This window comes from Micromys minutus (genome assembly GCF_963924665.1).
Source record: "Micromys minutus genome assembly, chromosome: 17".
Taxonomy (NCBI): domain Eukaryota; kingdom Metazoa; phylum Chordata; class Mammalia; order Rodentia; family Muridae; genus Micromys; species Micromys minutus.
Window position 1 is genome coordinate 13,274,389 of NC_137952.1, and position 144,179 is coordinate 13,418,567.

Here is a 144,179-nt window from a genome sequence, read left to right on the forward strand (position 1 = left end):
TAAATTTAAAAGATTCCAGAATGTGGCAGGTGGGTGGCACATGGAGCCTCCCAGCCGAAGCAAAGCAAACTTAGGAACAGATTTCAAAAAATAGATTGTTTTCTAAGCTACAGCTTGCCTACACTAGCCAGCTGAAAACCTCAAATAATTTAATCCCTACAGCAACTGCAGCTCCAGCTGGAAGCCTTCAGGAGGACCAGCGCCTGCTGGGCGCTGACAGGTGTGGCCTGTGCCCAGGCTCCCTCAGGCCGCTACCGATCTGTGCCTCCGTAGGACACTACACTCTGACTCAACAGGGCATTGTTTGACATCACGCCATCTTTACGTGAGACATTCTGCTGTCTTGTTTTGTTCTTGGCTGGAGGGACTCTGAGAGCATCTGGGGTGGTCATCAAAGAGTCCTCTGTCACTATGACAGTTTGGGAATTTGTTTTTATTTAATAGCGTATGCAATTATTTTCTATGTGTTCACTAATTGTCATTATTGTTATCGGTACGTGGGGGTGCTGAGGACAACTCTCTAGCGACTGAACTTGAGGCATCAGGCTTGCAAGGCACCTTTAACCATTCAGTCATCTTGCCGGCTCTATGGAATTACTTTCTTCCTATTATTACTGCTATTTTTTTTTTTTAATCCAACTGACTTTTACATATTAGTGCTTGCTGACAACCTTGATAGCTAATCCTTTTTTGCTTTTTCCACATTTATCAGATGTGTTAGAATATGCTTGTCACATATTTCTTCAATTATATTTACAGAGAAAATTGACGACTACTTAGCTTTTATTAAATTATCAAGCAAGAAATCAAACAGTAAAGGACTGTGACCAGACATAGCGGGGCAAACATTTAATCCCTGCTCTCAGAGGGCGGAGGCAGGCAGATCTTTGTATGTTTGAGGCCAGCCCACATAGTGAGTTGCATGACAGCCAGAGCTCACAGAGAGGCCCTGTCTTAAAAGGGAGGGAAAGAGGGAGGGGACTCATATATACGCTAGAGAAAGACTCAGAGGTTAGGAACACGTACTGCTCTTGAAGAAGGCTCACAGTTGGTTCCCAGCGTTCGTACCAGGTGACGTCACAAATGTCTGTCATTTCAGTTCCAGGAAATACACTGCCTTCTGGCCGATGTGTGTACTGCACTTACTCATATGTCCAAACACACATTAAAAACAGTGAGAGTAATGGCTCACACATGGAATCCTAGCACTCAGGATTCTGAGGAACCCTGGGCTGCATAGGAAGTTCCAGGCCACCCTGGGCTTTCAGTGAGTCACTGTTTGAAAATGAAAAAGAACTCCGCTTGGTGACACAGCTCTATAATCCCTGCTACCTGGAAGGCTGAAATGTGGATTGAAACTTTACTGGACTACAAAAAGCCTGAAGCCAGCCTGAGCAATTTAAAAAGACCATGGTCTGAAAAGTAAAAGACAAAGGGACTGGGAGATATGAGGAATGGGGTCAGACTTAGCACCCAGGTTAAAGATGGTTGGGTGTGGAGGACAGCCGGCAATGCCAGCATTTGAGAGACAGAGGCAGGGACCCTGGAGAAAGCTGGCTAGGCAGACTAGCATAACTGGAGGGCTGTCCTGATTCACAAAGAGACCTTGCCTTAGTATATATGGTGGAAAGCAACTGAAGTCAACCTCATGTTTTCACATGCATAAATACACTCACACATGACTACACACAGGCCAACTCACACGAATGCTCAGCTACATACATGTACCTCTGGTGAGATCAAGGCAGAAGGATCGGGAGTTCAAGGCCATTCCTGACAGAAAATTCAGGACCAGTCAGGGCTGAATAAAATCTCTATCAAAACAGAAAAAAAAAAAAAAAAAAAAAAAAAAAAAAGCCAGCAACCCCCCCAAAAACAAACAAATAACCCACTTTTATTACTTATTTTGTTATTACTTTTTATTACTTATGTTTTTTTTCCATACAGGGTCTCTCTCTCTCTACATAGCCCTGACTTTCCCAGAACTTATTATGTAGACCAGGTTAAACTTGAACTCAAAAAGATCTATCTACCTCTGCCTCCCAAGTGCTGGGATTATAGGCCTGTTTTACCACCCAGCTTAATAAAAAAGTAATTTCTTGTTGGGCATAGTGGTGTAAATGTTTAATTTCAATACTTGGAAAGTAGATCCAGGTGGATCTCTGAGTTCAAGGCCAGCCCTGTCTACAAAGTGAGTTCTGGGAGAGACTAGGGGTGGAGAGAAACACAGAGAAACTCTGTCTCAAAAAATAAAACAACTCAATAAGTAATTTCTTAAAGAAGAGAATAAACTTTCCCAGCATGCCCAGGGCTCTGGATGCAATCCTCCCTGTAGTCCCAGCCTCCTCCATACAGAAAAATAGCAAGTACTGTTAAAGACGTGGGCATTTAAAAGTCCCTTTTTACTGTTGTTGGGAGCTTAAGATTGTGCAGCCTTTATGAGAAACAGCATGGAAATTCTCCACAAAAATAAGAAGAGAGGGGTTGGAGAGATGGCTCAGTGTTAGGTAAGACCACTGACTGCTCTTCCAGAGGTCCTGAGTTCAATTCCCAGCAACCACATGGTGGCTCACAACCATCTGTAATGGGATCTGGTGCCCTCTTCTGGTATGTCTGAAGACAGTGACGGTGTACTCAACATTCATAAAATAAATAAATAAATCTTATATAAAAAAGACTATTAGAAAAAAAAAAAAAGAATCTTGGCACATGTTGAACACGGATGAACTTTGAGAGCCTTTAATACACCAGTCACCAAGTGGGCAAGGTGGCATGTGCCCTTAGTTCCAGCACTGGGGAGGCAGAGGCAGGAGGATCTCTGCGAGGTCCAGACCAGCCAGGGGTACCTAGGAAAACCCTGTCTCATACATAAATAAATAACCACTCACAGGGGGGCAAATACTTTATGGTTCTATTCATATGATGTATCTAAAGTAAGTGAATTCATAGGAATAAAGCGAGGCTGTGTAGTCCGGTGTAACCGTTACTTTTCTGCTGATGTGATAATATGTCCTGGGGGATAGCAACTTAAGGGCTAGAGTGGAGCAGGGGCTGTGGGCCGACCTCTGTGCATGACTGGGGCCACACAGCTGCAAAAGCATCCCTGCAGGAAGACCTAACTGAGGACAGCCTGAGAGACCAAGGATTGCCGAAGTAGACAATGCCAGCCAATCAGGAACTGATGTTTAGAAGAGATGCTTTCTTGGGACCAGTGGGGCGTGGGTGGAGGGTATTAAAGGAGCTTGCAGCAGTGTCCAGATGAGAACACCTGCTCCTGGAACCTGTGTCATTAACTCGGACCCACCTCACCTCCAACCCCCAAGGGCAGGTAGGGTCAGGCAGTGCGTAGTCCAGGGCACAGGCAGTACTAGAGGGGCTATGTTGAGTTACAATTGGAGGTTAAAGTCAGAGCCAGGAGCTGGAGGCAGGAACTCCAGGCGGCTTTGCACTTTACATCTGTGCTCAAGCAGATGTTGATGAATGTTGTGCTCAGTTAAAGTTCTCCTTCCTAATGTTGTTTCTTCATTTTGTTTGATTTGGTTTTTTGGAAACACTTTCCCTGTGTAACTCTGGCTGTCCTGGAACTCCCTTTGTAAAATAGGTTGGCCTCAAATTCACAACTCTGCTCACCTCTGCTTCCCGAGAGCTGGGATGGAAGGCATGTACCACCACTAACTGGCTTCAATTACTGTTCCAGTGGCTATAAAAATTTTTTCCTTGTTTTTTTTTTTTTTTTTTTTTTGGTATGCTGTAGCATGGATTTGCAGATTCTTTTTTAAGAAATTTTAATGGTTTAATCATGCATTCTGTTTTTTTTAGTTTTTGTTTTCGATTTATTTATTTATTATCTATAAGCACACTGTAGCTGTCTTCAGACACACCAGAAGAGGGCATCAGATCCCATTACAGATGGTTGTGAGCCTCCATGTGGTTGCTGGGATTTGAACTCAGGACCTCTGGGAGAGCAGTCAGTGGTCTTACCTAACACTGAGCCATCTCTCCAGCCCTTATAGATGCTTTTTTATGATATGATCTGGTCACTGCTTATTTTGATGCTCAAATTGGGCAACGTGTGACCAATGAAAGCCTCTTCAAGACAGACCCTATGTTCCCATCAAAGTTTCATGTTATGTTTTCTTCTGTCTCAGTCTCCCAGACACATGAATTTGTCTGGTCACTGCAGAGTTATTTTTACTAAAAATCTGTATTTTGGTTTACCTTTGGGCAATACTGCCGCAATCCTCATTAACCAACTTTAATGTGATTGTAGTCCGAGTCAGATGCTAAGGAATGTATCACATTCTTTCTGGTTCACAAATAGCACTAAACTATTTTACAAGAAATCATGTGACCAAGGGAGCCAAAGGAGTAAAAGTTTGGTGATTGAATGAATCACCCTGGGTCTTTTCACCTAAGCCAAATTAGGTCAGTCTTGCTTGGCTTTGGTTTGTCATTGCTGTTGTTTGTGTGTTTGTTGTTGTTGATGGTAATGATTTTTATTTGAAACTCATGTGTCCAGATATTACAGAAAAAATTTTGGTGTGTGTGTGTGTGTATGTTGTATGTGTGTGCATGTGCGTGTGAGGGTGTGTATGTGTGTGTGTGTGTGTGTGTGTGTGTGTGTGTGATAAGCTAGGTTTGAATACAGGGCCTTATTCACTCAGCTATAGCCCCATCCACAGGCCTACAGTTCCAAAACTATAGGATCTCCAAGACACAGGGCAACAGCTGGCGATCTAAAAGGAGTCCCAGCGAGGATCCAGTATCATAGAGTAGCAGAGGCCTTGAGCCAGACCAGCAACTCTGCCATGAACGTTTGCAAGCAAAGAAGTGTAGACAAAAGTTATGCTGTGGGACACACTACAGCTTCCACAATGCATTTTTTTTTTCTCCATTGAGGGGGAGGTTACAAGAGTGGAGATTGGGTTTGATGGGAGAGGGAAATGTGTGAAATTGGGGTGCATGAGGTGAAATTCACAAAGAACTAATAAAAAGTAAAAAAAAAATAATAATAATAAAATAAAAGGGAGGCTATACTTGAATATTGATCCAGACACCATTAAATAAATTTGGAGGACTTACCACCATTAAGGCAGATTGGTTAAATGTTCATCTAGAATCACTTAGGGGTTGGTTTGCCTGCACTATATGGGACGTATCTTCATATATACTCCTAACCAGTATCTAGATGAAAATCTTACTTGTTAGATGAGGTGGTGCACATCTTTAATCTCAGGACTCAGGAGGCAGAAGTAGACAGATTTCTGTGGATGTGAGGCCAGTCAGTTTATATAACTAGTTACAGGCCAGTTCTGCCCAGGGAACGTAACAAAAACTGTCTTTAAACGGAAAAAAAAAAGTGTCTTCTAGTTCAATGTCAATTAAATAGTTGGTTTTGTTGTTGTTGCTCTTGTTCTTGGTGTGTGTGCATGTATGTATGTGTGTTGCTAATTACAGTGATGGATTTATATAGCTTTGTTTGCTTTTGATTTTGATTCTCATACAGCTCGAGCTGGTCTTGAATTCTCTAGGTAGCTCAAAGTGACCTTGAACTTCTTTTTATTTATTTATTTAATTAATTTATTTATTATGTATAAGTACACTGTAGCTGTCTTCAGACGCACCAGGAGAGGGCATCAGATCTCATTACAGATGGCTGTGAGCCACCATGTGGTTGCTAGGATTTGAACTCAGGACCTATGGAAGAGCAGTCAGTGCTCTTAACCTCGGAGCCATCTCTCGAGCCCCGACTTTGAACTTCTGATGGTCTTGCCTCTACCTCCCCAGTGCTAGGATTGGAGATCTGTGTCACTATACCTGGTCAGTTTTAGTGGTACTGGGGATTAAGCCCAGGGCTCCATGCAAGCCCTCTACCAACAGAGCCTTTTCCTCAGCCCTAAAATATCCTTTTAGGTTCCCTTTTGCTCAAGAAAAGACATTTGTTAAACAGTTGGCTGGAGTTAGGGTGCATGCTATAACTAAGGAAGCCAGCAGAGATAAATGAGCCCCAACTGGAATGAAATGTATGACCTCACTAACAAAGGGTTCCAAGGAACTGACCCAGGGATAAAAAGCTTATACTTCTCGGAACTTGCTTTTCTCCCCTTTCTACAAATGTTTTCTCCTTAGTCACCAAAGTCTAAAGACACTTTCTTCTCTCTAGACTTCCAGTAGAACTCTTTGTGCCAGGAGAGGACATTCCAGCCTCTGTGTGCTCTGAAACTAGTAAATAATGAACTGACCATCAGGAAGTTCAAGTGTTTAGGGCCTCACACCAGGAATGTAGAAGTGTGTTTGGGTGAAAGTCATCTCACCCCAGGATTCTGAAGCACACATCCTTATGTGAGAGCTGTTTGTTGGTCAGATTGCATGTGCTAAAGATAGGCATGCATTTTTTAAAAATGTAAAATTGCGGAGATCACAGATAATCTCTTTCCTCCCTGAAAGTGAATACTTCCCTTGTACAGTTCTCTTGACACAGGACAACAGTGAAGCTTGTCAAAGAAAAGTCCTAAGACATTCCTTACTTTTAAAACCCACAAAGCACTTTTCAGACTTAGTAACGTCTGTTTTGAAAATCACCTCTAACCTGTGTGTGGTGGGGCCCAACTTTAATCTCAGCTTTTGGGAGGTAGGGGCAAGAGGATTGGGAGTTCAAGGTCAGCGTGTCAACTACATTTGTTGCTTAAGGTTTGAGGCTATTCTGGACTAAATGAGATCCATGTCTCAAAATATCAAAAAAAGCCAGCAAGATTACCAGTTGGTAAGGATTCTTGTCACCAAGCCCGGTCACTTCTACATAGTGGAAGTAGGGAACTTACTCTTAATGGCTGCTGTATACACACACACACACACACACACACACACACACACACATACTTAAACATACATACTAATTAAACAACAAACTTCTATTTTAAATGACTCATTAGTGGCAGGCTCACATAAAAAGTGAGAAAGCAGAGAGGAGAGAATAAAACACAGTTGTAGAATTCAAAGTTGCCTTAGACTGTTGATGCCCTTTGTTTTTCTCCCAGCAACCTTCATAGCACATCCTTAAACCACAAAAGCTAGCCATCGGGGAGGAAGCATCCAGCTGAATCCAGCCTCCTTTCTTTACATCTTGCAACAAGGGTGTATGATGTCTTCAGCACCATAGACCTCATCTTTTAAAACTACAAATAACTCTCCACATAATCATTGTCTAAGTACATTACAGTAGGAGAAGTATGCATAGGATTAAATATGAAAAGAGGTCGTGGGAAATAAGAAATTTCCTCCCTCCCTCCTTCCTTCCTTCCTTCCCTGATCCTTGCTATGTGAACCAGGCTAGCTTAAAATTGGGTGTTTTTGTTTGTTGGCTTAGCTTCTCATGTTTACTCATGATAGACACTCCCCAATTTCCTCTGGCCAGAAGTTCTGTGAGAGATGCTGAAGGGCTCCCTAATGAGCTCAAATATTGCAAACATGGCACTGGAGGGCCTGCCCTCCCCCTCCTTTCCCTCTTCCTTGCTAAGATTTAGCCAGCCCCTTATTTGGTCACTTCTTTATGCCTAACCAAAAGTCCAGGGTTCAATTCTCAAAACACCAAGGTTAGAAATCAAAATTCATTATTTGGCTACACTGGTTAACTGTCCAATCAAGTCTAACCCACTGACCCTAGCACAGACTTGATGTTTTCCCCTTAAAACCCACTCCTCCAAAAGCACCTGCTGCTGTCTTTGTCTGATTCACAGACAAATCCCCACCCCCACTCCATCCTGCTTGTCCCTGCAGGGTAATAAATCTCCTTTGTGCTCAGAATTTGGTGACTGGGTATGTTCTGTGCTGACTCCCTTCAGATGCCATCAGCCTTAGCCAGCCAGAGACTAGAATTGTCTGACTCGTCCATCTGGAAAAATAGCTCCACAGATTGCATAGGTTTTAATCTGACCTTTAAATCCTCCTGTGACATTATCAGTCTTGTCCACATTCCTTTGGATAGATGTATGGTCCAGTGATATGGTTGGTTGAGGCTTGTAGAGGTTCAGGAACTTTCTGGGGTCATTTCTCGTGTTGAGGTTGTGCCTGCTTCCTCAAGGTCCAGGGTGAATAAAAATAGTTTTTTTTTTTTGAAGTAGTGAAATGATAATTTTGGTTTTCTTGCTCAGTTTACTGTAATATTGTTCTGGAGTTTTGAGACCAGAACCTCTCATATCCTAGACAAGCACTCTAGCTCTGAGTTGTACCCCCAGTCTGATGTGTGTGTGTGTGTGTGTGTGTGTGTGTGTGTGTGTGTGTGTGTGTGTGGTGAGGGTAGTTGAGACAGCATCTTTCTCTATTGTTCAGACAGCCTTAAGCTCTGTTTTATTTTATCTTATCCTCAACCTCTCTGTTCTCCTAAACCAGTCTCTTAAGTCCTTTGATTACAGGCTTGTGCCACCGCAGCTACCCTGACTGCAGAGGGTCTGGGTTTAGTTCCCGTCATCCACACAGCAGCTCACAATCCCTGATAGCAGTTTCTGAGGCTCTAATGCCCTCTTCTGGCCTCCACATATACATGATGCTCATAATACACACAAGCAGAACAGTCATGCGCACTAAAAACACAACGAAACAAAACAACCCTCTTGTTGGGTACAGTAGCCCACACCTTCAATCACAGTACTCAGGAGGTACTGTGGCAGGAGGTAGAGGTACGCAGATTGTTGTGAATTCTAGGATATCCTGGTCTATAGGGAGTTTCAGGCCAGTCAGTGAGATCCACAGTGAGACTACATAGTGAAAATCATTGTCTAAATAAATAAATCTTTTATAAATAAGTATAACTGAGTACCTTGGTGTTTTTAAACTGATTATCCAGACCTATTTTAATTTTATAAATTCAAGTAAGAGGGTCAGATTGAATTTCAGGTTTGAAAAATGTGTTCAGTCAGCATTCTAAGTCAAGATAAGGCAACAGTCATTCTAGACAGTTCTATTGGTATACGGAGAATGTGTTCTTTGAAAGTGCGAGCTATTCTTTAAAAATAAAATCCCTGACGTATCTGTGTGCCTCTTACACGGGCTTTTGAAATTTTTACCCATCCCTCTACATAGCTGAAGTCATGTGCCTGACAAGCTTTTCTCTAAAATAAATCAAGGTATAAAAGGAAGACAGAGACGGAAAGAATACAGCTGCATGGGTCAGAGGCTGGCCCTACCCAGCATATTTAAAGCAAGTATTTGTAGCAAATGTGATTTATACTCGCCTGTCATGATCTAGTGTAACTAGGGTTTTTGTTTACTTGCTTGCTTGGTTTGGTTTTGTTCCTTTTTTGTTTCTTTTTGGTTTTATTTGTTGTTGACGGGCTCACCTCAAATTCATGGAGATCTCCCCTGTTTCTGCCTCCCTAGACTTGGGATTAAAGGTGTGTGCCACCACTTCCAGTTAACCAGTTAACTTAGAAGTAACACCCAAGTCTGTCCTGCTACACCAGACACCAAGCTTATCACCAAGCCCAGCAATGACATTAGAATTCTGATTGAAATTTCTAATAGATTTTCTTTCTCTTTTTTTTTGCCGTCTTTTTTTTTTTTTTTTTTTTTTTTTTTTGAGACAAACTCTCATATATTTCATGCTGGCCTCATCTGTAGCTGAGGTTGACCTTGGATTTCTGACCCTCCTTGCACACCGTGTGCTGAAATTATAGTTGGTACCACAGTGCTAGCCTCCAAGTGAATTTGGGATGGGCAGACAGAGAGACAGGCAGGCAGGCAGGCAGTTAGACATACATATAGATAGATAGGTATATAGACAGATATGTAGACAGCTACATCAATGGGTTTGCCACCAGTTTAATCATTAACTGTAAATTGTATTTGCTGCCATCTTGGGGATTCACAGAACCATTGCAAGTGCTGCTTTCTTTCTGTTCTCTGCCTTCCTTCCCCCAAAGTTCTCACTATGTGTTCCAGGCTGGCCTCAAAAAAATCTCAGATCTCCTTTGGGTCAGCTCCATGAGCTCTGGAATGTTTTTTAAAACAGTTACGTTTTAATTAAATCAGGACTTATGGGTCAGTATTAGTGGCATAGTTATTAAGTCTGTTAATCTCCTCAAGTCTACTTAGCTAGCTAGCTATTGCATATATCTGGTGAGTGGGTGGCTGCCCATGTACGATGGCTCAAACGTGGAGGTCAGAAAACCACCTGAAGGAGTTGGTTCCTTTCTTCAACTGTGTACTTTCTTGCTGTCTTGGAACTTGCACTGTTGACCATCACTGCCTGGTTCTAACTCTGCCTCTTTTTTTTTTTTTTCTTTTTCTATTTTTCTTTTCAGACACACCATAAGAGAGCATCAGATCTCATTACAGATGGTTGTGAGCCACCATGTGGTTGCTGGGATTTGAACTTAGTACCTCTGGAAGATCAGTCAGTGCTCTAAACCTCTGAGCCATATCTCCAGCCCTCTATTTTTCTTTTAATTTTTTCATCTTGTAGGCTTTTTTAAAAATTGGATATATTTTATTTACATTTTAAATGTTATTCTCTTTCCCTATTCTTATCCATATCAGATATCCCATCTCCCCCACTCCTATTATATGAAGGTGTTTCCCCACCCACCCACCTCTTCCTGTCTCCCCACACTGACATTCCCCTACACTGGGGCATCCAGCCTTGGCAGGACCAAGGGCTTCTCCTCCCATTGACGCCCAAAAAGTTATCCTACATGTGCAGCTGGAGCCATGGGTCCATCCATATGTACTCTTTGGATAGTGGTTTAGTTTCTGGATGCTCTGGTTGGTTGGTATTGTTGCTCTTATGGGGTTGCAAACCCCTTCAATTCTTTCTTTAACTCCTGCATTAATGACCCCTTTCTCAGTTCAGTGGTTGGCTGCAAGCATCTGGCTCTGTATTGGTCATGTTCTGGCAGAGCCTCTCAGGCTCCTGTCAGCATGAACTTCTCTGCATCAGCAATATTGTCTGGGTTTTGGGCAGTCTCTGGATGGCCTCTCCTTCAGTCTCTGTTCCAAACTTTGTCTCTGTATTCCCTCCTGAGAATGATATTTTCTTTTTTCTTTTTTTCTTCCTCTCTTACAACATTTTTTTTTTTTTTAAGATGGATATGGGCTGGAGAGATGGCTCAGTGGTTAAGAGCACTGACTGCTCTTCCAGAGGTCCTGAGTTTAATTCCCAGCAACCACGTGGTGGCTCACAAAGAATCTGATACCCTCTCCTGGTGTGTCTGAAGACAGCTACAGTGTATTCATGTAAAATAAAATAGATAATTTTTTAAAAAGAGGGATATATATATACAGATTTTAAAAGAAATTTTGGCATAACACTATATGAATATTTTTGTCAGTACTTAATTCTTTTAGAGGTTTGATAGCATGCATTGAAATCCCTTTAGTTACCATAAGCATGAAATACATGTAGGACAGAATGTAACATGGAAACAGTCGGTTTTCTTGGTGAGTATAGATTAAACATAATGATCTTTGAATACCCAAATTGCCACAAGGCTATATTCTTAGCTCTTGAATTATTAATGATTTAAGGTCCAGGTGTACCATACTCTGAGAGGGTGCTATACATTTATATTTTTCCTAAGAAGGACTGAGGCTTTCATTTTTTGGCCGTTGTTTTTCTTGAGCTTCATATGACCTATAACTTGTTTCTGGGGTGTTCAGAGCTTTCTGGGGTTAGCATCCAATTATCAGTGACTGCATATTATGTCTATTCTTTTGTGACTGGGTTATCTCATTCAGGTTGATATTCTCTAGATGCATCCATTTTCTTAGGAATTTCATAAAGTCATTGTTTCTAATAACTGAGTAGTACTCCATTGTGTAAATATACCACAATTTTTATATCCATTAATCTACTGAAGGACATCTGGGTTCTTTCCAGCTTCTGGTTATTATAAATAGGGATGCTATGAACATTATGGTGCATGTGCCCTTATTGTATGTTGGAGCATCTCTGGGGTATATGCCCAGAAGTGGAATAACTGGGTCTTCAGGTATGCCCAATTTTCTGAGGAACCACCAGACTGATTTCCAGAATGGTTGTACCAGTTTACAACCCCCACCAACAGTGGAGAAGTGTTCCTCTTTCTCCAAACCCTCGCCAGCATCTGATGTCACCCGAGTTTTCAAAATTAGCCATTCTGACTGGTGTGAGGTAGAATCTCAGGGTTGTTTTGATTTGCATCTCCCTGATGACTAAGGATGTTGAACACTTCTTTAGGTGCTTCTCAGCCATTCAGTATTCTTCAGTTGAGAATTCTTTGTTTAGATCTGTACCTCATTTTAATAGGGTTATTTGGATCTCTGTAGTCTAACTTCTTGAGTTCTTTGTATATATTGGATAATAGCCCTCTATTAGATGTGGGATTGGTAAAGATTTTCCCCCATGCTGTTGGTTGCCTTTTTGTCCTAATGACAGTGTTCTTTGCCTTACAGAAGCTTTGCAATTTTATGAGGTCCCATTTGTCAATTCTTGATCTTAGAGCATAAGCCATTGGTGTTCTGTTCAGGAACATTTCCCCAGTGCCCATGTGTTCAAGGCTCTTACCCACTTTCTCTTCTATTTGGGTGTATCTGGTTTTATGTGGAGGCCCTTGATCCACTTAGACTTGAGCTTTGTACAGGGTGATAAGAATGGATCGATTTGCGTTTCTCTACATGCTGACTTCCAGTTAGACCAGGACCATTTGTTGAAAATGCTATCTTTTTGTCCAGGATGGTTTTAGCTTCTTTGTCACAGATCAAGTGACAATAGGTGTGTGGATTAATTTCTGGATCTCCAATTCTATTCTATTGCATTAATCTACCTTTCTGTCTCTGTATCAATATCATACAGGTTTTATCATTATTGCTCTGTAATCCAGCTTGTGGTCAGGGATGGTGATCCCCCCCCAGAAGTTCTTTTATTGTTGAGAATAGTTTTCACTATCCTGGGTATTTGGTTATTCCAAATGAATTTGCAAATAGCTCTTTTTAACTCTATAAAGAATTGAGTTGGAATTTTGATGGGGATTGCATTGGATCTGTAGATTGCTTTTGGCAAGATGGCCATTTTTACAATATTAATCCTGCCAATCTGAGAGCAAGGGAGATCTTTCCATCTTCTGAGATCTCCAATTTCTTTCTTCAGAGACTTGAAGTTCTTGTCATACAGATCCTTCACTTACTTGGTTAGAGTCACACCAAGGTATTTTATATTATTTGTGACTATTGTGAAAGGCATCGTTTCCCTAATTTCTTTCTCAACCTGTTTATTTTTTGAGTGGAGGAAGGCTACTGATTTGTTTGAGTTAATTTTATAACCAGCCACTTTGCTGAAGTTGTCTATCAGCTGTAGAAATTCTCTGGTGGAATTTTTGGGGTCACTTAAGTATATTATCATATCATTTGCAAGTAGTGATATTTTTCTTTTCAATTTGTATCCATTTGACCTCCTTTGTTGTCTAATTGCTCTAGATAGTGCTTAGATTACTATACTGAATAGGTAGGAAGAGAGTGGTTATCCTTGTCTAGTCCCTGATTTTAGTGAGATTGCTTCAAGTTTCTCTCCATTTAGTTTGATGTTGGCTACTGGTTTGCTGTATCTTGCTTTTACTGTGTTTAGGTATGGGCCTTGGATTCCTGGTCTTTTTAAGACTTTTAACATGAAGGGGTGTTGAATTTTGTCAAATGTTTAGTTTCTGTTTCTAAGATCTGTTCATTGATGAGAGTACAGTGTTAAAGTCTCCCACTATTGTTGTGTGAGGTGCAATGTGTGCTTTGAACTATAGTAAGGTTTCTTTTTTTATGATGAAAAAATGTGTATATTTAGAATTAGCCATCTGGACTCAGTTTAGATGATCCCAATCTTGTTGGCAACATCTAGAGCATCATAATCTGGAGCCAAGTGAACATATGCCTTCTTCTCTCCATCAGGCCTTATCAGGGTATTGACTTTGGCCATATCCATGTCATAGAGTTTCTTCACGGCCTGTTTGATCTGGTACTTATTGGCTTTGACATTCTCAATGACCACAAAAGTGTTTTCCTCTATTTTTTTCATGGCTGACTTAGTGGTCAGTGGGAATTTGATGATAGCATAGTGGTTAAGCTTGTTTCTCCTGGGTGCACTCTTTCAAGGATATTTTGGCTGCCTCCCGAACCACAAAGCCTTGGGCCGCTGAAAAGTGGGTGATGTTTGGATCTTCTTTTTGTGATTGTGGACGCCTTTCAGCACTGCCTTCTTAGCTTTCAAGGCCTTTGCTTTGGCTTTGAGGGGGGCAGGAGCTTACTTCTTCATTTCCAGCACCATCTTGGCGAAAAGCAAGGTTTCTTTTATAAATGTAGGTGCCCTTGCATTTAGAGCATAGATATTCAAAATTGAGATTTCATCTTGGTGAATTTTTTTCCTTGATGATTATGAAAGGTCCTTCCCTATCTTTTTTTTTTTTATATAACTTTTGGTTGAAAGGTGATTTTATTTGATATTAGAATGACTAATCCAGCTTGTTGTTTGGGACCATTCAGTTGGAAAATTATTTTCCAGCCTTTTACTCTGGGGTAGTATCTTTGTCACTGAAGTGTGTTTCCTGTATGCAGCAAAATGTTGGGACCTCCTTGCAAATCCAGTTCATTAGTCTATGTCTTTTTATTGGGGAATTGAGTCCATTGATGTTAAGAGATACTAAGAAATAGTGATTATTGTTTCTGGTTATTTTTGTTATAAAAGATGGAATCATGTTTGTGTGGCTGTCTTCTTTTGAATTAGTTGAAAGAAGATTACTTTCTTGCTTTTTTTAGGGTGTAGTTTCTCTCCTTGTGTTGGAGTTTTCCACTTATTGTTCTTTGTAGGGCTGGATTTGTGGAAAGATATTGTATAAGTTTGGTTTTGTCATGGAATATCTTGGTTTCTCCATCTATGTTAATTGAAAGTTTTGCTGGATATAGTCATCTGATCTGGCATTTGTGTTCTCTTTGGATCTGTATGACATCTACCCAGGATCTTCTAGCTTTCATATTCTCTGTTGAAAAGTCTGGTATGATTATGATAGATCTCCCTTTACAGGTTACTAGACCCTTTTCCATTACTGCTTTTAATATTATTTCTTTGTTTTATGCATTTGGTATTTTGACTATTATGTGACAGGAGAAATTTATTTTCTGGTCCAATCTATTTGGAGTTCTGTAGGCTTCTTGTATGTTCATGTGCATATGTTGTATGTTCATGTGTGTATGTTCATCTTTCTTTAGGTTACAAAAGTTTTCTTCTATAATTTTGTTGAAAATATTTGTCTTAGTCAGGGTTTCTATTCCTGCACAAACATCAGGACCAAGAAGCAAGTTGGGGAGGAAAGGGTTTATTCAGTTTACACTTCCACATTACTGTTCATCACCAGAGGAAGTCAGGACTGGAACTCAAGCAGCTCAGGAAGCAGTAGCTGATGCAGAGGCCATGAAAGGATGTTGCTTACTAGCTTGCTTCCCCTGGCTTGCTCAGCCTGCTTTTTTATAGAACCCAGGTCTACCAACCCAGGGGTGGCACCACCCACAATGGGCTAGCCCATCCCCCCTTGATCACTAATTGAGAAAATGCCTTACATCTAGATCTCATGGAGACATTTCCTCAACTGAGGCTTCTTTCTCTGTGATAACTCCAGCTTGTGTGGAGTTGACACAAAACCAACCAGTACAATTGACCCCTTGTCAACTTGACACACAAACACAACACTAATAAGCCTCAACACTTACATTCTGATTCATCCCCAAGATCTAAATAACCTTAAGAGTTCCACAGTCTGTACAAATTCTTACATATTAAAATTGCAATACCTTTAAAATATCCAGTCTCTTTTAAAAATCAGTTTTTTTTACAATTTATAGTTTCTTAACTGTGGGCTTCACTTCTTCCTTCAAGAAGGGGACAGTCACAATCAAAAGTAAAAGCAATTTCTAACCATCCAATGTCTGGGAATCCACTTACAAACTTCTGGGCTCTTCCAGGGGCTTGTGTCACTTCTCCAGCTCTGCCCTTTGTAGCACACACCTTGTTTTCTAGGTTCCATCTGCCTTTTCTCCACTGCCACTGCTGTTCTTGGTGGTCATCTCATGGTACTGGCATCCCCAAAACACTACTGTCAGTCCTGGGGTACTAATTGCAACTGAGGCTGCACCTTCACCAATGACCTTCCATGACCTCTCACAGTGCCTAGCCTCACCTGCTCTTCATGACCCCTTCATGCTTTCAAAACCAGTACCACCTGGGTGATGCTTACACATTACCAAGTCCAGCCACAGCATGAGGTACAACCTTGGCTATCTCTGGAACACAACCTCTTTGTGCTCTCAGAAAACAGTTCCCTGAAGATTTCACCTCAATGATGCTGGTCTCTTGTTAATCACCAATAATTTCTTAGCTCCAGCTGACCAGCATCAATAGTCCCAGCAATGCAAAGGTTTTGCTTTAGTAGTTCTGGTATCTTGTTAATCACAGCTGATTCTTCAGCCCCAGCTAACTAAAACCACAGAATCTTCACAATCAAAATAGCAACAGCCCTGATAAGAGTCTTTAATCTTCCCTCTGGAATTTCACAAGCCAGGCCTCCATCTTCTGCACTGTTCTCAACATTATCTTCCAAGCTCCTACTGAACATCTCACAGAACTCTTAATATCCCAATGGCTCTTCTAACTCAAAGTTCCAAAGTCCTTCCACAGTCCTCCCCAGAACATGCTGTTCTGGAAGTCAGGACTGAACTCAAGCAAGTCAGAAAGCAGAAGCTGATGCAGAGACCATGGAGGGATGTTACTTACTGGCTTGCTCAGCCTGCTTCTTATAGAACCCAGGTCTACCAGTCCAGAAATGGCAACATCCACAATGGGCTCAGCTCTTCCTGCCTTGATCACTAGTTGAGCAAATGCCTTACAGCTGGAGCTAATGGAGGCATTTCCTCAACTGAGGCTCCCTTCTCTGTGATAACTCCAGCTTGTGTCAAGTTGACACAAAACTAGCCAGCACAATATTTATTGGTCCTTTAAGTTGAAAATCTTTGCTTTCTTCTATGCCTAATATCCTCAGGTTTGATCTTCTCATTGTGTCCTGGATTTCCTGTATGTTTTGGGTTAGAAGCTTTTTGATTTTTTTCATTTCCTTTGACTTTTGTGTCAGTGTTTTCTATGGTTATCATCTGCCCCTGAGATTCTCTCTTCTATTCTTGTATTCTGTTGGTGATGCTTGTGTCTATGAATCCTGATCTTACTCCTAGGTTTCTATCTCTAGGGTCATCTCCTTTTGTCCTTTTTTTATTGTTTCTATTTCCATTTTTAGATCCTGGATCTTTTTGTTTAATTCATTTACCTGTTTTTGTGTTTTTTCTTTAAGGGCTTCTACCTGTTTTCCTATGTTGTCCTGTATTTCTTTAAGGGAGTTATTTATGGCCTTCTTAAAGTCCTCTAACATCACCATGAGTTGTGACTTTAGATCAGAATCTTGCTTTTCTGCTGTGTTGTGGTATCCAGGACTTGCTATGGTGGGAAACTGGGTTCTGATGAAGCCAAGTGGTCTTGGTTTCTGTTGCGTAGGTTCTTGGACTTGCCTCACCATCTGCTTATCTCTGGTGTTAGCTGGTCTTGCTGATTTTGACAGTGGCTTGACCCTCCCATAAGCCTGTGTGTCAGCACTGCTGGGGGACCAGCTCTCTTCCAGCAGGGCCTGGGTACAGAGAGCTGTGGCATAGAGTCAGCACAGGGCACAGACAGAAACCTGAAGGATCCTGTCCCAACCTGCTTCTCGATTCCTGTGTCCTGAAGGTTCTGGACAATTTCCTCAGCGAGGCAGTGGCGGTCTTCTCTGTGCTCTCAGGTGTGTCAGCACTTCTGTGAGACCACCTCTCTCCCAGTGGGGTCTGGATACAGAGTACTGTGGCACCAGGTCAGCTCCAGGTGCAGGCTCAACCGGAAGCTAACTCTGCTTGTACTACCACCTCAGCTTTGAGAATTGTTTCAAATAATATTCTTTCTAGGTTCTCTATAAATATGGATTTCAAGTAATCAGGTCTTTTAAGAATGCTGACCACTTTCATTGAGGAACCTCAAATATCTGGATCCAGCAAGCCACCTGTAGGGAATTCCTTATTTATGTGGCTTTATAGGGGAGAGGTCTCCGAGTTTAGCAGATCAGTGAAGGTAGTGATAGGAAATAAGGAATGATGTGCTCTTCTCCTCTGGCAAGAGCATCTGTGATCTAATATAATGGTATGACTAGAGCCCCATTAGTCTATGAGGAGTTCAAGCTACACGAGACTCTTGTCTCAAAACAAACACCAAGGCCAGTGAGAACTCAAAGATGACCACCATCAAGCCTAATGACCTGAGTTTCACCCTAGGGACATTTATATTGAAAGGAGAGATCAGATTCCCATGGGTTGGCTTTTGCTCTTGAGCTGAGGCATATGCGTACATACATGTACTCTTGAACACACAACAACAAATAATAAATGTTAAAAAAAAAAACAAAAACAAAACTCTTGAGTTTGAGGCCAGCTTGGACTACACAGAGAAACTCTGTCTCAAAACAAATGCCAAAACCAAACCAAACCAAACTAACAACCACAGGAAAACTCCCCCCAAAATCATGTAACATCATTTGTAGCGAAAACATAAACCAGCCTGGTTCCATTTTTTACTTGAAAGCCGTGTTATAGTGAAGACAAAACACTCTGTTTATGATTGAATCTCAAGCATTGGGCTGTTCCTCACCTATCTTCTTAACTACTAATGGTCCTATCGGGTCTATTTCAGGAAACAGCAACCTTGCCTTTGTTTCAGGGGGTTGTTCTGATCACTTTGCAGCCACACCTTGGTTTCAAAAGTGTATTGTCATCACCTGTTGCTATGGCCACCTTGTTATGACTGCCTTGTTATGACCATCTTGCAAGCATGGCTTTGTTTCGGGTTATGACCAGCTTGCTATGCTTATATTCTGCTTCTGTAGCCTCTCCTTTTTGCCCAAGAAATTCTCCATTTGTCAACCCTCTACTTCTGGACTATAAAAGTGTGTATCTTCCCCACATCCAAGGCTCAGACCCAGCCCTTAGAGACAGCCTGTGTGCATGAATTAAAAAAAAAAAAAAAAGGCTCGCTTTAATAACTTGGTCATGATTTGGGTTGGTGGTTTTTCTCCTCGAATGTGTGGCATTAATAGTAACCTCTTCAAATGTTTTGATGAATACACACACATATGTACACATGTATACACACATAAGCTATTTTATATTCTGCGCTTTTTGGCTTAATTTTGTGGATACCTTTAGAATTATATATTTATCTTGTGTGTCTATGCTTTTGTGACTGCAGGAGAGTTTACATGCCATAGAACATGTGTTGAGGTCAAAGAACAATTTTCTGGAGTGGGTTCTATCCTGTCAACTAGCTGGGTGCCAGGATCAAAGTCAGGCTTTTAGGCCATCGCCGTAAGCACCTCCATTCTTTGAACCATCCTGGCTCATTGTGGATTTTTTTTTTAAGTCAATTACATCAGCAACAATTAAAAAAAAAAAAAAAAAAAAAAAAAAAAGGACATCCCATTGTGGAAGACTTCTAAAATATTCAGACCTCCATTATCAAATGTTGCAGTGACTCTTGATTCATGCGTCTGTTTGCTTAAAGGGGGAAAGTAAAATAGAAAGTTCATAGGCCCTTGTTGTCCCGGACCTTTACAGGCCTCCAACTCATAGAGACCCCAGCCTCTACTGTGATTAAAGGCTTGCGCCACCACCGCTCCGCCTTTTATTTACTCTTAAGCCAAACAAGAGCGTTTGCTTTTTAGTTAAATCTCAGCTCTTGTCATTATCCTTAACTTCAGGCAAGGAAACAGACGCAGAGAATGCAAATTGCCCAGGTTACTCCAGTGAAGTGAGAAGCCTGGGTGCAAAGCAACATTTGTTCCTTATTATCACCACAATTTTGCAGATAAGACGCAAACTAAAATCCCGGGTCTAGTAATGAACGGTGACAGCAAAAGTTAATACGGACTTGATTTGTTTCTCTCATCCCCAAGAAAAGAAAGCGTACAGAACGCTTTAGTTAGACTCCTTATCCCCTAAACACGAGAGGCATTCACTAACTCTCAACGCTGTTCCCTAAAATGGTCAGTTTGCCTGTACTGAGCGGACTGGCAGTCAGTCAGGCTTCAACAGGGAGGAGCCCGGCTCTGTGACTCTGTAATTAAATTCCAAGAGGCGCGGGAGCTCCCAGGCCAAAGGCTGGATCTTTCCGGCCGGCCTCAAAAATCTGGACAGCGGTGTCGTCAGTTCCGGGCCGTGATGCTGGGTTACGCACTGAGCCCGCCCCCTGGGAGCGCTCTGCGCTTGTGCAGCTCCAGTAATCCGGGAGTTGAGCCTCCGCCCCGCCCATTGTCCCGGAAGTGAATACGGAAGCGCCTCACACCCCCTCAGCCGGCTGGGGCGCAGCCATTTTAATTCATATCTGAGTGGGCGGTGGCGATTTTTTGCGGAGGCTCTGGCTCTGAGGGACCGGGGGTAGCGTTACTGGTTTTGGTGGGGTCGTTTTTTGTTTAAAGTTTTTCTTTCTAGCTTCCCATTGCCGGCCCGTGTGTGCGTTGTAATCCTCTGAGGCCATGTCAGGAGACGCAGCCGCGGAGCAGGTGAGGAACGGGAGCGGTGGGGCCTCGTGGCGACTTCTCTCTCTGGCCCTGAGGGTGCGAACACTCCAGCCCCGTTCGCGTAAGGATGGGGCCTGGAGATCCAGTGAACCCGGAGGTCGGGGGCACAGCCCTGAGGTCTCCCAGATTTTGGCTTTTCCGTGGCGTTCATACGAAGTTTTTGACTTAGACAATAGCTGAGACGTTCGTTGCTTCGCCCTGTTCATATGCAGTTTCTTCGGCCGGACGGTTAATTTCATACCATTTTAGTGTTCCGGTAGTACCGAATTATTTTAACGTGTATCTGCGTTGGCAGCATTTCCCTCTTCTGCTCCCCAGTCCGATGTCCCCAGAAATAAAACGAAGCCAATCTGGAAAATTCGGTCCCCGAGGGAGCGAAGGTTAAAAAGCAGCAGCCCAGAAGTAGAGCAGGCTATTCCGAGCTTTGGAGGAATTTTGTGGGTTCGCTTTCTTTCTCTCTCGTCTAGGAACACTTTATTTTCGCTTTTACGATCACGCAAACATTGCAGAATTTGGTAAATTAGAAAACCGGTAATGTGCTTTAGTCACTGTAGGCACCATCTGTTTGGATGGTAGATATGAAAGATACCTAAGTATTTACAAATTTGATTTTTAGGTATTAGATCTTTTACTGTTTGTTTGTTTTGGATAGGGTTTTACTGAGTAGCCCTGACCAGGCAGGACCTTCTGACAGGCTTGCTTCCTTGGCCTCCAGTGCTAGGGTTATCTGGGAATACAGGCGAGCATCTCCATGTTGGGTTCTTTTGCTCTTTTATATCCTGATTTTGTAGGCTAGTATTTGCCTTTTATTATAAAAAACAAAAATGACTTTATAAAAGTTGTGTGTTTTGATCTTGATCCTAGTATATTTAGTTTTAAAAGTGGTCCTACAAAGTTCTACATTTCCCATTGCTATAGCAACAAAATACGCTTTTTTTTCTTTTTTTACAAAACTCCACCTTATAAGGTAGAAATTGTTGGAGTTTGATGGGTGAGGTAAATAGGACTGATTGCTAATGAAGTATAGGTAAATTAGAACCAAATTACTTGGGGAAGTCTTGGCAGTGCATTTGTATTTTATTTGTTAAGGTGCCCACGAATACAGTGTCTTTGAATTATTTTACTAAAACTGTTTCTTTTACTCTGCTCTTCCTGGGCTGGCATTTTTATTTTCTGAAAAGAAAGGAGTGGTGCTGAGGTTTCATTGGATGTGTCTGAAATTTACCGTTTTATATAAATTTGTAAAGACAAAAATACTGCCATAGTTCTGTTTTAGAACTGTGTGGGGTTTAGTTTCTGTTGTGGGTCATCCTGTTCCACCCCAGCTAGAAATTGAACCAGGGGCCTTGTGCATGCAGGGAAGCATTCAACCCACTGAGTTTAAAAGCTTTGTTAACTCCATGTGTAATGCTTCTCTGAAAACTGTGATGAGACTTTATAAACCTTCATTCTCCAAATCCCTTTGTTTTGACAGTTATCACCATGTAGTCCTGGCTGGCATGGTACCTACTATGCTCTGTAGACCATGCTAGGTTCGAATTAATGGAGATCACTGATCTCTGCCTTGTTGAGTGCTAGGAGTAAAGATGGTGCACCACCACACCTAGGCCTTGTTTATTTTATTTTATTTTATTATTTTAGGAATACTCTGTAACTCAGGCAGCCCTTGAACTCATTGCAATCTTTTCGCCTTGGCATCTGTAACAGGCATTCCTCCTTTGAATTTTATTGCACGGTTCACAACAAAAAATTTGAAGGAAAAACACTTGAACACCCATTTTGATTTTCACCAAATTCAACAGTGGTTACAGGGTTTATTTTATTTACACACAAACACATACAAATTCTTGTCTATGGTGGTGCTGTGACTTAAAAGCTAGGATCTTGCTCATATTAGACAAGCTCCACTATTGATGTATACCTCTAACCTTGAGATATTTTCTTCCTCCATACGCATTTATTTGAAAGTTGACATATCATATATCAGTCCAAACTATTTCAACATTCTCTTATATAACGACATTAATGCTGTTAACCCACTCAAATTCTAGTAATACCTTATTTTTGTTTCTTTGGGGTGTGGGGAGTGGGATTGTTGTTTATTTCATTGTGTAACAGCTGTTCTGGAACTCCATCAGGCTGACCTCCAACTCCCAGATCTGTCTGCCTCTACTTCCTGAGTGCTGGGATTAAAGGCCTATCGAACCTCCCCTGGCTTCTGTATTTTTTAAGATAGGGTCTTGTAGAAGTTTGAGGGTGGACTGGCTCAGCTTGTAGTTGATAATGACCTTAAACTTTTCGCTTCCAAGTCCTGGGATCATAGGTTCTTTCCAGTGCACCTGGCTCAATGATGATGTGTTTCTAACATATTCAGAATTGTCAGTTGCCTCAAGAATGTGATTTATAGGGCTGTGGATGTTTCTCAGTTGGTTAAGAGTATTTGTGTAGTACACACAAGGCTCTGGAATCCAACCTGGAGTAGACCCTAAGCACTTATTAAACCAGGCTTTGTGGCAAAAGATCTATAATACCAGCATACAGGAGTTAAGGGACAGAAGATCAGAAGTTCGGAGCCATTGTTGGCAACATAGTAAGTTTAAAGGCAGTCTGAGCTATAAGAGACTTTGTCTCAAACAAGACAAAACAAAAACCAAACATCAAAATATAATCTAGGTAAAACACTGAATCCTGTATTTATGTATTTGCTTATCTCATAAACAGTCTTTCTGTTTGACTATACCGTCTCCTCACCTATGTTGTCTGTTTGAAAAGATAGTTATTTCTCAGAGAAGTTATAGTTAGGTCTAGTCTCAATCTTGATAGTTTTGAAGTTAAATATCTTGGATAGAATATAGTACAAGTCATTAAATAATCTTGTAAATGGAGGTATGTGAGAGCGTGAGTGTGTATGTGAGGGCTCAAGTGTGCTTGGACTTGTGGAGGTCTGAGGATAACTTTTGAAAGTAGGTTTTTCTCCTTCCACTCTGTAGTTCCTGGAAATTGAACTAAGGCTTGGTTACAAGCACCTTTACCTTGGGTCATTTTGCTAGCCCAAAAGTTCAGCTATGTGTGGTAGCATATTCCTGTATTTCCAGGACTCAGATTGAGACAGAGGGTAGGAGACCATTGTGGATCATAGAGGCCAATGGAGTCTGATCCCCTTGGAGCTGAATACAGATAGTTGTAAGCCAGTGTAGATGTTGGGAATCACATTTGGCCCTCTGGAAGAGTAGTATTCGCTCTTTAATTGATGAGCCCTCTCTTCAACCCCATTTAAAAAATGGAATTCTAGCTACAAATCAAACAAAAACAAGGTAGCACTTTTTGCTTATTTTTCCACTACCAATGATGTTTGTTTACTTGGTGTGATGATTGCCAGATGCCTTCACTGCACTGTTGTTCCCTATTAGTAATCTGTTGATGCTGTCCTCAATCAATAACCATCAGTTGACAAATTTTGAGGAGTTGATTATTAATTGTAGGGTAACAAATAGTTTATTTATTGAGACAGAGTGTCACCATATAGCCCTGTCTGTCCAAGAATAAACCTTTATGTAAACCAGGTTGTCTGAAATTTGCTACCATCCTCCTGCCTCTGCCTCCTGGGTGCTAGGGGGATATGCTATCTGGCTTTTTTTTTTCTTTTTTTTAAATGTGTTTGAGTGTTTTGCATGTTTGTGTATGTACCATGTGTACTCAAGGATCTTTGAAGGGGCTTTTGATTCCCCTAGAAATGGAGTTAAAATTGTCAGCTACCATCTCGTTGTTGGGAACTGAACCTGGGTCCTTTGCAAGAGCTCTTAGCCAGTGAGTCATACTCCAGCCTCCCAATCCCATGCCAGTTTTACATGGAAAAAGATAGAGTAATGTGTAGTGTATTTATCCATAGAGCTGCTCTTTTCCACTTCTTCCTCTGCCCTCCTTGCATTGAAGTAAATCTCAGTTGCTATGTTATTTGACGTTAGCTAAAGTAGTAATTAAATGATACTTTAAAAGTGTAATGGGTTTTAAAATGTGAATTGGCTATACAGTGCTTGGTGTTTTAAACAATGTCCTATGACTGGAAGGATGGCTCACTTGGTAAGAGGGCTCTATAAATTAGAGGGCTGGAGTTCAGTTCTTAGTGCTCACATAAGGAGGCTCACAAGTAAGTACCTGTAACTCCAGCCCCAGGGGATCCAGTACTCTCTTGGTCTCCTTGGATGAACTCCTGTACACATCTCATGCACATAAATGAATACATTTTTTATGACCCTTAATTATGGGTGAGAAAACCTAAATAGAACTGAAGAATATTAAGAGACAGCAAGGTGGCACATACACCAGTGATCCCAGCATTTAAGAGACTGAAGAAGGAGGATTGGGGTGGGGGCTAGTATGAACTGTATGGGAAGTCTTTCTCTGAAAAAAGAAAGGAAGGATAAAAAAGCATTGTTTTGTGATCTGGGTTTTCAAGATTTGGTGTTTTATTTGGTTTTTTTTGTTTGGTTTTGTTTTGTGCGTGTATTGTAGTGACCAAACTGATTTGGAACTTGCAGTGGGACTCCTGCCTCTGCCAGTCTTTTTCAACCTGAGGAGTCATGAGTCAGTGTTTTTCTGCTAGTGAAAAATAGCTTTGCAGAGGCTAAAGAAAACAGGAAAAGTATATGTAATGTGGTACATTTCTTACTGAGGAGAAAGTTGAAAAATCTTTACAGTATTATCTGAAACTTTGTTTATTTTGTTAGTATTTAAAATCTGTTTAAAAATAACAGTATTGCCAAGTAATGGAAAAGTCAGGGTGGATGTGAGGGGAAAAGATTGGGAAAAAAGCAGGATAATGAAATATGTTGGGTAATGTATTATTTGGACCCAGTTATTTTTACATGTTTAATAAAATTTCTCTATTGTAACCTTTTCTGTGTTTCTCCTTTTTTAAATGATATTTGGTATAAGACAATTTTGAGTAGGTAAATTGGTTTGATTTTAATATTTTTTAGGAAAACCAGACTTCTACTTTGACAGTAATTGTTTCTAATGGTGCTAGGTCTGTCCTTCGCTTTTTTTTTTTTTTTGGTTGTTGTTTTTACTTTTTTTTATTTATTTAGTTACAGGGTGTCTTTATAGCCAAGGCTGGCCTGGAACTCTTAGGCATTGAGTACTGGGATTTCAAGTATATGCTACCTTACCCAGCTATTTAAGCTATTTTTAATTTGATTGATAATTCTGTAAATATTGAGTAAAATTAGAATGACAATGTGTATATTCTTTACTCTATTTTTCTAATGTTTCACTTAATCTAGTGAACTAATAGCTTAGCTACTTTTGTTTGAAAGAGTCAAATTACGAAAGGTTAAGTTTTTGCTTTGTGTGTGTGTGTGTGTGTGTGTGTGTGTGTGTGTGTTTATCCTTCTTTTGTTTGTTAACTGGGTCTTTGGTAGCTCTGGCTGGCCTTAAACTCCATCTTCCAATTGCTGGGATTATAGGCATGTTCTCAGCTCAAATTTTTCCATGGATAACTTCCATTTTTAGTCTCCGGGATGTTAGATTACAGGTTTGTGCTAACACCAAGCTAGATTTCTTTCTTCAGTGTTTTGTTAGTATTGGGGATTAAACCTTGGACATCTTGCTTACTAGATAAATGCTTTACCACTCACTGACCTCTATATCCTTAGCCCAAGAGTTTTTTTCCTTAATGGTGATTTTCTTGAATTGCTCCACAGAGCTACATCCCTAATCCTTTGTATTAATTTGTATTTTCTCCCTAGGGAATGAAATGAATATGATTAATATTTCAACCAGTACCTTCCTCATTTTTTTAAAAAAGTTTTTAAGGGATGGAGAGATGGCTCAGAGGTTGAGAGCACTGACTTTCAGAGGTCCTGAGTTTAATTCCCAGCAATCACATGATGGCTCACAACCATCTATAATGGGATTCGATGCCCTCTTCTGGTGTATCTGAAGACAGATACAGTGTACTCATATAAATAAATAATTTTTTAAAAAGGCTTTAAAGTTGAATAGGATTTTTGTTTTTGGAAAAATTGGAGGGATTATTGCTATGTAATACCAGATACAGAATGGTTTTTTTAGAAACACAGTTCATTTATATTAGCGAAGGAACATAGATGCAAGTTAGCATCTAATTATAAGTGTGACACCTGTCCTGTAATATACTTTATTCATTGAACATGCTCACTTAAGTTTGTACTTACTCTAAAAACATTATAGAATGCTGTTGTGGCCTATTTTTATTTTTATTGTTTATTTTAGTTTTACAAGGCCTGTTTTCTTTGTGTAGACTTGGCTGTCCTGAAACTAGCTCTGTAGACCAGACTGTCCTTTAACTCAAAAAAAAAAAAAAAAAAAAAAAAAAAAAAAAATCTGTTTCTACTTTCTAAGTGCTGGGATTAAAGGCATATACCATCATTGCCTGGCACTCACTACATAGACCAAGTCATTTTGTGATCCTCATGCTTTTGCCTCCTGATCATGCACCATGCTTGGCGACCCCTTACTTTTTAACTTTTTTTTTTGTTTGTTTCTTGTTGTTTGATAGGCTGATTTTTGGTTTTTCAAGACTGTGTTTCTTGGTAGTCCTGGCTGTCCTTAGAGTTGCCCTGTATACCAGGCCAGCCTGGAACTCATAGGTTGGCCTGCCTCTGCCTCCTGAGTACAGGATTAAAAATGTGTGCTACCACGACATTTTCTGAGTTTTTTTACACTAAAATGAGTATTTGTTATCTATTTTGATTAAAAATATATTTAAGTATTTAAGGCAGCAACCCAGTTATTTTGTACTATGTTATTATATGTGCTAGATCTCTGTTTACACTAGCCAGCATCACTTTGAATACCAGCATTAAAACCGTGGAATTTTTTAGTTTCACTAAACTCAAACGTGGAATTTTTCAACATTATTATAGAGTCCTATTTGATATGTGGCATTGATTAAAATATTATACCACATACTGTTTCTCATAGTTGAGTTTGAGAGTCATTTTTGTCAATTATTTCAGTGCTTCATAAAAATACAGATGTCGGTGACAGTTTTCACATTGCTGTCTCTGATTCTGTTGATAGACTGAAATTTTTTGCTTAAAACATCTCTTAAAAAAGAGAACATGTATCTGAAGTGATTTTAAGTAAATGGAAGCTTGAAACCTCAGAATTTTAGGGAGGAGGATTATTACCTTAAATTTATTTACTGGCTCACACTCTTTGATAGTTTCAGTATAGAACTGGCTGGCCTTGAATTCAGGCTTCTGAAGTGCTGGGATTACAAGCTGAACCACCATGCCCAGCTATTAATTGCTTTTACTTGTATATTTGATAAAGAGCTTAGTAAAACTGCAAAGCATATGAATAGTATTTTACTGATTTTCCTCCTTAACTCTCCCTAAACTATAGTTAATACATTAAATAATGGAAAATACTTATTTCAAAATGAGAATTGAGGCTCATTTCTGCTTGTTCAGTTGGTCATGGAAAAGAATTTATTATCCAAGCATAGGTTTAAATCCTCTTAAGTCCCTATCCCTTTTTAAAAATGATATCCTATCCCTCTTAATATATATATTTTGAGAAGGGTTCTTGATGTAGTACACCCTGTCTATCCTATCCTGGAACTCACAGAGATCTACCTGCCTTTGCTTCCTAAGTACTGGGATTAAATAATGGCTTGTCCACCATGCCTGGATTATTCATATTTTTAAAGCTTTATTTTTAAATTATTTTTAATTATGTGCGTTGTGTTTGTGTATATGAGTACAAGTGCTTTCAGATGTTACAGCCATCAGATCCCTCTAAAGTTGGAGTTTCAGGTGGTCGTGACCTGCCTGACATGGGTTCTGGGAATTGAACTTGGAACTTACGGAAGAACAAACAGTAAGTGCTCTTAACCACTGAGCCATTTCTACAGCTTCTCCCTTTCTCCCCATATTTTTGATATAGATGAAGCCATTCTCTTTTTAGTTGTGTATATGCATGTAGCCCAGGCTGGCCTTTTGCTGAAATCTACCTGTCTCAATATCCCAAGTGTTAGGATACAGGTGTGAGCCTAAACTAATTTCTATCTCAATTTCACTTTGGCCCCCTGTGTAACAGTCACTTCAGTTCACCCTGAATAATTATTTGGAAAAAACTCTATCCTCCTGTCTCTTTTACCCCCCTAGTACAAACAGAAAAATTACATGTTTCATTTATTTTTATGATGCTGGCAATTAAACCCAGATCCTCATTCATGGGTGGGCAAATGCTTTAGCACTGGGCATCTTCAGCCTTTGTTATTTTTTTAAAAAAATATTATTTATTGGGTCTAGAGAGGTAGCTCAGCAGTTAAGAACACTTGTTGCTTTTGCAGAGGTTCAGTGCCATCAGCACCCATAGGACAATTACTGCCACCTGTAACTTCAGTTCCAAAGGAACTGATGCCTTCATCTTACCTCTGTGGGCACTGCATGCACACAGTACACATACATACATACATGTGCACAGTACACATACATACATACATACATGTGCACAGTACACATACATACATTCATTCATTCATGGAAACCATCTATATATATAAATAAAAATAAATCTAAGATATGTTTTAAAATATACTTGTCTTGAGAGCTGAGGCTTATTTTGTTTTATGTGTATAAATGTTTTGTCTGCATGTATGTTGGTGCCATGTCTATGCTTGGTCCCTTGGAAACCAGAAGCGGGCATGGGATCTTCTGGAACTAGAGTTAAGAGATGTTTAGGAGTCACCATCTTAGTGCTGGGAACTGAACCCAGGTTTTCTGGAATAGCAGCCAGGATTTTTAACCTAACCATCTCTTCTCCAGCTCCTGAGTTAGATGCTTAGAAGATCACTCAAATAAACCACTGTTGGTTGGGGAATAGCTCAGTAGTAGAGTTCTTGCCTGACATGCACAATACCTGTGTACAAAACAATCACGGCCATCTTTTCTTTGTAATTAAATTGACTCTGTAGACCAGGCTTTTGAGATCAATACTTTGAATATTTTAATTTCTAATATAAACATTGATAAAGCCTATATCTGTAAGAAATCTCTTTGAATATCTTGGCTAGGCAGAGTGTGTACTCCTTGGGATATAGAAGTAGATGGATCTTGAGCTGAAAGCCAGACTGGGCTATACAATAAAATCCTATCTCAAAGAAAAAAAATGGCAGTGTACCTTTTAAAAGGGTGGATTTATGGTATGTGATTCATGTCACAAAGTTATTACTAAAAATAATTGTTATAATGAAACTCATTCTTGTAGTCGGTTGTGATATAAGTTGTTATTCACAAAGGAAATTAAGTGATGGATAGAGCCTTGGGAATTAGTTTAGCTTTTGTTGTATTTATTTAGTTTAGTGCTCCTACTCTTGTTTCACACTAGTGTTGCCTGAAGGCAAAAGCTGGAGTTCAGTACCTTTTTTTTTTTTTTTTTTTTTTTTTTTTGAGACAAGGTTGTACTATGGAGTTCTGGCTGTTCTGGAATTCAACTGTGTAAACAGACTGACCTCAAAACTCAGAGATACACCTGCTTCTGCCTCTGAAGTACTAAGGTTAAAGGCTGCCCATACTTTTGTTGAACTGTGTAGTTGCAGCCTTAGTCTTTATTGCCTATGGGCACTAGAAACTTTCTCTGAGTTTTCCTGTGTCCTATTTCTTTCCTTTAGCAACAGAACCAGGAAATAAATAACCCAATTCCATATGAAGACTCAAGTCTTTCTTTTAAAGTACTTATTAGCATACATTAGTCAGTCATATTGATTTTCATTGCGGTATTTTCATAAATGTAGATAATGTATTTTGATCATATTTACCCCTTGTATTCTTTTCTGTCCCTTTCCTTCTCCCTCTGATTCTCTTCCTGAGCATATAATCCTCCTTCAGTACTTAGGTCTTCATTTCTGAAGTGAATCTGGAAGGTGATGTAGATGTGTGGGTGCTGGGATCTGAACTCCAGTCCTTATAAATGCAAAGCAGGACAAACTTTGAATCATTTCCTTAATTTTCCTTCTTTTAATTATGCATCATCGTCATCATCATTATTGTTATTATTATTATTGTGTATGTGTCTGGGTTTCAGGTATTGAACATAGCTTATCAAGTTTGCAATCTTGCCAGCCTCCTTAGTGCCTAGTTCTTATTTGATTTTAAATGTTTTTTGTTTGTTTTGGTTCTTTGTAGTTGTGTGGTTATGGGTGTTTTGCCTGGGTTGTATGTATCTCTGCACCTTCGGCATGCCTGGTGCCTGAGGAAACCAGAAGGCATTGGATCTCCTGAAACTAGACTTACAAATTGTTGTGAGGCTCAAAACAGGTACTGGGAATTGAACCTTTGTAAGAGTTGCTAGAGTTACTAACCACTGAATCAACTTTTAGGCTGTTTAACCCATGATTTGGGCCCATTTTGGAACTCTTTTTTTTTTTCCTTCCAGTGTGTTTTTTCTTTCCATTCACCCATTACCCCACTCCCATCCCCACCCCCAAGAGAGGGTCTTACTTCTGAATGCCTGGGGCTTATAGATCTGCCTACCTCTCTCTGCCTTCCAAGTTCAGGGTGTCACCACACCTGGCTGTAATTACTGTTTTAAAGTTACTTCAAAACAACACTTCTTGGTTATTTAATTGCTTTGTGTATATTTATGTGTTTTGTGGGGTGGTATGTTCCCAGGGAGGCCAGAAGCAATTGTCATATCCCCTGGAGCTGGAGTTACAGGCATTTGGGAAGCATCTTGACATAGGTGCTAGGATTGGAAGGATTGGAATGTGGGTCCTCTGAAAGCAGCAGTTGCTCTTAACTGCTGAGTCATCTCCTGTCTGCTTGGTTTTTGTTGAGACAAATTCTTACTTTGAGCACAGGCTGTCTTGTCTTTTTTTTGCTTCCTAGGTTTTGACATTGCAGGTATGAGCCACCCTGCCCTTCTAGAAGTTTTGTTTGTTAGTTTGTTTTGGTTTTTTAAGTAATAAACCTTTTGAAAGAATTCTCTACTTTGTCAAATGCAGGGGCTCCTTCAGTAACATCTAGAATATACTTGGCATTAAGCAAATGTTTCTTAGTTGGATAGTAAAAATTCAGAGTTCTAAGGATATGGTGTTTTAATAAGTATATTACATTATGTATATGTGTTCCCTACCAGCCTAAAGTCTTATTTTAGTCATTACTGTGAGATTGTAATGTGTTGCTACTTATACTTACTGTTTTCAGTGACTCCAGATTTCATAATTTGATTCTTTCAGACATGGCTGTTTAAATATCAGTCTTATGCAACAGGCCAGTAGCTGTTTTTTTGTACATTGTTGTGTAATAGTATGAATTGCTAGAAATTAGTATCAGATATTCATATTAAGTTTTGGTTAGTTTGGTCTGCTTCAGAATATCAGTATTAGGTAACATTTCATTTCCATCCCATTAGATAAATTTCATTTCTTTTGGGTGTTTAAAAAGTTTGTCAAATGGGCTTTCTTTACTCTAGGCAGTCATTCTGCTACTGAACTATTTACCTGGCTGCATTCTCTTTGTTTTCTTTTTAGTTGGCTTTCACCTTATTGACTGGAGTTTATGCTAGTAAGCTTAGTGGCTGCTACTGTCCTTTCATGTGTGTTCCCCTCTCATACCTACCCCCGCAAAAACTCCATTTTAGAGGCAGGGCCTGTGTGTCCTTGACTGGCTTAGAATTCATTAAACTGTTCTCAAAAGCTTACAAAGATTCTCTTGGAAGCCTTTGCCTTCCAAGTTCTGAGGTCATGTACCACATGCCTGCCTGTATGTTGCTTTTCTTACACTAAATTTAAACTTGATGTACTTAATTTATTTAAAAGCTTATGAAAAACTTAGGATGCCTCTCAGAATATTGTGTAGTTGTGTGTGTGTGTACTAAAGATGGACCCCAAGGTTTTCTAAATACCAAACACATTTTTGTCATGAGCAATATTTTTAACCCTTGTTTTTATTATTTTGGGCTTTTTTTTTTTTCCCTTAATGATTAACTTTGCTTTATCTTTACTTTGGTGAACAAAAAGGTAGAAATTTGGCTTTATCTTGATAAAATTGATTTCAGTTATTTTGTTACATTTGCTGGAAATCACCATTCTGATATAAAATGCTATCTCTATTATTTAGTGTTTTTCCATATATTTCCATATTTTTGAGCCATATTGGTTCAGTGATTTATTCGTTACTATTACCAAATTTTGGATATTTTAATATGTGAGTGGAGCTACTTTTTTCCTTAAGTTTCTTACACTAGTCATAAAGCTCTTTGTATATTAGTAAAGGATAATTTTGATTTAGATCGCAGAAGTCTTAGAACATGTTCAAGCCAGTATGGTGGCTCATACCTGTAATCCTGGTACTTTGGAGGCTGAAACAGGAAGTTCACCAGCTTTCAATGCCAGTTTGATTAGAGTGAGTTCCTGACTTAAATGTATAAGTAAAAATTACTTCTAAGTAAATTGATATCTTTGAGTAGTTAAGGCTAATCTATTTCTAAGAAGTTTCTCACAATTTTATTCTAAAAGGATGACTTTTAAAACTTTCCTAGATTGTTGTTTGACTGAATTACTTCTTAATAATTCACTTATAAAAGGGGAACAGTACCAGATATGTTGGTGTATGCCTTTTGTCCCAGCTGGGTGGATCTCTGTGAGTTTAAGGCCAGCCAGTGTGGTCTATATACTGATTTCCAGGACATCCAGAGCTTATGGTAGTATTTGTAGATTTCTTTTGAGTGTTATTTTTCATTTTAATATGTAGGAATATTCTAAACAATTTGTGAAATATTTGTATTTATGCTGCTTAGTTCTAGGTGCTGCTTTTTTCTTTCATTTTTAGGTATCTTTTTTTTTTTTCTTGTAATGTGTGTGACTTTCCTGCTTGTATGCATGTGCACCATGTATGTATCTTATACCTGAAGAGAATAAGGCATTGGAACTGGTGTTACAACAATTGTGAACTGTTGTGTGTGCTGAGATCTGAAACCCAGGTCCTTTGGAACAACAGCAAATATTCTTAACTGTTAAGGAATCATTCTAGCACCCCTCTTTTTTTTTTTTTTTAAGAGGTGTGCATGCACATGTGTACAATGCTAGGATTTGGATTTAGGGCCTCAAATGTTAAGCAAGTTCTCTAATAATATTCAAAGCAAAGAAAAATTTCTGTAATAAAACTAAAATCAGTTTATCAAATGACTGAGAAAAGTTGGGGTGCATGTGAATAAGTGGTAGACCACTTTCCTAACTCTATAGAAGGACCTGGTGGGGTGGGGTTGTGGTGGTGGTGGGGGTGTTCAGAGAGTTCAGATTTTAAAGGTTTGCTTGGTAGGTGTATGTTTATATCTGCATGGGTTTACATGTATTATGTATATTTGAGTGCTCAGAGAAGCCAGAGGGCTTCCTATCTCCTGGAACTAAAATCATAAGTAGTTGTAAGTCATTCTTCATGGGTTCTGGGAACCCACAGGTCCTCCCTAAGAGCAACAATCTTAATTTGTGAACTGTTTCTTATTTTTAAGACTGGGTCTTACCGTGTATCCCTAGCTAGCCCAGAACTCTTTATTTTTCACCTTCTTGTGCTTTCTAAGTGCTGGAATCAAAGGTATATATACCACTATGCCTGGCTTGGCTCTAATACCCACCCACTGTCTAAACACCAACATGAGCATCTTTGTTTCTTTTTAAGATGGGCTGAATACCTGTAATTCATGTTCCTCTATCCCTAGCCTTTTAGGTGCTAGAATTAAAATGTACACAGCCATGCCTGATTTAATATATTTTAAGTTTTCTGTTCATTACATTCATCTTTGTATGTAGCACATCCCTCCCTCCTGAGACAAAGTGTCATATAGCACAATCTGGCATAGACCTCATATAATCGAGGATGCTTTCTATTGCTTTTCCTGTCTCTACCTCTTAAGTGATAGAATTACTGGTGTGAATCACCACACCCACTATGTGTGGTACCCAAGACTTCATGCATGCTGGGCAGACACTGAAAATAAAGCTACATCTTAATCACTTTTGTGTAGTTTTTATTATGCTGTATACATAAACTCAAATTGTATGCTTGAACAAAAATGATCACTTATTCTTCTTATGCAGTCCTGGCTGTCCTTGAACTTGGTATGTAGACCAGGCTGATCTCTCTCAGAGATCCTCCTATCTCTGCTTCTTCAGTGCTGATATTAAAGGCATACACCACCATGCCTTCCTGTAACTTCTGATGAAGTATACTGATCATATAGTCTACATAATGTCTTCCTTTTAAAGTGACATTCTAATAACTTTGTACTAACATTGGATCTAGGAATAGATGTGTTTGTTCTTGACTTAACTGGACATGAGATTTTAAAACAGTAACTTTAGTTTGTTATTCTTCTTTTTCCCTCTTCAGGCAGCTGAATATGTCCCAGAGAAGGTGAAGAAAGCGGAAAAGAAATTAGAAGAAAATCCATATGACCTTGATGCTTGGAGCATTCTCATTCGAGAGGCACAGGTTTAGTGATATAGGATTACATTTCCTTCTCTATGGGTCCAATCACACTACTTGATTCTGCAGTAATAATATTTTTATACTCCTAACATTGTAAATGCTGTTTATTGATTTTCAATTTTAGAATCAACCTATAGACAAAGCACGGAAGACTTACGAACGCCTTGTTGCCCAGTTCCCCAGTTCTGGCAGATTCTGGAAACTGTACATTGAAGCAGAGGTTAATATTTTATTTATTTTTTCTTATATAGCATCTGATGGCAATTACAGCTTACACTATAGTGATAGAAAAGTTAGGAGCATAGTATAATCAGGACAAGGAGGATTTAAATGTCTGCCTTTATTTTGTAAAATAGGTATGAAGGAGTAATTAAAATGACTTTGAAATTTGGGTCTTTCACAAGCTGATGATTGTTGCATTTTGGAGTTGCAACAACATTAAAACAGTTTCAATGGTGTTGGAGTGCTTTAGCCTTTTATTTACTTGTCATGTGTCAATTTATTGCCTCCTGTGTCATTTATTTAGAACTCATTTTTCTTTTCCTATAACAAACTAATACGAAAATACAGAAATGTTGGCTTAGTTTAATAGAGTATTGTAAATGTGTGGTGAAGTGAAACATTTTGGAGAATAATTATTTCACATTTTAATTTTATGAGAAATGCATGGTTTGTCAGTTTAAGGACTTCAATAATTTAATTTTGCCATATGATGAAGCTTACATTCTACAGGAATAAGCTAATATGACTCAAACTTTTTAACCATTATTTACCCCAATGATACTGATTTCTCTTTCTTTTTGTTTGTCTTAACTTGAAGTCAGGCATGTTTATGTTAATGAGTAATGCCACATTCTTGATTATGATTAAAGAAAAAAAAAAACAAAACCTCATTTTTTAAAGACTGGAATTAGCAGTCAAAGGTATAATAAACTGTTAATGTCCCAGTGTCAATTGGCACGAAGTAATCTCTTACAGATTATAAATTAATGGGATGGAAGGAAGAGATTGAAGTAGTTGGAATATTCACATTAAGCTGAAAATGACCATTTATTTTTATTTCTACTACTTTTTGCAGTACTTTTAATATTTTATAATATAAATTCTCAACATCAGTACTCTGCAGCCTCAACTGTAGCTGAAATTTGCTCTGTGAATCTCTTTTGGGCCTCTAAAAGGACTTTATCATCAGTGATACTAAATAGACTGTAGCACAATATCACCTTGGTACATCCTCAGAATAGTCCCACCAGCAACATATTTACACAGAGGCTCAGGTATACTCAACTGAAACTGTACATAGTTTGAATTGTGTTATTTTGGGGGAACAGAAATTACTGGGCAGTAACAGGAACATTTGTGTGGTGTGGTGTGTGTGTGTGTGTGTGTGTGTGTGTGTGTGTGTGTGTGTTTGTGTGTGTGTGTGTGTTGCATGTTTGTGTTTGTATGCATGAATGAGACTGTAACTTATGAGGAGTCTGGTAGTTTGACTCATAACCATCTTTATGGTTTCATCGCCTACCTTCTGGAACCATTTTGTTCCTCTGTGTATTTAAATCATCAAGGCAGATGGGCTGGAAACTCAGTAGGCCCGTCTTGAGAATGCTGAAGACAATGCTGCTTCCTATTACCTGATAAAACCAAGAACCCGGATCACATGAACTCGTTTTACCCTCGTTTTACCTCCTAGTCTGACTTTACAAACACATTAGTTTGTATTTAAACTCAAAAGAATCAAGCATGATTATGATTAAAAGATAATTATTTTTGAAAACAAAGTAGGACCTTCTTAGTTAAGAATATCTCCAAAATTCAGATGCTAAGTTAAGCTGAAATTGGCAGTGAAGTTTTATGTCTGTAATATAAACATAAATTTTTTTCTCCCCATTTCTTCCCTAAGTATAAGATACAAACTGTATTCTAAAAAAGAATCATAAGAGAGAGTAGATGTTATTCCAAGGGGCTGAAAGTTATTTAAGTAACAGATTTGTTTCATAAAACAGTTCAAAGCTGCTATGAGTTGGCTGGTTTGTTTAATGTTTGCAGCTATTTTACATACACACATACTCACACACAAATATATATATGTATGTATGTATAAAACACAAGCACAGAAATATGTGTATGTATAAAAAAGCTATTACTGAGAAAAAAATGATACCAAATATATGTGTGTTTGCCTTTTTTATATTTCTGGTTTAGGAATTACAATGTTAAATTAAATGCTGGTTTCAGAAATACCCAAGCTGTCTTTCTCTTTCCTGGTTTACTCTTCTTATTTTCACATTTATCTTTTGACCCACACAAGAAGCTAACATTTTCTTTGATCATGTCACTCAATGTGACTTTGTTTTTGTTGAAGACATATAACCTATTTACAGTACTTACAATACTATACTACACTGTTTTATAACATCCTGTGTGCACACTCAAAATAAAGTTTGTTAATGCATTGTTGTAACTCGGTATTTGGTTATGGTGGGGCAATTATGATGTTACATTTAATTCAGCTAAACTAATCTGTAGCTTAAATACATTAGATTTTTTTTCCCTACTAGAACAAACATCTTTAGGAAATATGCTTCTTTAGGAAATATACTTCCTATGGAAGTTTTTTGTTTTTGTAAATTCTATTTCAATACAGAAGGAGCAAAATAAAACAGTCTATAAAATTATTTTTAAGTTCAAAATATGAATTAAAATAAGAGTATATCAGTTACTTATAAAAAAACTTTTCTCATATTAATGACAGCATTGTATACATTTATTGATGTAAAATACAAAGTTTTACATCAATGGGATCCTCAATTTGTTACTTAGATGTTTGTTTTTCTGTTTTGCTACAGTTTAAAAACGTTGGACATAAATTCTAGTGGGTGGACATTTAGATCAAATTGAGTATTTCTATAAAATTTGAAAATTAAAATGCTTACTGTGATATATAAGTTAGCATCATTTTTAACCCTCAAAATGCATTGCTTTTGCATTTTGTAACTTCTATCCCAGAAGATTTTAGAAGAAAATCAAGAATTAACATGATAGTGCATTATCAGGAATAGTGTCTAAATATGACTACCTAGTTTTTATGTAAAAGAAACATTTTAGTGTATCTACAGCTTTATTGCATTGCATATAATGTCTTAAGTGAGTTCTAAAATAATGTAGCTTTTTCTTGTTCAGTATTTTAGGGTCTTAACCAGAATGAGTCCCAGTACTCTTTACAGAGCTACCTTTCTTGGGGATTTAATGGGTCACTGAGTTATGGAATTGAGGAACATTACATAATTTTGTTACATTCCCTTAAATTTCTCTCCCTGTTTGTGGTTTTTGTAGCTTATCACATAATTAGGTGATCACTGTGACAACATGCAAGGTACAATCTTTTATTGTTCCAAATAATTTGAATTGAGCCACATACATAAGACTTTGCGAACGGAAGGATGTTCTCATTGGTAGCTGAAGGAGGACGAAGTTATGCTGCTGGTCATAGCAATGATGCACCATGCTGTCTGTGAAAGCTGTGATTTAATAAAGCATCTAGAGAGTTGGTGGCTATTCATTTAAAATTTAAGTGTGAGTTCTTTGATCTATACTTGTTTTTTCTTTCCTTATAAATAAGTTTTAAAGTATAATTTTTACTTTTCTCAAAATAACCATACTTGGAAAATGGAAATGAACTCAGGATGGAACATGAGTGACTTAAATTGAAATAAACTTCTCCATTCTTGATTCTGTTTTAATGCATTCACATAGCACTTTAAATTACTGTATTGCAATGTTTTGTATCTACTCAGCTTTATATAGCTCTTTATTTAAAAAATCTGTACTCTTTAGATCTACCTTTCCTGTTTGTAATAAATGTTGGTCCATGTCTGTGTGATTATTCAGATTTTACTCTAAAACTCTTCTTATTCTATTGTTTCACAAATGCATAAATATAGAGAAAAATAATAGGAATTACTTGCAACCATAACAGTGATCAGATATCTGAAAGTGCTTTGGTTAATTATAGTATTGTTTTACAAATGAAGTATTTGCATACCTACTGTTACAAATAGTAAATTATTTTTAAGTCCTGTTGTATCTTTTTCCCACCCATTGGTCTAGTGCTGATAATTACGTGTTGCTATTATTAGCAGTTTCTAGTTTTTTTCCTCTGTGATCCAAGGCATTTCAGACTAAAACTTCGTAAAAGATAATAGTTATTTAGATAATAGTTTCTTTAAATAAAACCTATATATCATCTAGAAAAGATTCTTTTCTATGACATTTAGTCATTTTTTGTTTTTAGGTAAAGTATTCTGATAATTAACTAAAAGTTCTTTAAAATTTTTCAACTTTAATTTCCTATTAGTTTGTGTGTGTGTGTGTGTGTGTGTGTGTGTGTGTGTGCTTGCACTTGTGCCATCTCGTGCCTGTGAAGGTCTTTAGACAGTTCAACTTATAAAGCAGAATTAAAGTGCTGGGTGGTGCCTCATTCCTGTATTCACAGCACTTAAGTTCTAGACTAGACTGGGCTACAGTGAGAAAGACCTGTATTAAAACTTAAAAAAGAATCTAAAAATGAAACAAAGGACTAAGTAGATTTATGATACATGTACAATCTCAAGTTAACTGCACTAGAACTCAGATCATTTAGTGTGAAGTTTTCCTGAAGACATTAGTGTTTAAGCCTGATGTACACCTTTGTGGAATACCATAGTACTTAACGTTTTTAAACTCAGAATGTAGACATGGGCCTTTTAGATGGCTCAGTAGTTAATATCAAATGTGACTCTAGTAGAGGCGTTTAGTTTCCAGTACTTACATCAGGAAACTCATAACTGCCTGTAACTCCAACCTCAGAGAATCCAGTGATCTCGTTTGGATTCCAGTGTCAACTGCTCTCATGTATACATAATTCCCAAATGGACATATATACACAAAATGAAAATCAATCTTATTTTTAAAATATTTAGGTTTTATGTGTTATGAATATTTTACATGTATGAATGTATGTAGGTATGTTGTGCGTCATGTGTATGCCTGTTGTCCAAAGGTCAGAACAAGCTATCATATTCTCTAGAGATGGAGTTGCAAGTTTTTGTGAGTCACCCTGTGGATTCTGGGAACAAGACTCATGTCTTGTTTCTCTTAACCTTTGAGCCATCTCTAGCTGGGGTGTGTTTGTGTGTGTGTGTGTGTGTGTGTGTGTGTGTGTGTTAATTATAGATGATAATTTTGGTTTATGGGTTCCTCCCATCCAGAGAGGAGAAGTACCCCAATATTCTATGAGTAAACAAAACTGCAATTTCAGAGTCCCTAACAATGAACATGTAGCAGTGACATTATTAAAAAAAAAGGGGGGGGGTGTCTCAGGAACCCCCCCCATCTGCTTTGTAGCTCTTAATTATCCTGCCTCAGATGATTGCATGCTGGAATTACAGGCATGTGCCACACAGTGACGTTTAGAATCAACTTTTGAGCTGGCAGGATGTAGGTACTCACCCACAAGCATAACTACTTGAGTTCAATCCTAGGTCCTCCCATTACCATACTGACATGGATTTGTTTTTTAATTATTGTATATGTGGAGTGCTGCAGCATTCAGAGGTCAAAAAACTTGGGAGTTGGTTCTCTCTCTCCCACTGATTGTTTTAGGGATTGAACTTGGGTTGCCATGCTTGTATGGTGAGTAATTTTATACTCTATTATTTCTGTGGTCCTGTTCTATTTTGAGACAGTGTCACTCCGAAACCCAGACTGGTGTCAAACTCATTACAGTCTTCCCCCGGCTTCCCAAATACTGACATTATAGTTGCTACTAGATGCCGCAGTAAAAAGCTGCACTCTTAAGTACAGCAATGAATTAGCTTACTACTGAACTGTTTTTCTCTTAGAAAATTCCTGCAGGAAGCAAGTCGGCTAGTATAATAGGTTAAAGTCATTGAATGCTCCTCCATCTACTAGAATGAATGCACAGCCATTTGCAACGATAGTGAATGTTTGCCTTGACTACACCTTGCTGAAAAAACCCACCTGCTTTTCTTAGGCGTAGGGAAGCTTAATGTGGAAAAGTTGCCATTTTGTATGCCTTTGACTTTGAAAGAAAAATTTCCTATTTGGAGGTGTGATCAATAATTCTTAAGACATTTGTGACAAATGCAAAGGTTGAAATGTAGTTTTGAAATAATGCAGTGCCAAAATTAACCAAGTCCTAAATATTAATCTTAAATCTAAATAATACTTTCTAAAATTGTAGACTTTGTAGATAAAAATTATACCTTTTCATATAACATGACATTGTTTTTCTGTACCTTAAAATTCACACATGGGAGATGACTTTTTTAATAATGGTAATTTCTGAAGTCTTTTATTGTGGATTTGAAGAAATAATGTTGACCATTTAATGATAATGGTCTTGAGTTGTTACTACTGCACACTTTAAATGCTGGAGCATTGGCATATTTAAAGCAAGGATAAACTGTAGATCAAGAAGATAAATTAGGTTCCTCACACATAAAGAGTTACTACCCTTTGGAGCCAAAGCTTGTACATAGGACCCGAATTTGTGTACTCAGTATTGTAATTTGATGTTCTGACAATGAACTTGTGGTAAATAAGTGTTTCTAGCTGTCACTTGGAAGAGTTGAAGCCTTAGAGGGACAATGGTCAGTTTTTATGACTGGTTTAACATTTTCTGTCCTTGTAAGAATAGTAATTTTGCTCTCTTACATAGTCAAGAAATGCTCTGAGGTGTCTATCAGATGCTTGGGAATATTGTAGCTATGTATTAGATCAACTGTCGGATAGCAATCGATTTAGTTATTTTCACCATCACCAACCTACATTTTTAAGACAGCCTTACACTACAGATCAAGGCAGGCATTGAACTGTTCCTGCCTGCCTTCATATAGGTATGAGCTGTTGTACCTATAGAGGTCTTTTACTTGGTAAATTTATTGTTGGTTTTAAAAAGATTATGTCTATATGTTTGTGTTTTGCATACTAATGCAGTACCTGGTAGAAGCCAGGTCAGGGTATTGTATCCCCTAGAACTGGAGGTACAGGCCGATGTGGGCAGAGAAAGGAACTCTGCAAGAGCAGTGAGTATTCTTAACCACTGAGCCCATGCCCCAGTCCTTGTTCCATCATTTTTCTTTTTTTTAATAAAATGTGTCAGCAAAGGTGCAGTCTACCAGAATTCCTGCACATAGGATGGAGAGACAGGAAAGTGAGTTGAAGGCCAAAGTCTACCATGTATTCTATTGGACCCATCTACCCCCATACCTCCAAATAGCCAAGGAGAGGGCTCAGCCAGGATAAGGCACTTGGCCACCTGAAGATCTGAGTTTAGTACCCAGTGCCCACAGCTGGAATAAGAAAACTAATGCCCCATGTGTGCCGTGGTACGTTTCCCCTCCATAATAAATTAAAATTCAGAAATTTTAAAAAGCCAACATAACATTAATATCTATTAATATTAATAACTATTAAGACTGACAAGCTTCAAGGAAGTTTGTTTTATTAGAGTCACTAAAACTGAAGAAAATTGGTGACAGCATTTTACAGTAGCTAACTTACACTTTTTAATAATTTTAATAATACTAGATCATATTTTAAGTTTCTCACAAAGTATTCCTTTAATTCCTTTGTGCACCAGCTTCATTAGTTACCAGTTTTGGTTTTGCATTGCAATTAAAATTTGGAAGGACTGGAGATGACTCAGCAATTAAGAATACTGGTTGCTTTTTCAGGGGATAGGAGTTCAATTCCCAGCACTCATATGACTTCACAACTGGTACACAGATAAACATGCCAGCATAGCACCCATACATATGAAATAAGTTTAATCTGCTTTGTGTCATAAACTGATTATTAAATGTTTGCACTTAAGGGGGGGCACTAATTCCTCCAGATTGCCTTTTCAAGTTGTAAGCCTCATGCCTCAAAAGTGGAAGCTATTTTTATAGTGTATTTTAAACTTATCTTGAAAATATTTAATTTAAATTGGATGAACATCCCAAATACTCCCAACAGAGAGTTGTTCTTTGTATTGATTGGCCAGTTTTTAACATTTCCCTTGTAGTCAGTTGCAGGATATTTAATTACATTGGGAGCCCCGAGTTTGTGAACTGGAAAAATCTGTTTCTTGTGGTGTGCCTAACACACACCTTTAACCCAAGAGCTTTCTGTAAGAGTTAAATAAAGCCAACAATAGGTCAAGAGGCCAAACAACCAGTTAGTTGACAGAGTGAACTTAAGAAAACCAAAGTGCGGTGGGAGGTGTCGTGAGTTGAATGGTATTTAAGACATGTTGAGAAAGGAATTTTTTTTTTTTCTTTTGGTACATTGGAGTAATAGGCAGTTTTATTGTGAGAGTTTTACAGACTCAGGTTGCAGAGGGAACAAGCTTGATGCAGGTGAAGATAGAATGAGCCAGGGAATGAGAAGGAGCAGAAGATTAGAATATATTGCCAAAGTTTGAGTCCAAACAGAGTGATTCAGAAGAAGCTAAGAGAAGTTAACATTCAACTTGGAGAGGAATTTGAGCCAGAACAAGCTGAGCTAAAATAGTCAGTTAAGGGTTGAGAAAGAGCAAACAAGGGTAAGCTTATTTAAATAGTCTCCGAGGCTGAAAACATCTTAGGCCTAGGTTAGCAGACTGAGGCAGTAAGCAGTGGAGACAAGAGATCTCTGAAAGTGCAGTCAGTGCTCTTAATCACTGAGCCATTTCTCCAGCCCCCAATATATATTTTATATGAGTACAATGTAGTTGTCCTCAGACACACCAGAAGAGGAATTGGATCCCATTGTAGATGGTTGGTTGCTGGGATTTAAACTCGGGACCTCTGGAAGAGCAGTCAGTGCTCTTATTCACTGAGCCATCTCTCCAGCTTCAATTTTTCATGCTAGAGTTTCTTTTATTAGCTGTGTTTCTCTATGACTTTGAGAATTTTAGGTGCATTTAACAAATACTTTACTCAACCACAAAATGGCTCTAAAAGAATTTTCAGTAAATCTTCTAGAAGCTATCAGAATATAATAATTTACACGCAGCCTCAAATTCTGCATTATTTTAAAACATTTAACTGTTAAGTAGCCTTAGCTGGCCTCAGCTTCCCAAATGCTAGGATTAGATGTGAGTCACTATATTCAACCTGTTCTATATAATTTCTTATCAACATTTCTTTGTACTATTCTGTGTACTCCCCCCCCCCAACATCTTTATTGTAAATATACTGGTGTGACCTACCATGTCCCCTTTATGTGTGCTAGGGAATTAAACCCAGGGCCTCATTCATGCTAGGTGAGCACTCCCAACTTCCTATATACTTTTTTCAAGTGAAGATTGTGATTATTTTTCTCATACTTCATCTCTTTTGAGACAGGGTTACTTTTTGTAAAGCTAGCCATCTTGGAACTTGGTCTGTTAAACTCTGTGGACCAGGCTGGCCTCAAACTCAAGATTCGCCTGTCTCTGCCTTCTAGATGCTGGGAATAAAGGCTTGAACAACTACCACCACATAGTCTATGGTAATTTACTCCTAAGGGTGTTATATAAGACAAAAAAAATGACGATAATAGCTATTTTTGAGATTACCCATTTTTTTCCATTAGACATTTACCTCTTCAGAATTTGAGTATTATTATGCTTTTATCTGTGCCTGCATGGGTCTAAATTGAAATAGTTGAAAAGAACTTTGAACCCAAAAGGGACAGACAGGTCTTTCAGGGTTTTTTTTTGTTTGTTTGTTTGTTTGTTTTGTTTTGTTTAAGTCTTTCAAAGAATTGGAGTGAATAAATTTGTTACTTTAACCTCAGAACTGGGGTTAAACCCAGGGCTTTGTGCCCTACTGCTGTCCCAGTTGTGGATATTCTTAGCATTCCACATTTTTATAAGAATAACATATCCTCTAATTCTTTTGTAGTAACATCATAATTAAAGTGATACCAATGTAAAGTATGTCAGTATACTAGCGTGTGTCTCTGTGATTACTTACACACACACACACACATATATAATACACTTATATTGTGCCTTCTGAGAGTTGTGCATAAGCCTCTACCACCATTAGGTTAGCCTTTGAATGCCTGTTTGCTCAACGATTGTCATTATATTTTTCTTTCCAGTTAGTAGAAATGTCTTGCAAAATAAGTTTTTGATAGGATAAAATCTGGAATATAAGTTATTTGAAGTTAATGAGAAGCCTTTTAGGGAAAAAGAGAAATTTAAAGTTTGACTTCTGTCTTTAGAAAGTTTATAAAGAGTTCTGTAGGGAATGAGCATCCTACATTAATTGACATTCTATCAGCATCTCTAGTTATCAGTTGACTTTGTTTGATACCTAATGCAGTCTCCCAAATTCTGGGATTTATATCTGTACTGCCATAGTGGCTTCCTGTTACTCTTGATTTATGGCTATTTTTTAGGCCACTAATGGGTGTTCCATTTTATATTACTGAGTGGAAATCCCTTCATACAGACACCTTCAACTACTGTTGAGTTGATTATAAAAAGCCTTTATATTTTACAACTTAAGTTGTTTACCTGTACAACTTTCAAATCTGTTTTCCAAGTTTAAAGAACTGTATAATTTTACTTTTAATGTTTCAAAGTATTTAATGTGTAGAAAATGATGTAGTAGTTCACACTTTTTGTGGCAGGGCAGGGTCAGGTATGGTGGTGGGCACCTTTAGTCCTAGCACTACTAAACAGTTGACTCTGAGGTCAAGGGCAGCCTGGTCTACAAAGTGAAAACTAGGACAACCAGGGCTCTGTTATACAGAGAAACCTTGTTTCAAAAAACAAAACAACAAAAACAAGAAGTAAAGGGCTGGAGGTTGGGGGTGAGAAAAAGGGCATTTGGTATTTTTTAAGCTTTATACCTTCTGAATGTTGTCAGAGGTTTTTACATAGCTATATGTACAGAGTGAATGATGCCGTATATTAAAATTTTCCTCCTTTGGTTTCAGTTTTTACTTTCAAGTGTTAAAAACTAAGACTATAAAAACTCCTTTCTCCTTGAGTTGTATTTGTGTAGATTGAGAAAAACATGAGTTAATATCCCAAAGTCTTATATTTTGAGCGAAGAAACATGTTTTTATATGAGCTGTTAACTCTAAAGAAACTTGGTCAGTGTCTAGCTGATCCATTGACTTTTTCTTTCTTTTTTTTTTTTTTAAGAATTATTTTATGTAGGTGAGTACACTGTAGCTCTTCAGACACACCAGAAGAGGGCATTGGATCCTATTACAGATGGTTGTGAGCCATCCTGTGGTTGCTGGGAATTGAACTGAGGACCTCTGGAAGAACAGTCAGTGCTCTTAACTGCTGAGCCATCCCTCCAGCCCTTGACACAGTTTCTAAGTTGATTTATTTTGCACAAAAAATAACTAGTTTCATTTGCTGTGTGCATTTTTAAAATTTTCGTTTATATGCATGGCTATTTTGCCTGCATGCACAGATATGTGCACTACATGCATTCCTGGTATGATGGATCCCCTGGAACTGTAGTTACAATTTTACCTGCCATGTAGGGTATTGGGAATTGAATCTGGGTCCTCTAGAGAAGTAGCCAGTGCTCTTAACCACTGAGCCATCTCTCTAGCTTCTGCTATATGCATTTTAAGATCTATTTTTATATGTATATTTTGTATTTATGTGTAAACATTTGTACAGGACCCACAGAGACAGAAGGTGTGAGATGCCCTGGGACTGGAACTACAGATGGCTGTGAGCCACTGTTTGGATGCCAGGAACTAAAGCCAGGTTCTCTGAAAGGGCAGCCAGTGCTCTTAACCAATAAACCACCTTCCTTCAATCCTGTAATATGCATTTTATTAATGAAAAAATATATAGTGTACACTGAAAGGGACAGATCTCAAAGGTAAGGTAATTAAGATAAAAGCATACCAGTTATTTTTTTATCCTAGTATCAAAAGTTGAAACCTAGCTTTAAGTAGAATCTACAACTGTCATGAAGTCTTCTGAAATATGTTAATACCTCTCGAGTACTTGAAGACCTATGGGGAACTTAAGTATAGCATGGTTATAATATAAAAACAAAAAGCACAGGAGTAGTGGTACCCAAGTTTCTATCAAAAAGTGAAGCTGGTGTTAACAGATTCCAGATTTTACTAATGATGAGGGAGGTATTAGTAATAGTTATATTGACATACTAATGTATATATTTGTTCATTTGGGGATAGTCTTACTATATCTGAGTAGCTTGAAACTCAAACCAAACTAACCTCAAACTTTAGTCATCCATCTTTCTCTGCCTTTCAAATCCTGGGATTAAAGGTTTGTGTAATCATGTCCATGTTGTATGATTTTTGGGTTTGTTTTTTGTTTTTAAGAAAGAGTGGTGGTATGTGAATACATTATTTATGGTAGTAGACTCAGTAAGGGGTTTAGTTTCTGAATTCATGGGTGACTTTTTTTTTTTTTTTTTTGAGACAGAGCCTGGCTATGTTGAAACTATGCAGACCAGGTTGACTTTGAACCTACAAAGACCTTGCCTCTGCCTCCCAAGTTAAATCTCCAAGGTTAAAGGCATGCATCACCATACTTGGCATGAGTATTGGCTCTTGATGACACTTTGTTATTTTCTAGAGTACCTAGAAACATTAGAATAACCAGGATTATATTCCAAGTAAGTAGAAGTTATAAATGCAGTATTATGAGTATGAGCTTGACTATATATATATATACAGTCATACATATATAGTATATGGTAAAATCTTGTCTTAGAAAGACGGGGAGAGGGGATTTATGCTGGGAAATTACATGCCTCCAAATCCTGAGTTGTTATTTTTAAAATTAGGTATATGGCTGCTTTGCCTGCATATATGTCTGTGCGCCACATATGTGCCTGATGCTCATTGAGGTCAAAAGAAGGCATCAGATTCCCTGGAGTTATAGATGATTGTAAGATGCCATGTAGGTAAGATGCCATGCAAACAAAACTGGTCTTCTACAAGAACAACTGTTTGTAACCTCTATGCAGCTTTCTGGCCCCAAATTATAAATTTTAATTTCTAAAATATAGAATATGGCAGTAGTTTCACTTGTACAATTGTAAAATTTTATATGGCTGATACTTTACTGATTTAGAAAAAAAATCTGCTTTTATACTTAGGCAATAAAGAGCCTTTGAAAAAGTGTTTTAAAAAATTATCTATGTACACACTCAAGCAGATGTTGACAATATCAGAGTTCTCATACAGTGTGAGGCTGTGGGATCAAGTTTGTCATGCTCAGGGCCAGGTGCCTTTATTTGCTGAACCATCTCATGTACCCCACAGATTGTTCTTTTTAATTGTCTAATATTCCTAACATTTAATTTTAGAGAAAGATTCTTTGACATTTAGAATTATTTCATTCACACTTACTCAGTTCCTTCCCCTTATCTCTTCTTCCCTTTTCTTCAGTTCCCTTATCACAAGGCTGTCTTGGAGCATTATATTCTCTGCTTTAGTCCCTGGAGTTCTGAGATTTTAGATATGTCCTGCCTTAAGAGTTATCCTTGTATATAACAAGTGGGGGGAGTATCTTGTAAGATTATGCATTTAAACATTATACTAACCTTAAATTCCTTATTGGATACAATAAAATTTATTTGCATTGAGGTAAAAATCCTGAGACACATGCATGTGTACTTACATTATAAAAATTTGTGTTCTTGTCTTAACAAATTATATTGGTTGAATTGCTGAATTAGAGGATAATTGTTTTAACTTTTTCCATATCCCACTGACAAGTTATGATTGGTACTGTGTATTTCCATAATGCCAATATGTAACTATGAGTGGAAATTTTTCAAAAATATATGGAAAATGTGTGAGTTTGAGGCCATCCTGGTTACCTAGCTAGCCAGGACTACATAGACCCTTTCTCAAAAGCAAAAGAACCTTGCATGACAGCTTAGCAAACCATGCCATTTAGCTTGAGATTTGAGTTCGGTTTCTGAAACCCACATATAATGGTTCAAATGCCCACACTCATACACTAGATAATTTTAAAATACACATTGATTCTTGTTTTAATTTAAGCATAACTTTCAAGAGTTCAAAAATCTGAAAGATTAGCTTTCAGTTTTACAGAGTAACATTGTTTAATATTGTTACCTTTGTTTTTAAATCTTAAGGCTTTTTTTATCCAAACCTTCAAACATTGAAGATTCCAAATTGCTGGCCTTCTAAAGTTTTTTTAGCAGACTTAGTTAATACTAAATTTGGGACTTCTGTTTTGCCAAAAATATACTTGGTTAATAGAACTTTGTTAAACCTTAAGTTTTTACCTTTGGAATTTGACTATTTCAAGAAGGTTGCACTAATTTCCAAAACAGGTTGCATATAATTTGAGGGGAATTGATGTTAATCAAGTGTACTACAGGAAAGCATTGGATTACAAGTTAGCATATATCTTTTTTTTCTGAAGTTAAGCTGTTGGGTAGAGTTTTTAATAACATCTTAAGGCATTGAAGAGTTGTCAGTAAAACAAAGAATTGCAAAGATCAAAGCCTCATTGGGAGGAAATGGAAAAGGAGTTCAAAGGAGTGACTAAACACTGTCTTGAGAGCATTTGCCAAACTGGGAGAATCTGAGCTGCGATTGAAAGTTTTCTGATCAAAACCTGCGTACATTGGAGGTTCAACGGCATATCTTCTTTTAGAGTTTTGTGCCAAAAAGCTACACTTCGAATGCAAGTGGTAAACCAGTAAGTCTGTATTATTTATAAACTGAAGAGGATAAAAGAAGTTTCTTTGACCTGAAGAATGGAATGGGAAAATCCTAACATGACAGACCATTAAAAATGATATAACAATGTTATATGGGTTGAGTGTTGAGAAAAAAATTCAAACCATGAGTTTAAGGAGACTAGGCCTAAATTTTGATACTGATGTTGGGTAATCATTCAAACTTTTCTGGCGGAATGCACTTTCATATGAGGCCTCTACAAACCTGAGACATGGAACATTTTGGTTGTTTAAAGCTAAGTATATAAAACTACCTGTAATAGCTTCAGACTTCCAAAGATTTCAGAAAATTGAGTTAGGTTTAACGGACTATATACCAGTGAAAGGATAAAAGGAGAATCAAAGGAATCCATTTCAGAGCTTTATCAAACTAAAAAACATTTCTTGACATTTCAGAAGTAGAAAAGAGACCAAAAACAAGCAGAATTTGAAGAATTTTCTAGAATTATAGACTTCAATCGACAGATTCCTGTTGCTTATTGAATCCCAGGAAGGATTGAGGGTGGGGGGAAACTATACATAAGAATGAAACAGACATGAGAATGAAAGCAGCAACCAAAAGCCCTCAGAAGTGAATGCAGAATGTCTGACCTGCAGATGAATGCCAGTTAGCTTTACAACTTAAAGCAACAGAGGAAGCAAGAACACAGTGGAACTGCCTCTTCAGTTTGCCAAAAGAAAACACCTGGCTGCTTAATTCAAATTACTACATGGAGTGTGTATATATATGTTTTTTTGGCATGGTTTATAAAATACTGTTAAAAATGTCCCTTTGAACATTCTTAATAGTATATCTCAAAAGTGCTTGGATTAACAGATGAGTGACATCATAACCATTTTGTATGATGCTGGGGATTCAGCCCAGGCCTTTGGACATGCTAGACTTGGAGTTTCCTGAGATCCATTCTCTGTTTTTGTTTTCTGCTTAACTCTCGCTGTTCTTATGTTACATAGATATGTCAGGAGGTATGTGTACATGTAAGTACAGGCGCCTGCAGAGTGCAGAAAAGCCTATCATAGTCCTTGGAGCTGGCGTTAGAGACTAGGTGCTGGGAACAGAACACCACTCCTCTACAAGAGCATTATATGCTCCTAACCGCTGGGCCAACCCTTTAGCCCCTTGACTTTAATTTTTCTTTTTAAAATGTTTTTGTGTCTGTATATGGCATGTGTTTGGGTGGCTGTGGTGGGCAGAGATTGTCTGATATAGGTTCATGTATGTATGTGCTGAGAATTGAACTTAAATTCTCTGCAAACAAGTTCTCTTAACCACTGAATCATCTCCCCAGTCCAACTTCTTGGCTTTTATTTTTAATAAAAGATTATAAATATTTTGTAAATATGAATTTTTAACATTTAAGTATATATGTATGTACATATAGTGCATGCATGCTGTGTCTAGAAATGAAAGTTGGAGAAGTTGATTTACTATGTGGGTTGTAGGGAACTCAGGTCTTCAGGCTTGGGAGCAAGCACCCTTACTGATTGAGCCGTCTTACTGACCCTATTTGATTTAATTCAAACATTTGATTTGTGGCATCAAGCAAGTAGCTTTTTTAGATGTTGGCTCAAATTTCATTTATTTTGAATTATTGTGTATCCCAGTCTGACCTCGAATTACTACTACCCCCTGTGTCAGGCATCCAAAGGCTGGAAATACAGGCATATGTCACTATTTCTAGTTTCAATTCCAATAGATGTTTAGAGGCTGAGCATATTCTTTCCTTTAAATAAATACCACTAGGAGCTGGACAATATCTGAGGAGTTTGTTTGTTAGCATGAGGACATGAGTTTGGATCCCCCAAACCAATCTAATGCTAGATACAGTGGCATGTACATGTCTAATCTCAGCCCTGACAAGGTGAGATGGGAGGTGGAACCAAAGAAAATTCTCAGGAGTGTGGATTAGTTAATAATCTGATTAAACAGTGAAACAAAAGGCCCCTTCTCAAGATAACAAAAATCTCAAGGAAACAAAAGACTGGCACCAGCAGTTCCTCACTGACCTCCTCACAGACACCATGACATGTGCACCTACAAATATCCATGAACATACTAACATGTATGCTAACTCTATAAATTGAACAATTTTGTACTTCTCATTTCATTATGTATAATATATATTTTATTTCTTTTGTGCATTCTTAAATGTTTTTGCGACTGTTTTAAGAACTGATTGACAGTATGTTCAATATATTAACCTTAAGAAAACTAGGCATGATGATTACACATGTAATCTTATCTACTTGGCAGGCTGGCTGGAAGAGCCTCACTTCAAGTCCTCAGGCTGGACAATTCAAGGTCAGGCTGGACAATTTAGCCTAACTGTAACAAAATAAAGACCAAGGGTTGAGGGATGTACCTCAGTTATGAGAGTGCTTGCCTAACAAGTTCAGTCTCAAGTACCACAAAAATAGAAAGCCTAAAAAGGTATTTTAAAATGTTGAAGTGCGTTCGTTCCCGACTTGTTTTATTGCAGATTTTACTGCAGTAAACAATTTTATATATGTCCTGCTATATGAATATTTTTAGATTAAATTCCCAGAAATGTGGTGCTAGAGTAAGGGGTCAGTTGTTAAGAACTTTTGGCTGCCTTTACAAAGGCCCTGAGTTTGATACCCAGCATTCACATGATGGCTCACAATCATCTCTAACCCTATTTCCAAAAGGTTTGACATCCTCTTCTGGCCTCAGGCATGTACTGTTTCAAGAGCACACTCATCCAACTAGAGAAGTGTTTCAGGCTTTTCTCAGTACAGTGGCACAAACACATTTGGGCAAAACATTTATACACAATTTTTTTTTAATTCCTAGAAATAGAAATGCTCTATCAAAGACTTTAAAAGATTTGTTAGAAATTTTTCAAGTTCTTATGGTCCTCCATTCTTGCTGTTAAAGTTTAAGATTCTAACTACTGATAATCTTTGAAAGCACCAATTTTCTTAAGTAATTTTTAGACAACGTGACACTTTTTAACTTTGGGGTAATAAAAATTTATTTCACATAATGAAATTGTCAAAATCTGGTAAATTAAAGGTCATTTCAGGGAAGTTTTTTCATTTGCATTTTCTCTTTTAATTAAAATTTTTTATTGGATATATTTACATTTCAAATGTTATTTCCCGATTCCCCTGCATACCCCGATCTCATTCCCCCTCCTGTGTATATGTGAGCGTTCCCCCACCCACCCCCACCCTGACATTCCCCTACACTGGGGCACCGAGCCTTGGCAGGACCAAGGACTTCTCTTTCCATTGATGCCCAACAAGGCCATCCTCTGCTATATATACAGCTGGAGCTGCGGGTCTGTCCATTTGTACTCTGCATTTTCTCTTATAAAGAAGATGGAGCATATTTTTGTATGTTCAGAGTCCTTTCAACTTTTTTCTCTGATAGCCAGTTTATTTGCACAAACATTGGGTAAGTCAAAGGAAACTGTCGACTTTAGTTTAATTTACTATTAAGATTTTGAGGGTTTTTTGGAGGTGGAAGATGCGGAGGATTCAGATGGTCTCATGTAATTCAAGCTGGCCTAGGACTCCTGTGTGGGCAGAGGATGCCCATAGACTCCTGCTGTTCAGTCCTCCTTCTTCCCAGGTTCTAAGTTTACTGGCATATACTGTCATGATTTGCTTAGAAGTTCAAATGCTTCTGGCAGTATTCAGATCATCAGTGTGTTATATGAATTGCCTTTGCTTGTTTTTCTGATGTCAGTTGTGGGAGTGATAAATATAGTTCAAAGGACAGTGTTTCCTTTTGTTCTAGTGTATGTATTAACAAGTATTTTTCAGCTAGATGTTTTGTACTCTGTGGTGGTGGTGGTCAAACCCCTAAAAGTCTTACATTTATTTATTTATTTTATTATTACTATTATTTGTGTGTGCACACTGACTACACATGTGGAGAGTGGAGGTCGTAGGTCAACTTTATGGAGTCAGTTCTCTCCTACCCTTAAGTTGATGCAAGAACTGAATTTGTTGTCAGGCTTGTGTGACAGGTGCTTTGCTGAGCCATCTTACAACTTATGATCATTTTATTATTACCATTTTAAGATTTTTATGTTTTTACAATTCAATTCAACACTAGACATGAGAAGGCTTCATTGTCCTTGTGAAAATAATAGTTTTTAAAGGGCATATCTCTGCTGGTTGTTTATAAAATCTATGAGAGTCAGTTGCTCCAGAGCCACCAGTACTTCTGTTGGGTCTGTCCTCCTTCCTGAGACTTTATTTAAAAGTTTTAACTTCCCTTTTGGGGGCTGGGGTAGAGGATGCTGGCCAGAGCCTAATTATGTTTTCCTCACTACTTTGGGCTTTCTTCTCTTTGGGGAAGCTTCTTTCCTCTTGTCATGTGGCTCTTTATCAGCCATGCCTCTGACCTCCATGCTTAACTTAAATGGCATGAACTTTTCTCCTTTTTTCTCTTTCACAATTGCCAAGGTTTACAGTTTGTTTGCCTTGTGTTTTTAAATCTGGAATGAAATTGTTTTTGATTTCCTCTCCCCCTCAAAAGAAAAAAAAAAAAGGTTTGTGAGACTTTGACTTATTTCTTGTGAGATTTGGGTCATTTTATGGAAATTGATCAACATTAAAATCATGATGAAATCTTTCAGTAATCTTTTGAAATAACTATTATATACAAAAATTATACTCTGCTTACTAACATTAAACATTTCAATTCTGGTTTTTCTGTAGAATCTATTTTTCCAAAAATATGACCCACCTCATCCAGTGAAAATCTTACCTGTACAGTATTTGTCTCTAGATTTTATACTTCATGTACATTTTATGGTAGGACGGTGAGGAAAGACCTTTTTTGTTATGTGTGCATTAATGTTTTTCCTGCTTGTACGTCTATGTGAGGGTGTCAAATCACTCGGAACTGGAAACAATCGTGAGCTGCCATGTGAGTGTTGGGAATAGAATTCTGTCCTCTGGAAGAATAGCCACTGCTCTAACCACTGAGCCATCTCTCCAGCCCTGTGGTCTATACTTTTAATCCTGTTAGGTGGCCACATGTTGGTAAGTTCAGACCCTGTCTCAAATCAAAACAAGATAGTGTATTTTATAAGTAATTTTGACCATAATGCATAAATATGGGTGTTGATTCAGTACTGTCATACACTGTTGTGTGTGCTCCAAGAAAACTGAAGGAATCTTAAAGAGGTTTATTTGTGGGTGTGAATGCAGGTCAAAAGATGACTTTCAAGAGTTCTTTCCATCCACTGTGTTGTTCCTGCTGCAGTGCTACACACTTCAGGCTAGCTGGTCTACTACCTTCAGGGGGATTCTCTTGTCTACCTCCCTATCACCGTTCTAGTGCTGGAATTACAAATGTGAGTTCTAGGTTTAAACTTGTACTGCTAGGCTCTCATGGTCAAGGCTTTTAACTGCTGAGTCATTTCCCTGCCACTCATAGTATTTTGAGAATTACATTGAACTGTGTGTGTGCATGTTTAATCCTAGCACTCAGGAAGCAGCTAGATCTCTGTGAGTTCAAGACCAGCCAGACCTACAAATAAGACCCAGAATCAAAAGGAAAACTATCTTGAATAATTTTTTCCTGATAACTGAGCAGAATAATCCTTGGATGAATCAGTGGAAAGACATGATCATCACAGTCTTTCATTCACACTTATTACTAAAACTTAGGACATGGATAAATAACTATAGAATCAAGAGTCTAATTTTAAAAGGCAAACATAAGACTAGAGTTTCAGGGATCATTTCTATAGTTCATTAAAAAAGCAAACATAATGAATGGTACCAAGTAAAAGGAAGATGAGAGGAAAAGCTGAACCTGTTCTGTTTGTTAAAAGGAAACTGTGTTTGTATCTATCTGTCTATTGCTTTCCCTTCTTAAGCAGATTTGTAGTCTGTCCCAGACTGTATTAAATAAAATTCATCATCCAGGTTTGAGCCACTGCTAGCTACCTTTTACCTTTAACTTAATCACTCTAACCTCGAGGTCTATAAAATCTTAAAACTTTAAAAAATATTATTCATAATAGGTTGGAGGGATGGCTAAGTGGTTAAGAGCACTTGTTACTCTTGCAGAGGACTATGGGTCATTTCCCAGCACCGATGGTGGCTCACAACCATCCATATCCCCAGTTCCAGGGCATCCAGAAATTCACACATATATGTATGCAGGCAAAATATTCATATACATAAAATAAATCTTTAAATTAAAATTTTTTATCTCCATATGTACATGTATGTATTTATGTACGCAGAGACCAGAAGATGATAGATTCACCAGAGCTGGTATTAAATGGAGTTTTGAGCCACCTAACCTGGGTGCTGGGATTTAAACTCGGGTCCTGGAAGAACAGCAAATGCTCTTAAATGCTTAATCAGTCTCTGTATCCCACTTAATGCTCTTTTGGCAGCTTGTATTTTTCCCATAACAGAGTATTTTTCTAGTGCTAGGAACTGAACACAGGGCCTCACATGCTGGGGAAGTGCAGTATTACAGTTAAGCCCTAGACATGGTAGCATACTGTTGTACATTTCAAAATTCACTTGTAATGTTCATATAGCCATATGTTTTAGGTAAATGCTAATTATTAACCAGTTTTATATACTTATTACTTCCAATGTTTTGCTTTTTTAGAAACATCTGGATGTGGTAGTACATGCCTTTACTCAGCACTCAGGAAATAGAGGCCAACCTGGCCTACATTAGAGTTTCAGGCCAGGCAGTGGTGGTGCACACCTTCAATCCCAGTACTCAGGAGGCAGAGGCAGACGGATCTCTGTGAGTTTCAGGCCAGCCCAGTCTACAGATCAAGTTACAGAACAGCCAGGACTCCAGAGAAGGCCTATCTCAAAAAACAAAACAAAACAAACAAACAAACAAAAACCCAGGCAGAACTACATAGTGAGACCCTGGGAAGAGGGAGATTGAAGGAGAAGATCTTTCAAATTGAGCCATATTTACTATTTTTAAAAGCTACTTTAGAATATTTTTTAAAGTAGCTAATAAGTATTTGGGATATAACAAATGGGACAGAATGTATAACTTTAGTTGGAAGATTATTATATTATTTGATGAACATTTAAAGGTATTTGTAATTTAGTTATTCCTATAATAAAATCAGAAACCATGTAATATAGGATTGAGAGAATGTGTGAATCATAACCCAACTGGTTGTTTAATTAAGAGTATTCAAGTACCAGTATTGATTTTTAAAAAATGGAATATTTTAGAGTATGGATATACTGTTAAGTTTTTGAATAAGTGAAAGGTTTATTCCATAGCTGTAGGTCTTTGGTGATAGCTAAGTTCTTGAGGAGTGGGAAAGTTGCTTTTAAAAACAGGAATGTAAAGTCTGGAGACACCTCTGCTTGGTTATTCTTGATAATGCTTGCACAAGTCATAAAACATAGCAAGTGTGTAATCCTAGCACTGGGGAGTCAGAGGCAAGATAATTTTGTGCTCAAGGCCAGCCTATGATACCAATTAGTAAGACACTGTTTCTAAAAAGTAAATGCTGAAGGTTGATTATGCTTTGAAGGGTAATAATTGGACTGATGATGACAAACTGCTTTGTTTTGTTAGCGTAAATGAAGCTGAACGCAAGTGTTCAGTGATGGGTATTGCCAATGCTCTCTAAGTTAGGACAAAATTAGGTTTAGGCCCAAGCTTTGAGTTTCACGGTCTTGGGTAAAATCAGGATACTTGGCAGTTATTTGACCTTGTTATCCTGGGTAAAAATCTGAGCATTTAAAAGTGGGTTAATGGTGGGGATGTTTCTATACAAAGAAAAATGCCCATGATAGTTGAAGAGAACTGTTGGAAACTAGTTTGACCAAAACCAACCTGACTCTTAACTACTGTAAAATTTGTCTGGAAATAAAATAGTCTAAAAATATAAATATATAAATAAATATAAAAAGAACTTTTCTCAACCTTCCCAGGATGCAGTTTGGTTTACAGTTCTGTTATATTCATTTTGTGCTGCTGTCTCTTGCACTCTCATGCATAGACATCAAATGTGTGTAGTACTTAGTGTGTTCTTTAATTTTTAAACAGCCTCTTGAGTGCTTTGACATATAAGTTTTCCACTTAAAATTATATGGGTATATTTTCATTCTTCATGGGGTTTTTGTTTTGCTATTTTGTGAGTGCTATCATGTTTCCCAGGCTGGTCTCAGTCTTCTAAGCTCAAGTGAGCCTCTTGCTTCACTCTCTCAGGTAACTGAGATTGCAAGTATGTATCAGCATGTCTGGGCAGTCTTCATTTTCAGTGTACTGTTTGTTTGTTTGTTTGAGACAGTGTTTTATGTACAGCTTAGGCTGGCTTCAAACTTGTTCTGTAGCCAAAAGTGACCCTGAACTTCTGATCTTCCTGCCTTTACTTCTCCAGATTCTGTGAGAACATGTGTATTCCACCACAGCAAGGGTTTTAATTCACTACAGTAGAGCAAAAGGTTGGACAAAGAACTGAGCAGTGCCTGCAGCCTTACTTGTGTGGTGCTAGAAGTCAGCCTAAGAACTTAGTGGAGCCTAGGCAGGCACTCTACAGACCGATGCACACACCACCCTTCCATTATCCACTGTAAATGTACTTACTTGGGTTGTTGTTTTCATTAATTTTATGTGTATGAGTGTTTTGCCTACATGAGTTGTGTGCCTGATACCTGTGGAACCCAGAAGAGGACATCCGATGCCCATGGACTGCAATTATAGACAGTTGTGAGCTGTCATGTGGGCATTAAGGGTCAAAACTAGGTCTTCTGCAAGAACAGGTACATTTAACCTCTGAGACATCTCTTCAGCGCCTATATTTGTTTTAAAATCTCTGAGGTAGAGTTTTGAGGCAGGAGGGTCATTAATTGAGGATATATAGTGAAAACCTGTGTCAAAAAAGCAAAACAGAAAAACCCCAGTCTTGGACAAATCTAAACATCCCTGTACCTTGTTTCTTCCTTAAACTGAATTGTTTTCCTTTTTTTTCTTTCCCTAATTTTTTTAGGAAAAATTTTTGAATTTTTTTATTTTAGGAATATTTGAAGAATGTGTGTGTGTGTGTGTGTGTGTGTGTGTGTGTGTGTGTGTGTGTGTGTTTCTATGTGAGCACTTGTGCCACAGCATGCATGAGGAAATTGAGGACAGTTTTCTGGAGTCGGCTCTCTCCCTCTACCATGTCCTAGGTATTGAACTTAAGTGGGCCAGTTTACCAGCCACAGACTTGATTGTTCTTCTAACAGTAAGTTAATGCACATAAACTTGTTGAGTGTCTGATAAATGCTACAGGTGTTACCAGGATTTTGTTGCTGACTTTTTTTTAGGTCCTACGAAGTTGAATTACTTTAACTTTCAAATTGTAGTAAGTAATGACCTTGTTGCTAAATCCCCTTATCTTTTGGGTACTTTCCTTCAAAAGGGTGTTGCATTGCCCGCCATCCACTAATCTTTTTGTTTTATATTCTGACTACTTTGATGTTACTTCTCTCCTCGTTCTCTTCTTATCCTGTATTCTCTTTATAGATCTTTCTTTTCTCTGACTGAGAACAGAGGATTTAGAAAGAGTCCTGGGGAGGCTAGATAGCACAAGCACTAGGCCCAGCAGTTGAGAGGTTGAAACAGTCAGAACTCTTGAGTTCAAGGCCATCCTGGTCTACGTAGTGAGTTTAAAGACAGCCATGGCTACAAAGAGAGACTCTGCCACCCCCACCTCCCCAAACCCAAAAACAACAACAACAACAACAAAAAAGGTTTTTCAAACTTATTTTTCTTCATGCCTTTATTAAGTTAATATTGTCTTATTTGAAAACAGCCTATTTGCTGGCATGCATTTCTACCCCAGTTATATTTCATAATCTAATACAGAATACACTTTACTGTTCAACAGCTCTCAACAGTTTTCTTGTTTGTTGGAAAACAAACTTTTTTCTGTTTTTCTCTATTACTGAGCCAGGCCAGTGTTCCCTGATGTATAAATAATAGCTATTCTTGTAACTAGTACTCATGGCACCAGAAATTATACAGTGTTCTTTCTGATCTGTAAACCCCACCACCACTTTTGTGATTACATCCTCATCACCTGCCAGGAAAATCACAATGACATCCAGGTTTGTGTCTCAATTTTAACTCTGCTTGACTTTTTTCCCCTCTGTGTTAGATCTGCACTACAATTACATAGATGTTTCACTCTTCTACAGAAAACCTGAGACTCCATCTGTGCTTTGAAACATTTACTTGTTATAAACTTTTTGACTTAAGTTTGTTTCTGTATTCTTAATATTGGTTTTATGTTTCTAATTAAGTTATAAGATCTTTAATAGATTTTCGTTACAGTATTCCCATATCCACTTGGTAAGTCACAAGAACACATGATGAACACTTTCTTGGGAGAATCAAGTCTAGAATCTTGCACATGAAAAACATGCAGTTCCACTTGAACAGCAGCTCTTAACCCTCACAGACATTTTAATTGACTTAGGAAAGTAAAGGGTTAAGTAGTACTTGGTGATTTATACAAATTACTGAGTAAATTTAGTATAGGCATAATTTTATAAAAAAGAATAGTTTAACTACACTTAATTATAATTTATAAGGCTCTACAGTATCTGGTTATAATTTTAGTTAATACAATTACAGTGAATTGCTTAAAGTATATAAGGCATTGACCAATGTGGCCAACCTATTAAATGTTGTTGCTGTGTACACTGCTATATTATGCACTTTGTTTTTATTTATGAGTACACCGTTGCTATCTTCAGATGCACCAGAAGAGGGCATCAGATCCCATTACAGATGGTGGTGAGCGCCATATGGTTGCTGGGAATTGAACTCAGGACCTCTGGAAGAGCAGTCAGTGCTCTTAACCACTTAGCCATCTCTCCAGCCCATTTTATGCACTTTCATCTATAAGCTTTATCTTTTTATTTTTTATAGTGTGTACACTCTACCACTGAGCCATACCATATCCTTAGCACCATTTATAGCTATAATTAGTAGGAAAATTACAGCTTTCCTAAGTAATAAATGCTATTACAGGAAAAATTAAGAAATACAGATTGTCAAAACTCACAAATTGTCTTTTTTCTTCAGTTGTTAAATTGTGTTCACCACAATCAAAGTATAACTCCATGAATTAAGGCCCAATTTTGTCCACCAGTTCTTGGAAAAGATGATGGAGCAGGAACAGCCTGCCACATGATGTTTATGTAATTGCCTACTGAATACAATGTAGTTTATTTGCAGACACTCCTCTTGACAGCTTCACTGTAAAACTTGAGAGGGGCACAAAGGAAAACTGTCCCAGCCACTTAAATGACTTGAAAACTTATTTGTACATACTTATTTTGAGTAGGTTTTGAAAATACATTCTCTTTATATAGCTTTGGCTGTCTTGGAACTTACTTTGTAGACCAGACTGTAAATGTGATCCTTACTCTCTCTGCCTCCTGAGTGCTGAGATTACAGGTGTGTACCACTATGCCTGGCCCATCTGTAGTCATTTTCTTGCAAATTCCTTTTTGGTTTTTTTAAGATTTATTTAATGTATGTGTGTCTATGAGTGCTCTGTCTGTATGTACACCTGTTTCACAGAAAAGGACATCAGATTCCAGGACAGATAATTATGAGCCATCATGTAGTTGCTGGGAATTGAACTCTACCTCTTGTGCCATCTCTCCAGCCTTTGCACATTCCTTAAAACTGCTTATATTGTGTAATTGTCAGAGAAAATTTTCAAAATAAGGATTTATATTTAAGAATTTATTTGTTTGAGTTTCATGATTAGTTAGAATTTTATTATTTGTTTTAGAGACAGGGTTTCTCTGTGTAACCCTGGCTGTACTGAAACTTACTTTGTAGACCAGCCTGGCTTTGAGCTAAGAGATTGATTGCCTGCTTATTCCTCCCCAGTCCTAGGATTAAACAATTTTTCATAATTGGAATTAGACATTTTCACACCTTAAACTCACATTAGTTTGACTCATAAAGTGTATCGATTGCACTTCAGAGTGGAAAAGCTTTTGAGAGCAGGTTAGAAGTATAGATTGCAGTTTTTTCACTCAGCGCTTTAAACAACTACCGTAAGAGTTCCTGTTTGCTCAGCACTGTCCAGGAGCATGTTCTGACTTGTTCCAGATAGTGAGTTGCAAAACCCCAACAAAATATATAGACTGAGGACTGAGAATATTTTGCCTAGTCTCTCTCTCTCTCTCTCTCTCTCTCTCTGTGTGTGTGTGTGTGTGTGTGTGTGTGAGAGAGAGAGAGAGAGAGAGAGAGACTTGCTGTGTAGCCACTTAAACTTTGTGATCTAATTATGTATGTATGTATGTGTGGTTTGTTTTACATGAATGCAAGTTCCTATAGAGGCCAGAGGTGTTGGATCACTATCTATAAGGATAAATTAAGTTTTGTAAAGATGGATGTGGAGTAGAATAATAAGATTAATAAATGTGACTGAGAATTTTATTTTATTTTTTCTTAGACAAGGTCTCACTGTGTGTCTCTCTGGCTGGACTAGAACTTGCTATGTAGATATTCCTTTGACTTCTCTTCCTCCCCAGCAAACCCCCTGATGCTGGGATCACAGTAGTATGCTATCTTGTTTGAGTCTAAGAATATTTATAAATGTGATATTGTAGGTAGGGTATATCTCACTACAAATTTATACATTTTTCATTATTGGTGGGATTTTTTTCAGCACCTGGACCTTCTGGATAGTTTATTTATTTTTTATTTTTTAATTTCTTATTGGATATTCTCTGTATTTACATTTCAAATGTTATCCCCTTTTCTCCTATCCCCCCAGCACTCCCCTTCCACTTGCTTCCATGAAGGTCCTCCTCCTAACCACCCTCTCCACCTCAGTGCCTTGGCATTTCCCTACTCTGGGAAAATGCACTTCACTGGACCAAAGGCCTCTTCTGCCATTGATGCTAGACACTGCTGTCCTCTGCTACATATGCAACTGGAGCCATGGGTCTCTCCATGTGTGCTTATTGGCTGGTTTCCAGATGGCTTATAATTTCAGTCCTTGGAATAGCCTTTTGAAGTGGATATTACCATTTCCTACAGTGTAAATGGCAAAGCTGATGCTAGCAGTGATTAAATAGCTGATACTTCATGATCACATTATTTCCATTTTATTACAATGCAGATTTTGTTTTCAAAGCAAATTGAAAATAATTGCTCAATTATTTATGAAGAATATTTTTCAGGAGCTGGAAAAATAAGATAGCTTAGCAGTAAGCAGTTAAGTGTTTTCCAGAGGCTTTGTTGTGTTCTCAGCATTCACATGGTAGCTTGCAGCCACATATAACTCCAGCTCCAGGGGATTTGACACTTTCTTCCAGCCTCTAAGGGCACTGCATGCACAAGGTACATAGATATACATGCCACCAAAATACCTCTACACATAAAATTTTCCTTAAAAATTTTTCAATAACGAAATTATAATGGGAATTTGGCACAGTTAGTAGTAAAGTGCTTGCTTTGCAAGCATAATAAGAATCTGAGTTTAAAAGAAGAAAAATGGCTCAGGGTTAAGAGCATATATTGGTTCTTGGTTTGAGTCCAGCACCCCCATCAGGCAGCTCATAACTGGAGTTTCAGTTTTAGGGAACCACCACCTCTCTGAATTCCTTGGTCACATAGACAGACACACACATTCACATTAAAATACATGCATCTGAGTTTAAATCCCCAGAGGCCACATAAAAATTGAGTACATCGTATCTGGCATCTTAGGTAGAGACAGGTGATAAGGAGCTCATTGACAGCTAGCCTAGCCTAGTCAGCAAACTTCAGGAACAGTGTGAGACCCTGCTTGAAAAACAGGACAGAGGGTCAGTGAAACTGTTTAACAGGTAAGAGTGCTCATAAAGCATGATGGTGTAAGTTTGATCCTTAGGACGCACATGGTGAAAGGAGAGGACAGACTCCCACAAGTCTGACCTCCAGGTGTGCTCTTTGGCACATGTACATGCATACATACACACATACCATGCATGCTCTTATACATAAAGAAATATTGAGATTATATCTGTTACAGTATTTTTATCAAGGTTGGCTTACTAGAGGAATTCTCAATATTCGGTTGTTGAATTAATGATTAACAATCAGTGACCTTGTACTGAGTGCCAGAAAATTAACTTTACATTAGCTAAAAGTATCTTTTTCTGCTGTATTTGTTATGCTAATGCCAATTAAATAATCAGCCTGGTGATGATACAGACCTTTAATCTTAGCACTCAGGAGGCAGAGGCAGGTTGATCTCTGAGTTCTAGAGAACTCAGCCAGGTCTACAAATGGAGGGCCGGGATAGCCAGGGTTACACAGAGAAACCTTGTTTCAGGAGGAAAAAAAAGAAGAAAGGAAAAACCAAAGAATTTAGGAGGCTGAACCAATTTCTGTAGGAGAAACAATAAATTATGTACAAACCTTTTGAGAAAGTGGATGCTTTATCACTGTGACAGTTCTGAGAACTCTTTTAACAGCCTTTTATCCAGTCCATGTTTTTTTCATGATCATAAAAAAATCAAATTATTTATGACTATTGTTTTATAAAGATGAATTGTGTTACACACATTGCTAATGCATACTCATTTATGATGATCTTGTAGAAATCCCCCTTAAGTAGCTAGCTCATTTTACATAAGTTCATAATAATCCATGATGTGGGGCATCGTAATTGATTATACTGTTTACACTGTAGCATTTACTTTAGGTTATTTATGTTGGCAATAAATAACCTACAAATACTTTATATAACCTGCTGCTTTTGTTTCTTTGGGATGGATCCCAGGAATGAATTGTTGAGTTTCTTTTCTTTAAACTGAGATAGGGTTTCATGTGTCCCAAGTTGGGTTTAAACTTGCTATGTAGCCAAGGATAGCCTTAAATTTCTGATCCTCCTGCCTACAGTTCCCAAATGTTGAGATGACAAGCATGAGCCATATCTGATGTATGTGGTGCTGGGTATAAGACCCAGGGCTTCGTACCATAGGCAGACATTCTACCAACTGACTGTGTCTTTTTACTGTTTTTCTTTTAATGGCTGTTACCAGTGGCTTTCCTTAAAAAGTATATCATGCTTTGTCCACTAGTGTATAACCTTTGCTTGTCTTTGATAGAATTAATAATCCTTTTTTTTTTTTATTTCTGTTTTTTGTTTGTTTATTTTGTTTTGTTTTTGAGACAAGGTCTGTCTACGTAGTCCTGACTCTCACTTTGTAGCTCAGACTGATCTCAAGCTCAAATAGATACTTCTGTCTCTGCCTCCTGGGTGCTAGAATTAAAGGTATGCACCACCAATCCCCTGCTTAATGCTCTTTAAAGTTTTACCATTCTGGTGAGTGTAGATTGATACATAAGATCTTAGTTTGTCTTTCTCACTTTGGAAATTTGTACATATTGCCACATGTTTTTTCAACTTTGCTTCTGCTGAGAGTTGTATGTTCATATCCTTGGGTAGTTTCAACAATGAGTAATTTTGTTTTTCTGACCAATTGTAAGAACTGTAAATAATTTCATCTTCATGTAAGAAGCTGGTGAATTAAACTTAGCATCTTTTACACTTCAACTGCACTGTCAGATGATTAGAGATGTCTCAGAAGGGTTTGCATAGACTAAAGGAAGAGACCAAGAAGCTGACCCGCACTGAGACTGTGAGCCTGTTCATGGCTGTTCTGTCCTTCCCCAGAGAGAAGTTATTATTAGCTCGTATTCCTCCTCCTCCTATTTCTTTATTTCTGTCTAATGTCTGTGTGCTTTACCTTTGTGTGTGTGGATACAGAGCCTATGGAAACCAGAAGATGTCCTTTGGAACTAGGGTTGTGAGCTGCCATGTAGATGCTGGGACAAGTACTCTGCAAGAGAAGAGTACTTAACTGCAGCCCATGCTAGCTTTTAAGAAACAATAACCTGAACCAATATGCAGGCTGAGTCCTTCCTACCACAGCATGTGTTCCTGGTTGCTTGGTAGAGGACTAGCAACAGCCTGCTTGCTGTCTGCAACTAGTCCTCACCTGTCAGAGAGGAGTCAGCCTATGCCAGCACAGCTCCATGAGTCACAGAACAATGAAACTGTAGCAACCAGAAGAATATAAACTAAAATTAACACAACAGGCTCCCAACAAAACCGCTACTGTAGAAGAACAGTTGGAAAGTACATTATTGATTGATATACACCTGGTGCCAGAAACCATTTGTGAACCAAATACAATGCAGTAGATCAAAGGAAGTAGATCATATAAAGACAAATTGCTTGGAAATCTATCAGACAATTTTTGAATAAAAATGTAAAACTAACATTCTGAGATTATAGTCAGAAAACCTTAAATGTAAAAAGAAAAAAAGAATACTGAAAGAACATAAGTTAAAAAGAAAATGTATTATTGTTTTGTTTGTAGTGCTTTTGGTTTCAAGACAGAATTTCTCTGTGTAGTCCTGGCTGGCCTGGAACTGGTTCTGTAGAATAGGCTGGCCTAGACCTCAGAGATCCACCTACCTTTACCTCCTGACTGCTGGGATTAAAGATGTGTGCCACCATGCTCAGCCTAAAAAGAAAAACAAAAATTTTTTAGAGTGAAAAAGACGCGAATTTACAGATTCACAAACACTTTTGTTTGGATTTAACACCCACTCTATGAGATGTACCCATTACTAGGCAAAGAACCTGAGCCTAGATGGGTCATAGGCCTAAGTGGGGGACTTACTACAATGATTCTACTGACAGTACACTGCACTAAAACAACTCCTAATAACATACTGCTATTCACATAGAGCAGGGCATCACTTGGCCTTCATCAGAGATGCTTCCTTTTACAGTAGATGAGGTTAACACAGAGACCCATAACTGGATAGTGTGCAGAAAGTGAAAATTTTTGGAATATTTAGCCCTGAATGAGATGTCTTTATTGTATCTCTACCTTCAAAGCTCAGGGATCGAAGTGGAAGGGCAGAAAGGTTGTAAGAGCCAGAGGTATGGATGATTATAAGGGAACATCACTTTCTGGACACAACAGGGGAAACTTTTGCACATAGATCTCACAGAGACTGATAGGGTGCATAGACCTATAAAGGCACAAATCTGACCAAATCCCAACACAGGAGGGGAAGTGGGTACAGAGTCTAACTAATCCCAAACCAAAAAGCTGTTTGCAGATGGTAAGTCCTGAGAGAGTAACAATGTAGGGATATCAACCACACTCCAGGGCAGACCTCACACTTAGGAGTGGTTAGTTGGCTAACAGAAATCAGGCTCCAGAGTTTGTAGTTGGCTTTTTTTTTAAGAGAGGAAAACAATATGGAGTTGGTTGGTGGGAAGATTATGGAGGAGTCTGGGAATGGAAAAGAATGTAAGTAGCTGGGCATGGTGCCCAACTCTTTAATCCCAGCTCCCGAGGAGAGGCAAGTGGATCTCTAAGTTCAAGGCTGGTCAATCTACAGAAAGTGTTCCAGGAAAGCTGGAGCTTCATAGTAAGACCCTGTCTCAAAAAAATATATTTTAGGAGTCTCTTGGACACACTGACCTAAACCTCACAAGAGGGTTTCTCGTGTTTAGTGTTGGAGTTTATGTTAGATGGTCCAAGAGACTCCAGAAACAGACTGTTAAAGACACCATGCACTTCAGACATAGGACCCAGAGACTCCTGAGTTGTATCTAATCTGAAAACCATTTCTTCGAGGACTAGCTTTCATGGTATCAGAAGGTGCCAAAGGAAGAAGCAACCAACACACCTACCCATCTTGCCTATGAACCACAACAAAGACCAGCGTGGCACATAACCCTAAAAGTGCAATAGTGGCATGCAAAACTTGGGAGTAGCTAACAGCTCTCTAACTGAACTTTAGACCTGTTCAACAATAGGGAAATCATGCCTTGTTTTGAAAACTGAGGCACACTACACAGGGATATTGAATTCATGGATCTTGGAAGAGAACCTACAATCTCTAACTACATTCTAAAGATTTGTCCATATAACCACAGAGAAGTGCCATCCTCACTGCTTATTAAAGAAAATTCTCTTTGCAACAGAGACCAACACAGAAAACCACAATCAATCACATGCAGAGCTCACACCCAACTGGTAAATCTACAACACAACTGGGCCTTAGGCTCAAGGGTTATTGTGGAATGGGGGATGGAAAGATTGTGTCTCCTAGGAATGTCAGAAGCTGCATCCATAATGTCTGAGCAACATGACTGCCTAAACATTAGCTTAATTAGGAGGCTACCAATAGACATGCTGATGTGAATGAGAGAAAACTCAGAAGGCTTCAGCCCTACACAAAGATCTATAGGCAACTAAGGAATGCTGAGAGCAGACAAGTAGTCTTCCCCAGGGAGGAGTCACCAGTTGGTTCTCTAGTATCAAATGGTCAGCTCTGAAATTACAAGTAATATCCAACAGACTGAGCAGATTGTATTTATGTACTTAGGAATATCTATATGTATGTAACAACAGTGAAAAAGAGCCATGAATTTGAAAACATGGAAGGATATGAGGGTTTGGAGGTAAGAAAAGGAAAGGAAGAAATGATGTAATTATAATATATGTGTGTGTGTGTATATATATATATATATATATATATATTGTATAAATTTCTCAAATAATAACTTCTAAAACTTGCTAGTTTAAAGGGCATACTTAATTTCAAGCAAAATTTGTGGCAGTTATAATGTAATAAGTGATTACTTTGGAAACCAGTTCTCTCCTTTTCAATGTGGGGTCTGTGATTGAACTTCTGGATAATATGTTTATACTGGGAGCGCTGGAGAAATGGCTCAGCAGTTAAGATCACTGACTGCTCTTCCGGAGGTCCTGAGTTCAATTCTCAGCAACCACATGGTGGCTCATGACCATCTGTAATGGGATCTGATGCCCTCTTCAGGTGTGTCTGAAGACAGCTACAGTGTACTCATATATGTAAAGTATATAAATATTTTTTAAAAAATGTTTGTACTGTTATGCCTGACTTATTTGTTATTTTGAAGGAAAGATTTATAAGGCCGATTAAAAATGGTCCAAAAATTAGTCAAATATTTAGAAATAGTGTGTTGATATTCTAAACAGAGTAACATTAATCTTGTTTTCTTTGTTTCTCTTCAGATTAAAGCTAAAAATTATGACAAAGTTGAAAAGGTAAATTTTCTTAACTATGTTTTGAAGTTTAAGAGTTTTTATATGGCCAGTATGGTAAATAAATAAGGTAAAATGGTTTAAGTTACTGAATCCAGGTAGTAGTTATATATTGTAACAATATTTCACTTTTTTCAACACTTAATTTTTTTTTTTTTTTTAGCTTTTAGGAAATATAAATTAAAACTACTTTGAAATTCTAATTTGTTTTAGTCGAAATGGCTACAACCAAGAAAAAAATGTGCTAAGAGCTAGGAAAGGAAATGCTTAAACACTGCTAGTGGGGTATAGAGTAGTGCAGCCCTGTGGGAATTCGCATGGAGGTTCCTCAAAAAGTGAGTAGTGGAAGTTGGGCTGCTGTTCACCTGGTGAAGCTCTGCCTTTAAACCCAGCACTGCAGAAAAACCAGATATTGTATGCACACCTATACCTCAGCCTTTGGGAGGTGAAGACAGGAGAATGAGAAAGTCATTTTTAGTACATAGTCATATTAGGTTGAGGCCCTGCCTCAGAGATAAACAGCAGCAAAGTATGGTGGGGTATGCTTTTAATCCCAGCACTAGGAAGACAGACATGTGGACCTCTGAGTTTGAGGTTAACCTATTCTACATAGGCAGTTCCTAAACAACCAGGGACATGTAGTAAGACCCTGTCTTAAAAACAGGTAGATAGCTATTATGTGACATTTGGCTATATACTCAAAGGATTCTAACTCCTACATAGAGGTCTTTGTACATCCATGTTTATTGCTGCGTTGTTCATAACAGAAGGAGTGGACCAGCCTAGACGCCTATCAACAGATAAATTAAAGACAATACAGTACTTATGCAGAGTGGAATCATTATATTTTCAGGAAAGTGGATGAAACTAGAAACTAGATATCCTATGTTAAGCAGAGTAAACCAGAAGTGTATGGAACGTTGACTGAGAGCAGAGGGAGCGACTGAGAGACAGGGAGGCAGTAGAAGTGGGGGTGGGGAGGGGTAAAGGACAAGGTCAGTAAGAGCAAAATATGAAAATACCTCAATAAAGTTTATTTTATATGCTAACTTAAACTAAGGAAACATTTCAAAAGAAAAATAATTGTACTTATTACATATTTACTTATGACTCTGGGGAAATGAAAGAGAATGACTATTCTTGTGAGACTCATGGGCATGATTTTGATTGTCTAAACTAAAAAGAGGATTGTTATTTGCCTTTTTAAAAAAGTTAAAGAATTTTTAATTTTGTGTGTGTGTGTGTGTGCACCACATGCATGTCTGTTTCCCACAGAAGTAGACATCTGAACTGCTGGAACTGCCATATAGATGTTGGGGATCACACCAAGGTCTTCAGGCAGTGCTCTTAGCCACTTATAAGGAAACTAATTTCTGAAAAGACTGACTTTATTTTAAATGCTGTTTCGTTCACGTAAATACAAAATGTATTTGTCTGGACACTGATACTGTTTTCTTATATTTAAAGCTATTTCAAAGATGCCTTATGAAGGTTTTGCACATTGATTTATGGAAGTGTTATCTTTCCTATGTCAGAGAAACCAAGGGTAAACTGCCAAGTTACAAGTAAGTGAACTCATGGTATTAAAAATGCATGTGGAGCTGGGTATGGTGGTGCCCACCTATAATCTCAGCACTGAGGAGACAGAAGCAGGTAGACCTCTGACTTTGAGGACAGCCTAGGCTACAGATTGAGTTCCAAGACAGACAGGGCTACACAAAGAAACCCTGGGCCAGTGGCTGTGTCTGTGTATGTTGTCTCTAGACACAGTCATTTCCACATGCCTCACACCAGCTCTGTCTCTGAGCTACAGGTGGGAAAAAACTTACATATTTGAAAAGTCAGAATTCCCCAAGAAATCAGGAAAAGCAGTTTAAAGACAGACGCTGGCACTTGTCTTCCACTTAAGAATTGACTCATCCAAAGTTTTCTCTATTAAAACACTGTATTTACAATGTGACAGCATGTTTTTGACAGGCTTGTCAAACTTTTTCAAGAAGCTTTTTAATGAGTGTCTCAGTACATTCTTGTCAAGTTATTGGTACAGTGTTCCACTTAAGATGTCTAAGGCAGCTACTTGGTAATTAACTCTACACTATGATTGACACATGCCCATCTTCAGTGACTCTCTCAGTGGATGTTTTCTGATATATTTTGATAATAGTTTTAAGTTTTGATTGGCTTCTGATTTCTTTTCAAACAGGGTCTTTCTTTGTAGTTCAGAGTAGTATAAGGCATATACTGCATATCCCAGGCTGCCCTTGAATTCACTATATAACCCAGAATGCCTCTAACTCAGGGCAGTGATCTTGTCTCAGCTTCTTGGGATAACAGGTATGGGCCGTTATACCCAACTGATAACAAATTTTTAAAAATATTTTTTCACTTTCATTTCAGAGAAAAAATGGCTCAAGCTTATGACTTTGCACTGGATAAAATTGGGATGGAAATTATGTCCTATCAGGTAGAGTTCAATTAAATATATACATGAGGGCTGGGAATATAGTTCACTGGTAGTGTACTTACCCAGCATGCATGAGACTCTGGGTATACACCTAAGTATGAAAATATCACAAAGATAATAACATTTTGTTTTGTTTCTTAGATTTGGGTAGATTACATCAATTTCTTAAAAGGCGTGTAAGTACTATCATAATTTTTAATATATAAACAATTGAAAAAAAACAATTGATTTAGCTATAATACAATTAATGATTTTTTTCTATCCAATTTCAGGGAAGCTGTAGGATCTTATGCAGAAAATCAGAGAATAACTGCTGTCCGAAGAGTTTATCAACGGGGTTGTGTTAATCCAATGATCAACATTGAACAACTCTGGAGAGACTACAACAAGTATGAAGAGGTAAAATAAGCCAGCGTTTACTACAAGCTGGCCATTTTAATGATTATCTATTGTAAACATAGAAAGTCCGGTTTCTAATGTCAAGTGCCTGAATATTAGTGTTACACAGTGTCTGTTGCTGCTACTGGCTTTTGTTTTGTTGCACCACAGATTAAACACTGAGATTTATGCATATGAGAAATGCCCTAACATTGAACTATACATTCCTAGACATGTTGTTTTGTATTTATTCCAATAAAAGAATTTATTTTTTTAAATAGTACTACAATAAACATTAATTTGCAAGTATCTCTGTGATATGTTGACTTCAAGTTCTTTAGATCACTACCCAAGAATTGTATAGCTGAACCATATAGTAGGTCTATATGTAGCTTTTTAAAGAAATCTATGTTGACTTTTGAATTAATTTATATTCCCATTAGTAATTGTTCCTTTTGTCCACATTGTTGCCAACATTTATTGTTTGTTTGCTTAATAGCTGATTTGATTGGATAAGATAGAATCTCATGACTTCATGTTTATAAAAATTCGTGGGCCAGGAGCTAGAAAGATACCTATCTCCACAGTTGAGAGCACTGTATACTCTTCCAGAGGATCCAGGTTCAATTCCCAGCACCCGTATTGTGGCTCACAACCATCTGTAACTCCAGTTTCAGAGAATCAGCTCTTTTATGGCCTCCATGGGCATCAGCCATGCACTGGTACACAGGCATAGCTCAGGCAAAACAATACACTTTTTCTTTTAAAGAAGAAAGTGAAACAAACTCTTGTTCAGTAAGATGGTTCAGTAGGTAGAGGCCCTTACTGCCATGCCTGCTGGCCTGAGTTCAGTACTCAACCCACTGCTGGAAGCTGTTCTCTGATCTCCAACATGTGCTATGGTATGTGCACCCACCCATGAAAAGTAAAGTAGAAGTGCTTCCTGTTAATAGGATTGTATCGCCCACTCACAATTGACAGAGTAGAATCTCATGTAGGGGAAGGAACACATGTGCCATGATGATGTGTACAGGTTCCTGGACAACTGTGTGGAGTCAGTTTTCTCCACTTTTACCTTGGTTCTAGAGATGGGACACAAGTTACCAGGTTTTTATGACAAGTGCTTTTCCTACTAAAGCATCTTGCATGCTAGTCTACTCATTCTTCCCAGGCTGCGTGTGTGGTTTGGTTTAGTATTTGTCTAGTTGCCTAGCATGCAGGACGCTATGGGTTTGGTTTGCAGAACTTTAAAGAACAAATGTTTTAAAGAAAAAAATAGTTAATAACAATATTTTTCCCCTAGGGTATTAATATTCATTTAGCTAAAAAGATGATTGAAGATCGGAGTAGAGACTACATGAATGCTAGACGTGTAGCAAAGGTATGAAATTCTAATGGGCTACTTAATTTAATATTACTGAATCATTAAAATAATTAGCAAAGCTGTTCCATTTGATATTTCAGTCATTTGGAGTCTTAATTAATGACAGCTAATTATAGCTAATTGATATCTGTGTGAGCTGATGATTTTTTTTGTTTTGTTTTATTGAGGACAGGATCTTTCTATGTAACAGTGGCTAAATAGTTCCTGGAACTCATGAAACACCAGTCTGGCCTCACACTCATAGAGATCAATTTGCCTCTGTCTCCTAAGTGCTGGAATCAAATGCCTAGCAAAATGATATAGTTAAATTGAAATAGTTATTTAAGTTATATTAAATGACAAAATATATGTTGGACTTGGAAGAAATTGTGTGTGTGTGTGTGTGTGTGTGTGTGTGTGTGTTTACTGGGCATTATCTAACTTAAGGATTCCCATATATTAGGAAATGTTTTACTACTGAGTCATATGCCCAGTATGAAAAGTTATTTTATTTGTTTGTTTGTGTTTGTGTGTTTTTGAAACAGTCTTGCTATGTAGTGCTGACTGCCCTGATACTTTATAGCCCAGGCCAGGCTTCCCTTGAATTCCTGGTGCTTTCTGTGTCCGCAGCTTCCCAAGTGTTAGAGTTCTAGGCATGAGTATGGCTAGAAATACTTTTCAGACCAGAGATTTACATAGAATTAGTGAAGTAGTTGATATTCAACCTTAATATTTGCTTATCTGAAAATTGTGTTACTCTGTAATCAGTATATTTATGAAATAACATAGCTCTCTGGGACAGATTTTATGCTGGGTAAAAATATACCTTTCTATTCATTGGGAAAATAGCCCAATAGTACAAAAACTATTAGCTTCTCCAAAGTTGTCAATGACAATGCTACCAAATGTCCACTGGTGCCATCTTACATCATACATCTTGCAGAGTGGCCCTCATACATTGCCTGCAGAGATAGTCTATGGATATTTTGTGTACCCCTTGTAAGTATCTGGTTTTGTTTTGTAATACTCTATTATGTCTTTCCTTACCTTTTGGTTTTGTTTTGTTGTTTGTGGATGTTGTTTGACTTCTGTTTCTCGAGACAGGGTCTCCTGTAGTCCAGGTTAGCCTCAAACCCACTGTGTATTTTAGGATTAACTTGAATTCTAAAATCATAGTAACAAAGTGATATTAGGGGTAAGAGAGTAAACATTTTAAACAAAGTGTTTCCAGCTGATCAAGTAACTCCCTTTATACCTGAGTTGTTCTAGGCTCATCAAAAACCTTTTAAATGTCTGTTCAGGAATACGAGACAGTAATGAAAGGTTTGGACCGAAATGCTCCTTCAGTGCCTCCTCAGAATACTCCTCAAGAAGCTCAGCAAGTAGACATGTGGAAGAAGTACATCCAGTGGGAGAAGAGCAACCCTCTTCGCACAGAGGACCAGACCCTGATAACAAAAAGAGGTAACAGGAGCCCTCGAGGGCCTCCAGCTCATGTATCGGGACTGTTTGGTCTTAGCCTCCTCGCCTCCTTCCAGCTCTGCTGCTGCTGCTCCCACTCGTGCCTGTCGCTCTGCAGGTTGTTAGCGTCCAGCTTACTATTTGACCCCATGACCTCTATTAGCTTCCTGGGTGTTAGGTCACAGGAATGTACTACCATGCCAAGATGAGGCTGGGGGTTGTTTTTTGTGTTTGTTTTCTGAATCTTGTTTTTTTTTTACTTGTGTTTTTTTTTTTTTATTCATAATCATAATAATAATAATGTGTGTGTGTGTGTGTGTGTGTGTGTGTGTGTGTGGTCAGAGGACTTTCATAATGACTGTCCTCTGTGTAGACTATGTCCTTCTTAAACATTGGAACTAATTATCACTCGTTAAAGACTGTCTGTGTCTAATGATCTAGCTGTGGTGCTTGTGATTGTGATGTTGTTAGTGCCTTTTATCTTAACTGAGGTTTGTGTGTTTGTCGTCCCTTAGTTATGTTTGCTTATGAACAGTGCCTACTTGTGCTGGGCCACCACCCTGATATCTGGTATGAAGCTGCCCAGTATCTGGAACAGTCAAGTAAGCTGCTTGCAGAAAAAGGGGTGCGTATCCCTCCTCATCCTCTTCTTTCTTTTGTAATTTGATATAGCACTAAGATTTACTGACAAAATATAACATCAATTAATAAAGTGTAAGTACGGTCTATGTTTAAACATATGCACGCATAACATTAAATGGCAGAGAGGAACTATGTGGGAGGTGGGGAGGAAAGATTAGACCAGATTGTGAGTAGAATATAAGGAAAGTAGAGGGGTATACATGAATGAAAGTGCCATAATAAAACTCATTATTTTATATGCTAAATTTATTAAAACATTTATATGTAAGAAGTATATATTGACAAATTTAAGCTTGCCAGGTGCTGGCCTGAGCCTTTAATCCCAGCCCTTGAGATGCAGAGGCATGTGGATCTCTGAGTTCAAGGGCAGCTTGCTCTAGAGTGAGTACCAGGATAATCAGGGCTACACAGAGAAACCCTGTCTCAAAAAATCAACAAAGAAAAGGAAATTTTTAAATTTATGTCAGGATAAACTTTAGTAACACTCATAAGTCCTTAGAATTAAAATATGATGGCTTTTAAAACTGTATCAAAGTGACTGTCATCTAAAGTACTTAAATAGTAAGTAATTTAAAGTATGGGGGCTGGAGTGGTAGTCTCCTGGGCTCAAGCCCTAGAAACTCCCTTTGGCCCAAACTGAGAAGCAGTCCTTGGTAGTTTTTATAATTCTTAAATGCCAATGTGTGTTTGTTTTCAGCGTGAGTACATTTTAATGTAGATACTGTCTCATTTTTACTCTTTCAACTACATTAACATTATTGAGGATGTGCTTTCTTTTCCCTTAGGATATGAACAATGCCAAATTATTCAGTGATGAAGCTGCTAATATATACGAAAGAGCCATAAGCACTTTATTAAAGAAGAACATGCTCCTTTATTTCGCATATGCAGATTATGAAGAGGTGAGAAGAGTCAAAAGATTTGGAACTATGTTTATATGTATGTGTATGAGCATGTATGTGTGTAGCCCTCAGACTCGTGGTACTTTTTAAACCGGGTAAATACTTGAATTATATCTACTGCATACAATTTTACTGCAGGACTAAAACTTTTCTCTGGTAGCATCTTTGTTTTTGTAGCCAGAGATGCTAACAAAAGCAGTTGTTAGTCCTCGGGTCACGTAAGTTTGTGTGCAGTATAGTTGCCATTGTGTGTTGTGGGGACAGGTTTCTTAAAGCTCAGATTTGCTCATTTGTGAGTATATTCACTGCTCTGCTGCTTTAGAGTCGCATGAAGTATGAGAAGGTTCACAGTATATATAACAGACTTCTGGCAATTGAGGACATTGACCCCACCTTGGTGAGTAACCTACTCTCTTTCCTACCCTCATAATCTGACTTAACATAACAAAAATTTAATTCTTACACAGCAAGAGCCATTGTCCTTATGTCTTATTAGATCATGGGACCTTCTAAGTAAGATATGCTGTGCGCTATGGCTCACACTTGTAAGCTCAGTATTGGGAAGTAGAGACAGAAGGAGCAGGAGTTCAAGGTTATCTTTGAATATATAGTTAACAGTCTACAGAGGGAATTCCAGGATCTGAACAGCCAAGGCTCCACAGAAAAGCTTTATCTTGTAAACAAAACAAAAAAGTATTAGTAATGATTATTGTATGACCTTCTGATGATAATAAAAAGAAGGAAGAAAAATCACTGCATTATACACTTTAGAATAATTTTGTCTTATGTAAAGTATGTCTCAATAAAAATTAGCATGTGTCCCTAATGCCTTCTTAAAAGTAGCTTATAATTCTACTTTGTAGTTTCTGTTTTGTTTATTAAAGTAGTTTATCTAATGAGTTTATTTTAAAAAAAAACACAACTCAGGTCTGTATGATATGTTTGTTTGTTTGTTTGTTTGTTTTTACACTTAAGATTTTATTCCCCTCCTGGTCCACCCTCTGACTGTTCCACCTGCCATACCTCCCCTCATCCCTCTCACCCTCCCCACCCCCTGCCAGACCTCTAAACTCCCTGGGGCCTCCAGGGTTAGGTGCATCTTCTGACCCAAACATCTTCAGCTGCATATGTGTTGAGGGTCCTCATATCAGCTGGTGTGTGCTGCCTGGTTGGTGATCCGGTGTCTGAGAGATCTCAGGGGTCCTGGTTAATTGAGACTGCTGGTCCTCCTATGGGGACACTCTCCTCCTCAGCTCTTCCCTAATTCAATCAGCAGCTTCTGTTGACTGGTTGGATACAAATATCTGCCTCTGACTCTTTCAGCTTCTTGTTGGGTCTTTTGGAGGGCAGTCATGATATGTCCCTTTTTGTGAGCACTCCATAGCCTCAGTAATGGTGTCAAACCTTGGCGCCTCCCCTTGAGCCTGATCCCCTTTTGGGCCTGTCCCTGGGCCATCTTTTCCTCAGGCTCTTCTCCATGTCTATTCTTGCAGTTCTTTCAGACAGGAACAATTATGAGTCAGAGTTTTGACTGTGGGACAGCAACCCCATTCCTCACTTGGTGCCGTCTTTCTGCTGGGTGGGCTCTACAAGTTCGCTCTCCCCACTGTAGGGCATTTCATCATGACCCTTTGAGTCATGAGGGTCTCTCATCTCCCAGGTCTCTGGTACATTCTGGAGGGTCCTCCCAACCTCCTACCTCCCGAGGTTGCCTGTTATCATTCTTTCTGCTGGGCCTCAGGGCTTCAGTCTTTTCTCCTCACCCGATACCAAATCATGTTCCACTCTGCCCCGACCCGTCCCCTTTTCCTTACAGGTCCCTCCCTCTCCACTTATGGTACTTTCTTATATGAGAAACGTTAGCATAGTGTCTTGGCACTAGATACTGTGAGGAGCATATTCTGCCTAATTTGTAGAATACAAATATTTTATTTTCTTATAGGTATATATCCAATATATGAAATTTGCAAGGAGAGCAGAAGGTATCAAATCTGGAAGAATGATATTTAAAAAAGCAAGAGAGGATGCCAGAACCCGCCATCACGTCTATGTGACTGCAGCACTCATGGAGTATTACTGCAGTAAGGTAAGCACTGACATGCTTACATAAAGATGAGCTCATTAATCCCAGCACTCTAGGCAAAGGAAGGCATAGTTTAGTGACTTTTATGTCAGCAGATTTACATAATAAATACCCTTACCCTCCCCCTCTACAAAAGTCCTACTTTGTAAGGAAAATCTTAAGCTTATCAGCATAAAATTACATTGAACATTATTCAACTCAATTGCTTGCTTATTTGTGCCTTATTAAACTCCACATTTAATTTTTTTCTTTTAATTGATTGAATGGTTATCTACTTTAGATAATTGAGCCAAGGGCCTCCTGCATCCTATATAAGCTCTTAAAATTTTTTCAGGGGAGTTGGGTACAGTGTTCAGGGATTGAAACTTGATAAGCAAATGTTCTACCACTGACTGACCAATTCCAGTTCACCCTTTGGTTGTTTCTGTGCATTCATTGGATTTTGTTTTATTTTGAAGTACGTATCACTAAGTATCTCAGGCTGGTCTCAAACTCTTGATCTTCCAGCTGTTAGTACCCCAGTACTAGGATTACAGGTAGTGCACTATCACAAGCAACTGTGGTAAATGTCTTAGACAAGATGCCAACATTGGCTACTTGACTGTTTTACAACCTAGGCAAGTGCTCTACCACCAAGATAGATGCCCAGTTCTTTTCTCATTTTAAAGGGACAGGTTCTTATTTCATTCCCTAGACTGGCCCTGGAGTATAAGTATAAAACCCGTGTTCTGAACTTAACCCCTGGTTTTTATTTAGTGCACTCATTTTAATTCTTCTGTGCTTTGTCATATTTAAAGGTTGTAAGAATATTTCTTGTTATTGTTTTTTTATTTGTTTGGTTTTTCTTTTGAAAAAGTGTCCTTATGTTATCTAAGATGACCTTGAATTTGTGGCAGTTCTCCTGCCTGGAAGTCTCTACTACTGAGATTATAGGTGTGTACCACCATGCCTGTTAGATTGGAGTTTAAATATTCTTTTGCATACATTGCCTGGCATTTCATGGAAACCAGTAAACCATCTTTTCTTCTAGGACAAATCTGTTGCCTTTAAGATTTTTGAATTGGGACTAAAGAAATATGGAGACATTCCAGAATATGTTTTGGCTTATATTGACTATCTCTCTCACCTCAATGGTAAGTTGATTCTAGAATATGCCATAGTTTTGTGTGTGTGTGTGTGTGTGTGTGTGTGTGTGTGTGTGTGTGTGTGTGTATAAGAGTCACTTATTGGTGGTTTGCATGTATGTTATGACTGTGGACTCATGTTTCTGTTGCCCTCGGAGGCCAGAAGAAAATATCGGATCTTTGAGAACCGAAGTTACAGTCAGCTGTCAGCTGCCATGCAGGTGCTGGGAACCAAACCCAGGTCCTTAGCTCCTGAGCTGTCTCTTCAGCTCCTGCCATAGTTTCTTAACGTTAAACAATCTGAAATTATGTTTGGGTTTGGTGGCTTTCTTTTTTTTAAGTTTTATAATTCCATCATCCACCAGAAACAGCTACTGGACAGGCACCCAGGAAATAGTGGCCTATCATCCATGAATTCAGTATTTTTGTTCTTAGACAGGGTCTTACTATATAGTCCTGGCTGGACTAATACTTGCTATGTAGACCAGTTCGGCTTTGAACTCACAGAAACCTACCTGCCTGCATGTTTGTTACCATGCCCAGTGCTAGCACTGAGCTCAGCGTCTTGTGCATGCTAGGCAAGTATATTAGTCAAGGTTCTCTAGAGGAGCAGAACTTATAGAATGTATGTGTTTATGTGTGTGTGTAGGATTTATTAGAATGATTTACAGACTGTGGTCCACCTACTCCAACAATGGCTGTCTACCAAGGGATGTCCAAGAATCCAGTACTCCTTAAGTTCCTGAGGCTGGGTCTCTCAGCTGGGCTTCAGTAGACTGCTAGAATCCTGAAGAAGTAGGCTCTAATGCCAGTGAGGAATGGGCTATCCAGTAAAGTGAGAACAGGCTGACAAAAACCAAAGGCTTCCTCCATGTCCCTTATATATTCACCATAAAGTCTAGTCCAGATTAAAGATCTAAAGGTCCTACCTCAACAGCTCTGGGTTAAAAGAAAGAAAATTCTCACAGGTGTACCCAGCCACTTGGGTTTTAGTTAATTCCAGACATAGTCAAGGTAACAACCCAGAAAAGTTGCACCAAGCATTCTACCAACTAAGCTATCCCCAGCCCTAGCAACCAGGTACTTATGCTCCCTGAATAATGGTAGACTGTAATGAACTCTCCAGAGTGACTTGGAATCAGGAAAGTGCTCCCACAATTAGGAGACAGAGTTGTCTGTTTTCTGTTCTGGCAGCTCTGTTCAACTCACCTCTTGTCTTCTAAGGGTAAGCAGATATTGAAAACCTCTCCAGCTAATAAAGCAGCTTGGTAATAATTTTGCCCGGTAGATGGGAAGTATGGAGCACAGTGGTACAAAACGTCTGTGACAACCAACCCAAAGCCACTTGTGAGGTTATGGGGTGAAGTTTCAAAAGAAACATGTTCATTGACAGCTTTATTTCCCACTCTATTGGATTAATAGTAATATAACCATTCTTTATGCTAAATAATTACCCATTCATGTGTGTCTCTATAAAACGATTATAACTATTGATAGTTCAGGATATATAAATTTGGGGGGTACTAGGGGAGCTGGAGAAACAACTCAGCAGTTAAGAGCACTTGTTGCTCTTGCAAAGGACATGCGTTTGATTCTCAGCAACCATGTGGTAGCTTGTAGGTATCCATGACTCCAGTTCTAAGGGACCCAAAAGGCATGGACATGGGACATATACATTTCTTAGACAAAAATAAGTCTAAAAAATAAAAGAAAATAATCTTGTATGAAAGTTGTTTTAAGAAAACTTGTATTTACTTGTACAAGAGATTAGGTGTGTAAACTTAGAACTATAGTTTTCCCACTGGCAACAAGGTTATAATACCCTTCATAATGCATTTAATTTCTATATGGAGAACGTGAAGCACTGATTGTGTGTAACAGTGGAGATGAGTGTGAAAGATGCTGAACATGTCGGCGGGGCATGGAGATGACAGCCAGACTCCAGAGGCGTTCTGAGGCTGTGCAGTCTCTAGACTGTCGCTTACTGAGCAATGAGCAAGCTCGACCGGTGATGCCAGATTCCAGAGACCTCGTTCTAACAAAAGTAAATTAAGTTTACCCTCTCAGTATAGCTAGCAGGGCTTTAAATGACATTCTACTGCATTCCACTCTGTGGCTGTGCTATCCTAAGGATTCACAGAAAGCATGTGACTTGGGCCTTGAAGGTGAACAATAGTTAGCCAGATAAAGAGGAAGGAAAGGGTCTTTTTAGCCAGAGAACTTGGTGAGCATTGAGCAGGGAGGAAGCTGTGTAGGATAATAAAAGGGGTGTTTACAGCAAAGCTGTGCTAAAGCAACGATAAAATGTAATATTTAGTAACATTTTTAAAATATGAGGCTGGAAAGATGGCTCAGCAGGTGAGAACATTGGCTGCTCTTCTAAAGGACCCAGACTTGAGTCTCAGCACCCACATCATAGCTCACAACTCTAGTTTCAGGGGACCCAGCACCCTTTTCTGGCCTCCACAGGGATTTAATGCAAGTGGTGCACAGACAAATGCAGGAGAAACGCTCATACACAACATAAAAATAAGTTAAATTAAAATTTAAAAATATACCAAGTCACTTAATGTAGTACATCTGACTTGATGCTGTCTTCTTTGGCTAAATTAATTTAATCTCTTGTGAGTTTATTTTGCATATGCACAGACAGTAAATTGAATGTCTGTGCTGTGCTCGTTTCGGCAGCACATATACTAAAATTGAATGTCTGTGCTAATAAAATAAAAACCAGTCATGATGAAGGATTTTAACAAAATTTATTGTGGTATAATTTAGATATCATGAATGTATTCATTTTAACTGATCAGTTTAATTATAAATTTATTGCTAGATTCTTAAGTTCTTTTAAAAGATTCCTTGGAAACAACTCCTGCTTTCACTTACAAATGAACTCCTAATACTTATAATTTAATCCAGATAGTATTTCTCATTATTTTTGAAAGGCAAAATAGGACATCTGGTCCTCACTGCAGTGTGCACTACACTATGTACAAACCAGGTCTCCGTTCAAACCAGGTTTTCAAACCACTTCAAGATTTGGCTTCTGGTAACAGCTTTTGTTACTCAACAATGAGCCAAAACAGTCTAGGTGAGGAGTGTTTGGTGTTTGTTTGTTTGTCTGAAACAGGGGTCTGTGTATCTCTGGCTAGCCTGAACTCAGGATGTAGACGAGGCTGACCTAGGACTCACAGAGATGTGTCTCTGCTCCCTGAGTTGTGGGATTAAATAAAGGCTTGTTCCCATAGTCTGGCAAACTCAGTGATTTTTGAACCTGCAAATTTTTTTTATCTGTAAAAAGCATTTATGACAAGCTATTTTTCTGCATTAGATTTTTTGTAAGGATTAACTGAAATAAACCTTGGGGTTTTGTTCTGTTTTGCACTTATAAGATAATTGTTGAACTGTAAAACTTTCTCTGATTTAACATTTAAACTTTTTAAAACACCCTAGAGGACAATAATACTCGAGTTCTGTTTGAAAGAGTTTTAACATCTGGAAGCCTTCCTCCTGAGAAGTCTGGGTAAGTCATGTGAAATGTCTGAACTCAGATGTGTGAGATTGTGCTTGAGCGTGAATTTCAGAGCAACTTCTTTTCTCATTTTACCAGCTTGCAATATTTTCATACTTGCTTAAGCTTACGTATTTATATGATAAGAATTATTTTGAGATACCTTTTAAATTTATTAAATAATTTGCTTTATCTTTCTACTTGGATATTTCTAGAACTCAATATATTAGCATTCTGAAATTTATCTCCCTGGTGGGATGCAGAGACTTTTACACTGAAAGCTGGCTTTCTGTTGTGTCCCCACCCTACCATATGGCTTCCACTGCGAGAGAATGGAACAGTGCAGTGGTGTGGCCAGCATAGTCAGGCTTTCCTCTTGCTTCAGTTCTAGGCTCAGCCACCTGGACAGTCAGACGTTCTATCTAATCCTCCACGGCTCACTGGTTCACAGACATGTCTACCAGTGTTGGGGTTCTGCAGTACCCTGTTCCTGGTACTTTATTGGTACCCAGGATCTTATCTGAGAACATTAAAATAGCAGTTTGTACAGCCAAGCGTTGGAGGCACACACCTTTAATCCCAGTCTAGAGGCAGAGGCAGTCGGATCTCTGAGTTCAAGGCCAGCCTGGTGCACAGAGTGAGTTCCAGGAACAGCAAGGACAGAGAAATCCTGTCTCAGAAAAAAACAGAGCAAGTCATTGTATTATCCTATTTTTTCTGTTATTTGGAAATCCTTATTTTAAAACAAAAATTCATGACTAAGTATTGGTTTTATTTACTTTCTTACAGAGAAATCTGGGCTCGATTTCTAGCTTTTGAAAGTAATATTGGTGATTTAGCTAGTATACTCAAAGTGGAGAAAAGACGGTTTACAGCATTCAGAGAAGAGTATGAAGGCAAAGAAACAGCTTTATTGGTCGACAGATATAAGTTTATGGATTTATACCCTTGTTCTGCAAGTGAACTCAAAGCATTGGGCTATAAGGTATGTATTCATAGCACCAGAGCTCCTGTGGTGTCTCTACTTCCCTACGGTTTTAAGAGTCCATGGACAATTTTCATTCTAAGGTCAATCCTTTCTGTTTCTAATAAGACAAAGAAAAAAAGTTTTACTGATTTTGTTGTTGCTTATGGATATCAAAAGTAACAAAAAATGAAAATTAAACATTTGAGAGTGAATAAATGCTTTCATTATGTGCCTGGAAATGTCAGTGCCTTGTGTCTGACAGATGATGGAGAAAAGTCTTAATGTAATCCTTGATGTAATTATTTTAAAATAATTCTTATCAACTGATGAATATTTTTTGATAGAACTTCAACTAAACATATTTACTGTTATATATTTTGTCAAGATATCAAGAAAGGACATAGTCAGGCATGGTGGTGCACACACACCTGTAAACTTTGGATTTACAACCTGGAAGGCAGGAGGTTTGCAAAGCCAGCTATGCTCTACATACAAAGCGAAACCCATGTTCTTGGGAGCTCCGCACTTCCTACAGCAGCCCACAGGAGAACTGGCCTCTCTAAGAGTGGTGCTCATCTATGTAGATGCCTGACTCATAAGGAAACCAATTTAGTCTCTGAACTAATGTTCTTAAAGCCTCGGAAATAGCCTTTGTACAAAAATCATTCGCCTATTGTTTCTTGGCCTTTCTGTTCCACTGACTTGAGCAAAGTCAATGTGGAAACCCACGTGGAGCTCTGTGCACATGAGTGTTGAGTTGGTCCCTTTTAACTACTGGCAGTGGGACATTCTTCTCCTCACTGCCCTCTTTTGGCCTGAGTCTCACTCTCTGTCTGAACCAGACTAGAAAACTTTGAAAAGAATTATATGTAATTAGTTCTAGTCCTTTTCTTTGATGGATGTTCCAAGTGTGTACCAGCCCCATAATTAATTCTGTTTTGAAAGGATTCCTAATAATCCATATTCTACTGTTTAAAAAAGAACAGTTTTTACCTCTGCTTTTTTTTTTTTCAGTGAAAAATTAGACATATTAAGAATTATTAGGAAAGACCATTTTTTTTCTAGGATAAAAATGGTTTAAAAGAGTTTAATGAAAATAAAGAGAGCCAGCCGCCAAGATGGTTTAGTAGGTAAAGGAGCTTGCCACCAAGCCTGGTGACTTGAGTTCAATCCCTGGAACCCACATGATAGAGAGAACCAACTCCCACCATCTTAAACTTTTGACAAGCACATGTGCACATGTGCATAGTATACACATAATTTTTAAAAAGACTTGAAAAGACAAATCACTGCTAGACTTGATGGTAAACCCTTGTAATCACAGTATTCCTGAGACACAGGCAGGTGTGTCCCTTAATTTTTCTAAATTCAAGGCCAGCCTGCCATAGCTAAATATATAGTGTGCCTCTATCTTGGAGAGAGGGTGGGGGTGACTATTTTCTAACTAGAGTTCCTTTTTAATGGGTTACCAGGCTGTGCTTCCATGTCCACTTTGTATTTGGGGAGAACTAGAGCACGCTGCTATGTGGTAGTCGGTGGCATAGGAAGTCGTACACCACAGCCAACAGTTTCTATACATACTCAGACTTACCCACATGAGCGCAGTGTCACCAACTGTGCGAGCAGATTTGGAGGGCTGAATGGGTAGGACCTGTTAACAGGTGACTTTGACATAACTTGGAGGGCCCTTCTGGTTTGAAAGGAGAGGGTGGGCACCCAATGCTCTCTCTACCTCCTGTTAGTTATGTGATCTTTAAGCTTCAGTCCATGCTAGGAATGCTACTGATAGCCTCAAAGAGTGAATACAGTCTGGCTAAAAAAGCTTGACAAGTAGAACTTTTCTTTTCTCCTGTACATTAGAAGGAAGTTCATGGCATTAGTAAAATGCTGTTAGCCAGTACAGGTGCTGATAATCCCTAGCTTGGCTTTCAAGAAGCAAGATTTCACTTAACCCAGGCTCTTCACTTAAACTGAGATGTTAATTCCAGTGGAAGAGAAGTATCAAAAATTCAGAGCTTTATCTCAGCTGGTGACACACACCTTTAATCCCAGCTCTCAGGAGGCAGAGGAGGCTGGTCTCTGTGAGTTTGAGTCCCAGAACAGCTAGGGCTACGCAATGAGGCCCTGTCTCAAGCAAACAAGTCTAAATCCTGACTTTTCCTTCACATCACCCCAATCTCTTCTTGGTGCCATTCTTACAACTCTTTCCACAAAGTCTCATACCTGTCCTGCAATGATCCTACCTGGAGACAGTCTAGTGACTCTTAGCTTGGGTTGAGGTAAAATTTTTAAATGCAACCTTCAAAACAAATGGCTTTCCTTGTTGAATGTTGAACAATCTTTATCTTCATGAGATTTCCTGCTTCTCCTTCTCCATCCTTCTTGTGCTTATAGCCCAATTACTCTTACTGTATCTTCAAGATTGTGGAACTGCACAGTGGTCTGTAAGATCCTTTTCAGGTTTAGGATTCTTCTGTTCTGCATTTTCAGGATGTCTCCCGTGCTAAGCTAGCTGCTATAATTCCAGACCCAGTCGTAGCTCCTTCCATAGTGCCTGTTCTGAAAGATGAAGTGGATAGAAAACCTGAGTACCCTAAGCCAGACACTCAGCAGATGATTCCATTTCAGCCACGACATTTAGCACGTAAGACCCAGAACTGAGACGTTTGTTTGATTTCAATCCAGGGTGTGGGAGGGAAGTAACCTGGCCTTTTCCACTGTAAGTCGCTCTTAGACTTGGGGTCACAGTGAGGGATAAGTAACTTGGCAGTGAGTGATCTTTGAACTAGATACTCTAAGAATGTTTAAAAAAAAAACCAAACCCCTGAGTACTGCAGACTCGCGCGGCCATTTTTATACATGCTGCAAGGTACAGCTTACTCAGCCAACTGGACCCTCACTGCAGCACCACAGCCGGGACCACAGTTGTGAGGGTTTAGGAGTCCCTCTTGGAACAAGACCCTTTGATTAAATGTGCTATTGAACAAGTGACTTTAAACAGGATTGCTCAACACTGTAACCGAAAAATAGTTGACAAAAACATCTTCTAGTTCAGCCCTGGCTTGCTTTACACGAAGCCACTTGTCTGATTCCCAGTGACCTAAAACTGACACTGCATTTCCTGTCTGTCCCATTTCATCTGGTCACTTGGTTAAAGCAACCCTTTATAAGTGTTCAGAAGAAAGCAGCAGGGACACAGACAGTTGTATGCAGGTCACTTGACTTCAGCTTTCTCACTTAGAAACTGCCGTGTGTTTCATGCCTGCTTTCTCCTCAGCTCCAGGCTTACACCCAGTCCCTGGTGGGGTGTTTCCAGTGCCTCCTGCCGCTGTTGTTTTAATGAAACTGCTCCCTCCTCCAATCTGCTTCCAGGTTTGTTCATTGTTCATACTGGTTCTGTGGAGGCTGGAGAGATGGTTCAATGGTTAAGAGCACTGACTTCTCTTCCAGAGGTCCTGAGTTCAAGTCCTAGCAACCACATGGTGGCTCCCAACCATCTGTAATGGGATCTGATGCCCATTCTGGTGTGTCTGAAGACGGCTACAGTGTACTTATATATATTAAATAAATAAATCTAAAAAAAAAAAAAAAAAAACCATACTGGTTCTGTGGGTCACACCAAGTATGGGCCTTTATTTTCTTGTATAATGGGAGGTACAAAATAGATAACTTGTCAGATAACAGAGATTAAATTTATTCATGTTGTGACAGGGTCCTTTTGTACAAGTGGATGAACTGATGGAAATCTTCCGAAGATGCAAGATACCAAACAGTAAGTAACAGAGGCTCCATTTTTATTGCGGAATCCACATTGTTTCCCAGAGAGGAAGGATTATTCTCTTCACTGAGGTCTCTAAAGCCAACTCTTCAGTCTATAGACACCCTGGAGTGAGCTGAGCCTTCTGTAGTGTGGGCATACTCTGGTAACACATAATCAGAATCCTGGCACGTGTGAAACACTGTTCTGTCTTAGCATTTTCTTGGGTTTAATAGCAGCTTGTATTTAGTAGCAGTAACACCATTCCATGCTTGCTGAGAGGCTATGGCGTGGGCAGAGCCATCTATAGTAGCGTCTTTGTAAGGTCTGTTCTCTTTGTTCCATCCCTATAGCTGTTGAGGAAGCTGTGAGGATCATCACTGGTGGGGCCCCAGAGCTGGCTGTGGAAGGCAATGGCCCAGTGGAAAGTAGTGCTGTCCTGACTAAGGCTGTCAAAAGGCCCAATGAGGATTCGGATGAAGATGAAGAAAAGGGGGCCGTAGTCCCCCCTGTTCATGACATTTACAGAGCACGGCAGCAGAAACGAATACGATGAGACAGCTTAAAACCTGCCTGCCTCTGAGAGAGAAACTCTTACCCAGGATTCCTTTTTTGCCTCTTAAGTCATATGTTTTAAAGAGACAACACTTTGTTACAAGGTTTCGGAAACAAAGTTGTAATGTCATTGGTGCCTCTGCCATGGTTCTTGAGGAAAAACAAGCCTGTGTGGATTGAGTGTGGAGCAGACCCTCCTCTAAGCAAGACCAGGTCTGGATAAGGTGCGGGGTGACAGCACCACAGCCTTTCCTTTGCAAGGGGGTCTTGTATGTGCCACTTGAAGATTTCTAAGGTTTCCACAGTTTTATTTTAAAAACTGGATGGCTTATGATTGTAAAACATTTTCACATTTTCTGAAAAACATTTGTTCTCAGTTTGCTTCTGTAGTCCTGCCTTACTGATTGTTTTTATTTATGGCAGAATGTACGGCGACTGTTTTGTAGTTATCAATTTTTAAAAGAGTCCTTTGAAAAAAAATAAAAGGACCTCAAAATCATGCCTTCTCCTGTTTCTTTGTGTATGTGGGGAAGGGGCATCCACACACAGAGGCCAGCAGAATACGCCAGGTGACTTCCTCTATAATTCTCTTATTCCCTTGAAGCTGTTTCTCACTGAACCTTTTCTGGCCAGAGAATTCCTAGGTCTGCCTGTTTGCCCCTCGTGCTGAGGTTGCAGGCAAGCATGGTCAAGCCTAGCGTTTATGTAGCTGCTGAGGATTCATACTCAGATCCTCAAGCTTTTATCCACTGGGCATCTCTCTTCAGATTTTATTACCATAGCTACAGATATTCATTGACTCACCTAGTACCATTTACATTGTGCTAACAGAACATGAGAAATCCTATCCTGTGTACATTGTTATATATCCTTTCCTGTTTTGCTTTTGGAGTGTGTGTGTGTGTGTGTGTGTGTGTGTGTGTGTGTGTGTGTGTGTGCGCGCGCGCGCGTGTGTTTGGTTTTTTGTTTTGGTATTTATAGGAAACATTTTTTTAAAAGAATTATTTAACAAACTGTCTCTATCTTTAGACACACCAGAAGAGGGCATCAGATCCCACTACAGATGGTTGTAAGCCTCATGAGGTTGCTGGGAACTGAACTCAGGTCCTCTGGAAGAGCAGCCAGTGCTCTTAACCATTGAGCCATCTCTCCAGCCCTCCTGCACACCTTTAATCCTTCTGGATAGGATTCTTATATACAGTTTTGTACATAAGAATCTTAACTGCTTTGCTCTTAACCACTAAGCCACCTCTGAAGCCCCTAGGAAATATTTTTAAGAGGCAAATTAGGGGCTGAGACTGAAGTTTAGTGAGTTGAGGGCTTCCCTAGGATTACTTGTCTGTCATCATATCCTTTAGAGGTGGAGGCAGGAGGGTCAAGATTTGATTTGTATTTGATTCATGGTTACCCTGGGATGAAGGGGAAGGAATGGCGAGAACATAGACTTGCATGAGCAGTCTGAGCTAACAGAGATAGCCTTTCTCACAAGACAGAACAGAAAAGGGGGAAAATAAGCATATTAAATGCACATTATAAAAATGGGAATGCCATTTTCCCAATCTGAAGGAAATTGAAATTTTCTTACTTAAAACTTATGTATGCATGCCACAGAAGATGTCGGATTCCTTGGAACTGGAGTCACAGGTGATGCTGGGAACTGAAATTGGTTCTCTGTAAAAGCAGCTAGTGCTCTTAGCCACTGAGCTCTCTCACCAGCCCCTATTTTTTTAGTGATTCATTTTTATGTGTGTGTGTGTGTGCATGTGTGTTGAAGGCTGAAGGGCCCTTACAAGATGGCGCTGGTTTCAGGTGCCATGAATCAGCTAAAGTGTGGTAAACAACCACTGGGCACATGTGCAAAGAGTGGTGCGAGCCAAGTCACCGCCCATCCCGGGGCGTCACGATCAGACCACTAGTGGGCAGCCAATCACACAGCGACACGCCACCCTTGTGGGTATAAATTAGGGTGCCTTTTCCTGCCCCGGGTCTTCCTCTTCAAGATGCAATAAAGGTTTTGCTGCAGAAGGATCCTGGTGTTCCGCGTGCGTTCTTGCTGGCGAGACGGTAGCACGGGGCATTTGGTGCCTATTCCTACATGTTATGAAGGGTCTTTACCCAATGACAGCCTAGGCCTGGTAATAGGGTACATTCGAATGGCCAGAAAGGGGGTCATTGTTCTCCCCGCAGTGATAGATCATGGACACTCAGGAGAGCTCCAGGTTTTATGTTCTAGCCCTCGGAGTGTATCCTCCTTTTCTGAAGGTGATATAGTTGCTTAGTTACTAATTTACCAAACTTACAGAAGCATCCCAAGATATAAGCAGATGCCACTGCTGCCTATTTAATTGCTCGATTCAACAAGGCTCTGCCCTCAGTACCAAGAACAACTGTTTCTATGGCTCTCTTTAAATCTTGATGACCATGGTCAAACTGCAGCCGAGTGTCACTGCTCAGAGCCAAGTACCCCAAAAGAGATCGTAAAATGGAAGGATGTACTGACTGGTCAATGGAAAGGCCCGGATATTATATTAATAAGATCCAGGGGAGCTATTTGTGTTTTTCCACAGGAAGAAGATAATCCATTCTGGGTGCCTGAACACCTTACGAGGAAGATCCTTGTAACGGAGGACGCCAAGCCTCAAGATGATTCTACTGATGATCCTATCCTGGCAAGGCTGATGCTAATCATTTTAATCAGTGGCTCCTTTGTGGTATTAATGGAAGCTGCACTGACCTTTCCCCTATGTTCATGATTCGAGGAGGATATAGTGAGAAGGGCCAATTGAGTTTTGATTGGAAGGGTGGTGTTGCTGCAGGAATACAAGCCGGTAAAAATTCAGGAAGTTTTGCTTGGCAACATCCAATATAAAATATACAACCAATAAGAGAACAAATTACTCAGCAACACCTGTGTGTGTGTGGCCCCCATTTATATGGATAGTAAGTAATATTAGCATGACACAAGGCCAAGAAAGATTAGACTGCTCCCCGAACAATTGTTTTATACCTTATGCTGGGATGTGTCCATGAATCCTTTTGCCTTAGATACTCGCATGCTCCGCTTTGTTCCTGTTCCGGTGGATGCCCCCAGTAGCTTAAGTTTGTTTAGGGAAAGGAGAGATTTCTCGATTTCTGCCATCATTGTCCGCTTGATTGTCACAGCTGCGGTGGCTGTCTTGGTTACAGCCTCGGCTCTTGAACTCTCAACATCAGTACAAACGGTGCAAACTATCAATGAGCTTTAACAGGCACAGCCCTAAATCAATTGTCAGCCGCAGTGGCAGATGCTGTTGATTTTCATACCTCTGCTAGTGCCCAGTTAAAGGGCGGATTAATGATTGTTAACTAACGCTTCGGCCTAGTAGAGGAAAGATTAGATTTTCTCTTTCAGTTGGCCCAATTGGGATGTGAGAGAAAATTGGGGGCGCTTTGCATTACCAGCGTACAATATGAAAATTTTACCCAAGCAGCTAATCTGTCTAGATTGTACCTTGCAGGAAATTGGTCAGCAGGATTTGACGAGACTCTCAAGTCTTTGAGGGCAGCAGTGTTGGCTATCAACTCAACACGAGTGGACCTGTCTTTGACAGAAGGCCTCTCCACCTAGATCTCTTCGATTTTCTCCTATTTTAAGGAATGGGTGGGGGTGGGGTTTTTGTGCAATATTTTGCTGTGGGTTGGTGTTCCTGCTGTGGTTGGTGTTCCTGCTGTGGTTGGTTTGCAGACTCCAGTCTCAACAGAAACGTGACAAGGTTGTTATCACTCAAGCACTTGTGGCCATTGAACAAGGGACCTCCCCTAAAATTTGGTTATCTATGCTTAAGAATTAGTTGGCTTCTGAGTTCTCTGCTCTTGCACCCCACGGATTTATGGATCCATTGCACTGGGACAAAAGAGACTCAGCGGTCATTGATCAGCCCTTGCACATCGCTGAGGTTTCCTCATTGCACGCGATAGGGTGATCATGACTTCCCCACTAATTCATTTTTTGGCTGGCCTCTTTTGTAGAGTTTGCCCTAGGCCATTTAGCAGTTGTTGTCGCACAGCACTGTGGTATCTAGAGACGGGCAACTTTCCTCATGCACAGACCAATCTAAGACACGGGGCCCAGTGGCGATAGGGTCACCCTATGACAGATAAGGCTGCGACATTGGAGGAATGACCTAAGACAGGAGCCACAGCAGATAGACACAACTACAGAGGCCTAGACCAGCCTTGTTCTAGTAAAACAAAAAGGGGGAGATGTTGAGGGCTGAAGGCTGCGCCTTACAAGATGGCGCTGGTTTCAGGTGCCATGAATCAGCTAAAGTGTGGTAAATAACCACTGGGCACATGTGCAAAGAGTGGTGCGAGCCAAGTCACCGCCCATCCCAGGGCATCACGATCAGACCACTAGTGGGCAGCCAATCACACAGCGACATGCCACCCTTGTGGGTATAAATTAGGGTGCCTTTTCCTGCTCGGGGTCTTCCTCTTCAAGATGCAATAAAGGTTTTGCTGCAGAGGGATCCTGGTGTTCCGCGTGCGTTCTTGCTGGCGAGACGGTAGCACGGGACACGTGGTGCCCATGGACACAAGAAGAGGGTGTCATTCCCCTGGGACTGGAGTTATCGTCTGTTATGAGCCCCTGGCATGAGTGTTGGGACCTGAACTCCCTCTGAAGGAGCAGGAAGTGCTAGGAATTGCTCTCCCTTTAATCCCTGCTTCATCTTCACCTTTTGGGGATTTTTTTTTTTTTTTTTTTTTTTTTTTTTTTTTTTTTTTTTGATACAGGGTTTCGCAGGGAGCTCACTGTAGCCCTTGAACTCACAAAGACCCGCCTGTCTGTCCCAAATTCATGTGCCACTAGGCCTGACTCTCATCTTTCTTAAAAGCCACGTGAGCATGAAACTCTTCAAGGAGTTTCATTCTACGTCTCATTCTCGGTCGAAATAAATTTCAAAAGAAACTTAAGTACATTTTTCTCATGAACAAAACAGACTTAAAGCCAACTAACCTAATTATGAGGGGAAACTTGTCACAAAAAAAGCTATATTTTGTGCCTTGGTCACTGCCAAGGAGACAGATCTCTTCTTGACTTGCTTCCAGAGAAACTGGACAATTAGCTGGACTTTAAGGGGCTGTTGTTCAGAAAGAAAGATAAATTCTGGAAAGAGTAACATCACAAAAATAACAAAAGCAAAGCTTGGGTACTGTGATGTGCTAAAGAAATGCATACACTAGTCAAGCTGAAGTGGCACACACCTTTAATTTGAACACTTGGGAGGCAGAGGCAGGAGGATCTCTGAGTTTAAGGCCAGCCTGGTCTACAGAGCAGGCTCCAGGATAGCCAGGGCTACACAGAGAAACCCTGTCTCAAAAACTCAAATTCAGGGCTGGAGAGATGGCTCAGCAGTTAAGACTACTGACTGCTCTTCCAGGGGTCCTGAGTTCAAATCCCAGCAACCACATGGTGGCTCACAACCATCTGTAATGGGATCTGATGCCCTCTTCTGGTGTGTCTGAAGACTGCTACAGAGTGCTTAAATATAATAAATAAATCTTAAAAAAAAAAAAAAAAAAAAACCAAGAAACTCAAATTCAAACTGTGGCTTGAAGCACCAACTAAACAGCAGATTCACAAAAAGATCTTCACAATCCTGCTAGGGCTCAAGTGAAATGAAGCTGTGAAATCATGTCATTTCCAGAGAGTTATAATCCAAAGGATATTTTATGCTGGAGAGACAGCTGCTGGAGAAGTACACGTGTGTATGGATGCATGCGTGAGTGTGCGCGTGCGTGCGTGCGTGCATGAAGGGGACCTGCGACCCCATGCTAGTAGAGAAGCATTCTACCACTGAACTACATCAGACAACCCACAAATAAACAGAATCTTTCTTGAGTAAATGACCTAAGAGGACTTGTCTGGCTTTCACTGTTTCCTATGAAATGCTCAGGAAGAAAATTAGTTGTTACTTTCCCAAAGCAAGGAATGATTCAGTGAATACCATGACAGTGAACCAACACTTTATTCTCCTAAAGCCCTCAGCAGATAGATGTGTAGTGCTGAACTGGAAGTCTGTGAATGTCTTTGTTCAGACCAGGGGTGGAAAGCTGCTGAGGGCTTTCGGAGAGCTCTGGAAGTGGTGACTTCCTGCTGCATCAGGGGAGGCTCCTGGGAGGGGCGTAAATGTCCCAACAGGACAGATCAGGCCAGCACTCCTGTGTCCAGTACTGAGGGATCTCTACTTTACAGGAGCCCTTCCAGAAGCACCTCACTGAACACACAGTACAAGATGCCCTTTCACTCTGAAAGTACTCCCACCTATATCTTCACGCCTCAGTTTCCCAAATGCTGAGATTACAGGGAATTTACATTAAATCCAGCTTCCCACCCCCAATTTGGCATATATTATAGATTAGAAATCACTTTAAACAAACAACTCAGAAAGTGGTGGTGCACACCTTTAATCTCAGCATGGTAAAACACAAATCTAATTTCTGAATTAGAATTTCATCAGCACACCTGTGTGAATTATTTCTCCTTTTGGGTTATAATAAGTTATGTACGGATTATGTTTTAAAGATTAAAGTCGTAGGTTACTTGTCTTGCTTTTGAGTGAGGCTCTTACTGTGGAGTCCAGGCTACCCTTCAACTTGAAAGTTCACTGAGTCAGCCTCCCAAGAGCTAAGATTACAAGTGTATTGTGGTGACCTTTATGAAGATTCTGGGATTTGGTCTCTTTAAAAAACACACAGAAATATTATAAGAATGTGCTTTCATTTAATCCCTGGTGTAGGGATATGGGATGCTTCAGACTGTCCACAGGCTATGATTTGTCTCAGGCTCTAGCAGAAGCATGGTTTTGCCGCCTGCAGAGAGTTTCTATGATTGTGTGATGTTTGGATTCTGGGAACGTTTCAGAAGATACATAGATCCTAAGCCCTCGAGAGGTGGGGTAGATGGTTGTTGGTCATTTAGGAAGAATAGTTACAGTTTATTAGTTGTCATGGACAGAGGGAAAAATCAGATTCAGGGATCTTTCCCCCCATCCTTTCTTCTTTCCTATCTAGTGTTAGGGGGGAAAGAGGGAGAGGGGAATGAAGGGTAGGAAAAAAAAGCACAAAGTAGCAAAGACAAAGTAGCAAAGTAGCTACAAGTGGTGCCCAAGGTGGGATTCTATTTTTTTAAAAAATGGGAAATTTGATTTCACATACTATAAACTGGAGGGAGTAAAGGAATAGATTCTTCCCTACCCCCAAGGAGCCAGCAAATAATTTATTGTGGCTCTGCTTCCAGAGAAGATTTTCAGTGTTTTTCTTTGTATATTTTGTTTCAAAAAAAAAAAGGTTGAAAGAATGGCTGAGTAGTTGGAAAAGTTGCAAATGGAAATAGAGGGTCCTGTGTAACTAAAATGGAGGAATGTTTCTGAACAGGTAGCAGAGTTGGCTGTGCAACTGGAGAGGTAGCAGATGGAGGGTAAAGCACTGCAGAAGCGGGGAGCACTGCAGAAGCGGGGAGCACTGCAGAAGAGAACTGAACAGGACAGCAAGAGTTTCATACAGGAGAAACAGGCTGAAAATGCAGAAGGACAATCTCATAAAACACCCAGAAAGGGTTAATCAAGCCAGATGTGCTGCCAGATTTACGAAGTCATCAATTTTCTGAGTAGTCTTACAGCATGGAACAAGGTTATGTCAAGAGAGGATGGTATCCTATAGAAATGATAGACCTAAGTCATTTAAAGAGGTTATGATTGCATATGGTATTCATAACAAATCATAAATAACTGAGCTACTCATTTTTTTTCCCCAAGATTGGAATGTATTGGTAATAGCTGTACTAGACACTGGTCTGCAGTTGCAATGGTTAACATGGAGGGAGATAATCATAAATACTGAATAGCAAAATAGAGTGGAATGAATATAGTAAAAGATCAAAAGTTGCAAGTGAATGACAATGAAAAAGATTTGGATACAGGTGCTGATTTAACAATCATTTATTAAATGCTATTATTTTTCTGGCGAATTATCATACCCCCTTTTACTCCTTCATATCTATTGCTAGTTTCTACCTCACTTAATGCCCCTACATTCCCAAGTAAACAGCACAGATACTATTACATATTAATAAGCTGTAGCAACTATGCTAGGCACAATGAGCTAGTCTATTCCTTCCACTTGTTAAAACCCACACAAATGCCAGTCACTTGCCAATCTGGTGTCTCCCAGGCTGCTTCTGCTCCATCAGTCTTACCTCAGGATTCACTTCTGTTGGCCACAGGCTTCTGATGGTCCATCCCATGTAATGGTGATCTCTTACCTCTTCTCTCCTCCTCCCGGTGGTCTCTTTCAAGACCTCTTACTCAATTCTCAGTCCTGCCTTTCCTTCTGCCCAGTCACAAGCCCTGGCCACTTACTGACCAATCAGGGATTATTAGAGCATTGTTTACAATACAGTACATAATGTGCCCCAATGTCAGGTTACAGTCTGAGTAGGGGCTCAGAATTCAGCTTCTGAATACAGAGTACAAAAACTAACCCCAACAAGCATTTTACAAAATATCTTGGCACTCAGAATAGCCATTTCAGAAGGTTTATGCCTAGTTTCTAGGAATTGGAAAGTTATCTCAGATAAAACAAATTGTGTGATGGGTTAAATGTGTGGGGCCAGAAAGTCAAATAGGAAAGAAGTGGCTGACATAGCCATAAATATAGAAGGATGGGATTAATATCCCCTCAATATCAGAGACAATTCCTAAAATAATGGATCAAATAGAAGATCCATCTGGGGAAGATGTTGAAAAATGAACCACAGACTGTGTAGATTATCCAAAACCAGACACTATGTGGAATGAGTTTCCAAATTTGTAAGAGTTTCTTTTGGGGGGGGAATAAGGGGGCACTTATTATACCAACATCCCTACCCCTAAAATGGCTAACTAAGCCTGTATGGATAGAGCAATGACCTTCCTGCCATGCATGAGGAACGGCAACAGGCAAGTGAGCTTCCTGGAGAGGCACAGCCCCAGGGGTTGTGTATTGCTGCTGCTGCTGCTGCTGCTGCACCTCTTCGTATGTCACTGCTGTATTGTGTGAATGAGCATTGTGTGAATGGGCATGGTGTGAATGGGCATGGGGAGATCCTCATTGCCTGTAGTCTGGTGTGATGACTTCTTGGGAGACAATCCACTCTACTGGACAAATTTTCTGCAGATCAATATGTAGATGAACTCTCATGAAGTATTTCATATGAATTAATAACTGCAATTTATGATTTAAACAGTTTTAAGAAGTTAGGGTAGTTGATAGAATGTTTAAGGAGATGGTTTAAGTTGTTTTGCCAGAAAGATACAATAAACTTGGGAGTAGAATGTGCCCCTCCCTTGTAGGATAGTGAGGGCTTCATAGGTGAGGAAGGAGCACAGTGAGCTTTCATGGGTCAGAATCATGTAATTGTATTTGAAAGGAAAAAATGGCTTGGGAGAAGTTGATGATCAAAGAAGGCATTTCATTCTGGTTCTATCTTGTTATCTAGAGATGTGGTCACAGATTTCAGTGTGTGCAAATGCAGGAGACATAAACAGTTCCATTAGGTATAAGTAATTCCACTATGAATATAAGAATAGAGAATAGATGAGTAGCCAGCTTAGTGAGGAAGACTGCAAAAATAAGACCTAGGATAAGCCAGCTGGTTCTCGGTAAATACAAACTCTAGCTAAGCACAGGAAAAACTTGCTTCTATAGATTTGACTTGCTTAAACCTTGTTAATCCATGACTAAAAGATTATTGTTTTGGGGTTATGAACTTGTGGAAAGAAACATAGATGGGAAACATCTAGTTAGATATGAATTTCAAACATATCTAGTCAGATAAGAATATATAATCAATCTTGTTGTGGTTTCTTTTTGTATAGTGATTTTAATCTGCTTTTGAAGAATATGTTTTTATAGTGATTGTTTTTTAGAGAATATATAACTTGGGGTTATGAGGTTATCCTTTTTATTCCAAGAGAGAATTTGTATCATCATCAATCAGATGATACAAAAGGGCTAAGAGAAAAAATAAAGCCGCGGGAGCTTTGCTCCATCCACCAAATGTGTGTGTGTGTGTGTGTGTGTGTGTGTGTGTGTGTGTGTGTGTGTGTGTGTGTGTGTGTGTATTCATTCTATCACCCTTTTCACAAGCCCCAGGGAATCAAGCTTTGTTCTCTCAGAGTAGTCTGCCTAGTGGTCAACACCAGCTCTACACCCTGTAGTAGTTTCTGCGCTTCTCATTCCGTGCGGTGCCACAGAGATGGACCTGCGCCCCTGGCTGTTTCTTTGCCCTGTCCGAGAGCCACCCTGCCCTCTCCCAGCTGTCAGCTGTCAGCCAGGAACTCTTCCCTGCATTCCCTCTAGTGGCTGTTCCTGGTTGTCAACTTGACTATATCTGGAATGAGCCACAATCCAGAATTGGAAGGCTCACCTGTGATCCTGATCTTGAGTCTGGGAGATACAAGCTTCTAACTTGGATCTTGGCATGAAACTATTGAGGCATAGTGGCTATGAATCCCAGGACACTAAGGCAAATCGATCTCCGAGTTCAAGGTCATCTGGGACAAAGCATATCCCAGATCCAGGTATGGTGGTACACACCTTTACTCTGGGACACACCTTCTGTTGGAGACCTACATAAAAACACTGGAAAAAGGAAGGCTCTCTTCTCTTTGCCTGCTTGCCTTGTGGGACTGAGCATCTGATAGATCCTTGGATTTCCATTCACAGCTGCTGCTGACCACTGTTGGGGATTTGGACTATAGTCACTAACAAATTCCATTATTATAGAGACTACCCAATAAGTTCTGTGACTCTAGAGAACCCTGATTAATACATCCCTGTAGCCCAGTAATACATCCCCTGTAGCCCAGTAAAAGCAAAGCTCTAGAAACTTGTAATTTATCAGTCAGATTTATATGTTAAATTCTCAATCCACAATCCATCCACACAATAAGCTTACAACCAGCTGACCACCCAACTAGGTAAGATAAACCGCCCTATAGAAATCCATCCCTTAGAAAGTACTCAGAGCCTCGAGGACAGAGATGGGTCATCTTTGTCTTCCATCTTGATTCTGCTATTTCTCCTCTTCTGCCTTACCAAAACTTTGTCCCCGCCCCACTCTCTACTGTCCAATCATGTATTGCCTTGACATCAGCCTACAACACCCCACTGCAGTTACCCTGGATCTCAAGGCTGGCCTTTGTCCACCCTTAACTAAGGAAGCTACAGGCTTGCCAGGCTCTTGCCAGCACAAGGGCACGAAGAAATTTACCGATTATTAATTGACAATGTGTTAGAAGCCTCAAATCTGCAAGAAAAACACCATGTTAACAAACAGTAAAGGTTTAAAGAAAACAATTTCTAGCACCTGGCAAGGAAAATATAAGAAAATATTCTACTTGTGTGTAGCCAAACTTCAGTACCCTCTGGAAGTAACCTTAGGGCACCAAAAGAAATAAAATCTGGCAGATGCGTGTTTCACTTTGTAGAATTTAGAAAATTAAAGTTTGTACTTCATACCATATACATACTCAGGGTTCCAATGGGCAACTAACTGCTTCAAGTTTTGAGAAAGCTGATTCTATAGTGACACATTTACTGGAAGTCATGGCTATTATAGGGATACCTGCACAAATTAAGGCAAACAATGTCCACAGAAAGATAAAGCAATTATTTACATATTATAAAGCAAAAAAAAAGGTCTACCACAAAATTCTACAGGACAAGCAGTTCTAGAAAGATCTAATTGCACCTTAAAAGAAATGCTTATTTAAAAAAAGATCAAAAAACTCCGGAATAGATTAAATAATGCTTGCTCTGTTAACTTTAAATTTTCTGAAAGTTAGTAAGAAAGGAAAAGCAGTAGCTGAGACACAATGTGTTATTTTAAAAAAATGTGGAATTAAAAAATCAGCCTACATATTACAAGGATGTGTTAACATCAGAATGGAAGTCAGTGAAGGCTTTGCGTTAGGCACACAAATTTGTTTATATTTCCACAGGAAATGAAAAACTGTGGATTGAGCAGGAAATGTTTTCTGCAAACCTTGGTCACTGACCCTAAAAAAAGCAAAGAAGAAAGCCTGACCAGCCACTGCCTTTCCCTCAGAGAAGCCTAGACAAGAAACATTCAGCACCTAACACTGACAGGCCTACGGGCAGGACTTTAGTCTCCTGCAATGCAGAGCCATCCACAGTGCAGAGCAACAACAGGCCTATGGGCAGGACTTAGGACACATCCTGCATGTCCAAGTTGGGGCTGCAAGCCAAAGGTTCATAGCACTTAGGGCAGAGGTTTAGAGACTTCAGTGAGGAACTCCAGAACACAAGATGCTCGAAGACAAGACAGTCCGGGAGTATAAAAGGCTCAAGTGGTACCCGAGTTACAGGACAGAAAAGCATTACTGTTGGTTTTTATCTCAGTTATGCATATGCTCCTGAGGATCAACAGATACCTGAGAGCCTGGAAAAGACACTGGGGAGAATAGAGAAGCAACTGCAAAACTTAATAATTAGTAGCTAAAATAAATGGGGGGGGGCGCATATATGATTTGTGTGCCTGGCTCTTTAAAGGGTCCCCAACTAGTCAACTGGCTCTTTGGGAATGCTTACCTGTTAGAACTGCTTGACCCCATGACCTTGGTGTTGGTTTTCTCTTGTACTTCTAGGAACAGAAGATATAAAAAGCCAGCAAAGGCTGGAGGAGGCAGTAGTAGGGTTGGAGAGAGGTGATTGGGTTGAGAGAGTGGGGTCAGAGAAAACAGGTGATGCAGAAGAGAGAAGATTTAGGACTAGAGAGGAAATTGAGCCGGAGAAGCTGACCCTAGCCAGAGAAGATACTGTTAGAAGAAAGAAGAACCCATGAAGATCCCCCCCACACACACACACAAAAGCCACATTTGACTATTAAAGGCATGGGCAGTACCTGTGCATGAATAGATAAGGGAAATGACCCATATTGTGTGTACCGTGTTGATAGATCTAGCTACAGTTAGAAGTCTCCAATATCAAAATGTCCCATGCTTCAATTGTAGGAAATATGGTCATTTGCAAAGAGACTGTGACCAAAACCAAAAGCCCCAGAACTCAAAATGGCCAGTGCATTACTTTGAGAAATACAGTACTTTGCACTGGAAAAGTGAACAAACAGTTTTTAGGGGCAATGGTTTTTTTTTTTAAATCACGAACAGAAAGAAGGCCTACGCTTTCCAGGGTGCACAAGCAAAGTGCCAAAGGCTGCCTCTGGGTTCAGAAATGCAGGTCTAAAGAGATGTTCAAATAATGTCTTATAGTTGGGAAGCGGCCTTAGGGGTCTGGATCCAGGCTCTGCAGCAAAACCAAGTCATTTCCGTGAAGGAGCAGAATGCAGACTAAAAACGCCTCCACTTGGCGTTAGATACTTAATGAGCTATGCTGTAGGAAACCTCTCTCCCCCAAAGTCCATGTTACAGAACCAAGACTGGAGTTTCTGGCCCTTTGCCATCAGGAACTGTAGGAGTGATCTTGGGAAGAAGGCTTTGACCAGGAATTACAGATGAAGATCTCAACAAAGTTAAAACTACGGCCTATGTAAAAAGATCCAGCTTAACAGTAGAGTGAACAGGGGTGGGGGAGTAGGTGGCGTTGGAAGCCCTGGGAGATACGTGTTCGGCAAACAGTTGTTCATGATCTGAGGCCAACGTTAACATTACAAGTGAATGACACTGAGATAGAAGGCGTGGTGGACACAGGAGCTGATGAAACCGTCATTTCATAAGATCCTAGCACTCGGAATGGCCACTTCAAAGGGTCAAATCCAGTTTCCAGGAATTGGAAAGTTCGCTCACGAAATTTGTTTCTACAACTGCGTGAGGTTTGGGATGCTGGGAACTCTTCGGAAGGTAGATGGATGCTGGGGCAGGAGGTGGGGAGGCTGGTGCTGGCCATTAAAGGTGGATGGAGGGGCTGTGGTCTGTTAGCCATAATCAAAGAACAAACAAAAGAAAGGAATTAAATTCAGAGAGCCCCCATCCTTCCTTCTCTATCCAGTGTTAGAGGGAGAAGCGCAGGGAGGAGAAAAGTGAGAAAGAACCCACAGAGAAGGAAACACCAGCCATGTCACCACGCCTGGCTTCATGAGCTGTAACTGTTACCACGCCTGGCTTCATGAGCTGTAACTGCCACCATCAAGAATCTGTACAAAGAACAGTGTTTCTGTTTTGTTTTGTGAGGCAGGGTTTCTCTGTGTATCCCCCTGGCTGTTCCTGGAACTCATCCTATAGACCAAGCTGGTCTTGAACTCAAGAGATCCACTTCCCTCTGCCTTCCAAGTATTGGGACTAAAGGTGTGCACCATCACACCTAGCTCCGTTCTTGTTCTTTGAGTCTGTTACTTAAGCTGTTCCTGAGTTCCTGGACTCGAACAACTCTTCTACCTTTTAAAAGTACCTGAAGCTACAGGGGCTTATAGCTTCTCAATACTAGGCATGTGTGTGTGCATGCACTTCTTTCATTGTTTAGATGAGAGATCGATCCCAGGGCCTGTGCAGGCTAGGCAAACACTGGCCGCTGTACTACATCCCAGGCCAACAAAACAAGCTTTTAAAAATCAAGTTCTATCCATTGGGTATGGTGGCAGAGGCCTGTAGCCCTAGCATTTGTGAGACAGAGGCAGGAGGACTGATTAAAGTCTGGGGACAGCCCGTTTTATATAAGCAAGTTCCACATCAGCCAGGGGAGTACATATCGAGATGATGGTTGAATAATAATATAAAATAAATTAAGTAACTCTGCTACAGAACAAAAGGGCTCTGGAGCACTGTTAGGCCAGACCCAAGAGTGGGAAGGATGGGCTAGGACACTGTCAGGCTGCAGACAGCCCTGTCATAAAGCGCCCACAGGGAAGAGTAGTGTGAGGAAGGCTGAACATGGCGCAGAAGGTCAAGTCTTGGCTTATGACTGTGAGCACAGAGCATCTGAGGAAGAGACAACGGTCTCAGGTTTGTTGGGAGAAGCAGCTCCTCCATCCTGCTGAAGTAGGAGCAGAGACAGACGGCCAATTGTGGGAAGCTATGTGCTCCTCTAGACTCAAGAGAGCAAGAGTTTCTCAGGTTTGTAAACTTGCACTCATGAACACAGTCCTCAAACCAGAATTCAGTGCATTCTTCGGTCCCCGTGCAACCAGCACTATCAAACAGGAATGTACACATGCCACAGTCCACGGCACTGCGAGGGCTTCTGGGGAGACGAGGAGCGTGCTACAGCAGCGGTGCACCTCAGGAGCGGAGGACGAGCTTACTGAGGATTGCGTCGTAGTAAGGACAGAACACCATCTTGTTATAGTTGACCAGACGCACAAATTTCACTGCAATTTCTTCCAGCTCTTTCTGAATGGGACCCAATCCCCCAGGCACTGTAGGCAAGAGCTTCTGATGACTAGAGGCAAGGTATGTCTCCAAGAAGGTCAAAATTCGGGACTCTGTGGCAAAAGGGAAAAGTAATCAGGGTTGTCTCTTCAGGGTGACTTCATCACTTTCTCGGGGAAGTCTTTCCTGATCACCCCAAGATCAGATCCATACAACTTTGCACTTTTGCGGGGAAGAACACATATATGCACACAAGGAGAATGCAGCAGCAGCAAGAGGACCAGACCACCGCGGCTAACACTGGTCACCGCCACAGGGTACATGCAGAGAAAGAAAAGCAAAGCAAGAACAAGTTCAAAAGTAGGGGCAGGGCTGGAGACAGGGCTCCGCCTTAAGAACAGGAGACCCCTCGAGCGTGTGCGTGCACATGCACACACGCACGCACGCACTCACAACTCATGCCTTTCATTTGAGCAGAGATAGACATCCAGAGCTATGTAGCTACATAAAAAGACCTTTTCTCAATAAATATATAAAATCTTAGGGAAAAAAATGTTCAAAGAAGTAAAGAAAGTTGAATATGCAGCTCTGAGGTGAGTGCATGACCCTGTTCAATTTCTACAACTTAGAATATTAAAAGAGAAAAGGAAGATGAAATCTATGTTCACTTCTACTGTCCGTCATGACAGCACATGCTTCCTTCTTTGATGTTCTCAATGGGAGACCACGGAAGTTAGCTGTGATCTTGTTCTCCTTAAGAGGAACAATCTTGGTCAATACCTTTCCGTCCACTCCATTTGGGATACACTTACACTGACTGAACAGACTTTTCAAATCGCCTGCCTTGCCTCTCGTACTGGGAGAACAAAAGAACCCTCACCACAAAAACACTGACAGCTGACTTCTACACTTCTCCATCCTAAGGGCTCTGGTTCTCCTGAGGTTTCTAGAGCTGGAAGCTCCCCAGAATCAGAGGTCTGTGCTATTCCCACCCAGGCCTGCTGTCTGTAACTAAGACAAAGCCAGTGGTGCCTCAAGCACTCAGAAGGCAGAGGCAGGCAGATCTGAGTTGGAGGCCAGCCTGGTCTACAGAGTTCCAGGACAGGCAGGGCTGCACAAAGAGCCCGTCTCAAAAACCAGAACGAGACAACGAGACAACGAAACAAGCATCAGCGTGGAGGCTTCAGGCTGTTCAGAGGCCTTCCCTTGGGAACACAAATCTCTGATTCAAAGAAGCCTGCTCCTCCACAGGCTAAGCTGTGGCTAATGCGAGGCTTTATAAAAAGCAGGCTTTGTAAGAACTGTCTTAATTCTTTAAAAATCCACAGTATTCATTTGTATAAAATTCCTTAGTAACGAGGATCTAAGTCGAGGGCTGCGACAGTAGTCAGAACCTTTGAGATGATGACAGGTTCTGGTCCTTGCCCGTCCTTTTGGTCAGCCTCACTACAGCCCTCAAAGGCCACTCATGCCCCATCAAAGCCCCTCAGGGTGAATTACTGCTGCCATTGGTTGTTTTAAGGCAGGGTCTCACTATGGGAACTTACTATGTAGACCAGGCTGGCCTTGAACTCACAGAGCTCCTCTTGTCTGTCTCCTGACTGCTGGGCTAAAGGACTGTATTACATGCCCAGCCCTGTTTTCTTTTGAGGACCTGTTGGACAGCCCTCTGTCCTGGTTACTGCACTTTTATTGTTTTTACACAAGCTACAGTCATCCCAGAAGAGGAACCTCAATTGAGAAAATGCCTTTGTCAGATGGAGACAGTTTGTAAGACATTCTTTTCTCCTTCTTTTTTTTCTTTCAAGAAAGGGTTTTTCTGTACAGTCTTGGCTGTCATGGGGCTCCCTGTACCAAAATAACCCCAAATTCCGAGACTGCTTCCTAGGTGCTGGGATTAAAGGTGTATTTACCACACCCAGTCAAGAAAGCACACTTGCCATGGAAAGCAAGCCAGTAAGCAGCATTCCTCCATGGCTTCTGCTCTAGCTCCTGCCTCGAATTTCTCGGTGACAGCACAGCCTGACAACTGTTAGATGAATTCAACTCCCTTCCTCCCCAAGTTGCTTTTGGTCATCGTATTTCACCAGTGACTGAAGTAAATGAGACACCCTCTGAGAGAATGTCCCCTAAACGTACCCATGATCCTGCGAATGGGGTCGTCGGGACTGGCGAGGGCCTGAATCTGGCCCTTGAGCACGGTCTCCTTACTGACGGAGAAGGGGGAGGATCCACGCAGGGAGAGGCAGCTGCTCACCTCCAGGCACACTTTCTCCCCAATCGAAGTCAGGGCGTCCTCCAGATGGAAGGAACTAAAACAGGGGGCGGGAACAAGAAGCACAAAGGATGCAGTGAGTGTGTGGGACCTGTGGCCCTTCCCTCACCTTCTACACTGTGCATTCCTTTCCAATCATATCAACGTGGTTGCCGTCTGCTGTGGACAGGGTCTCAGAGCCCAGGCTGGTCTAGAACTTACTGTACAGATGAGGAAAACCTTGAGCTTCTGTCTCTACTTCCCAAGACTAGAGCTGTGAGCGACCAGGTTTCAGTGCTGGGGACAAGGACCCTGAGCACGTTGGGCGCACGTATGGCAGGCATGCGTTCTGCCAGTGGAACTCCATCCCAAGCCTCAAAGCTCATGCTCAATGAACAAGCTCGGAACTGACTTCTCGCTATCACCCAACTCCTCCCACAGCTCCAGAGGAGCACACGGAAACCAGGAAGGGGGCAGCTGTCGGACAGGATGGGACCCAGTCATCAGACCTTTTGTATCTTTCTTAACCATGCTGGAGATCAAGCCCAAACCTCAGACATGGTAAACACTGGGCCAACTGAGGCACATCCCCAACCCTCTGCAGCTGCTTTGGTTTGGTTTGGCTTTTGAGACAGGAGCTAGCCAAGGCTAGCTGTGAATTTCTGGTCCTCCTGTTTTACCTTTCAGGTGCTGCGGTCACAGCTTACTTAGCAATTTTTACAAGGAAAAAAAAAATCCAAAGGAAACAAATGTCCTGGACTCCTTCAGAGCAGCTGTGGGCAGCCTCCTGAGGTGGGGCTCTGAGGGAATGTTTTCTTTCCAGCTTTACTCACAGCTCCTACTCAGTGACTATGCACTACATTCAAAGGCTCAGTGGAGGGCATCTGAACCTGTCTGCAGCCTGCTCCCTGTGTGTGAATACACGGCACTGACCACACACCACAGTGTCATCCCTCCCGTTTCTACGGGTGATGTGTCAGAATGCTCCCCAGCCCGCAGGCTCACAGTGGAAGGCTTAGGCGAGGCGTCAGGAGGTGTGGCCCAAGCCGAGGCCAGTGGCTCTCCTCCTGCTGCCCACTTCTCAGATGGAGAAATCTTGGTTCCTCCTCAGTACCATGTCTGCCTGTGTGCTGCCATGCTTTCTGTTTGACAATAATGAACTGAGTCTCTGAACTGTAAGCCAGCCCCAATTAAATGAGGGTTTTCTAAGAGTTGCTGTGACCACCAGGCAGAATGGTGGCACACGCCTTTAATCACTCAGGAGTCAGAGCCAACCAAGTGGGATCTTCAGTTCAAGGTCAGCCTGGTCCACAGAGTGAGTTCCAGGACAGCCAGGGCTACACCGAGAAACTCTGCATAAAAGAAAAACAAAAAAACAAAAACAAACAAACAAACAAACAAAACCCTAAGTGGTTATGGTCACGCTGTCTCTTCCCAGTAATAGAAACTCCAGGACAGGGCTGGAGAGATGGCTCAGTGGGTAAAAGCACTGACTGCTCTTCCATAGGTCCTGAGTTCAAATCTCAGCAACCACATGGTGGCTCATAACCATCTGTAATGGGATCCAATTCTCTCCCTGGTGTGCCTGAAGACAGCTACAATGTGCTCACATACATAAAATAAACTCTAAGACAGATGAGAAGGCTGGGGGCTAGGCTCCCGCTTAGAGTCTCTGCATTGGGCCTTATCAGATACAGGGCTTATACTGGAGCTATTCAAACCCACCCTATGTGCTGTGAATCTTGGAGTCATGGTTGTGTTGAAGGAGTACCTGCTAGAGATCCCACAATGTTAAGTTTGAGCCATGAGAAAATGACACATTTGTGGCAGATACCGCATGTCCATAAGGCATGTGCAAAGAGCACACCTTGAGGAGTAGAAGTTTGTTTCTTCTACGATCTTAATCTTCCAAGAGCCACAGCTGGAGCAAGTGGCTGTCCTGGGGCCAAGGTCTCTCTAAGGTCATGGGTTTTACGGCTAGTTGGTAGTGAGAACAACTCAATGGGTGGAAGTCAGTGGGGTGATTTGTTAGTAAATAAGATTAAGTTTGAAAACAGGTTAAACATAAGGGAAGTTCTACCATGGCAGGTGTCTACTTCAGTTCTATTTGTGTTAGAATGTTCTGGTCACAGCCAAATTGCTCATTGTGGGCTCTGAGGACAGACATTTGAAAACTACAATCATAGAGCCTTGTTAAGTCTACAGTTCCCTGTAACTTGGGTATGATCGCCATAAATAAACTTTAGGGTGGCAAAGTCTTCTCTAACCTCCTAGAGGCCTTATCCTGGGAAGGTCCCATTGTACACAAGTTCATCCGCAGTAGGGCCCCAGCCACTCACGGCAGATGCATGTCGGTTAGCAGAATCTTCACCACCATCTTGAGCTTCTCAGCAAAGTCGGCGTGCCCGGAAATCGCAGGTGCAGCCGTACTGAAGGTGACCAGCAGCACAGCTCCCAGGATGGTCAGCTGCTCCAGCTGGAGCTGGAGCTCTTGGAAACGAGACTGGTCCATCAAAACTGTCTGCAATGAACACACATGGTGCTGCTGAGCAGAAACTCAAGCTGGCCAGCAGAGGGCAGTAGAGACACCCCCCCCCCCCCCCCCCCCCACCTACTCTGCGGTGCCCTTTCAAATTTCCTGATTCCTTTCAGAGCTGGAACAGACCACATATTAGCTGAGGCAGGACTATACCTCAGGCAAGTGACTTTACACTCTGAGGCTATACAAAAAGGGAGTTAGTTCCTAAAAAGATAAGAAGCCCAACCAGCAGGGGAGTAGCTGAAAGCCACTGCTCTAACAGTAGGTGGCACAGTAGCAGGAAGGGAAGGGTAGGAGCATGGAGCTAGGGTGGCCAATGCCTTCCTGTGTTCAGAACTGACTGTCCCAGATTTGAAAAGGAAACATCCAAGTCTTGAGACCCCATCTTCATCCCTCACAAACCAGGAAGTCACCGATGCTGACAATGGGAGAGCCTTAAAGCAGAGCTTACAATCATTCATCTCCATTTCCATAACAAAGACGCTCCAGGAACTGGGCAAAGTGGGCACACACCCACAGTACACCAGAAAGCCAGACAGGAAGATTGCTGAGTCTAAGGCCAGCCAGAGATACAGAGACTGGCTCAGAACAAACAAAAACAATAACCACCACCACGTCAGGTATGTAAGTAAAGAGAGCAGTCAAAAATGACAGACTGAGCAGAACTCTCCACACAGAAGTCACCTGAACCCAGAGACTGCAGAGGAGGCAAGAAGGGCAGCAAGGAGGTCAGAAAGATGTTGACTCGGTTCAAAGGTTTGGTTGTTTTCTTTGGGGGGTGGACAGGCTTGGGGACAGGATTTCAACATATGGCTGTGGCTGTCCTGGAGCCCACTCTGTAGACTGGGCTAGCCTGGACTCACAGAGATCACCTATCTCTGCCTTCAGAGCGCTGAGGTTAATTGTGCACCACCACATCTGGCCCAGACCAGAGTTTTCACAGGTTAATCAAACAAGCTTTAAGAACTTCTTTGTTGGGGACTGGAGAGATGGCTCAGCAGTTAAAAGTACTAACTGCTTTTCCATGGTGGCTCACAACCATCTGTAATGGGATCCGATGCCCTCTTCTGTGTGTCTTAAGAAAGTGACAGTGTACTTACATACATTAAATAACTAAGTCTTAAAAAAAAAAAAAAGAAGAAAAAGAAAGAACCTGCTTTGCTGTAAGAAGCTAATAGAGGTGTGGTCTATGTTTGTAATCCTTAAGCACTGAGGCAGGAGATCAGCAAGAGTTTGAGACTGGGCTACAGTGTTGAAAACAATAACCAGAAAATGGAGTCAGAGCCTGGACTTCTTAGGAGGTAAAACCGTCCTGAAGACTGAGGCCCTTCACTAACAGTTTCCATTTATCCCCTGCTCCCAAGGGCATGGGCGTGCTGTCACGTGATGCTGACAGGACATTACCTCAGGGTGCAGAGCTCAACGGCCGATTGCCAGTAACAGACATTCAGTCCCAGTGAAAACTGCCGTTGTCCCAATTTTAAGAACAAGGCCATGTCAAGAACTTCCCCCCAGAAGCTCTTATGCCACCCCCCAGAGTCACGCCTTTCAACAAGCCAACACCACCTTTAGGTTCCCTGAGCACCAACAGGAAAGCAGGCAAGAAGGGAGGCTTGTGGCTCTTGAAAGGAAATACAGGGACCACGACAAAGACACTGACGACGCTACAGGTCTAAGGCTGGAAAAGAACAAGTGCTCTTGAAGAAGATGGAAGCCATGCTCCAGATTAGTTCTGCCAGAAAAGGGGAGGCCCCCACTCGTCACCAACACACCTTCTAAAAATCATGACAAACTGAGTGAGGCAGTAAAAGCTCAGCAGTGCCGACAGGAAGCACTTCACACTGCTGGTGGGGCTGTGAGTACAGGCGGTTTCTCAAAGCGGTGCCTGGAGTCCACCCAGAAACTGCAACTCAGGACGCAGCCTGAGCCAAGCTGCGTGTCCACACGGTATTCAGAGATCCACAGAAGCAGCACGAAAGCCTGAGAGGGAGGAAATGAGGCGTGTCCACACAGCACGAGACTGACATAAAAGCCTAGAAGACATCACAAATTGGCCAGGCACAAAAGGATAAATGCGCACGATTCCCTGTGCACAAGAGCCTGGACGTGATGGGCCTTTATCGTAGCATTTGGAAGCTAAGATTGGAAGTTCAAGGCCAATCTGGGTCACAGGAGACCCTGTTTAAAAAAAAGCCAAAGCAAACAAAGATAAAAGTTAAACTCCCAGCGTCATTAAATCTACAGACATGCAGTAAGATGGTAGTTGTCAAGAGCCATGAGGGACAGGGACTTACTGTCTCATTGCTCTACAGCTATGAAGACACACCACGACCAAGGTAATTCTCATAAAGAAAGCATTTAACTGGGGACTTGATTATACTTTTGGAGAGTTAGTCTAGTGTCATCATGCCGGGGAGCAGACAGGCTGCTGGAGAAGTAGCTAAAAAAAAAAGAAAAAGAGCTTGGCATGAGCTTCTGAGCTTCTGAAACCTCAAAGCTCAGTGGTTAAGAGCACTGGCTGCTCTTGTAGAGGACTCGGGTTCGATTCCCAGCACCATCTTATAACTCCAGCTCCAGGGGTTCTAATGCCCTCTTCTGACCGAGTTGGGCACTGAACTCACATGCTCATATCCGCGTGAGTCCGTGTGCGAGTGCACACGCACACGCACACGCACACACACACACCCTTACAAAACAATAAAAGTAAATCTTTAAAAACTTATTTATTTTTACTTCATATGCATTGGTATTTTATCTGCATGTCTTTCTGTCTAAGAGTATTAGAGCTTCTGGAACTGGAGTTAGATAAGTATGGGCTGCTGTGTGGGTGCTGGGAATTGAACCTGGGTCCTCTGGAAGAGCAGCCAGTGCTCTTAACCACTGAGTCATCTCTCCAGCCCAAAAAGGTAAATCTTAAAAAGAAAGAAAGAAAGAAAGAAAGAAAGAAGCCTCAAAGCCCACTCCAATGGCACACATCCTTCAACAAAGCTACAGCTCCTAATCCTTTTCAAAGTTCATTACTGGGACCTAAGCATACACACATATGAGCCTACGTGGCAGCCTTCATTCAGACCAGTGTGCTGACTGGTGGGCAGAGTTTCAGAGTTAGTGGGGATGGGAAGACCGCAATGCGAATGTCTGCACAGCCGCGCATGCCTTTAGGGTTCCTTGTGTCATATTTTACAACTCAGAGCACAATGGGGCCTTCAAGATGGCTCAGCAGGTAAAGGCTCTTGTCCTCAAGCATAGAGGCTTCAGTCTGATCTTCAGACCCCACATGGGGGGTGAGGACAATTCCTAAAAGTGGTCCTCTGACCACATTCCCACACTCCCCTCCCACGACAGCATAAGCAGATGTAAAAAAAAGTCATTCTCTAAGTACAATGAAAAGTCAAATGATTAAGAGCTGGTCCATGCCATTAAGTAGCCCCATTGTACTTCCCAAAAGGAGCCAGCTTGTCTACAGAACTATCTAGAACAGACAAATACAGCGGTGGAAACAACGGGAAGGAGAAGAAAAGTCCGCTGGCTGCCGACAGCTGCAAGGGTGACTGCATAAGTCTGAAAATATACTAGAAAGCAGGAAGGGAATGGTGGATCTCGGCGAGTTAAAGCCTAGCCAGGAATATACAGAAAGCCCCAGGACAGCCAAGGGTACACAGAGAGAGCCCCTGTCTCAAAAACACAAAGGGAGGACAGAGAGAAGGGAAAAGAAGATCATATTGCATATTTTCTCAGATGTAGAATGTATACATATGTACATATACAGAGAGAGAGAAGAGAAGGAAACATAAACAAATGTAAGACCAAGCGGAAGAGAGAAAGGACAGCAGTAAGGATGAGGAGGAACAAAGGGAGACATAGAAAATGGCACCATGACATCCACTACTTTATACGCTGAAAAGTTAAAGTAGTTACACTTTCAAGTGAAGACATTTTTGGTATGTGATTTGTATCAGATTAACAAGATTCTTCCAAAAACAAGCTGAGCAACTTGAGACAACATATGAATGGTTAAGGTGCCCATCAGCACCTACCTCAGGGAAAGGTCTCTGGAAGTGGTCCCATTTCAGAAGCTTCAGGTAGGCATAATTCTGGACAGAAACAGGGGTCAGCAGCGGAGCATCCCCAGAGCCAGCAGCGCCGCCCCCAGCTGGTAGGGCATGTTTGTACTTCTGACTCAAAAGGTCATTTGAGGCCTCCTCCAGCCACTGGGTGACAAAGTCCAGGGAGTCTGTGGAAAACAGGGCTACACTCATTACCTGACATTTGCAGGGACACTTCTTGGAATTCCCTTAATGATGAGCATTTCTATGTGAAATGCAGGGTAGAGAATGAACTTTGGAACCCACAGAACTGAATCCAAATCACCATATTGCTCAACGCTAGCTTTGTTATCTCAGACAAATCTGAACAGAAGACTCCTGGTATAAAGAAACGCATGATACCTGCCTCGCTGCTGGCAGGGCAAGGGCCTGGCCTAGCCTCTTCCTACCTCATTCAATGTGGCTGGAAGCCCAGATGACTGCAGCTCCAAGGGACGGGAAACATTCTGGCTCACAGACAAACAGGTCAAGACAGCGTGTTTGTGTAGTGCAGCACTTACGCTGAGGGCTTACATATTAGTTTACACATAGCCTTGTTTCTGGTGGAGCTCACCCTCAGCCTCAGTGGCCTTTACGCTCCCTCTGCTTTCCTGAAGCTGAATAACACACAGGAAACTACCAGAACACCAGTGTCCTCCACATCTGAGTAAAGAGTGCTTCTTGGGAGAGGCACAACCCCGGTGGAAGCCTCCTTCCAGCCAAGCAGGAGCTGGGGTTACAGCTGCTGTAGCTCCTTTTGCAAACGAGGCACCTCTGTTCTCCTCACAATGTTCTCAGTTTGGTCCTGACTGCTGATATACATGGCCAAATTCTGCCTTAGGCCTTCTAGAGACAGCCTTTCTCTGTGGCATTCAGCCTTTGGAGACCTTGAAATGGTGAACAAGTACTAGACTGTGATGACCAGGCCTCTGGGCTCCTCCGCGGTAATGAGCCTTTCACTGGGGCTGAGCTTCTAGCACCTGACTCTTTAGCCTAGAAGACTGTGCACAGCCCTCAGGGCCTCAGCCGGTCTCCTCACACTACTTTTACTCTGCCCTCTCTCCATTCCTGCTGGCCACAAGCTTCCATACGAGGCTGCAAAAATCAAGTTCTGTAGCTACTGAGTTAACCAACCTGGGCAGGCAACAAGATCTATTCCAACTGCCGTTTTCATCTAATCAGCAAAGCTGAGCTACGTGAAATCCACTACACACTGCATCTGAAAGAATCCTACAAACACAACTGTGCTAGACTCAGTCAGTTGTTTACCTGAAGTCACATGAGGCTTGTAAAAATGTCATTTTCTTCCCAACACTTGGGGAAAGACACACTGTCACAGTTTAGGGTCAGCCTGAATTTCACGTTGAACACCAGGCCACCTGGGCTGCAGAACAAGACCTGGTCTCAGAATCCAAACCAAAGCTGGGGTGGCGGTGCGTGCCTTTACCCTGGTACTGGAAAGGCAGGCTGCTCTCTGCCCAGGGCTACAAGGGTCTGAGAAACAACAAGCAAAACCAACAATGAAACCAAAAACCAAACAACCAAACAGAGTGGACGCCACCTTTCCTGATTGTGAACACAAGTAAGGAAGGAGACAACATGACACTCCCTGCAGTTCCCATCAGCAGGAGAAAAGCTAACTAACAGATTTGTCATCACGGACAAAAATGAAGACCTGAAATATAATTTAGTTATTTCTGCGCTGTTCCTTGTGGAAAATATCTAGTAATCTTTGGTTTACCATTTTTACTCTCACGCCTTCCCAAGCATAGCTCGTGCTTGTCAGCTGGGTTTATTTCTCCTTTTGTTTTTGATGCCCAACAGCCTCCCATGCTTTTCCTTCCTCAAAGCACACTACCATCAGACACTCTCTACCGTCACACTCTCTACCATCAGACACTCTACCACCAGACACTCTACCGTCAGACACTCTACCGCCAGACACTCTACTGCCAGACACTCTACCGCCAGACACTCTACCACCAGACACTCTACCGTCAGACACTCTACCGCCAGACACTCTACCGCCAGACACTCTACCGTCACACACTCTACCGTCACACACTCTACCGTCAGACACTCTCTACCATCACACTCTCTACCGTCAGACACTCTCTACCATCAGATACTCCGTCACACACACTGTCACACACTCTCTACCATCAGATACTCTCTACCGTCAGACATTCTCGCCGTGGGTTCGAAATGGTCTCTGGATTTTATGTAACTAAGACACAAGACAAAATGATGAAAAAGTGCCCAGAGCGACTCACTCGGCTGCTTCTCCAACACTTCCTGAAACTTCTTCCTCTCATATTCCACTGACTGCTGCATGAGGTGAGGCCTAATGCTGCTGATAGCGAAGTTGGCCATGTCGACTTTCATTAGGTCCAACACGGAAAATATTGCCCTGAAAAGAAGAGAAACAATTTAGAAGCATGCCGTCATGAGGTAACCATCGTTTAAAGGAAAAGATACACGTGTTTCATCTTAAAAGGGGCAGCAAAAGAAATCTAGGAAATTATTTTTAAAAAATTAAGAAAATGAATTTGGGGGACTGGAGAGATAGCTCAGTGGTTAAACTCACTTCCTGCTCTTCCAGACGACCTGTGCTGGCTAGTTTTGAATCAGCTTGACACAAGCTAGAGTCATCAGAGAGGAGGGAGCCTCCGTTGAGAAAATGCTTCCATGATACTGGGCCATGAGCAAGCCTGTAGGGCACTCTCTTAATTAGTGATTGATGGGGGAGGGCCCAGCCCACTGTGGGTGGTGCCATCCCGGGCTGATGGTCCTGGGTTTTATAAGAAAGCAGGCTTTAAAATAAAAATAAAAATAATAAGAAGCAGACTAAGCCAAGGGAAACAAGCCAGTAAGCAGCGCTCCTCCAAAGCCTCTGTGTCAGCTCCTCCTTCCAGGTCCCTGTCCTGATGCTTTGGATGGTGAACTGTGAGTAAAATAACCCTTTCCTCCCCAAGTTGCTTTAGGTCATGATGTCTCACCAGGCAATAAAAACCCCAAGACAAATTGGTACTAGGATCATGTGACAGACTTTATAGGCCTGGCCTGTGACATCCCAGAGGGAAGTTGGAAAGCCACTTAACAACACTATCAAGGCTGTTTGCTATTCTGAGTTGACAATCTGTTAGCTCTGTTAGCTAGGGGTGAAAAATCAGCTGTGATGAACAAGAGACCAGAAACACTCAAGTAAGACCTTTGCATTGCTGGGACACTTGATGCTGGCTAGCTAGAGCTAAGACATTTGCGGTGATTAAGGAAACAGCATCACTAAGGAGAAATCTTCTGAGAAGTGTTTCAACAGGGTCAGTACTCAGAAGCTGTGTCCAGGTGACCAACACTGTCCCCATGCTAGCAGCTGAATGTGGTGCTCTCTAAGAGTCACCAGGTTGAAGGCATGAAAGGATCATGGAAAACAACTGAGGCTCGGCACCCTGAGAGTCCAGGAGAGGCCACTGGTCAAGGTGCATTCCAGGTGCAGAGGACCTCAGCGTGGGAGATGCCAGTCACAGAACCGCCACAGCAGCAGCCATGGTGAAATGGAGCCGGCCTGAACCTAGAGGACAAGCTCTGTGCACTGCATCGGGCAGATGGCCCAGGCCTGTGCGGGGCCCAAAATATCAGGAATGAGTCCCAGACACTGGACACTGAGAGATTCACATGGTTGTAGTTTTGCTTTGCTTTGATCTGTTTGTGACTGTCCTGGCTCTTGAAGTATTTAATTATGACTTTTATAAAAAACCAACAGTTGAGAGACTGAGTTTTTGAAAGAGATTTTGGGATTTTAGAGACTGAGTATTTTAAACAGACTGAACTTTTAAAATTATTATTAGATACTCTCTGTATTTACATTTCTGGACTGAACTTTTAATGTGTTTGAATTTATAAAGACCATGGGACTTTTGTTTTATATTGTGATATTAATATTACTGTGCCACCTTGGGCTAAATGAAAAGAAAAAAGTTCTAACTGAAAAGTGGGGTTTGTGTGTCAAGCTGGCAGGGCGTCAATTGTGCTGGTTAGTTTGGTCAACTTTTTAAAAAAATATTTACATTTTTTAATGTTTATTTACTTTATGTATATGAGTACACTGTAGTTGTCTTCAGACACACCGGAAGAGGGCATCAGATCTCATTACAGATGGTTGTGAGCCACCATGTGTTTGCTGGGAATTGAACTCAGGACCTCTGGAAGAGCAGTCAGTGCTCCTAACCACTGAGCCATCTCTCCAGCCTCTTGTGTTGTCATCAGGAGGAGAGACTTTAGTTCAGTCCCCAGCACCTATGTTGGGTAGCTCTCTGGCCTCCTCCAGCATCAACATTCACATGTATACACACACACATACACACACACACACACACACACACACACACACACACATGCACACACACACACACACACGCACGACTAAAAATAAAAATATTTTCTAAAATTTGTTGTGTTCAACAAATTTGGAACACAAACTCATTAATGGCTTGAAGTCTGCAAAAATTTCAGGTGCTTTTTAAAACATCCTAATCTTGCCTCTCTTGCTCCTTGGAAGGACAGAGTTCCCCACCTGAGCTGAAAGTCCTATGTCTTCATGCTGACATAGGTTAATTCATTGTCTCAGCGAAGATTAAAAACTGGCTATGTGAGGGTCTCATACATATAATTCCAGCTCTATGAAGGCAGAGGCAGGAGGATCTCTTTAAGTTCCAGACCAGCCTGGTCTACAAGCGGCATTCCAGAACAGCCAGAGGTACAGAGAGACACTGTCCCAAACAAAATAAAATTAATTCTCTTTCTTTCTCTTACCCCAGTTTGTTTTAAGAGTTATTTTATACTCTCAGTCAGGGCATAATTGCTAGCTCACACTCTGTTCACACAAAGGACCTGCTACTGAGAATGCCTTCCATCCTGCCTGCTTACACCAGTGACTAAGACTGCTAAGTGCCCACTGCAGGAGGTAGTTAAGAGCCCAAGGTTCAGGTGTAAATGTGGCCCGGCACAAAGCAGGACTGGGATCAAATGTGCTCCCGGGTCCATGGTCCTTTAGAACCACAGCCTTCACTCGGGGTTGCTGGAGCCCTTCCCTTGCTCTTCCGTCCAGCTCACAGATCCACAGAGCCCACCCGTCCTGAGAGGAGAGATCTTTACTGCAAACACTCCCCCTCAGTTCTCTAGACTACCCACAGGGAAGCAGAAACATCAGAAACTACCCACGGGCAGCTGATTTACAGTAACCGCAAACACACTCACAGGGTGTGTTCAGAAGCCCAGATCTCCTGACTTCTCTTTTAAAAAGTCACAGACTGGACGACCTGAGTCATCACAGCCACAAGCTAAGAAGTACTTCTATCTCTCGTCTATTTTACTCATTCAAGTCAGCCATACTTAATGATTATTCTATGTGCATCCTATTGGTATTTTGCCTACATGTGTGTCTGTGTGAGGGTGTCAGATGCCCTGAGCTGGAGCTACGGATAGTTGTGAACAGTCATGTGTACTGGGAGTTGAACCTGGGACCTCTGGCAGGTTCTCTGAACCACTCAACCATCTCTCCAGCCCTCATTCACTTTATAAGACAGTATCTCACCATGTGCCCCACAGGGTTTGAAGTCAAGATCCTACCTTAGCCTCTTAGTGGTACAGAAACAATGGCAGTCAGCAAACTTCTACATTTCTGTGCTTTAGGTGTTTTAGAAACTTTTAAAATGTTCCTAGGCTTCAGGAAATGCAAATCTGCAATAGGTTTTCAACTAGGAATTCTGTGAAGGACACATTCCATACCTGAAAAGAGGCACAATTTCCTTAATGTCCTTTAGTTTTTTAACCTCCTCATCTCGAGCAGGTGCACACAATATCCCCATCATGCCAATAATGAATTCTGCCAGCTTAGATATGTCTAGGGCCCCATTCTCCGCTTCCTGTTTTATCAGCTCCAGATCCAAGACTTCTGTTATCTGGTTTCTTAGTCTAGTGTGACCAGGCAGCAAGAAAGATAACAGAGTCTACAAGAGAGCATAGTTACATTTAATTAGGATTTCTCAGCCGGGAATCATTTTTATTACACATGAAGCATTTATTACTATTCAAAAGGAAAGAATCACCAACTGCTATTAAAATGTACATATTTTCAGCCTCTTATTTAACAAATCTACAGACAAACATGTACATGAGTCATTTAAAATAGCTTTAAGCGTTGTCCATACTCCAGCAGTCAATCCCTGGATGAAAGAAAAAGCGGGAAGTGGGTTGGTGGTGGTGTGCTTTGGGGATGGGAGTTGGCTGGTTGTGTAGTATTTATCCTTTGGGGTCCTGATGTGCTGGCCCATCTGTGTACAAGCAAGCTATCCAGCTTCCCAAGCGCTAGCTAGGACCATGGTATGGATTACCATTTTTGCCTAAAACTGATCATTGATAAGCAAAGAAAAGGTTAGTTGCTATGGAAGCCTGTGAGCCAAGCACTGATTCTAATTTTCCCAGGTAACAATTCTTCAGTGTGAAGCTCAAAGCCACTGCAAAAAAATCCTTCCAACTCCAGCCTTTTCTACCCCAAACTGTAATTACTTTTTGGCTAACATAAGTTGAATGTCACTCTGTATTTCATAACGCAAGTTTTGTTGTCTCTAAGTAATATGAGTGTTTTCTTTGTCATACGTAAGTATAGCACCTTCAGGTTTTCATGTCTTAGTTGAAGAAAAACATCAAAAGGCAAGAATAGCCAAGTCGAAAGTACTCGATCGAAATGCCTTCAAATACTTCAACTTTGGGGCCCTCAGTTTCTTTGGTTTTCTGGCCTAGTAAACAATGAATATTCCCTAAGCACCATTAATTGTTAGTCTCACCTCTTTGATCTCTCCTACGAGTTTGATGGCATGGTCATATGTTGGGGGGTCTTCACTTAGCTGGACACTCAAGCAATCCCAGAATGCTTTATGTACAATTTCCTTCACTCTCTTCTCCAAGCTAAAGACAACAGGAAAAATAAAAAAGACAAATACCATATATGTGTGTGTGTTTAAAATCATTTTCAAAATCATAAATTCTACGGCTGTAGAGTAACAAATCTTTAAAACCATAGGAACTAAGGAAATGGGTACCAGATGTAAACGGACACACTGTTTATTCTGCCTCTTAACAAGAGTGGCTTTCACCTCCTCAGTAAGTAGCTAACATGAATCCAGTGTCTAGCACATAACAATGCCATAAAGAAAAACACCAAGTATGCAAATGCTACACATAAATACATGCAGGAAAAAAAACACTCATACACAAATTCTAAGTTTCTGAAAGACTAGACAATTCAGAGTTGGTAATTTTCATTCCTCTGACTTCAGCAAGTTCCTATGATACACATATATGAACACAGGTGCCTACAGAGCCAGAGGCAATGAATCTCCGTGGAAATGGAGTCACAGGTGATTGTACACTGCCCAGGACAGGTGCCTGGAATTGTACTCAAGTCCTCTTGCAAGAGCAGTAAGTACCCTTAACTACTGAACCATCTCTCCAGACTTCGTCTTGTATTAATGTCTTATTTTCTTTGTTTTTTGACATTGGGGCTCATCATAGGGCTGCCTGGCTTCTAACTTACTACATAGTTGAGGATGACCAGTGTTGGGATTATGGGCAAGTAGCACCTCATCTGGCTTCCCCTGGCTTCACAAAGGATGGGAAGTAGATGACACAATTACAAGGAAGTGAATGAAACAGTGTACTGACAACACTAGAAAAATAAAGAGCGGCTGGAGAGATGGCTCAGAGGTTAAGAGCACTGACTGCTTTTACAAAGGTCTTGAGTTCAATTCTCAGCAACCACATGGTGGCTCACAATCACCTGTAATAGAATCCAATGCCCTCTTCTGGTGTGTCTGAAGACAGCTACAGTGTACTTATATATAATAAATAAATATTTTTTAAAAAAAGAAAAACAAAGAGCAGCTACTACATCCTAATAGGGAAAAAAAAATGGCATCAAAGATCTTCACAGGCTCCAGAGCCTTTTCTTGTATTCTGAAGTACTCGTGGCTCTCAGACCCATGTTCACAACCACCACTTCTGACCTAGAAGTACTTTTAGCACTGATGTACAAAAGGAAGAACGTACTTAAACTCACTGGCATTGAGTGAAAAATATTCCTAGAACTGGGAAATTCTCTGGCACACAAATCCACACACGCACCTGCCTTCGGCTAATTCAACAGTGTTAATCCGGAAGTCTCCATTTACTACAATTTCATGGGCTAGAGCCATGTTGGTGACTCCTTTCGCTGTTTCTAGGAGTTCCTCTACAGTGACAAGCCGAGGAGGACTAGCTGTAACAGAAACCAGTGTAAGAAGTCCGTTAGGTTAGGGTTAGCGATGGCAGCTGCGTAAGAACTCTACCCCAACATTTCAAACAAATACCTAACTTAGTTCCCTTTTACCTAGAATCCTAAAAGTAATAAGCATTTATAACGCACAAGATATGATTCCCATTAAGACTACTTAATGAAAAATAAATAAAAAGTTAGCTTAATGACACAGGTCTTTAATCCAGCACTAGGGAGGCAGAGGCAGGCAAATCTGAGTTCAAGGCCAGAGACAGTTGCAAGACAGCCAAGGCTACAGAGAGGCCCTCTCTCAAAAAACCAAAATAGTAGCAGGAAGAGGAGGAGGAGGAGGAGAAAGAGGAGAAGAGTCATCATCTTACAGTTCCAGAACTAGAAAAAGCAGAGACAGAAGAATCAGAAGTTCAAGGCCAGCCTGGGTTTTATATATAACATCTCAAGTTAAAACCAGGTGAAGGTGGGAAATGTAAAAAAATAAACATTTTTTTCAAAAACATTTCAGTGTTTGAAATGTAAAAAAATAAAAAAAATAATAAAAACAGATTAGCAATGCCGATGCTTTGCCCAGGGTTTAACAGATGAAAAGTTTCTAGGTGAAACAAAAAATATATTTCCTTCCAACTGTACTTGTTTCCTTTGCTCCCCAATGCTCCTGAAAAGGGAACCAAATCTAAGAGTTGGCCATATCCTGCTTTAAAAAAATATTATTAAATACAAATGGGGAACTTGTAAAAGTATTTGTCCTCACAAAATTCTCAGCATTTCCAGAAATATTAACACAAAATAAAATACTGTCATGCATATTGGTAAGATATAGCAAATATCTAAAATAAAGCCTACATAATATTTTTTTCAATTCTTGAAGATGTCAATTTCCTCTAAGTCAACATACTGACTAAATTTATCAAGACTATAAGGTTTTACATATATAGACATATAGATTGCACATACATACATACATACATAGAGAAGCTGACATGTGTTCTATATATGTAGTCAGTGGGCAAGCACAGTATTTTTATTAACATTTTTCTTTTCTGGTTTTCTGAGACAGGGTTTCTCTGTATAGCTTTGGCTGTCCTGAAACTTGCTTTGTAGACAAGGCTATTCTTAAACTCAGAGATCCGCCTGCCTCTGTCTCCCAAGTGCTGGGATTAAAGGCCTGCACCACCATTATTCAGCTTACTATTTCTAAAACAAATAACTCACATGCATATACAGAAGAAAGACAGTCAGGCGATAGTGGCCTTTAATCCCAGCACTCAGCTGGTAGAGGCAGTGGACCTCTGAGGTCAGGGACTAGCCTGGTCTACAGAGTGAGTCCCAGGATAGGTAGGGGTACATACAGAAACTGTCTCATAAACAAAAACAAAAGAATGACACTCAGCTGGTACATGACTTTACTCTCAGAACTTGGGAGACAGAGGCTGGCAAATCTATGCAGATTCAAGGCATGCCTGGTCTACAGAGTTAGTTCCCGGACAGCTAAGGTTATACAGATAAATCCTATTTTAAAAAAGGAAAAAAAGAGAGAAAATTTGCACACTAATAGATATGCTTATAAAAATATTTTATATAAAAATTAACTCTTGGATGAATAGTTGACACTGAAGTACATATGGTAGGTATTTCCAATGTTTTTCAAAGTTGAGCAACAATGTGATTTTGTAATTGTCTATACTGAGAAAATTGCTTTATGTATGCTTATATAGTAAAATAATGACCGAAACACAGAGTCCTTTATCCTAATCCCAATCCAAATTTCAATTACTTTTGAGTGAAACTGTTTGGTTTCTCTGTGTAACCCTGGCTGTCCCACAACTCACTCTGTAGACCAGGCTGACCTTGAACTCAAGAGCTCCACGTGTTTCTCTCTCCTGAGTGTTAAAGGCATGTGCCACCACTGCTTGGCTCAAACATCAGTTCAAAAAATAATTTAAGAGAATTGTGTGTGTAGATATATCTATATGAATGTGAGTGCTAGTATCCAAAGTGGAGAAAGAACACTGAACTTCCTGATGCTGGAGTTACAAGCAGTTGTCAATCACCCAACTTAGATGTTGGAAGTGAAACCCAGGTCTTCTTAGCGGCTTCTGGCTCCTTGAAAATGTGAGGAAAGTACTCTTGCCTTAGACATGATCATATTTTCAAATAATATAACCTAACACTAGCTTCACATTAATTTATAGCCATGGCACTATTGGCAGAATAACTGAAAACTTAAAGAAAAAGTTGCTGGGTGTGGCAGCTTACACCAGTAATCACAGCACTCAGAGGTTAAGGCAGTTAGACTACAGAGTTTGAGGCAAACCAATAAAGTGAGCTCAAGGGCAGCCTAGTCTAGAGAGCGAGAACTTGACTCACTCTGGGAGCTGAGCACGCTAGTGCAGGGCTGTAACCAAGTACTTTGAAAATGGAGGCAGGACGATCAGGAGTTCAAGGTTATCCTTAGGTACAGAGCCTGGGCTACATGAGACTGGATCTCAAAAACCATTTGGGGTGGGAATTTCCAGCCCCTGGTCTGTAGTTAGCAGCACGTAATGGCAGGGTCCACAGCCCAGAAAGAGAATGAGAGAGAAGAAGTGGCTAGAGACACCAGTTCCCTCAAAGGGCAGTTTCCAGTGACCCTCCCTCCATATGCCAAAGCTGGATCCCAGCTTTAACACACCAGCTGTGGGGGTGGTTCACACTCAAGTGATCTACACTATAGCACCCAGTCCCTGTCAGGAGACACCTAGGAAAGGCTAAAGGCACACAAGTAAGTTTTCTGGAGAGAGCCTATCATTTTGCATGGCTGCAATGGGTAAGCTCTGAACTGCAGGGTCTTCACAGATCATCTCAGGATTGATTCTTGCTACTGATATGCCTTTCCTGTCACTACATAGTCTAATGATTCCTGGACTTTACCCCACCACATTGGGCAGATTTTCTACAGATCAATGAAGATATACTATCATGTAGTAATGCTGTGTAGGCAAATTAATGAATTCCTAATAATGATCTATAGAATTCCTAAATTTATACAAGTAATTTTGAGCCCTCTATAGTATGAAAGCTACAATTAAGAGTTCTGTAAATCTTCATGTGTCTTGGGCTAATTGAACTAGAATAAGAAAGCAGGCTTGGAACAAATTTACAATCAGGGTAAACATTCCTTCTAGGTTAGCTGTGAGACCACTATCTGATAACTAAAGGTCATAAACTGGAAGTGGACAATTTATTGTAGGTGCAAGAACAGAAAATAAAATTGACTAGTTTATCTACACAAAACTTCAAAACTAATGAGACACAGGCAGATGAGTTTCCTTTTGACAAAATCATGCTGACTTGTGACATAAAAATTATTGTTTTGAGTTAACAACAGATAATGTTTAGTCAGGTATTAAGTCTTAATGGAAACACACACAAACATTTATGACTTGAATTAATGTCTTAAACTTGCTATGAACTTATGGAATGTAAAGATGCTTGCTCAAGTCTCCTGAGAAAGTATAAGAACTTAGAAAGACAAAGGGCTCTTTCATTCAGCAGTAAAAAGGTAGAAGAAGCTTTTTCTTTTTTCTGAGCAATAATGGTTGGAGCTTCTTTTTCATCCAGAATAAGTGACTTTGTTCTATGTTGGCACCTGCTGGTTGGAACTTGCTCATGGAGGCTTTTGCTCCATCCACCAAATGTATACAGGCATATGTAAGTATATGTGTATGTAAGTATGCATTAACACTTGTGGAGACAGGTGGTCAAGCCTGACCAGTGTGCGTGTGTGTGTGTGTGTGTGTGTGCATATTGCCTGTGTGTAAAAGATTTTAACTTTCTCTCTTTTCTCTCTGGTTCACAAAGTTAATGAGTTCCAATCCTTTTGCCTGGCCAGTGAGAGGTCCTTAAGCAAGAAAAGAAAAGAAACGAGCGCTCATTAAAGCACAAACAGTAAGAGTTAGAGAGAAAGACAGAGAAAGGAAATCAGCATTTATCAAAACAGAGAAAGGAAACCAGCATTTATCAAAGCTCAAACAGTAAGACTACAAGGCCAAGGATCAATCTTTAGCCTTCATCTGACTCCACTCCACCTCATCTCATCCCGTGGGTCCCACCATTATAAAATGCAGCAGTGGCAGTCATGGAGCCACTGATGTTTACTGAACATTTACGTCTCTAGGAGGTAGAGAGTCTCCTTTAACATGATGATCTCCCTAACTGCACACATTGAAGACAGGAAGTCATAGATGCACACCAGGTAACATCATTACAGTGAGCTTCCCTGAGAACAATTTGTGACCATAAAGTAAGAAAATCGGCCCACTTGTATATATGGTATAAGAACAGTATGTTAACTGATGAATTACTTAGGAATGGCTTTGATTATTTCAGAAACACACCTCAAAACCTCAAAATATTTGTCCTTCCTCCCAATCTGCAGAACTGTTCATTAGCAGTTTGATAACATCAACACTGACATTCTTAGACCATGACACTCCCTTCTAGAGACCTGCACTTTTGGATTCACTTCAAAAAGTTTACATGTTCTTAATAAAAGACATCAGTCAGACAACTTAGGGCATACAGGCAGAGCATGCCACCTTTCTCCTGGAGGCCTGCTCCCTGCCAGGACCTCAAATGCTTTTCACCCTCACTCAGCAAACGGAATGCCCCTTGCCTGTGGGAAGCCCTGGGGAAGTGAATTTAAGGTGTGGTAAATGCACTCATTTTCCTCCATAAGGCTCAAAGGAGTCAGACTTTCACTGTTAAAGTTGGTTTCCTTCCATCCTCCTGTTTCTCAGACTACTTCAGACAACTCTCGGAGTGCCTCTGAGGCTGGACAGCCTCACTGTTCTAAAACTTTAACTTCTCATAGGATTGTAAACCTGCAAGTAGCTAGACTGCTGCTATGTCAAATCTAAGCACTTGGCAATCTTGTCATACTGTGAGAATGTAGTTCAGAGCCACAGGCACAAGGAAGCCATTCGAAAACAACAATAGCAGTGCTTTTAATCAAAGTGAAATTTGCTCACAGTGAGGTCTTCCCACTCGTTGGGGACTAGGTGAGTCCGACTTCGCTTTTTCCTGTAAAGTTTCTTCAGAGCACTCCAGCGCACTTTCCAGACCTTGCTCAGAGGCAGCTGCCTTCGACCCTCCTGCTTCGTTTACGTGGGACTTGTCAAGGTTTTCAGACATCCTCAGTTAAGTCTGCTTACCTTCTTCCTAGGAAAGAAAATGAGCCAAGTGTTTATCCAGTGCCACTGACTGCACACATATTTAGCTGCAGTTTGAGTTGTTTTCCCAACAGGCTTGCTAAGGTTTTATTCATTTATACTCTGCCTCAGTGAGTAAACACAGGACCAATGACACCCGGAAGTCTTGAGCATTGCTGGGATAATGCATCTCACTACTGAGAAGGCGGCACAAATTGGGGGTGCAGTGCTTAAACTGAAAGACTTAAACCACATACTTCTGCTTTAAGCGAAGGGAGTGGTGGTTCAATCTTAAATCTCTACAGTGTTTCACTACCAAGCCCTTCCTGTCCTTGAACCCTCTACGTAGCCCAGTCTGGCCTTGAAATCACAATCGTCCTGCCTCGGATTCGTACGTGCTAAGCCTATAGACGTGCAACACAACACCCATCTTTACTTTTGCTGCTGAAAGCTTATAGGCAAAGTCATTGGACAGCTGAGCCTGGTCACTCTCCTGTAATCCTAGCACTTGGCAGGTAGAGGAAGGAATAGTCTCAGGGCTGCGGTCACTAATTAAAAACAAAGAACAAAATCAACTCTTTAAATCTAACCACCTTCCAACGCTAAGCTGAGATGGGTGGATTCCTAGTCTATCGTATGGATGAAAATAACTGGGAATGGGGTGGGGAGGTGGCTCAGTAACAAAATCCTCGCTATAAAAGCATAAAGATCCCAGTTCAGCTCCTAGTACCTGCTGAAAATCCAGGTACCATGCATCATGCCTGTAAGATACTCAAAGTTGCTCTGGGCTCCATGCCAAGCACAGGGGAACACACACACACAACCCTTCCCCTAGATTAAAACAACAACAACAACAATAATGATAGAGAGGCAGGCAAATCTGAGGTTGAGGCAAATCTGGTCTACACAGTGAGCTCCAGAACAATCCACACTACATAGTGAGACCCTGTCTCAAACAAAACAAAAATAATAACGGGATGAGAAACAGTACTGTCTAGACTCTATTAAGTGTTTAAGAGAAATGCAGGAGGCATACATTTTTAAGGATCACAAGTTATTGTCATAAACACTAATTCAGAGGCATTACACACTTGGAAGGTAGTGAATCTAAAGAATGTACTGGGGGCTGGAGAAATGGCTCAGTGGTTAAGAGCACTGGCTGCTCTTCCAGAGGTCCTGAGTTCAATTCCCAGCAACCACATGGTGGCTCACAACCATCTGTAATTGGATCCGATGCCCTCTTCTGGTGTGTCTGAAGACAGCTACAGTATACTTATATATAATAAATTAATTAAAAAAAAAGAAATGTACTAGCTTTTAAAGAGATGTGGCCCACTTCTGCACATTGGAGAAAAAAGAATCACTTGGTATAATTATCTAAAATCACAGGAGACCTCATTTAAACAGAATAGTTACTGGAATTGAAATTTGCAGCGGTGGTCAGTTTTAATTGTCAACCTGGTGATAAGATACGAAGCTTCTCCTTGGACCCCCTGGGGGAACTGTCTGGATCCGGCTGGCTCAGCTCTCGGGCATGCCTTAACATCTAGATTATGTTCACCGAGGTGGGAAGACTCTCTCTCCTCACTTGGGCAGCACCATTTCCTGAGCTGGGTTCTGGTCTAACCAAAGTCCCTTAGAAAGGACTGTGCACCAGCACTGGTTGCTGTTTCTTGACCATGAATGTAACATAACCAGCTGTCTCATGTTCCTGCTGGATTGTGGGCTTTGGACGCAGGATCTCACAACCCTGGCTGGTGACCACCTCACAGCGCTTGCCTCTACCTCTCAAGGGCTGTGATAACCCATCATGCCCCAGCTGCATTTGACTTTTCTAGTCCATTCCCTATTTTAGGGAGACAGGGTCCTTCTATGTATCTCTGGCTAGCCTAGGACTCTTGATGTAGCCCTGAACTAACTCATAGGGTGCAGCCTACCCTAGCCTCCTGGGGCTTTCATCCCAGAAAGCCATGTGCCACCACCCCCAGCCCAACTTTTCCATTCAAAACCCATTTCTTCATTGTCCTAAATCCTACTAGAGTTTGAAGGGCAACAGATCCAATGTTCAACATTACCTATAGATTCTATAAGAAACAAAAACACATCTAACTTTATCCCCATCACATGCCAGGGAGCTGCCGAGATAAGTCACTCTCTGGATACAGAAAGGATGAGAGGCAAGACCCCTTTAAACAAAACAGACTGTCCTCCGAGGATTCTGCTGAGGGTCTGTCTCCTCCCAGGGCACTTCCTTCGACATTATCAATGTTTACTCTCTGAAGTCCTGCAGATTGTGAGACAGCTGGTACCCATCACTGCCTTTAATTCCGGTCAAAATACGATTATTTCAGTAGGGATGGAAAACTGAAAACAATCTAATCAGAGACAGACACACATGCTTGCAAGGAGCCGCAGTGAGACCCAAAGTAGCATGACGCTGCTATTCTGAATAGGAGGAAGCAGAGAAAACTTTCCCAGAAAAGGTAACACGTGACCTGTCTTTGAAAGGAGTAGAATTTCACCAAGTTAGAAAGTGGGGGTGGGGCAAAGGGGAGTATTTCCTTTCATCCCTCTGGCAGAAGCCAAGACGTGAAATGGAAAAGTGGTGGCTAGCAAAGATGGAGGAGGAATTAGGGGTCTGGTGGGGAACGTCCTAATTTGTACTTTCAAAACACAAAAGCTTTGTCTAGATTTTGAACTTCTCAAGAGTCAAGACCAGTACTCTCCATAAATAATCTATTAGTATAGCCACGCAACCCCCAAGCCCGGCGAACAGATACCCATTTGTTGATAGACATAAATCCCTGTGTCATCTGTGTGATGTCACTGTGCTGGGAGGCGTTGCCCAAGATGTTTAGGGTAGCATTAAACCTGTTTTAAAGTGACCCATTTTTCTTAAAATGTCCAATTCTCTGTCACTACCGAGGTCGATTCTATCTCTTTACAGGCCGTGTGACTTCAGTTTTCTACAGTTAAGTGCCTCCCCCTAATGCATAAGGGTATACTGCGGCCATAGGCTGGCACTCAACAACCATTCCACACTGACAACTATAGAGTTGGAGGGTGCATCCGTAGGCTATTTAATGGTTCTCATTCATTCATTCCACAATCCCAAAACCCTAAGGTACCTAACCGGGAAACCGAGGGGGAGGAGGATCCTGGCACGGGGGACCCGCATCTGTCGGAGCTGCACGCGGGCCCAAGCTCAACACAAAAGAATCCTCTAGAAAGGGTCTTTCGGCGGAAAAAAAAAAAAAAAAAAAAAAAAGATCTCTGCCCACCGGCGCCGGGAACCGCGTCCAGATTCATTGTAAACAGCAGTTTGGGTCAGCGAGTGCGGCCTGGAGGGTGGGCCTCACCCTCCCGTCTCCCCCTCGCTCCGCCCGGCATCCCCCGGAGCCCACCGGCCCGGAGAGACCCAGAAACCCGAACGCTTCCTCCGGGCGCCTGGCCGGCCTCGGCCCGCTCACCTGCCGCGGCGTCCGCGATCTCCCGGGTCACTCCCGCTGCGAGGCCCGCGGGGCCCGCGACAAGGCAGGGCGGCAGCGCCCGCGCTCGGTGCGGGGCGGGGAGGCGGGAGGCGCCTGCCCAGCGTGGGGCGGCGCCATGCTCCCGGACAGACGGGCGGGCGGCTCTCCCGCTGTCACCACAGGGGCCCGGGGACGCTCGGAGCTCAGTCCCGTCACGTTTGTGCGTGGAAAGGATGACGCGGGCCGGAGGACCGGCCGAGGGAGCGCGGTGACCGGCCGCTCTCGGTCGCTCACGCCGCACCGGGAGGCGCCATGTTGCCGTTGGGAAAAGCGGAGGCGCGGGGAAAGAGGGAGGCGAGGCTCGCAGTTAAAAGTGAGGTAAACGGTGAGGCACCTTAGGAGCCTTCCCTGCCAGGACTTTGGAAATTGAGTATCCCATCAGCTAGGCCAATCTCACTCCCTTGCCTTCATTTTGGAAATCCCCCCACCACCCGACACAGACAGACAGACAGACAGACAGACACACGTCTCACAGGCTCCTTTTGGATTCTGAGCCCCGGCTTGAGCGGTCCCTTCGATGTGTGTGGGTGACCAAGGCTTTAGCTTGATGCGATGAAAGGCAGAGAGCGGTTCCCTAGCGCAGCTCTTGGAGAAGTTGCGTTCCAGAAAGGAACATCATTTTTCTTCCCCTATATATCATGCCAAGATCTCCCTGGGTCTATAAAGTTGGAGCCGGCACAATCATTGTTGCACCAAAACAAACAAATAAACAAACAAACAAAAAAACCAAAAACCAACAACCAAAATTCACCCCACCCCAAGCCGGAAGCACTAAAATCGCAAACTAAGTACGCTAACAAATACTTTATCTGTCTCTATCTTAAATAATAAAAACATGAGCTACTTTATAGATTCTTCTCCCCCGCCCCTTCACCCTCTAAAACTACACAGGAGAGAAACAAGCATAGAGGGGAGGGACAGAGAGAGGGAACCAGGACAGGGCCGGCCGGGAAATCCTTGGATTTTATTTCTTTCCTTCTGTTTCTTTGTTGAGCACTACTGCTAACAAACCGCGTTTGTAAGCTCTAGGCCCTACCGTTTATATATCCTCTGAAAAGTTCCCAGAATTCCCAACTCACACAGTCATAGAAACTATCTGTAGCTGGCAAAACCATGCCTCTGCTAAAGCATGAGACAAATCACTGTCAGCCATTGCAGACAGTCCTAAGCAGCACCCCACCCCATCCCTACATTTTAGTATTTGTATTTTTAAAGAAACTAACACTCCAAATTCCTCAAAAATGTCACTACATGACTTAACTGGTTTTTTGATGCTTTATAACTGGGCAAAGTAAATTATTTTTACATTTTTATTGGATAGTCTCTGCATTTACATTTCAGATCTCCCTCCCCCTCCCATTGCCTTCCTGAAGGTGCTCCCTAAATTATACATTTCTAACACCAAAGGAGTAAGTCTAAAAAGTGTGGGCTAAGGAGGGGATTGATGGTTTCTGACACCATAAAAGCACATGTGATTATTACTAAAGATCTAAGCCTGGGTGCAGCACTGTATCGATCCTTCAAGCCACTTATCAGGAGGCACACTGTTTTTCTTTTAGAACAGGTGGGCTTGCCGCTTTTCCACAGGATCGGAGTTCTGTGCCTAGCACCCACATGGTGTGGCTCATGACCACCTTAACTCAGCTCTTTTGATCCCAGGGTGCCAGCCTGTATCTCCACACTCACAAATATATACATAAATAAAAATCTTTAAAAAATAAAACAGTGCCAGTGAGTGGGTAAAGTTGCCTGCCACCAAGGCTGATGACCTGAGTTCTGCCATGATCTCAGGAACCCATATGGTGGGAAGACAAAACAGATGCCTGAAAGCTGTCTCTTGACCTCCACCAATGGGCCTTGACACTTGAGAGCATGCTCACACACACTAAATTTAAAAAATACATGAATACACTATCCTGGGATGTATAGATGGTTCAGCAAGCTTTTGACATGCAAGCCAAGCAACATGAGTTGGTTCCTAGAACACACATGAAGGTGGAAGAACTGACTGTATGCAGTGCTAATGTGCTCACATATAGTACAGCATATTAAAAAGAAAACAATTCTCAGATGATTCACTTTAGGAGAATACAACTAAATATATTCAACTAATTGGACATCAATTCTATCTGAATTCAGACTAATGTGCTTAGTTTGTTTTGTGAGAATTTTGTTTTGCTTTTTGACAAGACTTCTCACTGTAGCTACTAGCTATTGGCTGGCCTGGGACTCCCTGTGTAGACTAGGCTAGCTCCAAATTCAGAGCTCCAATTGCCTCTGCCTCTGCAATTCTGGAATTAAAAACATGTGTCACCATGCCCAGCTGATACAGAAACTCTAAAACCGTGTTATCTAAAATCTATATCAGTAGTCCCAGGCAGGAAGAATAAAAAGCTTCCCAGATGACTCGAACATGAAAGCCAGAATGGAACACAGACATACCCTTAGAGAAATCTGCCTTCCTTCAGTTTCTGAAGCTAAGACTTCCTTGGGGAGGCTAGAGACAACACCAAGACCATTTTATTTTATTTGGGATTTATCTGTTGTTCTGTTTGTTTTAGAGACAGGGTTTCTCTGTGTACCCCTGGCTGTCCTGGAACTGGTTTTGTAGACCAGGCTGGCCTCGAACTCACAGAGATCTTGGCTGCCTCTGCCTCCCGAGTGCTGGGATCAAAGGCACATGTGCAACACCACTGCCTAGCTCAGATGATTCATCTGTAATCTTTTGATATTTAAAAAGTTTCCTTTAAATATAGATGTTGACACATGTGCCAGTTTGATCTTTGTAAGGATTGGAAACTCAAACTAACCTTGAGATAAAGGGGGCTCAGTGCCAGGCTGCGGTTGGAAAGGGAAAGATAACAGCTGTCCTAGAGGTGAGTTGTTGTCACCTCCTTGGGACACACAGGATTTCTCTAACTGTTCCTTGTTTCTGGTTCTTAGTGTTGCTCCCTCGTGCTTTAGATTTATCTAGTGTATCAGTCAGGTTCTCTAGAGTCACAGAACTTATGGGTAGTCTCTATATAGTAAGGGAATTTGTTATGATGACTTACAGTCTGTAGTCCAATTCCCCAACAGTGGTCAGCTATTGCCCTGAAGAAGTCCAAGGATCTAGTAGTTGCTCTGTCCCACAAGGCTAGTTGTTCCAGCTGGGCTTCTGTAGAAGTAGATTCCGACAGATGTGTGGCAAGTAAATGTAAGCAGGCCAAGAAAATCTAATCTTCCTTCTTCCAATGTATGTAGGTCTTCAACATAAAATGTGGCCCAGATTAAAAGTGTGTACCACCACGCCTGGATCTGGGACTTGTTTTGTTCTAGGCTGACCTTAAACTCAGAGATCTTGCCTTAGGCTCTTAGGATTAAAGACATGTACTACCTTGCCTGGGCCTAAGTGTTTCATAGCCACTATGCCTCAAGATCGCCACGCCAAGATCCAGGTCAGAAACTTGTATCTTCCAGCATCAAGATCTGGATCACAGGGGAGTCTTCCAATTCTGGATTGTACTTCATTCCAGATGTAGTCAAGCTGACAACTGGGAATAGCCATTATAGCAGGGTAGAATTTGGCCAGCCAAGCTGACGTTTGCATAAAATCCGTCTCATTTGTCTGCAGGAGGCTGCCTTTGAATGAGGTGCTCCCCCTCAGTCTACTCTGCTAAGCAGAGGTCAAGGTTCCAGTCACCTAGCAACTGAGCACACAGGGTGGATGGGCCCCTTAGCAGGCTTCACAGATGAATGAGAGTACAGGGCTGTCAGGACAGTGACCCAGGATAGTTCTCCAAGATTTTCAGAGTGGTGCTGGTCCTACAGCTTGCAGTTTATGTCTTCAGAAAACGACAGCTTTACCATAAGACATCCTATTCTTGGGCTAATCAGCTAGCTCACTGAGTAAGAGATTGCTCAATGCCTAATGACCTGAGTTTGATCCCCGGGTTCCACACGGTGGATGAAAAGCATGAAAACCTACTGCAAATTGTTCTGACCTTGACACGCACACTTCAGTGCACATACAATGTCATATATTTTTTAAAAACCTTATTAAGTTTCAGGTAAGCCTCCTGCTCTAACCCCAGACAAGATCTTGCTGTGTAGCTTAGGCTAACCTACAACTTACAGTCTTCATGTTTCAGCCTCTTATCTGGCTTTAAACTGTGACGTTGTTAGAACATTTTCCACGGTATGATCATTCTGTTAAAATGTTCCTTAAGAAGAATGAGCAAGTGCTGGAGCCATGGCTCAGCAGTTATGAGTTCTGGTTGCTCTTTAAGGAGGACCTGGGCTTGCTGCCCAGCTTCCACATGACAGCTAACTGCCTGTAATTCCAGTTCCAGGGGATCCAAGTCCCTCTTCTGACCTCAGTATAACCTAACACACACACTGTATACAGACATACAAAATAAAAGTAAATAAGAAAGAATGAACAAGCCAGGCATGGTGGTGCACATCTTTAATTCCAGAACTCGGGAGGGGAGGCAGAGACAGTTGGAGCTCCAAGTCTGAGGCCAGCCTGAGCTAGAGTGAGTTCCAGGCCACTCGGGGTTACACGGAGAACCCCTGGCTTGAAAAACCAAAACCACAAAAGAGAAAAAAAGAGCATGAACAGTGCTAGGTTAGAAACCGAATGTTCCCATCTTTTCCTGAAGGTGTCGGTTCTAGTAGCCAGAGAATCATGCTTTAATTATGTGCAAAACGAAGATCGTAAACCAGATAGTGCATAGCTGCTGGCCAACTACACGGCTCTCGCCAGTTTCAGCAGCCTCGTTCTGAAAACTCCCTCTCACACTCAAGTCATGATCTTTCACGTTTTTTTTTTTAAAGGTTTTAATGTGCGTTGGTGTTTTGCCTGTGTGCATGTCTGTGAGGGCACGGGATCCCCTGGAATTGGAGTTAGCTGTGTATGACCACGCAGGTGCTGGTCAACTTGAACCTGGTCCTTTGAAAGAACAGCCACTCTCTTAACCACTGAGCCACCTCTCCACCCCTTCTTTCATCACTTTTAAAGCAGTCCATTTCTTAATTGTGCCCCAAACTTGTCTTTCCTAAGATAATTGGTATCATATAGACTATAGCTACCAGCCTTCTGTTTGAAAACTGTTAGTTTCATTAAAAATAAGAGATCGCTCATGGCATGCTAGTAGATCAGGACATTATTTTAAGGTTTTCTATTACACTGGTTTTGTATGTGTGTGTGGTCACTTGTGCCATGGCACATATGTGATCAGGGGAAAACTTATAGATGTTCTCGCCTTCTACCATGTGGGTCCTGGGAACTGAACTCAGTTCAACAAATTTGGTGGCAGGTGTCTGAACCCACTGAGTTATGGTGTCAGTTCCAAAACTAAGAGGTTTCCCCTCCCTCTTAGTAAGAGACTAAAGGAACCGGGGAAGTAGCTCAATTAATAGAATGCTTGTCTTGTATGCACAAAGCCCTAGGTTTTATTTCTAGTGTTGCTCAAACGGTGGTGGCACACACCAATAAGCACAGCTCTTGGGAGGCAGATACAGAAGGATCAGGAGTTCAAGGTCAGCCCCAATTACTTTGGGAGTCCGAGCCCAACACATACCTGTAACCCCAGCATTTCTATGCTGAGATGGGAAGGGGACAGAATTACTTAGAAGCTAGAATGCCAGCTGGCCTAGAGAATGCAGAACATCAGAGCAGAAACAAGAGACTCTGCCTCAGAGATGGGCGGGAGAGAACCGACTCACAAAAGTAGTCCTCTGACCACCACATCTACATCATGGTACACTCAGACATGTACTCACAAAAACAAAAGAAGGCTAAAATAAAACATGAAATTCAGCCTCACAAAATGTTAAGATGAAACAAGACTTATTGTGGTATTTTATAGTATGTCTAGTCAGTGTAATCATTCCAAAATAATCATTAAGTTGGTTAAGACAGCTTAAAACTTTCACTATATTTAGCAAGAAATACTGCACACACACACACACACACACACACACACACAAAGATAATGAAGGATTAATGTATTTCCCAAGTCAGTTGAACACTGTTTGGATACTTATTTGAATAACCATAAGGAAGTTGGAGCACAGATTACCCACTGGTATTAGTTAATATTAAGGAATTATAGAACTTTGTAAGAATGTTTAGTTTGTTGTTCTGAGACAGGGTCTGTTTGTAGCCCTAGCTGTCCTAGAACTCCTTATGTTAACCAGACTGGCCTTGAAATCAGACACCCACCTGCCTCTGCCTCCTGAGTTCTGGGATTAAAGGTATGCATCCCCAGATTTTAATGCACTTTGGACAGATGTGCTGAATGGTAGTGTGTCTGAAATGTGTTGGAATGAGAACAAGGAACAGACAAGGATCCAGACTGAACAAGACAGACCTTTAAGAGATTATGGTTGATACTGTTGATGTGCGTGTGCAAGCTCATCATTCCAGTTTCACTTTTATACAGCCCCTCAAATAAGATTAAAATGTTTAAAATTTCAAAAGCATAGGTACTGCTTTAAAAAAAATAACAAAACAAACAAAAACGACTTGGGGCTAGAGAGATGGCTCAGTGGTTAAGAACAGTAACTGATCTTCCAGAGGTCCCGAGTTCAATTCCCAGCAACCACATGGTGGCTCACAACCATCTGTAATGAGATCTGATGCCCTCTTCTGGTGTGTCTGAAGACAGTTGCAGTGAACTCATATACATAATATATAAATTTTAGGACACTGTTAACTTGCAGCTGATTCTGCTAGATTCCTCCCGGGACTACTTATCTGTAGCCAGGTGCAGGTGATGTATAAAAAGGACTGTGCTCTCTCTGTCTTCTGTCACCCTTCTCTGTGCCTGTCCATCTGCCTCTGCCCCTTCTCCAGGTCTTCGTTCTCCTCCCTTTCCCAGTAAACCTCCCTCATACCAGGCCTGTCTCGTGGTGTGATTTCTCGGGGTGCCTTGGAATGGGCCCATGAGGCCCCCTCTACTTGTCCAGTGCATTATATTTCATAACACTCTCTACAATTAATTTGTGGTAATTAGAAAGTCCACTATATTAAAAAGAAAACAAAATCCACTATATAACAAGCGTTAGTTTCTTCTTTACCTCTTTAATACAAAAATATAGCTAAAATACAAAACACGCTGGGTGTAGTGGTGCACACCCTTAATTCCAGTACTTGGCACACAGAAGCAGGAGGAGTTCTAGGCCAGTTTGGTCTACACAAACTCTGTCTCAACAAAATAAAAACGGCAATAAAACCAGCCCATATACCTGATATGTAATTAGGCTTCCTGTTAAGTACTTTTATTTATTATTAGGTGTATTTAATTTGGTGAATGGGTTTATAGATGGCCCATGCGTATACATTACCCACAGAGGTCAGAGAAGAAATGTGAACATTGGATCCCTCTAAAGACTGGAGTTCCCATGTAGGTGCTGGGACCTAAACCTAGGTCTTTACAAGAGCTACAAGTAACTTTAACTGCTAATCCATCTCTCCAGCCCCAGTATTTTCTTACATAACTACATTACTGCTATATCTTCCAAATCACTATGATTTTCTATATAAATTGAACATAATTATAAATCAACTCACCGAACAAGTCAGTCCTTACAGCAACACATCATCTAAGTAATACTTTTTGACACAAATGGGTATGAAACTTTTTATTCACATATGGATATAAAAATTTTTATTAAGTACAACCTCATATTTAGACATCCAAGCTTAAAATTTCTTTAGGCTTCATAATTTGCCCTTAAAATACAAGTGTACATACACATAGACATTAGAAACTGTTTCCAAAATACTCAATGAAGATGTCTGGATGACTCTTTTGGAATTGGCCTAGCAGCTTCTTCTTCTCTTTGGCTGAGAGTTTTGAATCCTCATCAATAGTCTTTAGCAAGCTCAACAGTTGGTCTTTGGTTTTCTTCTGTATACTGCTAGCATATTCACGCCCATCAATTCTCTGGCAATAAATATAGCCTTAGATTTAAACGCAGAAACTCCCAGTTAATGACTCTATTCCTCACATTTAGCTAGAAAAATAATGTAGTAGTTTCCTTTTTATTTTCCTTTGACAGTCTATAAAATGCATTAAAGAGGATAAAGATAACTTTGATCCCACTGTCTTAACCTGGCCTATGAGATGGCTCATGGGAAGACACCTGCTTCTAACCTGATGATCTCAGTCCAGTCCTTGTGACCCTGATGGTGGAAACAGAGAATCAACTCATCAAAGTTGTCCTCTGACACACACACACACACACACACACACACACACACACACACACACACACGGGGGGGGGAGGGGAGACAGACGGACAGAGACAGAAAGATTAAATAGGAAATGTGAGTTTTAAAACAGACAAAAAATTAACCCAAAAGTTTTGTAACCCAGGAAGTACTCTGCTAACCCTAGAAAATTGAGGGGTATGTTTCAAATTATTTTGTTGAAACTAACTGTTGCAAAATAATTTCCAATCAGCACTCTGGACTGGTCTTAAACGTCTGTGATCCTGGCATTTGGAAGTCAGAGGAATAGGACCAGGACTTCAAGGTCATTTTTTGCCTACATAGGCATTACTAGCCTGGGCTACAATGAGATCTTGCCTTTAAAAAAAAAAAAAGGACTTAAATTACCTGTGTCCTTATTAGGATCTCTTCCTTTTTGTATGGCCAGAAGCTTAACACTAACAATTTTATGTAGAGTTCCAGGAATCTAAGGAAGAAGGCACATAGAACATTATTCGGGTGCATTTTAATGTTACAAACAAGCACAATTAATTACTTTCAGAGTCTTACCTTGAAAACATCTTTTTGGTGATCCATTAAGAAGAGTACAAGAAGATCAGTTTTGCCTTTGGATAAGCTTTTATTGTTGACAATAGCTTTGGAGAACACCCTTTTCACTACCATCCGATTGTCACTCTGTAAGAATAAACGAACACCCCACGCTACGTATGTGAAAGGCTGAGTTTAGTACTAAGGGATATCAAATATGACTCCGCATCCACTGTAGCATACGGGATGCCAGCACACTGGATACAGTTAGCATTTAAACACTTACTTCTTCCTGTAATTTAAATTCAGAAGGATCTGCTGCAACAGCCATGAAGTAAAGCAGTCTTCTAAACTCTTCCCTATTTTGGGAATCCAGAAGCTTCAGAAAAAGCTGAGTAGCTTCTAATGCTATTTCAGTCTTCCCATTTACTTTAGCCAAAAGAAAAAAAAATTGCTTAATTGACCAAATATGACTATATTAAAACGAACAAAACTCATTACACTGTTAAGCAGTACACTTCCTCAAAGTTGTTTCCAAAAGCAAAAACAAAAAGTGGGAAGGAAAAGAGGAAATCGACCCCATACATGTTCCATGGCGTGCATACATGTATGTGCATACACACCGATAAATAAGAACAATTTAAACAAATAAAAATAAAATGGATGACCAACACCATAAAGATAACCTGTTCTCAGATCAACTGATACCACAGGCCTTGGCTTCATACATCCCCACTCTGCTTCTCAAACACATTTTGAGCCATGTATTATGTTCTATGTTCTATGTACTATGTATGTACCTGAGAAAAACAGAAGGGATTCTCTGAGACTCCCCATTCGTTTTGAAAACCCGTGTAGAACAGCGTGCCCGTGCAGATCGGGAAAAGCAGAATGCTGTCCCTTAGAAGGGGCTGCAGGGTCATGCTGGGAACTTCTAGAGCAGAGAACTGCCACTCCTGCCCAAGCTTGCAGCCAATGACAGCAGTGTTCTGAGGCAGCCCAAGTTCCTACCTCGCTTTGGAGTTACTAAGGCTTCATAGTGAACCCTAGATGTGTCAAAAAATAATAAATATATTCTTCGTAGACTAATCAAAACCCCCTCCCAACTTCACAGGCTACTATTTTAGTTCATTTTGAGGACAATTATGTAGTGACAATTTTGAAAGGTCGGCTTCTTTAAAAACATAGAAATATTAGAATGTGTTTTCCTTAATCCCAGGTGTGGGGATACGGGCTGCTTCAAACTGTCTTCAGTAGCTGACTGACTTACCTCATGTTCTAGCAGAAGCAGAGTTTTGCCAGCTGCAGATAGTTCCTGTGATTGTGTGACATTTGGAATTCTGAGAACTTTACAGAACACACATAAATGCTAAGGCCCCCAGAGAGGTGTGGGTGGCTGTTGGTCATTTAGGGAGACTCTGTGTTTTGTTAGTTGTGGTGGTGGTCAAAAATAAAAAGGAAAGAAATTAGATTTATTGTTAGAGGCTGAAAGTGGGTGGGGTAATAAAGGGTGGGAAAAAGAAGAACCCACGAAGTAGCAAAGACCAGCTACACAAGTAACTTTTTTTTCTCTAAGATGAACTCTGGGATCTAGTAGGAGCTAACTTACCCAGGAGTTCTGCTATTCCATTATGAACATCATACAGGTGGTTTAACAGAGGCTCCCTAGTACTATAATATTTGCCAATAGCATCAAACAGAAGTTCCTTCACTAAGTCTGTTCTGTCAGATTGCTCAGGAAAATTCCTGCTTATGTCCACAACCATCTGGTCCGGAAGATACTCCAAGCAGTCAATGGCTGCAGAGATCCACTCATCTTCCCTGGAGCAAGGGAGAAGAGGGTTATCTTAAAACACAAGGAGAACAAATAAATAGACCCATAATAATATCCAGTAGGCACATAGTATCTAATTCTTTGATTATTTCACACTTGCTACTAGGATAAAATTTCCCCACTTAGAGACAGTAGAATCATTTACCATATGTCTGTCAAGGTTAAAGAAATTAGCTACATTGTATTTTCCTTTTGTGTAAAAATATCATCTTACTATATTAAGCATGTAATTGAAAATTAAAATTTGACCTCAGATTCTCCCGAGTGCTAGGATTATGAACGTGTGTTATCACCCACATCTGGCTTCAGACCCTAAAGCCGTAATTCTACCCCACAATGATGCAGAGTCACAGGTATGTATGATCTATTACTCTAGCTTTAGCTAGGACACAATAGAGTAAAAGATATCATTTCCTATTTCATTTTGTTTTTAGAGACAAGATAACATTTCAAAATAATCAAGTCAAGAGGTAAAATGTTCCTCGGGAGATTTGTGTTGGCCTCTTGTAGCCCAGGCTGGCCTTCAACTTTTCATTCACCTGAGTGCTTTGGTTATAAGCATTTACTATCACATTAGGAGCTGTTTGGAGAACAAATCGAGGGCTTCACAACGAGAGGTAAAGACTCTACCAACTAGCTATACACCCAGACAGAAAACACTGTCCTTTACTGCCATAGACTTTAGGGTTTATGAAAGAAAGAAAGAAAGAAAAGCTAGATCTCTTATTTGGCTGTGAGCCTAGCCTTTACAGCTGACTATCCTCCAGCCCACAGCTAGGTTTCATTACACTTATCACACAGCCTTTAATGCCATAGACAGCTAGGGTTTGTAAAAAAATGAAGCTAGGTATCTTTAAGGTCATTTTTAACACAAATGTTGAATATTAAGGCGACTATAAAAATATTGCCACATTACACAGTGTAGAAATGTAGACACGTAGAATAAGCTTCCTATTATAGAAGCAGAACTTAACAGCTAGTATGTTAACCTTCACACAAGGCTTTAAACTTTAAAGACAAATTTTAATTTTTTTTTTAAGATAGGGTCTCTCTCTATAGCTGTGGCTGGCCTGGAACGAAGAGATCTGCCTGCGTCTCTAGTGCTGGCATTAAAGGGATGCACCACCATACCTGGATTTTTTTTTTTAAGATTTATTTATTTATTATATATAAGTCCATTGTCTATCTTCAAACACACAAGAAGAGGGCATCAGATCTCATCAGATCTGTTGTGAGCTACCATGTGGTTGCTGGGATTTGAACTCAGGACCTCTGGAAGAGCAGTTGGCGCTCTTAACCGCTGAGCCATCTCTTCAGCCCCCATACCTGGATTTTTGTGCTATCTGTTGGCATTCAACTATTCATATCAACAATGTGTTGGAACACAGAGCTAGGAAAAAGAAAGTTGTACTTCTTAAACACTTCCATCTCCTTAACTGGACTAGAACACCACCTACTGAGACAAATAATTAAACATGAAATCAACAGGAATCACAGACACTATTAGCCTTTAATAACTTAGGAGACTATATCAAGCTATGGCTTCAGCTAAAAAATGTCTGCTCTTGATACTATAAGACTTCAAGGCTTAAGATTTATATTCAAGTTAGCCAGGAGTGCATGCCTTTAATTCTAGCACCTGGGAGGAAGTGGCTCTCTTAAGAGTTCGAGGCCAGCCTGGTCTACAAAGCAAGTTCCAGGACAGCCAGGGCTACACAGAGAAGCCTTGACTCAACAAAACAACAACAAAAAATTTACATTCATGATAGTTGGAGGTGAAAGGTATACTTTACAGTGCTTTAGGATAACTAGTAAATTAGAAGATAACATATTTAACAAGCATTCTAAAAGGAAGAAATATGCTCAGTCAAGATTCTAAGTTTGTAGAATCTGTTCATTTTAAGTCTGTGGAATCTAGGAGACACATATTATGTCTTCATATGCTGATTTTTTTTTTAAGACATATTCTCAGTGTGCATGAGACCTTGGCTGGTCTTAAACTCAGAGACCTGCCTGCCTGTCTCCCAAGTGCTGACATTATAGGTACAGGGTCTCATGTTGCCCAAGCTGGTCTCAAACTAGCCACGTAACATTAAAGTGCTAAGACTTCTGCTTCCTAAGCTCCAGGATAAAAAGCGTGTACCACAACACCTAATTTAGTCAATGCTGAGGCTCGAATCCAGAGCTTTGTGTGCAAGCACTCTACCTCATAAACAGGCTGAAATACTTATATCATTTGCACATACTGAGAGTCACCATAGGCCCTGAGAATTCCTCGATCCAGATAGTTACTGGTGTTGACCATGTCGGGCTGTCTCTTAGACTGAGGGACTTTAGATACAACATCTTGCTGTTTGAGTAAAGAGTCAAGAAACGGAAGGTCCACAAGTTGTAGCAGCCGTCCAATTGTCTCCTCTTGCCATACTTCATTGATAACTACACAGGAGAACGACAGAGTGGGAATAGCGATTAATAGTTACTCCATGATCATTGCAGTGTTTGTGTAGGTAGGCCTAACTATCAAATCTGTGGCAGAAAGGGGTATACTAGACCACTTTTACTCATGGAGTGCTTCTTACAACAAGACAATCCAAGATTTGTTTAGAGTGTAGGAGAACAGGCTCTGGACAAGAGGAATTCTTATCATTCTTTATACCATATAAAGCAATATGCCAGAGATAGGCGATCAAGCCATGTAACATGTTAATGAGAGCTCTGGAAGGAAGAATGGCTCATTCAGTCTCCACACTCATCTGAAGCTGAGGACTGCAGAGTGCTCCCCTCAGGCCTGCCACACACCAGCATGGGGGAGGGAAAGCAAGATCAAAATCGTCAGGCTGCATTCCACGAGGAAGAACACAGCATCCTGTTAATACTTTAAATATGATCTTTAGCTGTGCGTGTACCCTAATAAAATCTCAGGACAAGAAACATCTTAGAGCATACATTAAGGAAGAATCTGCGTGCAGAACATTCCGGACCTGAAGCCCTGCCAGCTGATGGACAAAAGTCAGTGTTGTTCAGGATAATAGACTTCTGTTGAAGCTTAACATAAACAGCCTTAACACACAGCACACTCTTCCTCTGCTTGAATGTGAACATTCAAATAAAAGCTGGGAGGAAATATCTACTGGTCTTCCCCTTCCCCCTCGGCATCATTAGCTTACCCTGAGGAGACAGCCTGGAGGAGATGTGTATGTGAGGGGAGTTGGTCGGCTTTAGACTCAGGTTTTCCCACAGGTCCTCTAAACTGTCCGCCTTGATATCAGGTGACGTAAACAAGGCATCTGAGCACCTAAAAGAGAGTTAGCACGTCCACAGTGATGAAGTACAGGACAGCTGCCGTGTCCCTGGAGCTCATGTTTCAAAACCAACACCTAACAGATGAGAGTCCTAAGTGGGGTAAAATACTTTCCAAGGATCTCTTATTCAGCCCAAACATACTCTATTTGTTCTTTTGAGTCAGGATTCCTCACATTCACAAGCAAACTCACTATGTAGCTGAAGCTGACCCTAAACTTCTAATCCTCTGGGCTCCACAGCCATGATCCAGAGATTATAGGTAGATACCACTAAACTCTGCTCTAAAATACAAATATTAAAAAAGAATCTCCCGTGACCTTTACTTAGATGCAATGCAATGACTAAAACTGTATCACCAATTATTAAAACATAATAAAACTGAGTGGTAAAATTTCTCATTCTAGTTCCTCAAGAGGCAGAGGCAAGAGAACTTTGAATTTTCCGTGAGTCTGGCTTGTCATCTACAGCAAGTTATGGGCCACCTTAAGCATTATAGTAAGATCCTATCTCAAAATAAACACCAAAAACCAAAAACAAAACAAAAAAAATCATTAGATTGTTGGTCTTTTTTTTTATAATCCTACTTGGTGTGAATATTCCTTTGTTTGCCACAGAAATATTAATATGCTCCAAATACTGTTGAAAGTATTAATAACAGCACTATACAATATTTATGTATAAAACGGTCTTTCTAAAACTGCAGTTGCAAACCTCTGATCTCCAGGATTTCAGGCAAAGCGCGCAGCTGCGTTTGAGGACTGTGGAGACAGTCTAGAGAGGCACATTTTATTGAGAGACTTAAAAGTATTTAAAGTCAATCCC

At 40.6% G+C, this 144,179-nt stretch overlaps 3 protein-coding genes and 1 pseudogene across 5 annotated transcripts in view; 1 reads left to right on the forward strand and 3 right to left on the reverse strand.

The window, feature by feature from the left end:
- Window positions 1-13,822: 13,822 nt before the first annotated feature.
- On the reverse strand, window positions 13,823-14,281 carry LOC308431365 (large ribosomal subunit protein uL23-like; annotated as a pseudogene). Its single transcript has one exon. The product of its transcript is annotated as a large ribosomal subunit protein uL23-like (transcript).
- A 6,172-nt stretch (window positions 14,282-20,453) lies between these two features.
- Window positions 20,454-88,635, forward strand: CSTF3 (cleavage stimulation factor subunit 3). Of its 2 annotated transcripts, none has more exons than XM_080930994.1 (21): window positions 20,454-20,627; window positions 35,024-35,125; window positions 35,247-35,342; window positions 68,947-68,979; window positions 70,444-70,541; window positions 71,374-71,440; window positions 71,582-71,616; window positions 71,713-71,839; window positions 73,122-73,199; window positions 74,483-74,645; window positions 75,158-75,267; window positions 76,070-76,186; window positions 76,509-76,583; window positions 78,129-78,272; window positions 79,300-79,402; window positions 82,847-82,916; window positions 83,694-83,889; window positions 86,362-86,515; window positions 87,149-87,243; window positions 87,583-87,643; window positions 87,982-88,635. In XM_080930994.1, exons 1-21 carry the CDS (start codon window positions 20,601-20,603, stop codon window positions 88,182-88,184), a joined length of 2,154 nt encoding a protein of 717 aa, XP_080787120.1. In that variant the 5' UTR covers window positions 20,454-20,600; the 3' UTR covers window positions 88,185-88,635. The 2 variants fall into 2 exon arrangements, with proteins under 2 accessions (XP_080787120.1, XP_080787121.1); XM_080930995.1 differs by having other exon boundaries at window positions 87,155-87,243.
- Window positions 88,636-102,803: 14,168 nt separating this feature from the next.
- On the reverse strand, window positions 102,804-129,479 carry TCP11L1 (t-complex 11 like 1). Its single transcript, XM_080931307.1, has 10 exons — window positions 129,412-129,479; window positions 125,762-125,951; window positions 120,608-120,740; window positions 119,272-119,392; window positions 118,214-118,434; window positions 114,700-114,836; window positions 112,379-112,575; window positions 108,142-108,323; window positions 105,688-105,860; window positions 102,804-103,661 (listed from the first exon to the last, which is right to left on the reverse strand). The coding sequence occupies exons 2-10, from the start codon at window positions 125,922-125,924 to the stop codon at window positions 103,459-103,461; spliced, it is 1,530 nt and encodes a 509-aa protein (XP_080787433.1). The 5' UTR covers window positions 125,925-125,951; window positions 129,412-129,479; the 3' UTR covers window positions 102,804-103,458.
- A 7,743-nt stretch (window positions 129,480-137,222) lies between these two features.
- Window positions 137,223-144,179, reverse strand: part of DEPDC7 (DEP domain containing 7) — a gene marked incomplete at its 3' end in the record, with an annotated part of 19,516 nt that continues 12,559 nt past the window's right edge. Inside the window, exons 3-9 of the mRNA XM_080931505.1 lie at window positions 143,222-143,349; window positions 142,301-142,490; window positions 139,830-140,041; window positions 138,507-138,649; window positions 138,242-138,367; window positions 138,080-138,158; window positions 137,223-137,422 (exon numbers count right to left, since the gene is read on the reverse strand). Of these exons, the coding sequence (XP_080787631.1) occupies window positions 137,223-137,422; window positions 138,080-138,158; window positions 138,242-138,367; window positions 138,507-138,649; window positions 139,830-140,041; window positions 142,301-142,490; window positions 143,222-143,349 (1,078 nt within the window). The remainder of the gene's footprint in view (window positions 137,423-138,079; window positions 138,159-138,241; window positions 138,368-138,506; window positions 138,650-139,829; window positions 140,042-142,300; window positions 142,491-143,221; window positions 143,350-144,179) is intronic.

Bases quoted from the DNA above. Each gene is read 5' to 3' on its own strand.
- CSTF3 (XM_080930994.1), top strand. From the start codon at position 20,601: ATGTCAGGAGACGCAGCCGCGGAGCAG. The intron at 20,628-35,023 runs GTGAGGAACGGG...TTCCCTCTTCAG, and splicing joins GAGACGCAGCCGCGGAGCAG to GCAGCTGAATATGTCCCAGA. The intron at 83,890-86,361 runs GTATGTATTCAT...CTGCATTTTCAG, and splicing joins TCAAAGCATTGGGCTATAAG to GATGTCTCCCGTGCTAAGCT.
- TCP11L1 (XM_080931307.1), bottom strand. From the start codon at position 125,924: ATGTCTGAAAACCTTGACAAGTCCCACGTAAACGAAGCAGGAGGGTCG. The intron at 118,435-119,271 runs GTGAGACTAACA...GCTCTCTTGTAG, and splicing joins TCGTAGGAGAGATCAAAGAG to ACTCTGTTATCTTTCTTGCT. The intron at 105,861-108,141 runs GTGAGTGGCTGG...CCCCTGTTTTAG, and splicing joins CTAACCGACATGCATCTGCC to TTCCTTCCATCTGGAGGACG.